Source organism: Corella eumyota, chromosome 3 (genome assembly GCF_963082875.1).
Source record: "Corella eumyota chromosome 3, kaCorEumy4.1, whole genome shotgun sequence".
NCBI classification, from domain to species: Eukaryota; Metazoa; Chordata; class Ascidiacea; order Phlebobranchia; family Corellidae; genus Corella; species Corella eumyota.
Window position 1 is genome coordinate 3393259 of NC_137492.1, and position 123611 is coordinate 3516869.

Consider the following 123611-nt stretch of genomic DNA (forward strand, 5'->3'; position numbering starts at 1 on the left):
TTGGCCTAACTAACATTCAAGATAATACATTTCGCAAAAATTTTCAGTAAAACAAAAGTTTGAGGTAATTTTTATTTTGGGTTTAATTAGGTCACGTGATATTTTTGGCCAATGATATTGCATACAAATTTAAAAAAAAAAAAATTCAAAATTTTGAATCGAAAAATAATTGTTGTGTTAGAACCGCACAGGTCCAATTACCGTGTTTACAAAATATTTTTCAAAAATATTAATATTTATAAAAGTTATGAAACTTTTATTAAAAATTTATGAAATCTCAAAACCTCAAATTTTGTATTTTATTAGACGCGCATTGGCCTAACTAACATTCAAGATAATACATTTCGCAAAAATTTTCAGTAAAACAAAAGTTTGAGGTAATTTTTATTTTGAGTTTAATTAGGTCACGTGATATTTTTGGCCAATGATATTGCATACAAATTTAAAAAAAAAAAATTCAAAATTTTAAATCGAAAAATAATTGTTGTGTTAAAACCGCACACGTCCAATTACCGTGTTTACAAAATATTTTTCGAAAATATTAATATTTATAAAAGTTATGAAACTTTTATTAAAAATTTATGAAATCTCAAAACCTCAAATTTTGTATTTTATTAGACGCGCATTGGCCTAACTAACATTCAAGATAAAACATTTCGCGAAAATTTTCAGTAAAACAAAAGTTTGAGGTAATTTTTATTTTGGGTTTAATTAGGTCACGTGATATTTTTGGCCAATGATATTGCATACAAATTTTTTGAAAAAAAATAAAAAAATTTAAATCAAAAAATAATTGTTGTGTTAGAACCGCACAGGTCCAATTACCGTGTTTACAAAATATTTTTCAAAAATATTAATATTCATAAAAGTTATGAAACTTTTATTAAAAATTTATGAAATCTCAAAACCTAAAATTTTGTATTTTATTAGACGCGCATTGGCCTAACTAACATTCAAGATAATACATTTCGCAAAAATTTTCAGTAAAACAAAAGTTTGAGGTAATTTTTATTTTGGGTTTAATTAGGTCACGTGATATTTTTGGCCAATGATATTGCATACAAATTTAAAAAAAAAAAAATTCAAAATTTTGAATCGAAAAATAATTGTTGTGTTAGAACCGCACAGGTCCAATTACCGTGTTTACAAAATATTTTTCAAAAATATTAATATTTATAAAAGTTATGAAACTTTTATTAAAAATTTATGAAATCTCAAAACCTCAAATTTTGTATTTTATTAGACGCGCATTGGCCTAACTAACATTCAAGATAATACATTTCGCAAAAATTTTCAGTAAAACAAAAGTTTGAGGTAATTTTTATTTTGGGTTTAATTAGGTCACGTGATATTTTTGGCCAATGATATTGCATACAAATTTAAAAAAAAAAAATTCAAAATTTTAAATCGAAAAATAATTGTTGTGTTAAAACCGCACACGTCCAATTACCGTGTTTACAAAATATTTTTCGAAAATATTAATATTTATAAAAGTTATGAAACTTTTATTAAAAATTTATGAAATCTCAAAACCTCAAATTTTGTATTTTATTAGACGCGCATTGGCCTAACTAACATTCAAGATAAAACATTTCGCGAAAATTTTCAGTAAAACAAAAGTTTGAGGTAATTTTTATTTTGGGTTTAATTAGGTCACGTGATATTTTTGGCCAATGATATTGCATACAAATTTTTTGAAAAAAAATAAAAAAATTTAAATCAAAAAATAATTGTTGTGTTAGAACCGCACAGGTCCAATTACCGTGTTTACAAAATATTTTTCAAAAATATTAATATTCATAAAAGTTATGAAACTTTTATTAAAAATTTATGAAATCTCAAAACCTAAAATTTTGTATTTTATTAGACGCGCATTGGCCTAACTAAAATTCGAGATAAAACATTTCGCGAAAATTTTCAGTAAAACAAAAGTTTGAGGTAATTTTTATTTTGGGTTTAATTAGGTCACGTGATATTTTTAGCCAATAATATTGCATACAAATTTAAAAAAAAAAAAATTCAAAATTTTGAATCGAAAAATAATTGTTGTGTTAGAACCGCACAGGTCCAATTACCGTGTTTACAAAATATTTTTCAAAAATATTAATATTTATAAAAGTTATGAAACTTTTATTAAAAATTTATGAAATCTCAAAACCTCAAATTTTGTATTTTATTAGACGCGCATTGGCCTAACTAACATTCAAGATAATACATTTCGCAAAAATTTTCAGTAAAACAAAAGTTTGAGGTAATTTTTATTTTGGGTTTAATTAGGTCACGTGATATTTTTGGCCAATGATATTGCATACAAATTTTTTGAAAAAAAATTAAAAATTTTAAATCGAAAAATAATTGTTGTGTTAAAACCGCACACGTCCAATTACCGTGTTTACAAAATATTTTTCGAAAATATTAATATTTATAAAAGTTATGAAACTTTTATTAAAAATTTATGAAATCTCAAAACCTAAAATTTTGTATTTTATTAGACGCGCATTGGCCTAACTAACATTCAAGATAAAACATTTCGCGAAAATTTTCAGTAAAACAAAAGTTTGAGGTAATTTTTATTTTGGGTTTAATTAGGTCACGTGATATTTTTGGCCAATGATATTGCATACAAATTTTTTGAAAAAAAATTAAAAATTTTAAATCGAAAAATAATTGTTGTGTTAGAACCGCACAGGTCCAATTACCGTGTTTACAAAATACTTTTCAAAAATATTAATATTCATAAAAGTTATGAAACTTTTATTAAAAATTTATGAAATCTCAAAACCTAAAATTTTGTATTTTATTAGACGCGCATTGGCCTAACTAACATTCGAGATAAAACATTTCGCAAAAATTTTCAGTAAAACAAAAGTTTGAGGTAATTTTTATTTTGAGTTTAATTAGGTCACGTGATATTTTTGGCCAATGATATTGCATACAAATTTAAAAAAAAAAAAATTCAAAATTTTGAATCGAAAAATAATTGTTGTGTTAGAACCGCACAGGTCCAATTACCGTGTTTACAAAATATTTTTCAAAAATATTAATATTTATAAAAGTTATGAAACTTTTATTAAAAATTTATGAAATCTCAAAACCTCAAATTTTGTATTTTATTAGACGCGCATTGGCCTAACTAACATTCAAGATAATACATTTCGCAAAAATTTTCAGTAAAACAAAAGTTTGAGGTAATTTTTATTTTGGGTTTAATTAGGTCACGTGATATTTTTGGCCAATGATATTGCATACAAATTTAAAAAAAAAAAATTCAAAATTTTAAATCGAAAAATAATTGTTGTGTTAAAACCGCACACGTCCAATTACCGTGTTTACAAAATATTTTTCGAAAATATTAATATTTATAAAAGTTATGAAACTTTTATTAAAAATTTATGAAATCTCAAAACCTCAAATTTTGTATTTTATTAGACGCGCATTGGCCTAACTAACATTCAAGATAAAACATTTCGCGAAAATTTTCAGTAAAACAAAAGTTTGAGGTAATTTTTATTTTGGGTTTAATTAGGTCACGTGATATTTTTGGCCAATGATATTGCATACAAATTTTTTGAAAAAAAATAAAAAAATTTAAATCGAAAAATAATTGTTGTGTTAGAACCGCACAGGTCCAATTACCGTGTTTACAAAATATTTTTCAAAAATATTAATATTCATAAAAGTTATGAAACTTTTATTAAAAATTTATGAAATCTCAAAACCTAAAATTTTGTATTTTATTAGACGCGCATTGGCCTAACTAACATTCAAGATAATACATTTCGCAAAAATTTTCAGTAAAACAAAAGTTTGAGGTAATTTTTATTTTGGGTTTAATTAGGTCACGTGATATTTTTGGCCAATGATATTGCATACAAATTTAAAAAAAAAAAAATTCAAAATTTTGAATCGAAAAATAATTGTTGTGTTAGAACCGCACAGGTCCAATTACCGTGTTTACAAAATATTTTTCAAAAATATTAATATTTATAAAAGTTATGAAACTTTTATTAAAAATTTATGAAATCTCAAAACCTCAAATTTTGTATTTTATTAGACGCGCATTGGCCTAACTAACATTCAAGATAATACATTTCGCAAAAATTTTCAGTAAAACAAAAGTTTGAGGTAATTTTTATTTTGGGTTTAATTAGGTCACGTGATATTTTTGGCCAATGATATTGCATACAAATTTAAAAAAAAAAAATTCAAAATTTTAAATCGAAAAATAATTGTTGTGTTAAAACCGCACACGTCCAATTACCGTGTTTACAAAATATTTTTCGAAAATATTAATATTTATAAAAGTTATGAAACTTTTATTAAAAATTTATGAAATCTCAAAACCTCAAATTTTGTATTTTATTAGACGCGCATTGGCCTAACTAACATTCAAGATAAAACATTTCGCGAAAATTTTCAGTAAAACAAAAGTTTGAGGTAATTTTTATTTTGGGTTTAATTAGGTCACGTGATATTTTTGGCCAATGATATTGCATACAAATTTTTTGAAAAAAAATAAAAAAATTTAAATCAAAAAATAATTGTTGTGTTAGAACCGCACAGGTCCAATTACCGTGTTTACAAAATATTTTTCAAAAATATTAATATTCATAAAAGTTATGAAACTTTTATTAAAAATTTATGAAATCTCAAAACCTAAAATTTTGTATTTTATTAGACGCGCATTGGCCTAACTAAAATTCGAGATAAAACATTTCGCGAAAATTTTCAGTAAAACAAAAGTTTGAGGTAATTTTTATTTTGGGTTTAATTAGGTCACGTGATATTTTTAGCCAATAATATTGCATACAAATTTAAAAAAAAAAAAATTCAAAATTTTGAATCGAAAAATAATTGTTGTGTTAGAACCGCACAGGTCCAATTACCGTGTTTACAAAATATTTTTCAAAAATATTAATATTTATAAAAGTTATGAAACTTTTATTAAAAATTTATGAAATCTCAAAACCTCAAATTTTGTATTTTATTAGACGCGCATTGGCCTAACTAACATTCAAGATAATACATTTCGCAAAAATTTTCAGTAAAACAAAAGTTTGAGGTAATTTTTATTTTGGGTTTAATTAGGTCACGTGATATTTTTGGCCAATGATATTGCATACAAATTTTTTGAAAAAAAATTAAAAATTTTAAATCGAAAAATAATTGTTGTGTTAAAACCGCACACGTCCAATTACCGTGTTTACAAAATATTTTTCGAAAATATTAATATTTATAAAAGTTATGAAACTTTTATTAAAAATTTATGAAATCTCAAAACCTAAAATTTTGTATTTTATTAGACGCGCATTGGCCTAACTAACATTCAAGATAAAACATTTCGCGAAAATTTTCAGTAAAACAAAAGTTTGAGGTAATTTTTATTTTGGGTTTAATTAGGTCACGTGATATTTTTGGCCAATGATATTGCATACAAATTTTTTGAAAAAAAATTAAAAATTTTAAATCGAAAAATAATTGTTGTGTTAGAACCGCACAGGTCCAATTACCGTGTTTACAAAATACTTTTCAAAAATATTAATATTCATAAAAGTTATGAAACTTTTATTAAAAATTTATGAAATCTCAAAACCTAAAATTTTGTATTTTATTAGACGCGCATTGGCCTAACTAACATTCGAGATAAAACATTTCGCAAAAATTTTCAGTAAAACAAAAGTTTGAGGTAATTTTTATTTTGAGTTTAATTAGGTCACGTGATATTTTTGGCCAATGATATTGCATACAAATTTAAAAAAAAAAAAATTCAAAATTTTGAATCGAAAAATAATTGTTGTGTTAGAACCGCACAGGTCCAATTACCGTGTTTACAAAATATTTTTCAAAAATATTAATATTTATAAAAGTTATGAAACTTTTATTAAAAATTTATGAAATCTCAAAACCTCAAATTTTGTATTTTATTAGACGCGCATTGGCCTAACTAACATTCAAGATAATACATTTCGCAAAAATTTTCAGTAAAACAAAAGTTTGAGGTAATTTTTATTTTGGGTTTAATTAGGTCACGTGATATTTTTGGCCAATGATATTGCATACAAATTTAAAAAAAAAAAATTCAAAATTTTAAATCGAAAAATAATTGTTGTGTTAAAACCGCACACGTCCAATTACCGTGTTTACAAAATATTTTTCGAAAATATTAATATTTATAAAAGTTATGAAACTTTTATTAAAAATTTATGAAATCTCAAAACCTCAAATTTTGTATTTTATTAGACGCGCATTGGCCTAACTAACATTCAAGATAAAACATTTCGCGAAAATTTTCAGTAAAACAAAAGTTTGAGGTAATTTTTATTTTGGGTTTAATTAGGTCACGTGATATTTTTGGCCAATGATATTGCATACAAATTTTTTGAAAAAAAATAAAAAAATTTAAATCAAAAAATAATTGTTGTGTTAGAACCGCACAGGTCCAATTACCGTGTTTACAAAATATTTTTCAAAAATATTAATATTCATAAAAGTTATGAAACTTTTATTAAAAATTTATGAAATCTCAAAACCTAAAATTTTGTATTTTATTAGACGCGCATTGGCCTAACTAAAATTCGAGATAAAACATTTCGCGAAAATTTTCAGTAAAACAAAAGTTTGAGGTAATTTTTATTTTGGGTTTAATTAGGTCACGTGATATTTTTAGCCAATAATATTGCATACAAATTTAAAAAAAAAAAAATTCAAAATTTTGAATCGAAAAATAATTGTTGTGTTAGAACCGCACAGGTCCAATTACCGTGTTTACAAAATATTTTTCAAAAATATTAATATTTATAAAAGTTATGAAACTTTTATTAAAAATTTATGAAATCTCAAAACCTCAAATTTTGTATTTTATTAGACGCGCATTGGCCTAACTAACATTCAAGATAATACATTTCGCAAAAATTTTCAGTAAAACAAAAGTTTGAGGTAATTTTTATTTTGGGTTTAATTAGGTCACGTGATATTTTTGGCCAATGATATTGCATACAAATTTTTTGAAAAAAAATTAAAAATTTTAAATCGAAAAATAATTGTTGTGTTAAAACCGCACACGTCCAATTACCGTGTTTACAAAATATTTTTCGAAAATATTAATATTTATAAAAGTTATGAAACTTTTATTAAAAATTTATGAAATCTCAAAACCTAAAATTTTGTATTTTATTAGACGCGCATTGGCCTAACTAACATTCAAGATAAAACATTTCGCGAAAATTTTCAGTAAAACAAAAGTTTGAGGTAATTTTTATTTTGGGTTTAATTAGGTCACGTGATATTTTTGGCCAATGATATTGCATACAAATTTTTTGAAAAAAAATTAAAAATTTTAAATCGAAAAATAATTGTTGTGTTAGAACCGCACAGGTCCAATTACCGTGTTTACAAAATACTTTTCAAAAATATTAATATTCATAAAAGTTATGAAACTTTTATTAAAAATTTATGAAATCTCAAAACCTAAAATTTTGTATTTTATTAGACGCGCATTGGCCTAACTAACATTCGAGATAAAACATTTCGCAAAAATTTTCAGTAAAACAAAAGTTTGAGGTAATTTTTATTTTGGGTTTAATTAGGTCACGTGATATTTTTAGCCAATGATATTGCATACAAATTTAAAAAAAAAAGAATTCAAAATTTTGAATCGAAAAATAATTGTTGTGTTAGAACCGCACAGGTCCAATTACCGTGTTTACAAAATATTTTTCGAAAATATTAATATTTATAAAAGTTATGAAACTTTTATTAAAAATTTATGAAATCTCAAAACCTAAAATTTTGCATTTTATTAGATCGCATTGGCCTAACTAACATTCAAGATAAAACATTTCGCGAAAATTTTCAGTAAAACAAAAGTTTGAGGTAATTTTTATTTTGGGTTTAATTAGGTCACGTGATATTTTTAGCCAATGATATTGCATACAAATTTAAAAAAAAAAAATTCAAAATTTTAAATCGAAAAATAATTGTTGTGTTAGAACCGCACAGGCCCAATTACCGTGTTTACAAAATATTTTTCGAAAATATTAATATTTATAAAAGTTATGAAACTTTTATTAAAAATTTATGAAATCTCAAAACCTAAAATTTTGTATTTTATTAGACGCGTATTGGCTTAACTAACATTCAAGATAAAACATTTCGCGAAAATTTTCAGTAAAACAAAAGTTTGAGGTAATTTTTATTTTGGGTTTAATTAGGTCACGTGATATTTTTGGCCAATGATATTGCATACAAATTTTTTAAAAAAAAATTAAAAATTTTAAATCGAAAAATAATTGTTGTTTTAGAACCGCACAGGTCCAATTACCGTGTTTACAAAATATTTTTCAAAAATATTAATATTCATAAAAGTTATGAAACTTTTATTAAAAATTTATGAAATCTCAAAACCTAAAATTTTGTATTTTATTAGACGCACATTGGCCTAACTAACATTCAAGATAAAACATTTCGCAAAAATTTTCAGTAAAACAAAAGTTTGAGGTAATTTTTATTTTGGGTTTAATTAGGTCACGTGATATTTTTGGCCAATGATATTGCATACAAATTTTTTGAAAAAAAATTAAAAATTTTAAATCAAAAAATAATTGTTGTGTTAGAACCGCACAGGTCCAATTACCGTGTTTACAAAATATTTTTCAAAAATATTAATATTCATAAAAGTTATGAAAATTTTATTAAAAATTTATGAAATCTCAAAACCTAAAATTTTGTATTTTATTAGACGCGCATTGGCCTAACTAACATTCAAGATAAAACATTTCGCGAAAATTTTCAGTAAAACAAAAGTTTGAGGTAATTTTTATTTTGGGTTTAATTAGATCACGTGATATTTTTGGCCAATGATATTGCATACAAATTTTTTGAAAAAAAATTAAAAATTTTAAATCGAAAAATAATTGTTGTGTTAGAACCGCACAGGTCCAATTACCGTGTTTACAAAATATTTTTCGAAAATATTAATATTCATAAAAGTTATGAAACTTTTATTAAAAATTGATGAAATCTCAAAACCTAAGATTTTGTATTTTATTAGACGCGCATTAGCCTAACTAACATTCAAGATAAAACGAAACTTTTATTAAAAATTTATGAAATCTCAAAACCTCAAATTTTGTATTTTATTAGACGCGCATTGGCCTAACTAACATTCAAGATAAAACATTTTACAAAAATTTTCAGTAGAACAAAAGTTTGAGATAATTTTTATTTTAAGTTTAAGTAGGTCACGTGATTTTTTTGGCCAATGAGATTGCATACAAATTTTAAAAAAATAAATAAAAAATTTTAAATCGAAAAATAATTGTTGTGTTAGAACCGCACAGGTCCAATTACCGTGTTTACAAAATATTTTTCGAAAATATTAATATTCATAAAAGTTGTGAAACTTTTATTAAAAATTTATGAAATCTCAAAACCTAAAATTTTGTATTTTATTACACGCGCATTGGCCTAACTAACACTTAAGTTAAAACATATCGCGAAAATTTTCAGTAAAACAAAAGTTTGAGGTAATTTTTATTTTGGTTTTCATTAGGTCACGTGATATTTTTGGCCAATGATATTGCATACAAATTTTTTGAAAAATAATAAAAAATTTTAAATCGAAAAATAATTGTTGTGTTAGAACTGCACAGGTCCAATTACCGTGTTTACAAAATATTTTTCGAAAATATTAATATTCATAAAAGTTATGAAACTTTTATTAAAAATTTATGAAATCTCAAAACCTAAAATTTTGTATTTTATTACACGCGCATTGGCCTAACTAACATTCAAGAAAAACATTTCGCGAAAATTTTTAGTAAAACAAAAGTTTGAGGTAATTTTTTATTCTATTTCAAAATTCAAAAAAGTAAGAATTCTATTTCAAAATTCTTTTATTCTATTTTAAAATTCGAAAAAGTAAGAATAAAAATAATAAAATTGACAATAACAATATGTTTTGAAATCTAAGATTTCGAACCATAATAAATACACTGACAATAACAATATGTTTCGAAATCTAAGATTTCGAACCATAATAAAGTTATGACATATTTACGAAATTTTTCTGAATACCTAAATAGCGTATTTATAAAAAATTATTAAAAAGTATTAATATTTAATAAAGTTATGACATATTTACAAAAAAAAAATTCGTTTTATAAGATGTGCACTGACCCAACTAACATACTAGATAAAGAAATTTCCAAAAATATTTAGTAGAACAAAAATTAGTGATGTTTTTTATTTTCCTTGATACCATATAACCAAAAGTCATGAAAACGCCTTTGAATTCACATTTTTATAAAATCTATTGAAAAATTTAATAACTTTTTTGCATTTTATTATTTTTTTTATGATGTACTCTTAAGGTATTTTTGCATGTAGTTAAGCAATGATTTGCATACAAGTTTGGTCCCCCCCCCCAAGTATTTTTTTTTGCATACAAGTTTGGTCCCCCCCCCCCCCCAAGGTTTTCTGCTGTTAAACCTAAAGTTAAGCTTCGAATCGTCGTGAAAGCAGAGATATAGTTTTTAATAATTATTACTCGTGATTTTAGTATGACGTATCATTCTAGTTATTTATGGATGTAGTTAAGCATTGGTTTGCAAACCGTTGCGATAGCTCATCAGTAGATCTGCTTACTCAAGTGGTACTAATTGGTCGCGTGACTCATAAACGTTAATTACATTTCTAGAGACGATAAGACAAAAAAAATAAAGCATAAAAAAGTCGGTCAGAAAGAAACATTTTCCTTATTTGTTGCAGGTTGTTGGAATTATTCTTAGATTCGTTCTTTGTAATTTCTGCAACATAACAACATTAGTTATATATGTAAAACCTCCCACCAAACTTGTCAATATGTACATATAAAAAATGGCCCTAATTATTTTTAAAAGGTTTTGTTTAAAATTTTTTTATCTTATATTCAAGCTAGACCAATGCTAATGTAATAAAACCTTTAAATTTTAATTTTAGAATTTCGCAAGATGGAATATTTTAGGTCATAATATTCGTATATGTTAGAAGTTTTTACTCATTTATTTTGTAAATATACTTATTGGTCTAATGGTGTTGTTTTAAAATAGTTAAACTTCAAATCTAAATTTTTTACAGTTTTTGCATGCAATATCTTATAAAGACAATTCAAGTCTAATTTGAAAAACATTTTAAATTTTTTATTTTTTTTTTATTTTTAGTCAAGTTAAGTAAAAACAACAAGCCTATCCTTGCAAAAAATCAAAAAAAAAATGCTTTTTAAAAAAACTTTTTTTAAATTTCGATTAAAAAGTGTATTTAGAATGTTTAGATAACTTATAAAATTCAATAATTTTTTTCTTTATTACTTGTTTTAAGAAGTCATATTGATTGCTATCAACTGTAATACAAACATGGATAGCATCTGTTAGATCGCCCAATGAATAAAAACAAAGTACCTCTTTTGTTATACTGCAAAATTTTAAATTATAATTTTCGAATGTTAGTTACGTATACAAAAAAAATGATTACTTTGTATATTTTAAGTTTAGTTTGTGACGCGGGAGCGTTGATTGGTTTGATTATGCTTACGCACTAAGTAACGGCGCGCAACTATTTCTCTCTGCGATAGCGTGGTAGCTTTATGTTGCATCAGTCTTACTTTGAACGTTTAAGTATACTCTGTTTTATATTGCAAGTAACCTGCTTTTAATAAAGCGTATTGCCAATAAGAACGTCTGTTTAAATCTAGCAGAAAGCGAACCTGGAACGTTTTTGTAACAATAATATTAATAAATGTCGGAAATACAGTAACAAACGGCGTAAACATCCCAGTTGCCCCAATCTTTGTTGTACTTGTCTAGTAAAATATTTATCTATCTTGACACCTTCTGATAAGGCGTGTTAAGTTTTAGCGCGAATTACTGCGTTAAATATGTTGTGTTACATCGAAGAGGGTTACGTTTTGAAGAACCTGCTGAACGGTTGTGTTTGGTCGTTGCGGGGCTAGTCTATATTTTGTAAATAAATGTTATATACTGAACTCTGTACTAGTTTATGAGTTGTCGAATAGAAACGGCAGTAACTAGACGAAAAGTATACGTAACAATACTCATTAACCAAACCATTGCTAAAGATTTGTTAAAAAAATTTACAAAAATAAATCTTATCCTATTTTAATTACCAGTAGACAGAAAATAATTCAATTTTAGGCCTAGGCTGACATGTATTATGTTGCTAGGTAACCCTATATCAATTTATTTTGCTCAGTTTCTATTCGTCATTCTGGCCTCCGTTCTAAATCAACAATGTCGTCTGTGATGTCATCAACACAGCATTCATTTTGTAGAATTTTCTACTCCAAAAATCTTCATTTTATTTGGATTTTTAACACATTTTGTTGACTAGGACCATCTAATATGTCCGAAAGTTTGTATTCGTTACCCGAAAATGAAGGTCAAGGATTTGCCAAAGCAACGAATTCTGGATCCTCAAACGTATATCCTTATACTGCAATGCAGGTAAAAATATGACATACCCTATTTAGCTATGGAGATAAAAGACAATTATTTGTCTATTTTGAGTTAGTAGTCAGTTAGTTTTAACTTACCAACAACCGCTTAATCTTATCGCAGTTGCTTACCAAACCTGTTCACCCAAACGCTAGTGCCAGTTTGGACAGCAACAACATGTCTAGCTCTTCACTTTTCGGTCAACCAGGCGGGTATTTAGCGGCACAGTATCCAAATAGGAGCGCTGACTACAATGCAGCTCACCCTAGAAGTGATTTTCAATCGCCAATATCACGTAAAAACGATGTTTTCCTTGTTACAATTTAGTAAAAATAAAACCGCTGGAGTTTAGTCTTGCCATAACTGATCTGTATAACACAATAAAGTAACAAGTCGCTGTTTTCCTATTAAGCCTTAAAACGTAGCAGTTTAAAGCTAGCTTACTATATATATACAGAATCGCAGCCCTATGGCCGAGGCGGAGCTCGTTGCAGATATTGCCACACCAAAATGAGCTCTATGCTCATGTTAAAGTTGCATGAGGAAAGTATTCATGGAGCAGTCGACAGGCACCGTTGTTCGTGGTGCGGATTCGGTTGTGAACGTGAAGAAGAATTGTTAAAACATATCTTGGAGGTATATTTGGGGACACTAGTTTAAATACTTAATTACGTCTAACCAGAGTTAGTATTAGAAATAGTATAGCTTACTGTTACAATTAAGATATTTGTTTTTAACAGAGTCACCCACAGCGGCCATTAAGCGACTTGGAATGTATACTTTGCAGAAAGAGGTTTAAAAAGAAAAGTTACAGAAATAAGCATTTCTCGAGATGCCATTTTAGAGATGTAATTAAAACTAATTATATATGACAGTTTAGTTAAAACTAAATATTTAGTATAAATTTGCAGGATAAAATTACTAGATGTTTTAAGTAAAGAAATACAAAAAACGCCATTTTTTACCTCATAATAAAAAAATGTAACATACATTTATTCTTTTTTAATGTTTTTTTAGGAAGCCGGTAAGACTACAACTACTTTAGACTACAGGGTAAGTTAACTGTTAATCTTATTTTGAATCCTTTCTTAGCCATGCAATTTTTTTATTTAGGCTAAATACCAAAAATGTGGAAAATGCGATATTTGGTTTCGCTGGGTCGAAGATTACAGAAATCACCTGCAGCAGTGTCATCCAGAAAAACCACATACGGCTAAAACTTCTTTCAAACAGTCGGAAAAGTCGCCAAAAACCGCTGAAGAAAGTAAGGAACCTACCCAAAGTGAGGAATATTCCATTAGTCCCCAAACCATGATAATAGAGGAAGGTAGAATGGATCAGACCGACGACTGGGATAGCAAGGCGTACATGTGCTGCGGTTGTAACATCGGGTTCACGACCGAGGAAAAACTGCTGAGTCACGCTCGCGATGCTCACGAGTAAGCATGACGTCATCACTACAACGACGTTAAACAATGTGGCGAAAAAAAAACAAAGTTCAAAAAAAAAATTGTGTTTTTAAGGCGATTCTTTAGACTTTTATTCGTAGTTAAATAATTTATATGAAGCGAGCATGATATACAACACACTAAGAAGTGTGCGAACTTTACTACAATAAGGAGGTACAATAACAATACTAATCAAGTTAGTTCAATAATTCTATGTCTTCACTGTAAAAAGCATGGTAAAAATAAATGTCATATTTAGTTAGGATAGTAAATTAAAATTGCACCCATTTTAGCATTTAGGTTTGCACATGTATTATTATTACAAATGCAACAAAATCTAATAGGGTATTATTTAATATTTTAAAACCATTACAATTTATTGAAGCAGTACTTTGAGCTGCTTTTTTGAATGTTACCAGTATTCAAGTGCAATTCAGTAACAAAATAAATAAAAATAAGTAGTTATATAATTACCCAATACCAACAACTTGCAGATACTGTAACACATTTTAAGATTAAAAAAAGGAAAAATTTGCTAAAAATATATATATTCCATCAAATAAAAATAAATTTTGGATGAGGAGAAAAAATCATGAAACTGCGCATCCGTTACCCTCCTCTTCATCCTCCTCGCTAAGATCATCAAAATCTTCAATCCCACCATCTGAATGATCTAAAGATTGTGGAGTAGAATTTGATTCTATATCCTCGTTATTTTCCTCCTGAGAAGAAATTTTGCTCTTTGGAAGAGGAGTTTGCTCTGGAGACAGGAGCTTAGCAGGAGAGGAGGGAGTCCTTGTGTGAGCAGATTCACCGTTTGTGACTAAACAATCGGTATTGTTCTCGCAAGGTTCGCTAGATCTTCGTGTCCTCTCCATCATGGATGCAGGAGATTTTTTATCAGAAGAGATTCGAGGAGGAGACTCGGAGGATTTATTTCCAAAGGAAGATGCTGCGTCTTCATAATGAACTGCTGACCCCGGCACAATTTGTCGTCGCTACAAAAAATAATTTTTAAAAAAATTTTCAAAAACTTAACAAAAGTTTCTTTTTTAATACCTTTGTGCTACTGGTTGTTTGTAGGTTTGAAGTTGAAGAATTAGTTTCTTCTACTTTTGGTATTTGTTGAGTTGTTGGTTGTACTTGATTCAGGTTTATGTTAGGGGACTTCTTTAAAATTTTAAAAACAATAAAATTTTAAAAAAAATTCTCATTTTAAAAAAAATTCTCTGATTATTTACTTACATGTTGGTTGGCTAATATAGCTTGCTGTTCAGCATGAGCGACTTCTCGTGAGTTTGTGATGTCATAAATAGATTGTATATATGTATTTAATTGAATCAATACTGCTTTATAACCAGGACTGAAAAAAATTTCGATTTAAAAAAACAAAAAAATTGATTTATAAAAAATAATAATAAAATTTAATTCAAGTACCAATGTGATATCGCCCATTTTTCGATTTGTAATAAACAGTCCCTAGTGCGCTGTAGGACCTCCAGTGGAATTAACGCTTCACTAAAATCGCTACTTTCTTTAACGTTGATGGTTTTAACCAATCTGTCCATATGATAGGGCACTCTTAACATAAGACATATTAACACTGACCACTCCAAGCATAAAGATTCAAGGAAAAGCTCAAGCAAATATCTAAAAAAGAATAACAAAAATTAAAAAAACCTTCTGCAAAAGCTAATTTAGATATTTTGCCGAGTTGCCAAGTCTATATTCAGGTAATATCACCAAATCACTAATATTCAAACATTGTAGAAGCAGTTTGCAATTTAAAAAAGTTAATAACTTTACTTAATAAATTTATATGTAGGTTCATTTTATAGACCTTTAAAATGTATAAGGGTATATAAATCCAATTTGCAGTCATATTTTATTGTAAGTAATTCAATAGTAAGCAATCAGGAAAAAAAATGCAACCAGTTGGACAGGCATTTAGCTAGTATTTAAAAAAATAAATATTTATACTTACTGTAACTGCATTTCCGCTCTAGGTGAACCCCTCTTATCGTTATAATCCATAATCGCCGGCGATACATTATCCTGTAAATCTTCCGATGTTGCTCCAAAAGTCGAATCCTCGTAGGTATAACTCGACTCCGAGACCTCGGAGGTTATCGTGGTGAGGGTAAGAGTTGATCCCGTTTCCTTGGTTGAGAGTAGAGTTAATATCCCGCTTCCAGTCTCTTCATCTGTTCCAATGCTTCCTCCATCTTGTAAGTTGTAAACCCGCTTTGGGGATAAACTGGATAATTTATCTAAAACATTTAAAAAATTAATTAAATTTCGGGTATTTTTCTAAATCATAAATTTTAAAAGGTCATCTAAAATGCTTTTAAATGCATTTTTAAATATTGTTTTATATTTTTTTAAATTTGTGTAAATTCCAAATAAAAAACTTGCCATTTCTTTTTGCTTGTGAGAAATAAAGAGATTGTGATTGTACTAATAAATTATTGTCAACTGTCGGCCCTCTACTTTGAATAGAACCGAGGTCGGTGTAAGATTGAGAATGTTTCGGCGTTCCACCTTCAAAAAAAAAAAACACAAAGTCGGATTTTTTTTCAAAAAAATGGAAATTTAAAATATATTTATTCAAAACCTAAAAATTAACTGATTTTTTTACAAATTTTAATTTACATTAAGTAATTTAATTTTGTAATATGTACCACTGTTTATACTGTTTCGATTTCTTGAGTGAGTGAATGCTGGGTAGGGCCACTCAAAATCGCAATGCAGACTTTCAAAACTTGTAATAGCGTCTTCAACCCTTTAACACATATAAAAATGTAAACAAAAAAAATAAATACACCAATAACAAAATATATAAAATTTAAAAAAGCACATCGATAAATGAAATTTGAGGTATAGCCTCAAAGACTGCAAATTTTGGGTTGATAAAACTTACTTAGCAGCCCTACATCTTTCCTTTCTTAACCAGGGTACAAGTTGGAAGTCAACATAAGCTGCAAATGTTCCAAGATTTTTAATTCTTCGCTCGCTCAACATTTTCCGTGCCTGGAAATAAATTTTTTTTAATTTTTTTTTTTAAATCTTAAATTAATATCGAGTATTTGAATGTATATAAATAACACACTAAAAAGTTTTTTTTTTAAATTGTAAAAAAAACAATTTTATTACCAATGGTAAGTAAAAAAGTTACAAAAAATATTAAAAAAACTAAAAATTTATTAAATCAATAACATTTTTTATTTAACGAGCGTATAGTAATATTTCTTTCTGCAAAATAATTAAAAAAATTAAGATTATATATAAATAAATTTAAATTACTTGTCTAGCTAAGATTACATCAAGAAAATAATGTTCAGCACAATCTGAAGCCACTTGTTCTTTATTTAATATTTCTTTTTCCCCTGACAATCTATATTGAAAACAATTTCGTATCACATAATTTAAAAATAGTTAAGACAAAAAAAATTATATTAAAGTACAAGTATTTATTAATGTATTTTAATTTTAACTAATATTTAGTTATTAAATTTTCATGCAAATGTCGCAAGCAATATGTTAGTAAGCTCAAAGTAGATGTTAGTTCAAGAAAAAGTCAAAAAATAATCCTGTAAAAAAATTTAAAAAAGCATAAAAAATATTTTTTATCTTACTATTAAAAAATAAAAATTCATATAATTTTTTTTTAATATGGGTATATCTAAAACACAAATGGTGTTATTACAAAAATTATTTTTTATTACCGTTTATAACGATTGCTAGAATTAGTTATAGGGTGACTAACTGAATGTTGCAATGTCCTATGCACGTGGGGGTGCTCCTAAAATATAAAAAATTACAAATTTTTATTTAAAAAAAAAAAAAAAAAAAATTTTACTGAAAAATTTTTTTTACAAAAAATAAAAAAAATCTTAAAATTTTTTTTTTTTAAAATAAAAATAACTTACAGGATAACGATGAATATAAGGATGATGGAGTCCAACTTGCGTCTGCGCAACAGGAGATGTTATAGTAGAAGAGGATGAAGGACTTTTACTTGGATGCAGATCAAAGTATGACTCGGTATAACTTCTCGAGGTGAGTCGGCGATTCATGTGCGCAACAGGGGTTGTAGCAATGTCTTCCGGCGTACATGGGTTACTACTTTGAGATTTTGAGCTGTTCGAAAGTTAGTAAGGAAGTTGCTACTTTATTGTTATATTCACCCCAATAAAGTCAAGTTTTAAGAAAAAAGGCATCAAAAATTATGAAATATGGGGTTAGTTTTAAAATTTTAATTTGTGTGCCAGTATTAGAGTTTAGTTGTTTAATTAAATATGCAAAAATTGTCAATTTTTAATAAAAAACATAAATTAGCTTATTTTAGTTGTGAATTTAACAAAGTTTAGTCTGCAAAAAAAACTCAGTTAAGTGTTCTGGTTAGCATGATTTTTAGTTTGCGTTGCATATTAGTTTTTGAATTGCGATCTGACCTAAATTCGATTAAGTTAATAGCGGGTGTGGTAGGAGCACTACGAGTAGAGGTAGCTCGCTTTGGAAACTCTTTGTGTTGCTTAGCTTTGTCGTGAGTGGGGGCCATACTATATTGTCGGGTGACCAGTGATTTGCGCTCGTCAATACTTGGTTAGAAAGTGGAGATCATTTTACAAAGATACCAAAATTTTTTAACCCAAATTTTTTTTTATCTTTTTTTAAATGTGTTACCAGAATTTTTTTGTAATCACACAAGCCATTATAAATCTATACCTCTTCCCTCCCTTTTATAGGAAATAAAAAACTTTTTTACACCAGAAACTGGAAAAAATAAAATCCTAAAATTCATTCAAAAATTTCTAAAACCATAAAGATCAAAACACTATCACCTAACCAAACAAAAACAACTTTGATACAAACCTGAATTTAAATGATTCTTGTTCAGCTGGGGTGTTATGTATGGGGGCAACGGCGGGGTAAATGTTAGCGTTTAGTAAAGTAGGGTGTCTGGGGGTGGCACTTGCATCTCCATCACCTATTAAAAAAAAATTAATTTTTTTTGAAATTTTTTTTTGAAAAATTTTTGAACAACTTATGAAGAATTTTTTTACTTTATGAATATTTTTTTATCCTTGATTTCTGAATGCGTTTTATATGAATAATACATTTATTTAGCCAAAAAATAACATAAAGGTCTATTTAAATAAAACTACCCAAAACCAACTAACTATACTTCATATTTTAATTTAAAACTAAACCATAAAACTAATTAAATTATTTAATTTTTTTTTTATTTTGAACTAGTTTTTTAGGTATTTACTAATTGTACTATCACCAATATTAAAATACCACTTCGACATAATTCTTCCAATAACTCATCTTGAACTTTTTTACAAAATATTAAAAAAAAATTAATTTCAAATTTTAAAAATAAAAAAAAACAGTTGCACAAAATAGAATAAAAAATTGTCATAAAAAAAAAAACAATTTAAAATACAGTTATTTCAAGTGCAAGAATTTTAAAATAATTGACAAAAAAAAATATTTAAAAGGTAAAATCTTAAGCTTACCTATTGCTCTTAAAAATCTTGCGATATCATTGGCCAGCTCCCACTGTTGACTTTGTAACGCTTGATCGAACAATCTTGTGGCATCCTGGCGAGCCACGGAAAGTTGTTCTAAGTTTTGTAAAATAATAAGATACGAGGCAGCAGTTTCAAGTTGACCTAATTCCAAACATTCCTAAAAACAAAAAAATTAGAAAAGTATTTAAAAAATATGAAAATTAATTTAAAAAAAAAATTAAAAAATTATATTTTTATGAAAAAGTTTAAAAACCTCAAATAATTCTCTTGGACTTCCAACGGAGTTGAACAAATATTCCCACAATGCAATTTCAGTCTTCCGAGTACAATGCACGATGGTCTGAAGATACTCTGGAAACTCCTCCAGGAATTTGATGATTGTGGGAAGTAGAGGATCCATGATTGGCTCCGATGCAGTGGCCTCCTCCTCCAAAACCTAAAAAAAAATTTTACATCACAAACTGAAACTCAAAATTTAACTTAACTTACCTTAAAATGTAACTCAAATTTTACTTCGACTTAAAATTTACCACAACTTAACTTAAAATTTAACTCAAAGTTCAACTCAACTAAAAATTTAACTCAAAATTCTGAAATATTATGATAAATAGTTTTACTTACTTCATGTAACATAAGTTCAAGCACATGAGGAAAACAAGTTAAATTCCTACAAGTAGCAGCTAACTGTAAGGCATGACTGCCTAAATTTCTTCTTAAAAGTTGAAGTAAAATCTTAAAATTTAAATCAGAAAAATTAGTTAAAAATTAAAATTACAAAAATGAAAAAAATATATGAATACAGAATTAAGTTTTGTATAAATTACAGATAAAAAAGTTTTAAATAGCAATAAGACGCCTAAACATTACTTAATTTTGCATTTTTTATTGTTTTTTTTAACTTACCTGATGTAAAAATATTTCACAAGTTCGTTCGATGGTTGAAAATTGTAACGAGCTTCGTTTTTCTTCGTTATCTTGCATCTCTACATTCTGATATTGCAACTAAAGGAAAAATATAAATTTTAGGTTTAAAAACCAGAACAATTTTATGATCAAAATATTAGGACTGAAACAAAGTTAGCTTTCAAATGCGAATAAAATGGTCAAAAAATTTGGCTTTACTAGATGATGTCCTGAGACCATTCAAGATTGGTTGGGTAACTAATGTTACCCTATGTTTAGGTCGTAAAGTCAACCTTCCCACATCAAGAATAAATAAATGTAAAAAAATCCAAGGTACTCTAATTTACGAGACACCAAAAAAGTAAAAAACGTGCAGTAAATTACGAATCTACAAAAATTGTTTTCTTAATATCTTTAATTTTTAATTTTACTTCAAACTTACCGTCTCACAAGTTACTCCGAGTATAACAGCCTCGTTAAACAACACAGCGAGTGGATAACAAGAGTCGAGTGTAAAGGTGAGTGTGATCCTACGAGCTGTGAGGAGTTGAGTTGGAAATCCTCTTCTGTTGGGTCCATCTGCACTCAGATGCCTCGAGTGACGAGGAGGAAAGAGTGGTATCCAGACTCTGATCCCGGCTCCACCGCATCCCAACCAGAGAGCATCAGTGAGGTGGACTTTTGCTCTTTATAAAAATTTTGTTTTAAATTTAAAAAATTTTTAAAAAATTAAATTTTTTTTTACTTGTTTTTATGTGGAGTTGTCCAGATATTCTCAACACAGGAGGCAAGAACAACTGGAGAATTAAACTTCATTGCACTCCAGTCGCCTTCTCCTACTCCTCCCACTTCTTCCTCCTCATCCATTGCTCTTTGGAGGAACAATAATCTTCCTAGTAATAAAATAAATTTCAATTTTTAGAAGGCCTAAAAAATCATAAAAAAAAGGTTTAGTACCTGCAACATTCACAATAATCACTTCAGTTTCTCTCTGGAGAAACGATCCGGATGCAGCAGATGAGGTTGACCTTCTAGTGGTGGTGTCCATGTGAAGAGCAGTCAGGGTCACAGAGGCCACTAGGGCAGGGTAGGGTACATATCGAGCCATAGAGATTTCTTGTAGGGTGCGAAGTTGGACTGAAGGCCGATGTTTTCTAAAAAAAAAAACATTTTAAGAAAATTTATATAAAATTAATAACCATGATATATTTTTCTGTTTTATGTCAGTTTAACATTACAACCACTTACATTTTATCATCATGAGATATAACAAATATGCTGATTCGGCAATCATAAGTAAAAACAATTAATAAATCTTGGAATATGTTCACAAGCAGAATCTAAAATAAAAGAAAAAAAGAAATAAAAAAATACGAGCAAAAAATTAATTTACAGAAAAATTTAAAATTTATGTACCTGTGATTTAACTTGCCTAATACAAGCAAATGCGTTATCCAGATTAGTAATACGAGGGTAAATCCGAATTTCGTCTTGATGGTCAGATACATTATAACAAGCAACAACTATATATTCTCTCCACCATGTTAACCCACCTACCATAATATAAATAAAAAAACTAATTTATTGTGCACTTTAAATTTAAATGTTGTACTGGTAGACAAGTAAAAAAAATAAATTTTATATCTCATGTTATTATGAGCAATATATAATGCAATTTTTTTTTAACTTTAAAATTTTTAAATTTTTTTAATCTTTGAACAATTTAACTTTTCAATGATTTTATTTTTGATAGAATGGTATTTACCTGTTACCACCATGTCTCTTTCCTGCATTATATTCCCAAATACTTTCCACTTTCGAGATAAAACAGTGTAATGTGCAAGTCCGTAATAACCAGCTATTGCTAAAAAACAACCAGACTCATCTACTGCGGTGAACTGTATGCAAAACAAAAAATTAAAATAAATTTAATATGGTTCTAAAAGACAATATTATATATATTCAATTTATAAGCGTTAAAACTATATAAAGTGCAGTTTACAGTGCACTGGCAATAGGCAAAATGGATAAAATTCATCAAATATGGCAGAAGACATCTAGTGTACCTAATCGCACTAGGAATTGCCAATAGCATAAATTATTATATAAAAAAATCTACAATAGCAGTATAAAAAAAAAAATTTGGGGCCAAAAAGTACAAAGAAAAATTAGCAAAGATCATAAAGTAAGAGAGAGAATTAGCAAAAACCATAGTGAGAAAGAAAATCAGGGTCGATTGTAAAGTAGGAGAAAAAAAATCAGTAAGGACTGAAAAGTACTAGTAATTCCAATAAATTTATTTATAAATAAAATTAAAAAAAAATATTCTTACCCGAATTGGCCAATTAGTTGCCAAATAATTTAAAGGAAATTGGATGACCGTCCACTGCTTGTTAGCCACTGCTGATGCAAATTTCTCCCCCTCTATTCCCCCCTCTTCCTCATTCTCCTCTTCCTTGATCTTTCCCCGTGCTCTCTCATCAATAGGAGAGATCGTGCTGGAGGGGGAGGCCTGAGTGAGACCACTAGTGGCAGAAAAGTAAGACCCTGGCGTTGATCTTAAATTTAAAAAAGGCATTTAAAAAAAAAAAATTTTAAATTTATTTTAAATTATATACAAAAAAAAAATTAATTTAAAACATTTTTTATATTAAACTTATTTTCTTAATTTAAAACATTTTTTATATTAAACTTATGATTAAACCTACCATTAATATAAATTTAACTTAATTATTTTCATATACCGTTTTATAGTACCTTAAATTTAATATTCACAACCTAAAACAATTTACCTCCTTCTGTTAGGTGATCTGTGGTTTTCTCTCATAGGTGACAACCTCATGTTTAATCTATGAGAACTTGAGACTGAGTTGGCGTGTCTTTGTTTCTTAGTGACTCTGCTCGCTAGCGAAGCCCGTTTTGCACGTTCACCACAACTTATAAACATTCGGTCTTCGCCATGGATCAATATGTGGCAGTGGTTAGCCTGAATATAAACGGAAAAAAAGATATTGACACAAATTTTTTAGAAAAAAAATTTTTTTAAGTGTTTTATAAAAGATAATTTAAAGATGTTTTTATTAAATTTAGTTATTTTTATAGTCTTATAATTGGCTAAAAATTGTGATACAAAATGTAATAAGTACTTTTTTTATTTAATTTAAAATTCCTAGGATTTTTGAGTTTAATTTCAAATTTAAAGTTCTAAATGTTGATTGGTATCTGAATAAATTATTAATTATTTACATACCATACAAGGGTTAATAGCAAGCGAACTCTTGACAAATTGCACTTGTAAAAGTTGACCAAGTTCAGTATTGTTACCATTTAAACTCCCATTAGCTTCGTCATTAATATGTTTATCAGTTTCTGTGTTTAGTTTACGGCGCGCAGTTTTTTTATTAATTTTTTTCTTTGTCTCTGAGTTAGGCTGTTCAATTTGCGTATTGTTCGTTTTAATATCAGTATTTTGTTCGCTTTTATCGTCGCTTTTTTTAGAAATGTTGTGGGACGAAATGTTGATGTTGTTGCTGGTTGTTGACAACGTTTTTGACAACAAACTTTCGCTGATTAACCATAGGTAGTAGCCCTCTACACCCCAACACTATTTAATTAAAAAGTCAATTATTATAAGAGACGAAAAAAAACACAACATAAAAAAAAATTATTTAAAAAAAATTTGGCATAAAAATTTTTATTAAAAGTTTAATTAACTATAAAATATTTAGCCACCAACACAGATAAATAATTCATGGTAATATAGATCAACCAACATTTTTTTAATAACTAAATTTATAGAAAAATAGTTTAAAAACATTTAAAAAGGGAAAGCTAATTTTTTTAGACTTTATTATTTTCAAAAAAAATTTAAGAAAATATAAATTTTAAAGTATTTTTACCATAGATTTAAATACTCCTTGCAAGTTTGGTGAACCATCATTACTATAAGCTCGATCAGAAGCAAGGGTGCACATTAAACAAGCTCCAAATACACTCCATATCGATAATCCTCCTTTTAACCAAGATAATGACAATGCACAACCATCAGGCGACCAATCAATTTTAAGAACCGACCCTGCAAAAAAATAAAAATTAATTTTCCTAAAAAAATTTGAAATAAAATTTCTAAAAAAAAATAAAAATTTATTTTCCTAAAAAAAATTAAAATTAAATTTCCTAAAAAAAATTTAAATAATTTTATTATTGATGAATATGTTAAAAATTAAAAAAAAATTGGTTTGATAATGCTAATTTTAGCCTTACTTGAGAAATGTAATATATTTTTTTTCTACTAATTTTTTTGTTTAGTCTGCATAATGCCAGTCATATATTTATCATAGTATGATTAACAATCATTATTTAATAAAATCATAACTAGATTTATCATAAAATTTAATTTCAAAAACAAATTAAAAATAGTATTAATTATCAAAATATCAATATACCAAACATCTCTTATTATAAATTGTATAAATTACTATTAATATTTTAATATACAAATGCATAATAAATTAAATTGGATGACAATAATAAAAAAATTTTGCATTTTTGATTTTTGTTTAAAAAAATTTTATAAATAGTTTCGAGTAATTGTACAAGCAATTGATTGAGCTTAAAGTAGCACTACACATTTTCATTATGACATTTTGACCAATTTCTAATTAAACAACTTCCCCACTTGACCGTAACTTTTGTTTATTTTGCAAGTACTTGAATATAACTACATAGGGCCAGTGTGGTAAAAATAATATTGTTAGAGTTTCTATGTATGATTGTAAATTTCAAACGCTGGTTTATAAATTTTTAAAGAGCATATTTTGTAATAATATATGTGAATATTAATTTAATACTTTGTTAAATGATAATTAATTAATTTTCGACTTAAAGTTTTTTTACATAAAAACAAAAAAATTAATTTTACTATGCAGAATATATACAAAAATACTTATTCTTTCATTAAAATAAGTTTTTATTTCAAATAAATCGTTATATACAAATTTCCAACACCTATTACTTTATTTTTTATTACTTTATGTAATTTTTATTGTTATAAAGTTTCAACATTAACTAAACTTACCAACAGATTTAAACTTGTTAGGGTAGTGAGTTGGTGATAGAGCAATAGTGTGTGAGAGTTGCAAACCTCCAGTCACATCATCTATTGCATAAACACAACAATCACCCCTAAACAAAAATAAAACAAATTTTATTTTTACATTCTTTTTTATATTTATTTATCCTCAATTAGAAAAAGGTTGACTTCACAACCTAAACATAGAGTAACATTAGTTACCCTGACACCGTCCCAAGTTGTCTTTGGCAGTTTGGGATATTATAGATTATAATTGCCTGATAATTGAGATGCTGATTAGGTGTAGGTAGGAGTTGACACTGTTTATAGATCCTTAATTAAATGCGCTACTACATAATGGAAGTGGGAATCGAACCCAGGATCTAATGTAATGAAGCCAAGTGTTCCTACCACTATGCAATTTTAGCGTAATAATTAATTAAACCACCTAAAAAATTGATATCGCTTTAATTGCAAATTAACACTTAAACCTACTTTTCCGTCCCGAATGCCAGCAGCCTATATTTATTATTCACTGCTACACAAGTTGCATTTTTAAGTCCAGGAGCCCATATTCCCCTTGCATTCCAAGCCACTATTTCTGTGTCTCTTGTCATACTTTCAACATCACTTTCGGGTGAAAAAGCAACTAAAGCTGCACGACCGTCACTAAGAACAACTGCAAAGCCTTCAAGGTAATGGCTGTATGCAGCATGAAGTATGTAAATGTTATTCTTAATTTGGTGACCTAAAAAAATAATACTTTTTTTTTAAATTTTTCAATTCAGAACAAAAATTTAAATTAAAAAAAAAATGCTTTAACCTGCAACATGTAGATCTACTGAAAATGGAATATCCCATAAAGCCACAGTTTTACATCCCTCAGTCACTGAATCCCACAACAACAGTTCCAGTCTTCCGTCTTGTAACGTCACCAATAATTCCTCATTAACACATGACAAGCTAAAACACATTAAAAAATATATTATAAGGTGTATATTCTGTTAAGTTTTTATTTGTTGTAATATTGTCTTAACACACAACTAATATTTGCCTATGATAAATTTCTGTGCACAAAAATTTTTTTTTACACATTTTTGAGTCCTATAAATTTGGACATAAATATGTGTAATTTTGTTGTCTATATAGCTTTATAATCTATTTTATATAGCATAAAGTGAATGGGTCTAAATTCTAACACTAACCATTAATTTTATAAAAAAAATAAGCAAATAATTTATGGTCAAAATAATAGGGTATATAAACTAAATTTTAAAATAAATCTAAAACTAAAATTTTATCGACTAAGCTTACCTGGTTATTTGTGATTTATAATTAACGTTTGCTTTTAACGATAATCTTAATGCAGGAACTCCATCATTCGAATCTCCCTGATTGGTTTTAGTTTGATGATAGTTATACAAAGTTAAACCTCTGTCTCCTTTTACATCTTGCTCAAGGTGAAAGAAAAGTAAATATCCCAAACTCGTCTAAAAATAATCAAGTTTTTTTAAAAAAAGGAAAATTTAGCCCAAACAATAATTTAAAGTTTTGTGAGATTAATAAAAAAAAATCTAGCATTTTAAACCAGAACTTTTGATTTAATAAACTTACGGTAACAGCCAACATGCTGCTATCCTGCCTCCATTCCGCCAAATCATTATATCCAACTCCTGTTATCGATTCATGACAACGCTGGTAACAAACTATTTCAACACAAGGCTACAAAAAAGTAAAATCAATTTAATATCTAAAGTTTTACAGTTATAAAAATGCAAATTTGCAAAATTACAAAACATCTTAGTTAAAGTTTTTGTGTTAATAGTATGAAACTGTTAAATTAATTTAAATTTTATTTTAAAAGAAAAAGAAGGGTTGTAAACACATAAGGTCGTGGGTTCAATTTCCACTGATCTCATGCTGTAGCGCCCTTGAGTAAGGCGCTATAAACGGTATTTATCGGGCAATTATAATATATAATATCCCAAACTGCCACAGGCAACTCGAGACTGGGTCGGAGTACCTGATGTTACTCTATATTTAAGTCGCGCATTCAACTTTCCCACATCAAAGATAAAGATATAAACAAAAATAAAACTTATATACTATTTAACTGTGAAAATGTAAATGAATACAAAAAGCATTAATTGTTGTTTGCAAATTAAGTGAAATATTAAATAAAGCAAAAAAAGGGTTCATTTTAAAATAAATTGACTTACTCTGCAGTGCCAAATGCTTATTGTAGTTTCAGTCAAAACAGCAAATAGCATCCGATAACGATTGCAAGCTAGAGAAACAACTCGTTTCAAACATGACTTTCTTCCTTTTCCTACTGAAAGATGCTTTGGCCAACCAATAGGAAAATACATCTTAACATGCTTACTTAAATAAGTTATTAAATAAAACTGAAAAATAAAAAAAAATTTTTTTTTTTTTCTTTCTTAGGAAAAGTTCCAAAATTTTTCAGTTTTGATAATATAGCAATTAACCGAAATAGCAGATTAATGCGTTTTCTATTCTATTCACTTCATATTAATTTTGATTGTGTTGTTGTTCCATTTTTTAAACACTAGCCTCTATTGCACGATTTTTTATTCTTTGTTTATTATGCAACCATTATTTCTGAATTACGTGTGATATTTACAAACTACAAGTGCATACGATACATCCCTCGATGATGTATTTTAATAGTTCCGAGTGGTGTAAAAACATTTTGGACATAATATTTTTTTATCCTCAAAATATTAAAATTAAAAAAAATAAAATAAAACTAATATGTGTTCTATATAAAAACTAAACCAACATGTGTATTAAAAAATGAATGCCTATAAAATATTTTTTCTTTTTAAGATTTTATTTTTTTTTGTCAAAACATTTAGAGAACATTAGCATTAGGTTACCATTTGTAAAAATGAAATTTCCTTATAAATCTTTAAACATATTCCTCCAATTTTTTAAAATTATTTTAAAAGTTCAGTTATTAACCGTTTATGGTAAAACAACAGCAAATTTATAGGTCAACAAAACAAAAAAATTGTTTAGTATTGCAAAATTTAACCAATCGATAAATAAATAAATTATATATTTTAGTTGACGGACAGTAATTCTTATACAATAAGCGATGATGGGCGTTATACTATAGGGAATATTACGTTAAAGGCATGCTTGTTGGTCAATTTAAGTAAGCTATAGGTCAAAATTAATGAATATATCATGATCTAAACGATCATGTGCATGTAAAAAATATTTTACGTTCTCAATGCAGTGGTGGTAGGTATTTATGCTCCCTTTACTTGGCTAGGGCATTTTAATCAGCCTAACGAAACAGCAAAAAACCACACGCTTTCTCTACAGCACGCACCCAGTAGACGCGCAATTATCTTATGACAGCTTTATAACAAGCATCATACATGCATGAGTATAGCTACAGCCTCTAAATGAATTATTCATTTTGTTTAAAGATATTGATTTCGTCAGAAGCAGACCGCACATGCTCGTTAATATTTTTCGAACACGTCGCGCATAGAAATGAGTGTTTAATTAAACAAACCTATATTACATTGCAATTAGTAAAAACGGAGAGCATTATTTTATCAATATCTTTCCGTCTATCAGTCAGTTTAACAAGGGTATGTAATGCAAGAAAACCAATAAACAGTTGTTAGTTGATAGATTATTATTTTATTGTGTTTAACACTTAGGCAGATAATAAAGATATATGCAGCTCTTATATAAAGTAAATTCAATATTATATTTGACACCTCTTAGCCATTTCAAACACGTGTTGTTAAAATTTTAAATTTCGAAATATTTGCGAATTTTTCCACTATTATAAAATATCGATTATTAAAACTATTGCTAAATAAACTCCTTTCTATAAAAATATAGTTATTTATTTAAAAGCTAAAATCTTTAACTAATTGAATTTATATAATATTATGTTTATGGACATTTTTTGCTTGTTTTTTTTCCTGTAAAGCATTCGAGCGGCGTGTAATTATTTATAAACATGGGAAATTTTTAGTCAGATAATAATCAGCTTATAAGCATGTGTGTGGGGATAGGGGAAACGGCGAATTAATAATTTACACTAGCTAAATAACCGAAGCAATTTTCCGTGGCATTATATTATTATCCAGCACATTGAAATATTGTAACTGTATTCCAATATAAAGCGCCAATACCAATAATACAGTTGAAATTTAAATAATATATTTTTTATGATTTTAAAATAATAATATAGGTTATTAGGTCAGTGTTAATTACATAATACCATAAAAAATTTACGTTTTTTTATTTTATCGGAAAAATATTATAAAATATTAGGCGTTTTACATACGCGTCACAAAATTCCTCAAAAATATAATTTCCGGACATCGAAACCACACTAATCACCTCAGTTCAGGTGTGACGTGCTGACGCTGATCAATCAATGATCAGTGTGTTTAAAGAAGCCGATCGATTTATGGATCGGCTTTTAAGAGAATTTCTAAAGCTTGTCAAAAAACGTTAACAAGCTCAACACACAGTATACTCGAAAAGGGTAACGGAAAGACTGTTGCTTTTAGTGCAGGAGATCGCTGTAATCTTGTTATGACTTGAGTCTGGTGTCAACACAAGAGTCACCCTTTGTTTTGTAAGGGGCTAAGGGTTTATGTTTATTAGTAGTCTATACACTAACCTTGTTTTTAAATTTGTTTTATAGAATGCTAATTCTGGTATTTAATTTTGGGAATTTACACGCCCTTGTGTTGCCTGTTAAGGTATTGCAGTTCAATAATGGACGTAAATGATCCTGCTTTTGATCAAAGAACTAATGAAGATACCATAGTGCAATTTGACGACGTTCTTTTAACTTCTAAAGAAAGCAGCGAAAGTTGCACGCCGTCCTTTTCCGATCAAATCAAAGATTCGACGCGGCTGTCAAATATCGTCGAAAGTAGGCCACCACCTAAACTAGAAAAACAGTCGGCTGGTTGTTCCATTTCGGAAAGGCCGCTCGTACTAGGTAACGCCGACTGTAATTCAATAAACATTAACAAGATGACGGTCACCGAGACCAGACAGTCTACTCTAATGGATTTTGGAAGTGTTATGAGAAAACTGAGGCTAAAAAGTACAGTAGAAACTGCGCGAAAACAACAGATTTTAAACGGGGAATGTAATGCTAATAATAAAAGTAACAACGATAGCTCAACAGCCTTGTCGTTGAATCTATTATCTTGGAAAGAGTCTGCTGCATGTGTAGTGGAAAGTATAAGAGAGCGACTAGGTTCTTTCAGAAAAGCAAGAAGTCTCGAAAATTCGGAAAAAGGTGCAGAAAAAGATGTCGAAACAGCATCTCCTATTAAACGATACAGGATTGGTGGTTTAAGAAACATGTCAACTGAAGGCAAAGAAAATTTAGAGAAAAACAATTTAACTGACACTAAGGCTACGTTTAATATTGCCACCAACAAGGTAAATATTGGATTAACGATTTCGTCGGAAAACACTTCCACTTATTTCGATTCTAGTGAAATAAACGAAGCCACTGCGTCACAGATAAAGCCAATTTCTTCAAGTCCTAGCTGTACTAAATTTCCACTAAGCATCGACGACCAGGAAAATGTAGATATCGATGGTAATACTTTGAAAAAACCAACTATTACTGCATTTTGTTCGCCATGTCTAGGTTCTGTTGAATCTGTATACGACAACAACCTACCTAAAATACTAAATACAACTGAAACCCAGTCTGAAAATATTACAAACTTTAAACTAGAAACAGTTGACTGTGGTGTTATAGTGATAGAAGATCAAGCTTCCGATCTAAGCGAGAGCCACGATGTTACAACCACTTATCCTTCAGCAACTGGTAACCATACAAAAATGCGATTACCACACAATCTTATAACAGGCTCTTCACTGTCGACTTCTGAAGAAACTGCTGACACCATGATTCAAAACAACAAGTTCAACAACAACGAAGACAACAAATCGTCGTCGAATTCGAGCATTCAGGACGACGAAGGCGTACAACTTTTACCCCAAGATGAAAAACGAGAATGTGCTATACCTACAAAAGGTATGAACCTTTGGGACTTACGAAACTCTTTAGAATGTAACGAGATAGATATTAGAAATGCTCGCGATCGACTGGAAATGCATGAGGGTTCTGATAATGATTATAGACGAATTAGTCTCAACACTGACTGCGGCACCGAACACTCGCCTAGAAGCACCCCAAGCTCGGAAAGGCTGATTTCACGGGGCCTTGCTTCGTCTGAATCTGAAGAAGAAAGTATGACAAATTCTATTTTTTTTAATATTTAGCAACATTGCATTTTATGTGTTGAAAACCTTTGCAAATTAAGTTTTAAAAAAAAAATTACCTTTTTATAGGAATAAACCAGGAAAGTTGTTCTCCTAGACAGAGTGACAGACAAACATCGTCAAGCTGGAAATTAGAAGGTAGCCCCACAATATACAACGACAAAACTTTAAAACAATACAAAGAAGGTCACCGTCCTGATGTAAGGCGTTCCGATCCTGATATTGGAACACCAAGTAATACCAAACCGGTAAAAGTGTGTTATGATACGATATTGTGCCTTGTAAAAATTATTTCGTCTTTGTTTTCTTTTTTAAAATACTATAAAGAGAATATACATGTACACTGCGATTTCTGTACCCTTATAACTTAGTTTACACTTCCAAGTTAAATCGATAAGTTGCGGTTCCTATCTTTTCATTAGTCTAACCTTAATTTGATTAAAGGCGACAAGTAACGAATTTATTCTCGTGGGCAGGTTAATGTAATAGTGACTACCGCTATTATTGAGCGCTCACCGGCTTTGCTATGTTGCCCTATGTCAGAAGGCGTCAATAACCAAGCAGGCAATCAATCAGTAAAAAAATCGACAATCCCAGCCTCCGATCGCAGGCGGCAATTCAGCTTTAACAAGATGCGCGCTGGCACCACACGCGTGGACAATACACACCCTGCAGAAATTAATGCATATGCTGACAACGCCTGTTTGATTAATAAAGAACGCAAAGATTCTAAGTCTAATTTAACGCTGCCTCTAACCCCACAACAAAAACGCAAACCTATGGAGAGTAATATTTCTAAAACTTCTTCTGAAAGCGACAAAGTATCTTGTAAAATAGACAAGCTTAAAAGTCACCAAAAAGCAAACCTAGAAAAGATTTATAAAGATACCAGCACAAAACACAATCCAATGCTGCACAGAGGCGAGAGTACGTCATCTGATGACGTATTTTTAAGTGACCAACGAAGTCCAATTTCTTCTGATTCAGCTTCACCAAGGGGTCAAAAATTGTATTCAAGAGAGTCAGTGACAAGGCCGCAAAACTTTGATGATTACCGAAACAGTAAGTATTGGTTAACAAGTAATAAAACCAAATAACAAGTAATAGAATACTCAATTTACTTCCAAATAGTTACTAAATTATTAAAATTTTTTATTTTTTTATTTATAGCTATATCTCCATATTACGGACATGACCAAACTTCAATCGCTCCTTCCTATCGTTACTATGGTAACCAGCGATGCAAGTACACTACCAAGCCAGAGTCAACTACGTCATCGGGAGCATCCTCCCCAACGTCACCCTCGCCCTCTTCTATGAAAATATTCGGGATCGGAAGAAGAGGAAAGTCAAGTCGGAGCTCAAAAAGCGAGTCAAACGACAGCTTGAGCTCGCATTCGAGTAGTTCCAGAGGCTCTTCAGGGATGAGGAGCTTTTCTAGGTTGTTCCGAAGGTCTAACACGACTAAAAATCCGCGAATGGAATACCAGTCACCCACATTTTGTGGATACACCATGGACAGGGACTACTGGTAACTTACTTTATAATTACAACTACAAATATGAAGATTAATCTAAAATAATTTAAATATAACACACCAAATAAGTAGCGTAGCAATGTTGTAAAATAGTGATTTTTATCTCTTGTAACCGTGTCACTATTTAAATATATTTTTTGTTGCAGCGTTGACTCGGAAACGGACCGCATTTTTAAAACGTTTTTGTGCCAGGAGACTAGTGCGTCAGAGCCATCACTTATTACACCAGCTTCTAGCGAGCCGTTTCCACCCCCGTCTCACATGTTACCCCCTCGACCTCTTAACCGCCTTTCAGAAACGCAGCTGCGGCGCCAAGTAATGAAAAAACAGTACAGTGATTCGATCGCTATGTATTATGGGCAGAGAATGAGAAGATGGCGGTTTACCAAACAGGTATATTAATAAATGATCGTCTAGATTTCCCATGCGTATTAATAGTTTTAAAAGCTTAGTAATTGATTATTTTTAAATTTTAATTTATAATAAAATTGATTGCAAAAACCTTTTTTTGTATGTAGAAAAGTGACAGTGTGAACTGTCCGGTCGACCGTGGGACCTTACGCCGTCAGGATCGCATCGAGGAAGAGTTTGATCCGGAAGAGATAAATGAGAGGTTATCCTCATCTTCTTCTTCTAGAAAACAGAGTATTCCACCCACAGGTAAATTTATAACCAAGTATTTTTTGTTTTAATATCAGGCTAAGAATAGTCTTCTGTTGTTTACATTTTATGTTTTTAATTTGGCGCCAAAACACAAAAATCATATAAAATATACCAAGTTTTTTAAATCTCATTATCATGTAAAGCTATGCCTATAATGGTGTACGCACGTTATTATATTGGTGGTAATATTGCCAGCTGATTTGCTGGTAATTAAACAGTCCGTTTTACCCCCAGTACATGAATTAAAGGAATGGCGAAGAGCGAGCCTGCGTCGGATCTCGTTGAGTAACAGCAGCAACCATTCTGTGCTTAAACAAGCTCATTCTCTACCCACTAGTTCTAGTGCTTACGTAAGTCGTTCTTCTATTAAGCGGGTAACATTCCAAAATAGTGAGGACCAAACCCTGCCGACCGACGAAAGTCCAGTGACGTCACACAGAACAATGTCAAGCTCGTGATGACGTCATAAACACTACTTGTTTCATTTTTTGTGCGAATGCCTTTGTTTTTTGTGTCTGATTAGAGTTTATTGCTTTCTTATTTAAAATGTGGTAATGTTCGTGATAAGAGTAACAATTTAAGTCATTTAAGCCTTCTAGATAACACTTTATACCTATAAAAGGACAGTTTTGCTTGTTATACTGAGTGTTTATCTAACTACGTTGTTTAAATAAACAAAACCTAACCTGCCCTATCAGACCTACATTTTGATTCAAGAACTGTTTGGATTAAAACAATTAATAGTATTTATTTTATTTTAACATGTGTTTTAAATTACTATTCGAAATTATAAAAAAGGAACAACAACAACTCTTAAAAATAATCTTTACATACATCATATTATTTATGGGGTATTTATGCTAGCACAATTTCCATTTGAAAGTGCAGTGGAGCTACCGAAACTACCAGTCAGCAAAACTACGGTAGTTTGACCAGGGTATATATCTAATGTAGATTCCATTAAAAACGTTGTTCGGTTATTAAAAGTGCTTGTTTTTAAGACAATGCCATTAGGCTCGCTTTCATCTTTCAGCAACTAAAATTATTCAAAACTATATTTTTATTCTTGTCAATAAAAACAGAAGTGTTACTTAAGCAACATATGTTTAAATATCGTTGTACTTACGCAAAGAGACCCAGTAACAGGTGCTGTGAAATGTAAATTTCCAACCCATCCTGAAGGATAAAACTGGAGCGGCTGAAAACTCAGCTTTCCGTAAAATCCCGTTTCAGAAGCATAATTTATTTCGCATTTTCCCTCAATTAAGGCACCTATAATATTAAACAATAGAGTAACACGTAGGTAAGATAAAAACAACACTTTTATAGAAAAATTCTACGTACTTGCTTTGTGGTAGCAGATTTGGAACTGGTTGTGGTAACAGCAACCTCTATTCCTGCACTCTCTACTTGAAATACCGTTTGTGGCTCCGGGACAAAATCTGATGTCGAGAACATTAGGGTCTATTTCACATTCTCCGCCCACTAAAAACAAGTTTGAGTTATTTTATAGTGCAACAAATATACATATAAAACTTTGTAAAAACACAAATCTACTTACAATTTGCTTGAAAGGTACAGGACTGAGAATCACCTAAAATTATAAGTTATAAGTTAAAATAAAATCGATATATGACTGCTAGGCGAGTATACAGAGTTTACTTTAATAAAAATAACTTACTATTAAAATCTCTAAGGTCAAATGGATTTCTTTTACATGTTTGCTCGCACTTCTCTTTAGTTTCAAACTGATTTCTAAAGAATCCGCAACCACCGTGCGTTATATTTCTGCATTGGTTTGTAACTGGATCAAAAGTCCAGCGCGGAAGTCTAGATCTACAAACCATACCAACCTCTTCAAAACATAGCTCAGGTACTGGGTCAGGCACTAAAATATAAATAAAATATTAACAATACTTATTAAAAATTAAATAAACAATCTCGAAAAGTGAAAACTTACGTTGTTCTAGGTCAAACGAGGTTGACGTTACACCAATTACAATCGCGGAAAATAATAGAACTTTGCTCATTAAGTAAATCATAATTGCTTATACTACTTAAGGCTTTAATTATCTGTAAATTACGATATATATAAGTTAAGATAAACAAAGCTTAACCCTATATAACGACTTTTTGTTTCATTTATCTAAACTTAATTGTCATAACTGCCTTTAAGTAATATTGAACTACATTAGAGCTATAAAGTAAGTAAACATTCATTAACATGTTCGTATCTATTTCTAAAGCCTTAAACTTTTGTAATCTTTTTCTTTCTTAGCTGCAGGCTAAAAACTTGTGACGTCCAACTACACTGAAAAATATCCTTTTTATACCATAGCAATGCATCATCATGGCACATACTTGTAATGTAATCAAATGAAGGATTTGGTTAAGTTTATTAATAGAATGTAGTACGGCGCGGTAATTCCCTAATTATTATGCGTCACAATACCAAAAAATTGAGTGTTAAAAAAACACTTAATAATGCCAAAAGTGATGTAACTTTTCTGAATTTAAATAGCCTTAAAATTACAGTTAGTTTTGTGGTAATTTTTTTATTGCTAAATACAACATATAATTTTGAAGTCTAACGAAAAAATAAACAAAAATAACAAAGACAGCTGAACTTCTGCTTGAACTAAGAACTGCATCTTTAACGTTGAACTTTTTAAACAAATAATATGTGTAATAAATAATAAGCAAACTTGAAAAAAAATAAACAAAGTAACAGATATGATTGTAGCACTTATACAATGATAATCAGGCACCGTATAAAGAACAAAACATAACAAAAATTTAATAATACAAAATAATAAACAACTTCACAGGACTGAATTTTTTTCTTAGGCTCTTCCTAAGTTTGCTACAACGGCGTGAGTGAATTCGGTTGTAGTTGCGTAACCCCGAAGATCGGTGGTTCGAATCTAGGTAACAGTTTAGTTAAATTTTTTTTAATTTAAAGGAAAATAATAAAACTAAATATTCAAGTTACCTTTCCATCTTTTAGAACTTTCAAGAGAGAGTTTTTAATAAGAGTAGCATGGGTATTAAGTCTAAAATAAAAATAATATTTAAATATAGATTTATATGTATTCGTAAAACCATTAAAAATATTTTTGAATATAAAATCACAGTCATTTATGTAAATGAGCTTAATAGACAATAAATAAATGTCAAAATAATCATTAAAATAATTATGTTATGTCTCATTTCCATATTGAAAAATGACAATTCCGTTTTGGAATGACATCATTTTCTGATTAAAAAATTAAATAAATATATGCTTTACTCACTAATTACCGAAGTTCTAGCATAAATTTTAATTTAAAAAAACACAAAAAATTATTATATAAAAACAATACACAAAAAATATTTTAAAAAGTCTTTTTTAGACAATTTAACATTTTTTGAGTTAATTCTCACCCCAAATGAAACAGCATATTAATAGAACATAAAATCATGGCAGTTGGGTTGGCAATATTACGTCCAACAGCTTGAGCAAATGGATGTCTAGCCCCCTAAGAAATAAAGCAAAGATTAAATATTTCAAAATTAATAAACAAATATTAAATTATAAAAAAATATCAAGATTAGTTTTTTTAAGTTTAGTAATGCATGTTTAAAAAAACGCTGCCGTAAATAAATTTGCATAGTTTTAAACAATTAAAAACTCACAGTTTCGAACACCACGCAGTCAGGACTGTAACTCTCCCCAGGCACAACCCCTGCTCCACCGACCAATCCAGCAGCTAAGTTGTCGATAATGTTGCCATAGAGGTTCGGCATTACCATAACATCAAATTGAGAGGGGTTTGAAGCTAACTAAAAAAATAAAATTAGCTCAAAAAATGTTTAGAATTTTAATTCAAAACCTACTATTGTGCTTTAGATTGGGTAGTTAGTAAAATCAGCTGACTGTATTACTTTATTTATTAAAGAATTACACAAAAAAGCATTCAAAAATGTAATTTGACTTGACAAATAAAAATTTTAACACAAGATTTTCCAATTTTATAGAAAAAACTGACATTTTAAATCAGAATACGAAACTATACTTTAAATTTAAATTACGTTAAGATCGGAATCAGAACCGAAACCTGATATTTTGTAATTTATCCAAATAATTTTTTTTTATACCTGCATGCAAGTGTTGTCAACTATCATGGATTCAAATTTTATCTCAGGATAAAGTTTTGCAACTTCTCGGCAAGAATCTAAAAACATACCATCAGCCAATTTCCTTCAAATAAAAAACACAATTATGAATTGTATATACATAACATGAAATTTTATTGTCTAAAAATTAAGAAACAATGTTAACAAACTGTTGCTAACAAATAAATAAATCAGAAATTTATACATAACGGAGCTTGGTGGACAACATATATGTCCAATATATAAGTCTACAAAATAAATAAAACTGTCATTTGTGGTCGGCGGGTAAAATTATTATAAGCAAATATGGTTGAGAGTTGCGACAATATTACGACAACTAAAATCCCAACAGTATGGCGGGTTATCAACTAGTTTAACTAATTACCTACTAAAAATTAAAAAGATAATATATTTGAATTTACATTAAAAATACAATTTAAAAATTTATTTATATAAATTTTAAACAACCTACATGATATTAGCTTTGTGTACAGCAGTAACTTTACTTCTTTCTTTGCGCTTGGCATAATCAAACGCAAATCGAGCAATTCTCTCAGATTTTTTTCTCGTGATAATTTTTAAAGACTCCACCACACCAGGAACACTCTGTTATCACAACAAAAATAAAATGATTAATTTAACAGGAATTTTTTTAGGCCATGACTTGTTTACAGAAACACCATCCGACAAAAATAATTTTTTAAAAAACACTAAAAAATTAAGAGAATATCAAAACAAAACTCATTTAATAGCTGACATAATACTATAAATACATCATAAAAACAGACACAAATAAAAACAAGTACCTCATGTTCTAGAGCACTGTACTCCCCTTCTGTTTGTTCTCTGATGACAACAAGATCTAAATCACCATGACGATTTTTGATTCCAGGAATGCTCTTAACTCTTACCACGTTGGCATACAAATCAAGTTTTTTCCTAAAATTTATTTTTAATTTAAATTATATATATATATACAACAATAAAACAGATTAGGCCTGCTAATACTTTAAGCAACGTGTTGTTAATTTTAATCCTAAAAATGTATATATAACAGAGCTTAAAAAACTATACATATATATTTATGGGCCTACCAAAAGAAGAACCAATGTTTGTTGTGCATGGGCAAATCTATAGAATTGTTTACCTGATGTGCATGTTAACAGATTGTAAATCCCCAACCTCATACCAAGATGGAGTAGCAAGTATACCTAGAGGTAAAAAAATAAATTAATTTCAAGTAAAGGTAAGTAGATCAATAGTGCAAAGGTAATTTTAAATTCCAACACATAAAAAACTAATAACAAAATGATGTATATTTTTAAAATTTTAATGAGCTTTTTTATATTTTATTTATTATTACTTAAATATGTTTAAGTAGTTACCTTTTAAAGCAGTTTTGTTTTTATTTAAAGAGACCAGCAGTGAATCAATAAGCTCTTCCGAGCATCTATCTTGTACTTCACTGACCCAAAATTCTTCAAAAATTATCGGCACATCTGCTGCTTTAAACACATCCTAAACACATAAAGAACTGCATAAAAATAATCAATAAAAACAAGTTAGAAATAGTAAAAAGAATTGTATATAAACATTGCTTTCCTGAATAAAAGTAAATTTACTGCTGCTGTTATTGTCAAGCCGAACTTATACATTTTAGTTATTAAAAACTATATAACAATAAAACTTGAATTTACTTTTACTGAGTTCATTAGTTCAGGTCCAATACCATCCCCTGGTATCATAGTAACAGCTAATTTTTCAGTCGGTTTGCTGGCAGTTGGTACAGCCAACTTTTTCTAAATAATTGTTATTAAATTTTGTTAAAAAAAGAGATTTAGTAGCAAAATGTTAAGAAAAGAAGGTTATATATACAAAAATACAAAATTTGTAACTTATAAACTAAACCTGCAAAGCTGTTGCATGTACACATCGTTGTAATATTGGGGTGTTCGAGAGTTTAGATACCTGAAAAATTTTAAATAAATAATAAAAAGTGCAATAAGCAATTACACTGTTATATTGTTTAAGAAGACAGTACAGCTAAAAATAAATGTTGTAAATAGTGCCTTGAATATCAATATTGCTGGAGAATAATATTTTAAAAGGGTTGGTTATTTAGGATGTTTACAGTGTAACATAGTCAGATAGTAGTACTGTGGTAGTCAATCAACATTGAGGATAAAAAATAAAAACAGTTAAAAAATGACTTAACCAGTTTAACACAAGAAATATTGATATTTTTACTGGCAAACATGGAAATTTTTTTTAATGCGATTTAACGAAAGTTATAAAAGTCGAACAGGAACAACAAAAATTGAAAGAATAAACTCGTTATGTTTTACCTTGTAGAGTAGATTTGTAACTCTTCTAGCTGATGCCGCCATATTAGGATAAAACCCTTAAAAGGAACGGAAATTGACCGAATTGTTGTAAACCTAAACCAAACAATCCGTGATCAGAAAAAATAGATAAACTGACGACCTTCAGTCAGCTGTTTGGTTTGAATTATGACGAAATAAGGACAATTGTACTGACCACGTGGTGGTGTTTTATTGAGCACATGTCGTGATGTCATAATGGCAAATAAAGGCTTGAGTGATTCTACGTCACGAAAACTTTTCCTTATATGGGTATTTTCCGGTTAGACTCCGCCGCGCTGATCATAAACAAACCAATTGTTAATAAATGAAAAGAATATTTTGATTGCTAATATATAAACGTGATCAAGAGCCTTTACTATTGTCAAATGTTTTAGTTTAAGCAAAATTCTATAGCTTTAGTTTATGGGCTTGGCTATTCTGTTAGTCTGTTAGTGGGTTTAGCAAAAAATCAATCAATTATATTATTATTTTGTTAATTGCTTTATCAAAAATTGTAAACTTGTTTTTGTTACTTTGTGTAAATAGTAAAGTAATATTAATTATTTTTTTATCCTTACAGGGTTATTAATTTATAAATTAGAAAAGAAAATATAAGACAATATGAGTAAAATTGTAAAAAGTAAGTTTTTCATTTTAAAATATTGAATATTAAAAACAAAAGATTATATAGGTTTGATAATAAATTTATGTGTAAAGTTTTTTTGAACAAAAAAATTTAAGCATGTTTTAAATTATAAAATTAATTTTGTCAATTTTTCATCAAATATCTTTCAAGGTTACACTATTCCTAAAGTATAAAAAGGCAATTTAAAAAAAAATTGATTTATTTTTTAATAAAATTTAGAATGCTCATTTGCTGGTCTTCCACAAACTGAAAGAGGTCAAGCTACGGTATTAGGCGCTGACCCAAAATTTAAAAAATTTCTTTATTGCTGTGCTGGGAACGTTATTGTTCGTGATTTGGAGGTGTGTATCTATATAAATTTATTTTATTGAAACTTTGATATGTTATGATTTACGAAATTTATTTTATTGTTTTTCCCTTGTGTTTATAGTTTTTGTATTAAATTTAATTGTGGTGCATTTTATAAATGTTTCAAAATATTATTTTTGCTTACAGGAACCAAAGAATTTTTACTCCTACAGTCAACATGCAAAAAAGCCTACGTGTGCCAAATATGCACCATCTGGTTTCTACATTTGCTCTGGAGACGTAACTGGTAAAGTTCGAATTTGGGACACTACTCAAGAGGAACATCTTTTAAAGGTATAATTTTTTTTTAATTTACTGAAATATGGCAAAAGTTCATTTCTATGTAAAAAATATTTTTAAAGGTGCCTAAAATATATATAACTACTATGTTAACTCATAAAACTGATTGAATAAGTAAACAAAAAATAAGTTAGTTTGCTATTTATGATTTAATTTCTTACTTTACGTTGTAGAACGAATTTCAGCCAATTTCGGGACCAATTAAAGATATTGCTTGGGATGGAGAAAGCAAAAGGATTGCGGTTTGTGGGGAGGGAAAGGGCAAGTAAGTATTTTTTATCCACAATTAACAACCCAATTATTGGCTAATGTATATACCGAAGTATTTCTACACTGACAAATGCTATATGCAATCAAAATAGCCACAAGCCACCTACGTTTAGGCTAATAAAACTATAATAAAAAAATATTATCGATTTGACAATGTCATTTTAAAGATGTATTAAAAAATTACTGTTTACAGGCAGGCTTCTGTTATTTCTTGGGACTCTGGCAATACACTTGGTTCATTAGATGGCATGTCTAAAAGAGCAACCTCGGTGGATTTAAAAACTACTCGGCCCTACCGGGCTCTAGTGTGTAGCGATGATTTGGTAACCATGTTTTATAAAGGACCACCATTTAAGATGTTTTCATCATTAAGGGTAGGTACTACCTCAATATGGTCTAAACTGTATTTATTTTAGGGGTTTTAGTAAAAAGTATTTAAATTTTTTAATACAGTATATAGCCTATATATATTTTTTGTATATATCTTTATCCTCGATGTCAGAAGGTCGAGTGCGCGATCTAAACATATCAGTTACACCGACCCAGGCACGAGTTACCTGTAGCAGTTAGGGATATTATATAGAATATAATTGCCCAGTAATTATGCTGCTGATTAAGTGTTGGCTCAGCAGGAGTTCATACCATTTATAGCGCCTTACCTAAGTGCGCTACAGCATGAGAGCAGTAGGGATCGGACACACGACCCTATGGTGGTATAGCAAGTGTTCTTACCACTACAGTACGCTGCCGGTTATTATTAAAATAATGAATTTTTTGTAGGAAGGATCAAGGTTTCCAGATTGTTGTCGATTTTCCCCTGACGGAAAAGTTTTTGCAATAGCAAACATGGACGGGTCGGTACACATTTACGAAGCAAAAGAGGGCGAACATGTAAGAATAAATAATACTAATAGTATTGGAAAATGTTCAAGTGACAAAAAATATAATTAAAAACAGGCCTAGTTTTGGCCTAAAATATCTTAAAAATGTAAACAGGCAGATATTGCCTTTTTGAAAAATATATATTTTTTTATAAAAGAAATGCTATGCAGAAAGTTTCTTAAGAAACATAAAGATGTAATCTGAGGTAATTTTTGTAATAATTTAATTATTAGCTTGGCGTGTTGGCGGAAGACAAAGCTCATTCAATGGGGATTTACAGTTTATCTTTCAATAAAGATGGTAGTGAACTCATCACAGCATCAGCAGATAAAACTATTAAGTTGTGGAACACAGAATCAAGACAATTGGTTGTGTGAGTGAACTAATTAAAAAGTATTGGTTTTCCTAATTAAAAAAAAATTTAAAAGTTATCTATATATAAGATTTTTTAAATTTGCATCAGAGGTTAAATTTATCAAAGCTTTTATATTTTTATTTTTGTATATCTTTATCCTCGATATAAAAAAAAAGACTTTTCAGCCTTAACATAAGATAACATTTGTTACCCTGACCAGTCTCAAATTGCCTTTGACAGTTTTATATATTATTGTGCATTTTGCCAAATAAATTGACTGCTGATTTAGTTACTTTTTGTTTTGTGAATGTTACCTAAACAGCCCATTGAAATTGGGTTAAATGTATTAAGATGCATATAAAGTTTTTTATTTGTTTTATTTTAAGTGATTTTGATATGGGCAAAAGTGAAAGCTCCATTGATTATCAACAACTAGGCTGTTTGTGGGCTGGCAATCATATTCTATCTGTAGGCCTAAGCGGTAAGCATTTTATTTTTAATAAAATATATAAAAATTAGGTTTATTGTTTTATGTGGACATTATAACATCCTTGTTATTATTCAAAGGTGAGATCAAATATTTGGACAGGAACAACCCATGTACCCCTCTTCTTGTTTTAAGTGGCCACAAAGCTGCTATAACTTCTGTTGCTACCAAACAGGGAGAAGCAATATTCACAGGTATGTGATTTTTTCAATCTAAATAACTTAAATCTTATGTTATATGTGAAAATGATCTAGTTTAATTTGTTATTTAAAAAATAAAAACCTTTTTAATTTTTGTTTGTTTTAATTTATCCTTGATGGGGGAAGGCTGACTTCACAGCCCCAATATAAAGGAACATTTGTAACCACGACCCAGTCTAAGTTGCCTTTGGCAGTTTTGGGTATTAAGCATTGTGTCAGATAATTAACTTGCCAATTGATTTGGGTCTGGAAGCAGTGGGAATCGAACCAATGACCTTTTTTTGTAAAGCCAAGTGTTTTAACCACTAACCCCATTGCCGGCATTAACTTACACAGAATAACTTATATATAATGTATAATTATTGGGTTTATTTAAACAGGTGATGGGAGTGGAATTATTGTAAAATGGAACCCAAACACTGGAATAGGGGTTAGATTCCGAGGCAAAGGTCATGCAGCTAAAGTAAGAATTTAAATGTCTTCAGTACTTGAATCGTACACTTATATTAATTTAATCTTGTTTCGTGAAAGCATTTTAAAGTCATTTTTGGAAAACTTTAATTTAAAGTGATATAGCTATTTTTCTTAATTTTGCAATATTCCTAATTTCATGCCTGATTCTTGTATTCAAAATTTTTGTTATTAATATTTACATAACCTTTTTTATCTTTAATATGGCAAATTTACATCATTAATCATCATAATATTAAGCGTCGTTATCATATTTTGCAACATCAATTATTATTAAAATTTTAATATGTAAGTGTCATTATCGTAGTTGGTATCATCAATATTGTTTTAAAATTTTCTTACCTAAAATAATTACACATTTCTTTTTAATTTCATAAAATGCAAGTTACATATTTGCTGTTAATTAATTGCTTAGTATAGTTGAAAATCCTTAAATTTTACATTCAAATTTTTATAGGTAAGTGACATGGTCTACAACCCTATAACAGACCAGTTAATCTCCATTGGTTTTGATGATAAAATTCGATACACAAACGCTGACGGTTCAGAATATTCTAATGAGAATGTTGTCTCCTTTGATTCTCAGCCAATTGCTCTAGCTATCACTAAAGAGGGATTGGTGGTAGTTGCATGTGCAAACGAGGTAAAAACTGCTTTATGATAAAAAAAAACATGAACAGCTTATAATTTGTATTTATTTAACCTTGATGTAGCAGGGCTGACTTAACAGCCTAACATAAAGTCACATTAGTTACTCCGGGCCATTCTTAAATTGACTGTGTCAGTTTTAGGTAATATAAATTATATTTGCTTGATAAATAACTCTGCAAACTTGCTTTTGGCCCAGCTGACTTTGATTTAAGGGCTCTACAACATAAAGGCAGTGGGGATCAAACCCAGGTGATGTAATGAAGTCAAGTGTCTTTACCAGAAACACTACACCATGCCACTAGTGTTCATCTCTTTTACAATTGTGCCTATTAACTGGTAGTTTTAGTGCCTATATCTTACTTGTTTGTTTTTTACAGCTTGTTTTGCTCAAAAATATGAAGAAAGTTTGTGTTTTCCCACACAAAACTTCTGCCCCTGTAAGAGTATCTGCACAGGGTAACCGAATCTTTGCAAGTGGAGAGGTTAATATTTTAGATTTTTTGTCGCCAATTTTAAAATAAAATAAAATTATTATACATTGAGTAAAAATTCCCAAAAATTATGAATTTTCTTTTAGAAAGGAGAAGGATTTTCGGCCGAAATCCAAACATGCGATGTGTTTGACATAGAAGGAGACAACATCGTAAAAACCGACGTCTCGTTTAAATTAAAAAATTCTTGCACTGGATTAGAAATCTCGCCCGACGGTTCAAAATTTGTGATTTGTGACGGAAAAGAAATTAAGTTTTATCAGCTTTGTGATGGACTGGAGGTAAATTATCAAACATTTTACCTTTTATTGATAAAAGTATTTTTATTATTAAACTGGAGTAATAAAATTTAACAAAATATTTTTTAAATTGTTTATATTATAGAATTACCTATTGAAATAGTACATTTTTATAAAATTTATTGATATTATATTTTAATTTTTTTATTTAGAAACCCACAAAAGTGCTGTATGGTCACCAAAGCAAAATAACTTATGTTGCTTGGAGTCCCAACAGTCAATTTTTGGTTTCATCAAGTGTCGATGTCTCTATTATTCTTTGGGACATGACAACAAGAAAAGATTATCAGTTTCCAGGTAAAATAAGTTATCACATATGTTGGATTTTACATTTTTTTTAAAGATGTAAAGATATTAGCACACCTAAAATGGTGGCCATATAGACATGCTAAAAGAGGGTTTAAATTTTTTTACTACATAAAGATACATACATTATTGAACCTAAATTTTTTTTTCAGTTTTAAGAAAATATAAAAGTTTGACAACATTTTTAAGAATACAATCAATTCTATATATTTTTATAGCCAATTTTAAAGTTTTTTTATTTGTTTATTTACATTTTTGCTGATTTCGGCTAACCCTGCTTTTTGTTCTACAGCGGCCCATCCCAAGAGCATAATAAACGGTGTAGACTGGTTAGATGATAAGACTTTTGTGTCGGTTGGGGAAGACTGTATAGTAAATCAATGGTCCGTGGTACCAAAATAAAAATATTAAATATTTTAAGCGCTTTTTTTTCTAAAAAACACTTGTGTAAATTGGACATGGAACAATATTGTTCTGGTATTGCATTAATTTTTGCTATTTTTTTGTATTTTGCTTAAGTAAATTAAATTGAAATCAATATTTTTAATGACAATAATTCAATATTATACTTTACTCTATTATGTTCATATTTTTACTTGTTTCTAAAGGCACAATATATAAGCCTTGGTAAAGTTCCCGCTAAATATCTGCTGTTTTCCCCTATAGCTAACTGTACAAAAACTAATAAGAACTTATATGTGATTTGTATTTAATTCCTTAAAGTTTCCCTAATAATTTACTTAAATTGTTGTATCAGATTTTTTGTATAATTTTGCTGCTTTAAATACCCGCTGGAATTTATATACAGACTCTATTAAATAAATAGATTGCGTAATGTTTTTTAGGTAAAGTGTAGACAGTTTAAACTTATAACACTATACCCAAGGGCAAAACACATCAAAATAGGCAATTTATTAACTTATTAGGTAATTCAAAACAGTATTTGTCATACAGTAATAACTAATAGTTATACCGTTGTTTGAACTTAATTGAAAAATAGCCTATAATAGCGTGGTTATAATATGGATGAAAGAAAACACTTCCGTTATCTTAACTCAAATCAAATTGCAGACTTATTTAAAACAACTTTTGTAAAAAGTTAACATACCTATTGTGTGTGCCAGCAGTTGACGCATTTTTTCTAGACTCAACCGAACAAAAAATGCAGTTAAGCCTAGTACAATGGCAAGAACATTACTTGTGGTGTTTGACATGTGTAACAAAATTGATATTCAAAGATAAACATAGCTTTAGGATATCTAGATTTCAACGCAGTCAATATGATTGTTATCAAACAGATAAAAAAGCCATTACCCTGGCCAAAAATATCGTACCGAAGCATGTCAATTTCCATGGAGACTTAAAACAAGCTTTAGATAAGATTTAAGGCAAACCGTAACCGCATTTACGCTTTAGTTGCACACTTTGCCTACCTTCACTCAAGCTTAACACATACGTTCACGACATTTGACTTTAGTAAAAAAATAAATAAAACCGCAAGGTTTAGTAAAGCTCATATAAGAAGCATCAGAGAGATACGGTTGCGTTTTTTCTAAAAAAGTGCGCGAACTGTTCAGTAATTTTTGTAAATAATATATAGTTACGCAACTTCTTACTCACAAAATTGTTTATTAATTCAGATGTTTATTACTTTTATCAATAAAAATAAAACAATGTTGTAGTCTAGACTGCGGTTTGATATTCAATAAAAATCGAATGCCGATCTAGTGACGCAATCATAATAAACAAACAGCTGCGAAAGCACGTGTAGCGATATTTTTTGTTTTGAAACGGTGTTTTATAGCGCATAAACGCAAGAGCTACATGCAGATAGGTTGTTAATATATTAACGCATATGTTAAAAATGGTCTGTTGGTTAATACACGCACAGTGATATGTTCATGTTTTCGGAGCCATTTAACATCGTATGCTGCAGAGTAGGAAGTTATTCAAATGTCCACGTAACTGTTCAGTATAAATGCAGAGCATGTTTTAGTAACTAAGCGTTTAGAATTGATAAAATTCAAATAATAAATACGCTAGACTAAGTGGCACAGCTTTAACTTAATTTTATTAAAAATTTATTGTTGTTAAAAGAAATGTATGCTACATAAACATACGATTTTTTTAGTTTTTGTAAATTGCTTTATTTAATGTGTATTTCAAGTATAAAATTAAAAATTGTAACATTTTATTAATTTTTAATGTTTTTTACAGTATTTTTAATAATACAATGGAAAATAATCCAACTGAACCCTTTATTGTGGGATATAGAAAACGTTCAGAATTTGATAAAGATGAAACAGAATTACAGACCAAAAAAGATGATGAAGATATTTTATGTAAAAAACATTCCTTTTCTAGAAACTTGAAAACAATCGCATTGGCAACAGGATTTTTTGTCACAGTAAGTACAAAATATACATAGTCTATTAAAGGGGATATTTATGTGCTAATTAAAAGCCTTAAAAAAATAATGAACTTCGATTTGCGGTGCGCAGGTAAATTAATATGCAAATATTTGTTTTAAAAATATTAATTATCTTTCATAGCAATGGCTTTAATTGGTTAAAACTGTTTGGGGTGCAATTTACAATAAGAAAAATGATTAATTTTTGTTCATATTAATAAATTGTTTTTTTTTTAAATAAACAGGGATTGGACTTGACAATCTTGGGACTAGCATTACCGACTTTAGCAGAAAACATGAAAAAAACCACAGCAGATGTCGCACCAGCGATAATTGCCAGAGGAGCTGGTTACCTAATTGGTTCTATTATAAGTGGTCTTTCAGAAAGGCAAGTAAAAACAAGCATGGAAAAATTGACCATAAATTTTTTGGCAAAAAAAGCTTGTAAATTATTTAAAATTTTTGTATTTTTTTAGTCGGGTTGACATCCAAATCACCATAACCATATCACTTTTACTAATGTCAATTGGATTGTTTTTTACTCCTGTTATTCTATCCATGATTGGTTTATATATTTTTTCTTTTGTAACCTCACTCGGTTTGGGTGCTTTTGAAACGGGTAAGTTTTTGTATTTTTTTAACTTTATTAAAGTTAATTTATTTACAAATCATAATTTTAAGAATCTTTTTTAAAAGTTAATTTATTTACAAATCATAATTTTAAGAACCTTTTTTATTTAATTTATAAATTTTTTTTAAGCAATGGTATATAAAGAAAATTAAAAAAAATATATAAATATTTCTTTTTAGTTGGAAATGTGTTTTGCCTGGTATTATGGGGTACAAAGTCCGATCCGATTTTGCAGTTCTTGCATTTTTGTTTTTGTTTTGGATGTGCTGTTACACCAATCATTGCCAAACCTTTTTTAAATGAAGTCTACAACAGCAACAACACTTACGAAAATGGTAAAAGAATTTAAACAAAAAATTTTTGCAGTTCAGTTGTTAAATATATACAATACCTAATTTTATGCAAGTTATTTTATTTTTTTACAGAAACTGTGTATAGAGATGTGCATTGGATTGATGGCACTAATTTACCTTACTTAAGTATTTTTTACATTATTGTTACATGCTGCGGCATAATAGTTTCTTTATGGTTTATTTGTTTAAAAATTTTCACCCCAAACCTAACTGCATCTTCGCAATCCAGAAAAGAAAAACTAAACCAAGAAAATCCGACCTTTAGGTATATCAGAAAATAAATATTGTTTTGTAATAACATTAAGTGGTACTTAAATGATAAAATAACTTGCCACATTTTTTTGTAACATAATCTTGTAATTTGGTGTTCTTTTTAGATTAGGAGTCCTGTTTCTCCTATTTTTCTTTTACTTTGTGTATATGGGGGTTTCTATTTCATTTTTAACATTCCTCTACACATTTGCTGTAAGTGATATTCCAGGTGCCAGATATACGAAAGACGAGGCATCTTATCTTAACACTGCTTTTCTCGCAAGCGTTGCAGTTGGCCAATTTTGTGCGGTGTTGTTATCAAGAAAATTTGCGCCAGAGAGTAAGTGATTTTAATTTTTTTCTTAATTTTGATATTTTATTTTTAAATTTTTTATTTTTTTAGAGATTTTATATTTTGATATTTCTCTGATGTCAATATCCTTATTTGTAATGTTGTTTTTACCATCCTATGCACAACATCAATTTATATTCTGGATTGCCGTGGCAGCACTGGGATTTGCTGCCTCTAGTGTTTATGGTTCAACTTATTTGTGGGCTGAACGATATATAACAGTGGATGGAAGGTCAGTTATACATAACTTAAAAATAAATATTTTTTTATATCCCTTTTTTAAATATTCAATTTTTTTAGAGCTGCTAGTATATTTGTCGTTGGTGGGTCATTAGGAGAAATGGTTTTACCCATTCCAGTAGGACAACTCATTGAAAGTCATCCTATGTCATTTCTGTATATGATGATGGGATATACGGTAGTACTAGTCTTTCTTTTTTTATTCATTCTGAAGATTGGAGACTGGAAAAGCCAAATAATTAAAAGGTAAAGTTTCATTACTATAAAAATATTTTTAAAGTATTGTTGGCAAATAATTAATAAGGCTATAGTATGGTAGTGGTGGAATCAAACCCTGGACTTATTAAAGTAATATTTAGTGTTTGGACTTAAAGTAATATTTACCCACTTTCTTATATAGCCTTAAAAAAAGCTATAATATATTAGCAGTGGGGATCAAACTCAGGACTTAATGTATTGATGTTAAGTGTGTAATACAACTTTCAATAGGCTATTGTTAAAATATTGTTTGATTTTAGGCTAGAAAATCGAAAGGCTTCATTACAGTTAAGTGTTATAGATAGCAAATCTGAAAAGGAGTAAGGTACTTTTACTTAAAGCATATGTGTTTTATTTGTAGCAATGACCAAATCTTATATTTACCTTTATTTATTTTACCTTTTATTATATTACATTGGGTACAAGTTGCATTAAATTATTTAATTGGTTAAACCGATTTTTTTATTACTTTTTTTGTATTATTTTAAATTGTCGATTCTAATACACACTTGTTGCTTAAGTTATGTTTTTAGTAATATAAATAAAAAAATTGTATTTCTAATACAATTTACATGTATAAAAAATATTTTTACAAATTATAATAACTATATTTTTGTATAATTCAATCAAATATGTCATATCATTTACAGAAAGTAGTACTTAACATTAAATGTTACCTTTTTATTTATATTTTTTATGTTGTATTTAAATAGTATGTTTAGTTTTTTTTACTATCATGTTGCTAACCATTTTATTAAACACTTACCTTGTTATTATGTAATTGAATAAAAAGTTTGTAGTTATGTTAGTTGGTTTTCCTGTAAATGTAACATACCTGATGCTTGTTATATATTTTGGTTTAAGTTTTTTTTAACTCATTAACAAGTTTAAAAAAAATACAGTAAACAAAACAGAATGTAATGGGAAATACCAAAACTATTTTTATGTTTAAAAACTGCCTATTGATGTATTAGTTTTACAGCTAGTGTTTAAATATGCTATTAAATAAAACATATGTTGCCAACAATAATGCACTTCCTTCCTCATAGTTGGCGAGTGGATTACTTTGGACATTACAAGAGATTTCCATTAAGATAATCTAAACAAACAGTTCACATGTTGCTCATATCCGACAGTACCTCACACAGTCTGTGTTTGTTGCCATAATAACCTAGAGTCATAATACCATCAACATCTGAGGCAATGGCCGTATTTGATATAATACCCTAAACAAACCGTGGTAAGCCTATTTGTATAGATCTATAATCCTTTATTTATTAGAAGCACCTTTATCTGATAGTTCGGTCAAATCTATATAACATAAACCTTAATACCTCTAATAGTAATATATTTATAAGCCTAAGTTTTATAATGGGCTATTCGCGTATAATAAATTGCGCCACACTATTTTATGCCCAAAAAAATTGCGCAAATCTGTTTTAAATATAGGTTTATTAAACGTTTAACAGTAAAATTTGTTTAAAAACTTTGTCTTTTTGTTGCATTGGCATACTAAATCATATAAATGGTATAGACACGTGGTCAAAACTAATTACGTAATTAGTTCGGTAAATATTAATTATGATGCAATTAAATTGACAAATTTTGGATTTAATCTTTTGTTTAGTATCCGATTTGACCAAATGACCACTATTCTGCCCTATACGTACGTTTGGTAAACGAACAAATAGTAAAGGGTTATAATATTACACATGTTTTGTAACGTTACTAATCTTTTAATGATAAAAAGAATTGATTTAATTTTTATCATAGAAGGATCGATGACGTGTAGGTGTAGGTTATTTGAGTTGAATCTTATTAAAATAGTGGTTCTTAGCGATTGTTAGTTGAGGTAAATGTGTAAATTAAACAGTGATTTCAGTAAGAAAATGTAGGCCTAGTACACCAAGTAAACTGGCGAAGAGTTTACTAGATTTTAGCACCAGTAAAACAGATACGATTTTAATATAAGATGTTTTAAGTTAATTTGTAATACAGCTGTACAACGTAGGCCTATTGCGAAATACGTCGAAATGCAATTGCGCCAATTGAATTAATTATTGCGACAATATAATTTCGTGGAACAACTTTTTATCACAATCGTTTATTACAAAAATACCCTTTTCAATCTATCATCAAACAGGGATATTATTAACTTAATAAATCTATATAAATTTATCGCTAACATGCAAATTATTGCAACATATCTTCAGAATTTTGTAGGGGATAGTCCCTTAAAAAAATTATGGTGCTTCAGTTTTATAAAACAGTGCGAATATCGTTTAAAATTAAATAACTTTATTGGAAGATTCAAAAGTATTTTTAATTTTTTTTTGTCCATTTTAATTAGAAAAAAGTATTTAGGTCGACTTTGAGGTAAGGAAACTAATATTTTGTCGGTACTGTGTGGTAACCGTTCTACATGCCGGTAGGCAGGTGAGACCGGTACCGAACCGGTTTCCTTAACGTTATTAATGGGTTAACGGTGTGCGTCATTAATGTACGTAAGTAAGTTATAAATATACATAAATTATTTTTTTCCTAATACTTTCATCAAGCTAACTGATTAATCCATAAATCATATTTAAACTTTTAATTATTAATATCTTTTCTTTTTTTCAGAGATTTTTAATCAATAAGTATTGGTATCAAAAAAAAAAAAATTATGAATTCTATTTACGTCCTTACTATAAAATAAATTGTACCTACTAAAAATGAGCGTGATTAACTGTGATCCAAATTGTAACCAATTAAAATATGGTAAAGAGGTGCCAAAAATTGTAATCGATGACGTTGTAGACGAAGCAGTTGATGAAGAGGACAATTTTACGGAGAATATTCTGCATTGTAGTTCAACAAACACTTCTCTTGCTTCCATACCAGATTCCGATGCAGAGATATCAGCCGAAAATGACGAAGAAAATCTCGAAAATGCCATTTTCATGGAAAAACATGTAGCACAGTTATTTGATTCTAGTATCGATATCAGCACAGAAAATAAACAAAAATTTGGCGAGCTTTGTCAAACACCCTTGGGCAGGCAACTTTTTGCCAAATACATCGATAAACAACGATGTGTTTCGAAGCAGGTTGACGAAACAACACTCTGCCAGTTATCGCAGAGTTTTGCTCTGGTTTTATTTGAATGTTATGAAGCTGACGATTTTAAACCAGCAAAAACTTTAATGAACATGGCCTTTACTTATTATCATGTGCCTGAATTTGAAGCTTGGAGATTTAACAGCGCTACAGAGCCAGTTGAACTTGATAGCCCTGATATGGATGATTTTACACAATATTTATCTGACTCTGATAATGATGAGACTGGTGTTAATGGGGAAAATAAAACTAAAAAAATCAAGATTTTTGGCTTTAATATGATGAAAAAGTCTAATAATACAACAAATCATAAACCCAAACCATCGCTTTGGAAGACAGCAAACATTTGGTTTAACAAAGAAATTAATTCGTACAAGGAAAAATTAAATGAGCATTTTGGGGATGAAGAAAAGAAGTCTTTGGAAGATCAAAATGAAGTAGATGATAAAGAAAACCCTACTAAGGATGATGACGAAGTACCAGAAGAGTCAGGTGAAGAAGAGGCGTCCTCACCATCTGATGAATCAAGTTCATCAACTTCTGATAAGTCTAAGGATGGGATGAAAGAGCTTAATGGGTCAAAATCCCAGACCATAGGGGAGAGGATTTATCTGTACAGTTCTCTAAAACATCAAGTTATTTGGAAATCTCTCCGTTTTTGGAATGCAGCATTTTTCGACGCTGTAAATGCCGAAAGAAAAAGTCATTTTTCAAGATTAACCTGGAATTCGTTATCGAAAGAAGAAAGAGACATTGCAAACGAGGAAATATGTAACATCACGTTCGGGCAACTTGGGACTTTTATCACAACGATGAAATACTTGGGATTAGGCCAAAAGACTTGTTTGGAGTTTTTAAAAAAGCAAAGCGTAATCGGTAACTTAAGTAAAGAGTTTTACCAAATGTTAAAGGTACAGATAGAACGTCCATTGGCAGAAAACTAATGAAATTCATGTAAAGCACCTTAAATTATTTGATTTAAAAGTTAAATTACTTTAAATTAATTGATATCGGTATCAAAGATTAGAACAAACATAAAACAATAAAAGTGTTATTATTTTACTGCCCACCATTTAAAATAAACATTAGTGGTTTGGTTTTTATGAACAAATTTTTTTTAATTGTATGAACATACTGCCTGCTTTTTCAACCAATAAATTTTGACTCTAAGTAATGCAGGAAGTCAATGGCTTAGTGACTAATAGCATACCGAATGACACCTATTTTGTATTAGTTTTTAGTTATTTATTGCATGTAATTTTGTTTAAAATTAATAACAAGTCGAACACATTTTTTATTAACTAGTACTCATGTTTACATGGTATTTACTTATAAACTTTTTTGTAATAATTGCAGTGTTATTTATTTGTAAGAACATTTATGCATGCATTTTTTTGGGCAATGAATTACTGCTATAAACTTCATTTTTGATGAGTACATTTTTCAGTTTTTTTGTGTTAACTCGTGCAGTGAAAATGTAGTGTTTGGTGCTTATTTTAGATTCATGTTAAAAGTTGAGTGTCTTTATTTTAAATGATTTCTATTTAACTTTACCAAGCTTTAGAATATAAAACCCGTACATAAATTAACTTTAATTTTTTTTTTACTACTATCTAAGTTTCAATGCAATATATTTATGCAATGCTATTTTAATGATACGATATATAGTTTTCAGAGCAGTACTCGATTAAAATCCGTCCTTTTTTGTTTTTGTTATTTATGCCATCAGTTGTTGGGTGTTTATACATATTTTAACTAACACGAAAATCTTCAATTTGTTTTATGGTACTGGTTAACCTAACACTAATTAACACATTTTTTATTCATTTTTTTAAAATAACAAGACTTTGTTTTTGCACATTTCTAATTGTTTCCATTTGTTCCCAGTTACCTAGTTTCTTTGCATGATTTAACTACGAATTGTTTAAACTACCAGTTTGCAAAATACCTTTCTTAATATGTGGGGTACTGAGTATATTAATTTCTACATTTTATTGTTTCGGTATTTTTTGGGTTTGATGCATAAAAATTGGGGTACAAATAAATTAATTGTATATTTCTGTTATTTTTAAATAAATGCTTTGCTGTATATAAATAAATATATATATATATATATGTAGAACTGCAAAATGTGCATGGCCTTACTATGTTAAGAACAGCTGCTTGATTGTTTTTGTGCAAATTTTCAAACAATATAACTTTTGAGTTGGGTTTTTCTTGTAAATTATTAAAACAACTCAGATAATATTAAAAAGATTTATTTAAAATACTAACTTTGTTATTTTTTGTTTTCACAGATATTTTTTGTCAGTAAACCTTAAAATTTGGAAAAAAAATTTATTTAAAAATATTCGCATGTTTACATGTTAGCCTACTTAACTTTTAAAATCGGCACCAAAATAACACTAAAAGCATCAAACAAATTGTGTAACTTTATTATACTTTCGACAAACGCATTAATTAAACATATATAAAAATTTTAATAATATTATTTTATCACGACAAGTTGTTTAATTTTAGTTGTTGTTCAAGGGTCGATAAAATCGTGGATAATTTGTTGTCTGATTCTGCGCTGTTGGATTTATTACTCCTTGTAGCACGAAACTTTAGTTTCACCCCTTTCTGTAATATAATTTTCTAGTTTAAAATTGGCATAAATATGTATATAAATTTTCTAAATTATTTTAGAAGCGTTTTTAAATTTGTAATTCCAAACCTTTTTTGATTGTTTCGGTGTTCTATCAGCAGGATTTGTGTTAAAATACATAGCTCTTATTTTCTTTCTTCGTTCTGAATACCTAAATGAAGTTGTAAAACAAAAAGTTTTGAACTGTTATCAATATTGAATTTGAACAGCAACACAAAATTTACCTCAGTGAACCATCTTTCGTTTCTTTTGGAAACTCGAAAATAGTCTCCAAAGATTTGGGCAAAGGAGTACTGTAGTTTTTGTTGGTGTAGATTTCTTCCAAACTGAACTTTTTCTTTGCAAGTCTTTCAGGCTTGGGTAAACCCATCGGCGTTTGTCTAACCTATAATATAAACATTGAAAAAGAGATTCCGTGGTACTGTATTCGGCCAGGTGTCTTAATACCATTTACAACATTCTAGAATAACAGCAGGCTTTATTTTTTTTAAAGATGTGATTACCTTGATTGGGGGTAAAATTTTTCTTTTTCGAAGCCTTCTTCCTTGTTTGGCATTACTCTCACTTATAACAAAATGAAATTAATTAAATTGAAAGTCACAAGGCACATCAGGGTACAAATAAATATATAATTATTATTTATTTTACTTGGCATTATTGTTGTTGCTTTTATCAAGTACCGGTATTGTTAAGGGACCACGGTCACTGTGAATTTTTTCCGAATCTAAAAAAAATAAATCGTTAAAGTCACGGTTTAATTTATGTATAAGCTAGAGCTAAAAAAGAATTCAACTTCACCATTTTTATTCTCTGAACTGTCCATTGGTTTACGGTCACTGTGAATTTTTTCCGAATCTAAAAAAAATAAATCGTTAAAGTCACGGTTTAATTTATGTATAAGCTAGAGCTAAAAAAGAATTCAACTTCACCATTTTTATTCTCTGAACTGTCCATTGGTTTGTTAATATCATTCTCCAATTGATCTTCAAAAGCAGTAACTTGGACAACAATATCACATTGTAGGTCATCTTGATCATGGGGCTTGTTCTCTTCAAGGTTAGTTTTAATCATTTGTACTGATGGTTCAGAATCAACTGGTACAGCAACAACTTTATCTTGCAATTTTGGACATGAACTGGTGTCAGTAATGGTAATGTCAGAAATGGTGTCAGTAGTGGTACATGGTTGTTGATTCATATTAATATCTTGCATATCAAGAACTTTTTTGTTCTCTGGATCTGAATTTTTAACTGTATCTTTTGTCAAGTTGATAATTTTATCTTGTGATTTTTGACATCGAGTATCATTAATAGTATCAGTGTCTTTAGTAGGTTGTTGTTTCATAATAATATCTTGCACCTCCAGAAATTTGTTGCCATCTGGACATTTAACAGCTCTTTCATTTAGAAGGGGTTGTATTAAATTTGATGGCAATATATCTACTGCCACATTTTTAGATTGATTAGAACCACAGCTATCTACATTAATAATCTCATTTTTTTGATTCAAACTGTCTTGTTTCGGGGTAGGATCTTGTTCAATTTCATTGTTCGATTTTTTATTGTTCACCAATAAAGATAATGTAGGTATTGTTTTTTCTGGCATTTCAGAATCTGTTTTTTTATTCGGTAAAATTTGTATTGTGGCAGTAATGTTATTATGAGGAATTTGTAAATCAGTAAAATTTTCAATTATTTTTTCCTTATTTTGTGTCTCACTACATACAGTTTGATCTTTTAAGGTAATTTGTGATGAAGGCACTTGATTTTTATCCCTGGTTATTTTTAATTCCTCCAAATTGCTGTTTAAGGTAGCATGTAAACTATTGGATACTTTATTCTCTTTTTTTAACAGTCCTGTTTTTTCAGTGGTGGATTTCAAAAATAAATCAACATCTTTATTTACTTTTGGCGATGGGCATTCAGTATCCTTAACATTGTTCAAGTCTAGTCCCCTTTCCTTTTGTTTTGTCTTTAATATAATTTTTGGAACTTGAATTAAGGAAGTTTCTACAAAAGAAATATTATCGTCTTAATATGAATAAGAGGTGAAAGGTAAATGAAAATTAATTGCATTATGCAATAAAATGTTTAATTATTTTGTTACTTTTTGTTTAAGGGGTCACTACTTACCTAATGTTGTATTTGAAGATAAATTTAGTTTTTTGGAAAATGGAACATCCATCAACATTTCGTTCGCATCATGATATAATGTCCTTTTCCGTACACTTTTTTTAACAATGGGGTTAACAATGGGTCCAACTTTTACAGGATCCCTATTTATTTTTAAGGGTTTAATTGGTTTAGTAGTAACTTTTGCGAGCAGATTATCAATGTCCAATTTTTTTTCTTCGTCTTTTTGATACTCAAAGTCAACTTTATTGCGCTTTGAAAATGTCGGGAAGGTAGAGTTTTTGTCGGAGTCATGTGAGTTTGTTGTTGGCAGAAAAATATTGGTCGGGTTAAAATCTTGTTCAATTAAAAATGGGGATGACCGCTTTAACTCTTTGCTTTCAGGACTGTTGGGATTCATCTAATAAATATAAAAAGAAAAATGAAATATATATATACATGATTTAAAACATGCCGAAATTACTAAATATTATTTAATGGTTTACAATTTAATTTCTGACCATGGCATACAATGTAATCTCATTATTAATTAAAAAAATACGTTAATTATATTAAAAACATAAGATTCAGGTATTTACTCTTGATTTTCCCAGTGTAACGCATCTTACGAGCTCTTCCAAATCAACATCACTTTCCGTTGAAACATGCCTAATCGCGGACTCCATATTACTTTATTTACTTAAACATAATCACTTAGTCAATTTAGTTTTATATTGCTATATCCAATGCAAAGTAAAATATTAAAAAACGACGCAAAATATTAGAAAAACAACTTAATACTATGTAGTCACCTGTTTAATAATAAACTTTGATTTCAGCGCGAACTTAATGGACACGGAATCTAAGAGTAAACACTTTCCACGTGAACTCTTATTTTTAAAAGTTAAATTTTATGTTACTTCTGTTTGAATAAACTTGTTACAAATAACGTTTACTTATTTAAATAAATCTATTATCTATATTTAAAAATAAAATTTTATTCCCATAAGTTTGCGTATAAAAAATATATCTTTGCCAAATTTGTAAAACTATTAAAGTGTTTACTTTAGAAAATACTATTTTGGGAATCCTATACGTTTTGCGTTAGGATGTAAAGTTGTAAGGTGATGCTATTTTATAAAAATAACTTTTAGGCAATTTTAATATACGATAAGTAAATGTTACAGGCATAGTTTTTACTTGGATACCAACATAGTTTGATTGACAAATTATTTGTAAAGTTACTTCAAAAATTATTTACACAATCCCGAAATTTGTATACTAGATATTCAAATATTAGTCATAGTCACGTGTTTGTCTATATAGTTTATGTCAAGTGGTTCCACTTTAAAATTCAGTAAGACCGTATATTTACTAGTTAATTTAAAATAAATATCTGTCTGTACTGCTGTATGTATGTTATGTATGTTAATAAAAAATGAATTACCTTACTTTATTTTGTAGAAGGTAATTTTAAATAAAATGGGATTATTTGGTAAAACTCCACCTGTCGACCCTCGGGCAAAAGTAAGAGAGATGACTTCAGCACTAAGAAAAGAATCACGTTTGTTGGACCGTCAAATTCGAAACATAAAACGAGAAGAAGATAAGGTTAAAAAGACTTTGAAGGATGCAGCCAAAAAGGGGGATAAAACCACCTGTGCAATACTCGCAAAAGAAGTTGTGAATGCAAGGAAAGCAGTCAGTCGGATTTACGCTTCCAAAGCTCAGATTAGTTCTGTTGAAATGGGGATAAAAAATCAAGCTTCGATGGTCCGTGTTTCAGGTGCTTTTGAGAAGAGTACAGATATTATGAAGATGATGCAATCTTTAGTTAAAGTCTCGGAGGTTAGAGACTCAATGATGGAGCTCTCCAAAGAAATGATGAAAATGGGAATAGTTGAAGAGATGATGGAAGACACCTTCTCCACCTTGGATGAGGACGAGGAGGTAGACGAAGCGGCACAGGATGAAATCGATAAAGTTTTGTTTGAAATAACTCAAGGTGCTCTTGGTAAACTTCCTGAACATCCTAATGCTGAAATCCCATCTGCATCTTATCCACAAGTAGAGAGTGAAAGTGAAGAAGAAGAGGAAGAAGACTTAATGAAGCAGAGACTTGAAGCTTTAAGGAGCTAAAAAAAACTTTTAAAAATCGTTTTTTAAAGTCAACTGAAATGAATATTATTCATTTTCATAAATACCTGCGATCTATTGATAAAAGTTGAAATATGCATTACAATTGGGTACTTGTACCCTAGTTTTTCTTTTACACTAGTTGTCTAACCTGGTCAGCAATTTAAATGCTTGATAAATATTGCTGTACTTCTGTGCTATGGTTAACAAAATATTAAAAATGTTCAATTAAGAACATATATTCGCTCTCATGTTTATTTTTTGTTTTATACTTTCTATAGGGCTTATAACCGTAATATATTAATTAGAGCTTGTATACCAAACCACAGCCTGTATTATGCCACCTTGTAAAACTATTTAAATTTTGCTTTATTTTTTTTACTTATATATAATCTAAAGACTATGAAGAGCCCTTCTAAAGCAAAGTAGATTTATTTTAATGTCAGTTTTATCTTGAAACTATTTGCTTTATTTTTTCTTAATGTTTTAAATGCACTATTTTGTTTGTAATATTTAACTTCATTTATTTTTGTTCTTGCTAGAAAATTTAAACTGTAAATAATGGGAGCTAGTAGTAACCACCATGACCTAATACTGGAACTGTATAAAATAAATGCCATCAAATTTGGAACTTTTACCTTAAAAAGTGGGATCGAATCACCAGTGTACATTGACCTAAGGGTATAATATTCGATAATTTAATATTTAACTATCATGAAAATTTTTTTAGTAAAGTTTTTTTTTGACCAATAAATCCATTTAAATAAAATATTTTTATTCTATTTTAGGTTATAATTTCCTACCCCAGTCTTCTAATAAAAGTGTCAGATCTTTTATATTCCTGTTCAAAGGAGGCCAACTTTGAATTTTCAACAATATGTGGAGTACCTTACACTGCCCTACCAATGGCAACTTGTATGTCAACCAAGTACGATGTTCCTATGTTAATTAGAAGAAAGGAAGCTAAGGATTATGGTACTAAAAAGATGGTGGAAGGGTGCTACGAAAAAGGTAAGTTTAAGTGTTTGTTTTTAGTAACTTTTTCTTACAACAACTTTTTAAGCGGATAAAATTTTTGCAATCTTTTTATATTGTTAAAATATTGACAGTGGTGTATGGAAGTAAGAACACTTGGCTTCCCAACACTAAGTCATGAGTTCAATCCCTGCTGCTTTAATGTTGAAGCGATGCAACATAAGGCAATTTAAACGATAGGGTTAGGGTAATAAATGTTACACTAAGTCACGGCTGTGAAGTGGCTCTCTCAAATTGAGGTTAATAACATACAAAAAATACTTTCGAAACTAATTCCAGTTTTACTTTTAGGTGATAAATGTTTAATTGTAGAAGATGTTGTAACAACTGGTTCCAGTGTACAAGAAACTGCAAATCTACTTGAAGCTCATGGGTTACTTGTTAGTGATGCAGTTGTGTTGTTAAACAGACAACAAGGAGGTAACCGATATTGGAAATTATTTAAAATTTAATAGAAAAATTAAAATGAATAGTCTATTATTTTATGGTGTAAATATATATAATTATGTATTATTTTGTTCTTTTTTAGGAACTGAAGCACTCCTAAGAAAAGGAATTACTTTGAAAAGCATTTTAACCTTAACACAAGTTGTGGAGGTTCTTTGCAAAGCTGGAGAAATAGATTCTACTGTTGTTGAACAGGTTTCTACTATTTTTTTAATTTTTTGTTCTTTTTTACTTTTACTGCTAAATGTTTTAGGTTAAACAATTTATATCAACCAATCAATCCTCGAATGCTAAAGCCATATCACCAGTTGTTATCGAGAAAATGGAACAAACCTCTGCCAAAGTGTATGGAAATAACAGAAAAATCGAGTCTTACGGTCAAAGAGCCTCGTATTGCAAACATGCCCTAGCTAGTAAACTATTTACCATAATGGAAGTAAAGCAAACCAATTTGTGTTTATCTGCTGATGTTGAAAGTTCATTTGAGTTGTTAGAACTGGCCAACACATTAGGTATATTGGTGAACTATGATTTGTGATAAATCCCCTTTAAAATGAAATTTTCCTGGATTTGGATAGGCCGACTTCACAACCTAAACATTGGGTAGCAAATACCCTAAATAAACTAATTTGATTAATATGCAACTTAAAAATTTTTAATGTTTTCTGTTTTTGACTGTTTTTTTGTGTTTGGAAGGTCCGCTTATTTGTGCTTTAAAAACACATGTTGATGCGCTGGATGATTTTACACCAAATGTAAGCTCACAGCTGGTTAAGCTGGCAAAACATCACAATTTTCTTTTATTTGAAGACAGAAAGTTTGCAGATATTGGAAATACAGTTAAACTACAATATGGAGGTATGACATTGTATGTTAAATATTAAAGTATATATACTATGCCCTAAACCCCTTTTTATCTATATTTTGTACTTGACTTGCTCTGTAACTTAAGTTTTCAGGCGATAGTAACGTGATTATTGGTAAAAAAAAAACTCTAGCAGTTGTAGATTTTAAAATTTTAGCAGTTTTTTTTTTCGACTTTCTAGCTGGTATGTTTAAGATAGCGGACTGGTCTGATATTATCAATGCTCATTCTGTACCTGGATCAAGTATATTAAAGGGTTTAAAATCTGTTGTAAGGGGAAGAGATGATAGAGCATGTTTGCTTATAGCCCAAATGAGTACTAAGGTATATTGTTAAAAAACTTTATATGCTATCCATTTTCGTTTGTAACTACATTCGTAAGATCTTGAATTTTTGTTTTTGTCATATGCTTAACCTTTTATACTATTCTAGGGAAATTTAGCCATAGATTCATACACAGAATCAACAATTAAGCTCGCAGAAGAACACCCTGATTTTGTTATTGGATTTATTTGTACTTCGCAAGTTTCTCATAATCCGGGTTTTATACACTTTACACCAGGTAAACCTAATTATTTTATGAAATCGACTTTACCAATTTATTTAATCCATTACCCATTTAATATATGGTATTTAAATATACATACCCAAAAATTAAATATATTCATTTAGGGGTCAAATTAGCACAAGGGGGGGATGATCTGGGACAACAATATTTAACCCCAGATGAAGTGATAAGAAATCGACGAAGTGATATAATTATAGTGGGAAGGGGAATTGTTGAAAGTCCTAACAGGGTCGCCGAGGCAACAGAATACCGCAATGCTGGGTGGGCGGCTTACCAACAGCGATTGTAATAAAGAACAAATATTCTGGGTACGATACAATGCTGAAAATAAAAATCTAAAAGTCATATAATTAGTTTAAAAATTTCTCTTTTATCGTGCCTTTTAATATACTTGCTTAGGCATTATGCAACAGTGAATTAGTGTGTGTTTGATAATTTGTTGTCTTTACCTAATTTAAAGCTCACCGGTACACATTCTGCGTGTTTAACTTTGCAATAAGAAATAAATTAATCATAACTCGTTTATTTTGTTGCCTCGATAAGGTTAGTGATAACTTGGGTTATAGCAGCTTTCGCATCCGTATTAATTTGGTTCGGATCCAATAAACCTTCACATGAATTTGTAATCGTGGGGTCCAAAGGTATTCGACCCCAGAAGGGTATGTTATTGTTTTTGGCAAGGTTTTCTGCCCCTTCTTGTGAAAACACAAGAACACATTCATTGCAATGTGGGCAGCTGTACCCCGACATGTTTTCCACCATTCCAAGAATTTTTACTCCAGTTTTGCGACAGAAAGTTATTTCACGCTGAACATCAGCTACTGCTACAGATTGGGGTGTAGATACCAACACAGCACCAGCTGCTTTGCCCTTCATACATTCCACAACTGTTAAATGTTCATCGCTAGTACCAGGTGGAGTATCAACGACAAGGTAATCTAAGTCATCCCAAAACACATCATCAATAAACTGCTTTATCATTGCATTTTTCTTTGGGCCCCTCCATATTACCGGGTCATCTTTGTGACTTAGCAAAAAAGCAATAGACATCACAGACAGAGCTTTATCTTGTGTAGCATAGACAGGTAACCAACCTTGGTCACATTGATGCACGGTTTTATTCTCAAGATTTAGCATTTTTGGAATGCTAGGGCCACACAGATCCACATCCAGTATTCCAACAGTGTTTCCAGCATTTTTAAGTCCCAGAGCTATTTGTACAGATAACGTACTTTTGCCTACTCCCCCTTTACCCGACAATACCAATATAATGTGTTTTATGCCCATCTGAATTATAAAAATAAAGACGTTTTTTAGAGAATTGCAACTTTATCAGCACCACCTGATCTGACTACTTACATAAAGAAATAGTGTTATTAAAAAAAATGAAAATTTATTTATATTCTACCAAAAACTTGAACAATTATGGGCAACGATCCACCTCCTAGTCCAACCCTTGCCTCGCCATTACTCCTTACTTGTTTGTTTTAAAACTCGTGCTTTAAAAATATTATTTATTTACTATTATTAAAAATGCTGAGTAACGGCACGCATGATTGCTCCTGACGTCATGGAAAATTAAATTGAGGACAAAAAGTCGAATAAATTTTTAGCACAAATAAAAAAAGATTTTTGATGAATATAAAACATTATTTTTAATAGAAAATATCTTACAAAGTTTTTAATATCTGGTATGTTATTTTTTAATACCAAAGCTTAGGTTTGTTTATGGTGACAACAGTTGTGCTTAAATTTAATATTTAGTTAAATTTTCCTATATTTCTTTTTAATTTGTATTGGGTAATAACATACTTTTTAATGTTTTGTGTTAATTTAATGGCTAATATTGTTCTTATTTTAAAATTAATAATTAAACAATTTTAGGCGTCTTTCTAAAAATAAATTTTTGTCACAAAATGTAAAGAAGTTAATTTTTAAATAACTATTTTTGATATTTTTCAGAATAAATAGTTATAAAATAAAAGGTAATTTAGTCTTTAACAAAATTAATAATTGTACAAATAAAATTTTGGAAAAAATAGATTAGCGTGGTTATATAAAATGGCGGCAAGCGCGGATGAATACCAACTGTTGTAATCGCGATGTGAAATGTGAACAGAAGTTTTCTTGTCGCTGACTACTCCGAAGTATTTCGTTCATAGCATTGCCCCAAAAACGAAAAGGTAAATATTCAAGATGTTAGCGCGAATTGTTTATATCTTATTGTTGTTAATATTAGTTAAATAAATTATTAATAGCCATAACGCGATTTTGCTAACACCGGACATTTACACAGTCTTGAAAATCTGTCCGTCGGCAATTTTTGTCTTTTATATGCGATAATCTGATAACCAGGTAAAATTGTTGAAGATAGTTTAGATAGTTGCATTTTTTGGAAAGCATTTGGTCAGAAAGTCAATAGTGTATCTTTCTTTTATTATCTAAATAAATATTATTAACAAGAAAGTACCAGTACCGCAAATAATTCAATGCTTTTTCTTTTTAATAGATTAATGCAAATAAAAATTTAGTTTTAATTCTTAACAATCCAAAAATTTCTTTAAAAAATGGATGAAAAGTTTCTTATTTCTTTGCAAGTCAAAAAACTGCAAAATGACGTTTTGGAGTTGCAGAACTTAAGAGAAGAAGTGTTTCCGTCGTCTTTTGAACTCACCCTCGAAGTCAACAGCGATGAAATGGGTGAAGTTGTAGCAGGTGAACCACAAGAGGGCAACACACTCGAGGAACTGAGATCGATTCATGATAAACTTCAGACTGAAATCGGAACATTTGCTCGGATTTTGGATGTTTTTCGTGGAAAGAATTTCTTTAAGGCTTCGGATTATACATTCAATGAACCTCTGCAGCAAATCAACGATGATCAGCTCACTAATATTGAGTCTTCTTCGTCAACTGTGATTCTCGAAGGAGCAGAAGAGGATTGTCTGAATGAAGTGAACTTTATGTGCGAACAAAATGGAGGGGTAGGAGAAGAGATGCACGAGATAACCTTGGATGTTGTTCATGATGAGGAGGAGCTAGGTTACACTTGCAACGATTGTGGAATGGTTTTTCCAACAACTGAGATATTAGAAATCCATTCTAAAATTCACATTGCCCCCCCGCCGTTGAAAACTGTTAAAAATTTAACTTGCACCATTTGTAACAAAACTTTTAAAACAGCAAGGTCGCTTATTCGTCATGGATTAGTACATACCAAAGAAAGACCATACCAATGCTCGTTTTGTGGAAAAGGTTGTCAATCGATCGAGCATGCAAAGGTACATGAGAGAATTCACACAGGAGAGAAGCCATACCATTGTGAAGTTTGCGGAAAAGATTTTCGCACCTCAAATGCCCTGACAGCTCATACCAAAGCAAACCACATTGATGGTCATGAATTTGTTTGCGACATTTGTGGAAAGGGCTACAACGTTAGATCCCTGTTTATTACACACAAGCGTATACACACAGGTGAAAAACCATTCACTTGCAAGATTTGTTCTAAGTCTTACAGAGATCCTCAATACCTTAAAAAGCACATGAAATTCCACTCTGACATTAAGCCGTTTAAATGTGAGATCTGTGGCAAGGCTTTCTTTATGAAACAGTATCTGCAAGTTCACAAGCGATTCCACACCGGAGAGCGACCTTTCAACTGTGAAATATGTGGCAAAGGATTTGTGACGCCGACGCATGTTCGTAAGCATCAGAAAACTCATGAAAACGACAAGCAGTTTCGTTGCGAGGTCTGTGGAAGGGGATTTGATGACGAAGCACAGTTTACTCGCCACACCGCCATTCATGGGATTGAAGAAAAGGCTTTTCCATGTGAAATTTGCAGCAAATCTTACACTCACAAAAATAGTTTGGTTCACCACATGAAATCCCATGAAGGTAACAACTTAGCTGTTGCAGTTTCAGTAAAGGTGGAACAGTGAATAACTGCAGACAAATATGGATCTTCTTTAAGGTGTTGTTGTGAAGAATAGTTAAGTACGGTATTTATAGTGATATTTCATTCATAAAAATTTGCGAATACAATAATATTTAAATTTTGAAGCCAAAATTATACTGTCTTAATTTGAATTCAAAATATTGTACATTTTTGTTTTTGTTATTGTAATTTATTTGTAACTATTGGATATGTTGTCGAACTAAAATTCAGACCCACTCTAAATGTGTAGAACTATTTTAATGTTTATGCCATTAATGTATTAAAATTTTTGTAAAAAGGTTTTAAATATATACTTAAAATAAAACTAATTTTGTAATTGAAACATACTTAACCAAATTTAAAAAAGTTGAATTTTATTTTTTAAATTTATAGTTTGGTTACAAATTGTTTTTTTTGCTTAAAATTAATTGCATGTTTAATTTTTTAACTCAATAAAAAATCCTGAAAAATTTTAGCATTTCTAAAATTTACTAAACCTTTACCTGTTTTGTTTAGTAATAGTCTTGTTGTTTTGTATCCTAATGTATATAACCATTTTATTTGGAAATAGACTAATTGTTAGTTTTTTGTTTTGTTAAATTGTGCTGATTAGCAATAGAAATGTATTGTGTCCAGTATAATAGGATCTATCTTGTAAATAATTTTTGTTTTCACATTTAGGTTTTTTAGGATATTAATAAGAGCAAATAGCAAAATATTGTTTAACAAATATCAATCAAACTGGTTATCAAATACCAGTATCAACTGAGTATAATGTCAACTCAAAGAAAATCCAAAAGATTACCAACCAAACCCAAAATCCGCTTTGTCAATTCTTCTGCAGAAGAAGAAAGAAAATTTCATTGTACTATTTGTGACAAAGCTTTTAAAAATGCAAGATCAGTGATCCGTCATGGGGTGGTCCATACAAAAGAACGCCCGTTTAAATGCTCATTTTGTGGTAAGGGTAGCCAATCACTCGAGCATAATAAGCTTCATGAAAGAATACACACAGGTGAAATGCCGTACAAATGCGAAATTTGCGGAAAAAACTTTCGAACCTCCAATGCTCGTACGGCCCATTTTAAAGCCTACCACAGTGAAGGTTACGAATTCATTTGTGACGCTTGTGGAAAGGGGTACCATGTTAAAAGTTTGTTTGTGGTGCACAGACGAATTCACACAGGCGAGAAACCATTTACTTGCAAAATTTGTGAGAAATCTTACAGTGATTCTCAGTACCTAAAAAAACACATGAAATTTCATTCCGGTGAAAGGCCATTCCAGTGCGATATCTGTGACAAAACTTTTATAATGAAACAGTATTTACAAGTTCACAAAAGATTTCACACAGGAGAACGGCCATACAGTTGCGAAATTTGTGGCAAGGGATTTGTAACACCGAGTCATGTCAAAAAACATCTAAAAACTCACGACAGAGACAGGTTATATCGCTGCGAAGTCTGTGGTAGGGGGTTTGATGAGGAAGACCAATTTTTCCAGCACACTGAGATACATGGAACTGAAAACAAGGCTTTCCCATGTGAACTTTGTACCAAATCGTATACCCACAAAACCAGTCTGGTACACCATATGAAATCGCATGAAGAGTAAAACAGTAAAATTAAAATAGGACCAAGAATTGCAAACTTTTTCTATGCTTTGAACTGATATTTACACAGTTAATATTGTTTTAAAAATTATATACCATTTTAGCGTTTTTTTCATCAGTTTTTTTCAAATTCATTTAAATCGAATTTTAATATTTGACTTCTATTATAAAAGAGTTAGATTATTTGCTTTACAAAATAGTTTCTTAACATTCTAATTATTGTCTCTTCTTTTGCGATTTTTCCTTTTTTTTATTTAAAAGCTTTATCTTTGTATCCATACTGTAAACAACCATTATTTTAATTGTTAAATAGCTGTTTTCTTTGTTGCGGGTTTTGTTAAAGTATGCTGTTATAGCAACAAAAATGTTTTGTGCTAGATACATTTTGATGTGTTTTGAATAATGTACTTAATTTTTTTTTTTAAATTTAGGTTTTAGGATATTAATAGGTGCAAGCTTCTAAAACTAATGTGTCATCAAAAAACTGACTAATTATAAACCAAACTCTGACAATACAGACCAAAAAATATGTCTATAAAAAAAGAAAATCATGGAGTATTGCCAACGATTGTTACCCTTCTTTTTAACGAAATAAAAAAGATAAAGAACAATCTGTTGGACCTGAAAAATATCAAAAACAATAAATTTTCATCTGGAGGCGTTATTGAATTATTCAATGAAGAAGACTTACTTAAAAAAGTTGACAAAACATCAGTGGGATATTCATTACTTCAAGAACTTAGGTCCATACAAAGAGAGATTGCTGTTGAGGTTGATTGTTACAAGAAAATCTTCATCAACAATGTGAAAAAAGTTACAGTCCCTAATTTTCATAATCGACTAGCAAATATTGTTAAAACTAAAAATGGCAAAAAATTTGTTAGGATTTTTAAAACTGTCCCCCTTGTTAAAAGTCCAGATACAAGTGTAATTCAAGCATCGGATGATTTAAATTTTGAAAGTCAAGGTACGAATGTGGATACTGTTTCAGAAAATCTCACAAATTTGCAACAAAAAGATACGAATATTGTTAAAGTTTCTGAGAATTTTACTGATTTGCAAAAACAAAATACAAAATTTGTTAAAGTTACTGGGAATATTATAAATTTGCAAAAACAGGATACAAATATTGGTAAAGCTTCTGGGAATGTCATAAATTCACAAAAAAATAATACAAATATTAAGCAATTAAAAGCACCGTTGAAGAAATTATTACCCAACACCAATTGTCGATTATGTTCGGAAAAAATTGCTACAGTTGAAATGAAGGAATTACATGAAAACAAGCATATTGAAAAAAAGAATAAAACCGGTGAATTTGTCTGTGAATTTTGCAACGAAACATTTAAGCATCGTTATTTTATTTTGCAGCATTTATTCGATAACCATATAAATGATTATAAGCGAAAGAAAGGAGTTTGCCCAATATGTGGTACTCAATTTTCGTCTATACCTGAAATGAATATACATGTATTAACTCACAATAATTCAAGCAAGAAAACTTCAGAAAGCACAGATAAAAGTATCGGCGATGAATTACAGAAAACAACTAATACAAAAAAGTCAAAACAGCCCTCTACCCGTAAATATTCAAGCAAGAAAAAGACAGCAACATTAAATAAGGGGGATGATTCAAACAAAACTATTCTGTCCTACGAATTTGTTGAGAATAATTTAACCAAAAAAATGGAAGTAATAGTGAAAAAAAGGGTTAATAATGTTGTTCAGCCAAATGCTGGTAATTCAAATTCTGTTGCACCAGAAAGTTCTCAAAAGTCTGTTTCAAAACCACCAGTGCCAACGCAGAAAGAAATTCCATTGCCTCCACCCGGTCCTATTATTGACGATCCATATGATTCAGACTATATAATTACTTGCAGCATTTGTTATGAAAAATTTCCCTCTGAAGAAGTCTTGAAATTTCATCAACAAACGCATCTGGGCAAAATAAACATATTTGGAAGATACACTTGTATGGTTTGTAACAGGCTATTTAAAAATACAAAATTGCTACTAAGGCATTTAATCCTTCACAACCAAGCTCCCAAACCAAAAGTGTTTAAATGTAATATATGTGAAAAGGAGTTTACCAGAAGTTACAATTTTAACAACCACTTAGCAACCCATGAAAATGTGCGGCGTTTCGTGTGTGCCATTTGTGATAAAGGATATACAACAAAGAGAAGCTTGGATGCTCACACCCGAAAGCATGACCCTGACTATAAAAAATGTCCTTGTCCAGTTTGCGGAAAGTTATTTGCAACCAACACAAATGTGGAAGTTCATATGCGCTCGCATACAGGTGAAAAACCTTATCAGTGTGATATATGCGGGAAAAGATACCAGTGCCAATCCGATGCTAGAAAACATGCTTTTTACCATACTGGGGTTAGGCCGCACAAGTGTACCCTCTGTCCGAAGGGGTTTGTCACGAAACAGATGTTACGCGATCACATGGTTGTACATACCGGCGTGCGAGCATTTATGTGCGAAGTATGCAGCAAAACCTTTCTCACTAAATCAGCACTGCGAATTCACTCGAAAAGACACAATGGGAACGACCGTGAACACCAGTGCGATATTTGCCTGAAACGGTTTCAAACCGCTGCTTATTTGGTAGGCCACAAAAGACTACACACTGGCGAGAAACCATTTAACTGTAAAGTATGTGGGAAGGCTTTTAATTTACCAGGTCATGCTACGCAGCATGAACGATTTCATGAATTGCGAGGACAAAAACTTTTCGACTGTGATCGGTGTGATAAATCTTTTCACTCCAAGACACGGTTGAGGCAGCACACACAATACCATGACAATGATCGCCGATTTAAATGTGGCATCTGCAGTAAAGGTTTTGTTGTGAAGTCTCATGTTCAACGGCATTTAAAAACTCATAAGAATTTTGGCGTTGTTGCAGACATTAATAATTTCACAATTGATCCAAAGTAATTTAACTTTGTTACTTTTTTTGCATGTTTTTTAATGCATGAAATTTTTTTCTTTTTATTTAGATATTTGAAAAATAATTTTCGAATTTGGTTGACTAGGTTTAGTAAATGGTATTTTTTCCTTATTATGTCTAAAACTGTAAAAATTCCTGGTCTTCCTTGTCTAGAAAACATGTTCACTTCTCTTGTTCTAGAAGAAATTGTGATGTTAAAAAAAAATTTTGCAGAACTTCTAAAATTACATAATTTGTATTTTGGAAAGGACATTCCCAAATTATTAGTTACTGATAATAAAATAATATGCAATGAACCTGGTAATAAGGCAAATTTTTTAATTTATCAAGAATTACAGATTCTAAACACCCAAATGATTGAAGAAACAGAAAATTTCAAGAAGTCTTGTGATTTAATAACAAATATTCAGACGTTTGCCAAAGTAGAGAACATAATAAATAATTTTGAAGACGAAAATATTATAGGTTTAAATGCCGATGATGAATACATCATAGAGCTACCTTCAGAAACTCTCCTTACCAATCAAAATCATAGCTCTTTAAGGCAAAACGATTTTTCTAGCACCGAATTATTGAAAGAGCATCAGAAAACACATTTAAGGCAACCAAAGTGTCAATTCCACCCTTGCCCACATCCACAATGTGGTCGGCGTTTCACAAGGCCATGTTTGTTAAAACAACATCTGCTGTCCCACCAGGGAAAAATGCCGTTTACTTGCGATATATGTAAAAAAGGATTTTGTGCTAAGCGAAATTGGAAAGTACATTTAAGGGTCCACAGCGGCGAGAAACCGTTCGCATGTGAGGAATGTGGTAAAGAATTCAGGTACCAATCATCATTGGACAGACATAAGAAATTACATTCTGGTGGTTTTCCAAAAAACACATGCCCAAACTGTAACAAAACGTTTCAAAGTAATAGTTACTTAATTACGCACATGAGAATACACACAGGAGAAAAACCGTTCCAATGCGAAATATGTGGCAAGTCCTTTCACAGCATTAGCCATGTTCTTGGCCACCAAAAAACTGTGCATTCCGAACAGAAGTTATTTCAGTGCGCTGTTTGTGACAAATCCTTTACTCGAGAACAGGGATTAAAAGCACACAGTCAAACTCACACAGAAATTAGTAAAAATAATCATGTGTGTATAATTTGCAATAAGAGTTACTCTAAAAAGCAATCACTGTTAAATCATGTTAAGAAATTACATAAAATTTAAGTGTGTTACCTTCTTTATTTTAAAACTTTTTTAACTAAGAGTTTAAAAATTTTTTTTTAATATCCAGTTTATTGTACTCTCACGTAAAATCACACATGATATATATTGCGTACTTTTAAAATACTACCCACCAAAAATGTTTATTATATATGTTACATGTAACTAAAACTAAGCAATGTACTTTGATTTAGCTCTAGGATACAAATACATTTTGAAATTTTTTTATGGTTATGTAAAATAAATGCTTCCATATGTTTCTTTATAGGTGCTAGATCTAGGCAAACAGTTAAACAGTGCACATTATTAAAACAATATTCTTATTATTACACTGTACATATAACAAGCAACACAATTTCTATTCTAATTCCAAGTCAACTAGAAGTGGATCCTTTTCATATGACGGTAAACTTTCAAGAACAGATGCTTGGTAGTAAGGAGATTTTTTACAATAAGCTGGGGAAGGGTAGGTCTGCATATAACTTGGTAAATTGCCCTTTGTATCTCGGATAAATGACAAATCTCCATTTATACTCAACTGTAAAAGGTAAATCTGTTATTGCAACAGATCGTGAGGTAGTATTTAGGTGTAGTAGTTTAGATAAATACCTTTTTGTTGGGTTTAAATTGTATGCAGCATGTCAGCATTAGAATAAAAATGATTGACAGCCAAAAAATAGCAAGCACTAGCTCTGGCAAACCGGCTTTTCTGTAAAACGATGGGTTAAGTTAAATAGTTTCAGAACTAATGTGCTAAACATACTTATAGTAATTTTAAATTTACCATAGCAATTCACTTATCAATACACTCAAGCATTGAATTCCAGCTACTGACTTTTGCATTTAAGTTACGCCTACAATTTAAAATTGGTTAAATTACTTTGAGAAACAATCCCACCAATCCTCAACCTGCCCGAGAAATCCACTCCAATAATGTCCAACATTTGGAAATGCTTGGATGTGTCTATCCCATTCTTCTTCTGAAAACTCAAAATTATTTCTTGGCTTCAACCTATAGTAAACAAAACCAATTATTAAACAAAACCTTGCTAAGTAATAGCCTGTGTACTATGTTGAATATTAACCTGTTTAAAAAACTTGGAATGTTCGATTCAACACGATCTTCTAATGTAGTCTTTGATCCAAGTGTATCGGTATTTGGAAATAACTTCTTGTCTGCGGGGGTGTTAATTTCAGGGCCAAACTAAAAAGAAACCTATTTAAAGTTGTTTTTCAACACAAAAACGGCTTTGGGGTAGTTGTTGAAACATTTAGCTTTACCACATGAGGTCTTGGGTTTAATCCCTATTGCCGACAATAGGTGAATTAAAAAAATATATATACCTCAATAAAAATAACTTCATGATGCTTTCCATCCAAAATTTCAATAACTTCAGTTCTCGTATGAGAAGAATCAGCTAAAAATAAAGAACCAGCAGCAAACTGCATCATTTCTCGCATCATATTGTCTATTTCTTTCATCATTGGTTGCTGGAAAAACTTTAAAAATAAAATTTAATTAAGTAATATCGTTACTTTGTTATATTGATTATTAGTTGAGCTATTATCCACCTCTGGTATATTTGTCTCTTGGGATTCTTTAACGCCAAAGAAATTGCCTACTTCAGCATAATCCTGGTTACTTTGCAAAATTTCTTTCTATAAACAAAAAATATCAAGTTATATAATAAATTTGTTAATTTATAAAGTAGATAATACCTTATATACAGTAATTTGATTTAAACATAAAAGGTCTATTTAAATTGTGTTTTTAAGTACTAATTTAATATTGAACTGATTTTTTTAATATTGTTAAATTTCTTACATTATTATCAAGGTTTATTTTTGATATGGCTGCAGCTTTATCACATCCAGAAAGACACATTAATGATTGCTCATTTGCTTCATAATATGCTTCGTTACATGCTTAGAAAAACAAGTTAAATATTTAATGCAAAAAAAATCATATTTGATTAAGTTTCGTGTATACTCAATTTAAAAACAAGATAATGTTTTTTTTATTTTATTCACCTTCGTTACAAACTTTTAATATATCTGAGCTGTTATCGGACAATGTGGTCCATTCAGAAATGCTATAGAAACGACACCCTCTATTACATGATGTAGTGTCATTCTAAAATAAATTTTAAATAATAAAAATTATAAGTTACATTAAAAATACTTATTTCCAAGTTTAATCTATAAAAAAATAATTGACTTATTTAACATCTAGAAAAATTATATATTACACCATTTTACTTACATAAGTATTTTGGCAGGAATTATTACAATTTTCTTTTATATTTGTTTTTACATTTTCAGTACGCCCAATTCTCAATAAAGTTAGTATTAAAAATATATAACTTAACGTCCTCATTGTAAAGGACAATAATATTTCTGAACAACAATTAAATCAGCTTTAATACAATTAATTTACCAAGTCAATCATTTAATAGTAAAATTTTTATAATCATGTTTTATTAAAAGTCAATATATGCATTATATATGCATAAGTTGACTTCTTACCTCTAATAAATCGCTTTTAATTCTATCGACGTTCTAATCAGCAGGCAGACATTGTTATTGTACCTTAAACCGGATATGATGTAATAAAGGCGCTAGGGAGCTCAAAAACTGAATCCGCCAGTGGGCGTGCGCGCACTGTTGTGATGTTCCAAGTATTTGTTAAGGGGATTTTTGATACGTAGTTGCTTAACTTGTATTGCGTTTCGGAATTTGGTTATTATGAAATGCAGAACTACTACTACTGTGGCATTGCCGTTGGCGTATATAGAGAGTGCAATGTATTTTACAAATGCGTGTGTATTTGGAAGATTTAAAATATTCCCTAGGAAAATATTGCTGTTTATTTTGGGAATAAATTTCTGCTTTTATTTCGGATTATATTCAACAAATAATCAAGGTAATTATATACAAAAAAGTTGAATATAAAGAAATTATTTAACGTTAAAAGTTAATCAAATTCCAACAAATTTTTATTAATATTTTGTTTTTTAGTTGCACATATTGATAACAAAGCTATTGTAGGAAGAGTTTATTCACAACATAAACAAACTCAAATAGAAATGGTTCGATTTTTGGATCAACAAGTTTTAAATAAAGAAATTTTATCAAATGGTAAAAATTTATTCTAAAATTTTGTTTAAAATTTTGATTTTTTTTAAATTTTTGTGAATGTGAAGTTATAAATAATAAGTTAATAAATTAAGTACTCGGTTGAAAAATAACAAATATTTTTTGTATTTCATTTTTGGAATTAATAAAATCATTTTCCTCATTTTATTAAAATTCTATTGAAGTTTTTTTTGTTTATAAATTACTACAGGAACAAAGAGTAACTGTTCACTGCCAAGCATGGAAGAATATACTCACTGCCAAATTAAATTTGAGGTAAATATTATTATTCTGGTTTAGTAATTTTGCCTTTAATAAAGGTATGATTGAAATTATGCAATAAAGTCATGATTTAACTTACTAACAGTTTTTTGTCAAAGTGGTTAAAAGAAATGTGGGAGAGTGATAGTTGTTATTTAGAATGGGGTGTAGATGGTTTTGATTGTTCAATTTATCGATATTTAAGCCAAGTTGAGGATTGGTGTCCAAAAAGCCCACAACTTCCTCCATTTGAAACTCCAATTGAGGAGACAGTTAGTATTGATTTTTATATTATTTTAACTTAGAAAAACTGAACTTTAGAAATAAAAATTGCAAAAATATAAAATATAAAGTTATTTTTATGTTTATTTGTTAAATATTTAAGTAATTTTTTGTTAGGTATCTTTGTTGAGCTTGTTTTTATATTGCAGCTTGTTACAAAGGAGAACTTTGATAAATTAAATGAAATATTTGGAGATAATATTCATTTTAAGTGGATAAAAGAAAGAATTAATCGCTTTAAAAACAAATGGTTGGCAGCAGTCAAATACACAAAAACTAAGTTAAAAGTAGAGAAATGGAAAAAGAAAAAGGTTGTTGCGAATAAACATTATATTTGTTGCATATAAACATTATTTAAATGTAAACAGTATACTACATTTTATAAGTATTATTAGAAAAATGCATGAATATTTAATGCAAACCCGAATATTATCCTATTCTTATTGAACAATCTCCTTTTATTTTATAAATATTTAATGAGAATTTTTTTTAAAAGATCTTATTTCACATGGGATTGCTTGATGATCATAATGGTTGGGATATTGCCAAAAATGCATTCAAAGGAGGACCACTTGGTGAGCTTGTACAATGGAGTGACCTGATTTCTGTTGCATATTTGCTAGGCCATGAGGTCACATTTACTTATTCAATGAAGCACATACAAGAGTAGGCAATTTGCATTAAATCAATTTTTATAAAAAATGTTAAAAAATGATAATTATATAATTTTAGCATTTTTACAGCTATAGTGACATTTAAGATTTCTAAATTGTGTCACTGTAGCCTAAGGGTAAATTTGAGAAACACTAGAATACTATCTTACCTAAAAAAACAATAAATGCCTATATTATATTGATTTTGTGTTAGATAAATTATTTGGTTTACAAATTTGAACCGTGACTTAAATTTTAAATGCAGTTTAAATGCAATTTTTAAAAACTAATGCACGATAATACTTAATGCCCTTTTTTTAATCTCTTTCTTTAATAAATCCACACGATTTAAAAAATATTCAACGTGGTAATTTATTAAAAAATAATGAACAAAATTGGTTTTGAGTTACTAATATATATTGTTTTTTTTAGCAACTTTTTACACATCCTGACAAGATCTGGACGCACATTTTGCCCACTTAAGGGAAAAATTTATGATATCATCTACACTGATATTGCTGGTGTAAGAATGTTTAAAAAGATAGCAGGTCATAAATTTGAAACATTAACGTAAGTATAATTTTTGAATTACCAAAAAAAATTGTAATTTAAAAATGAGCAGAGCATACTTAATTGCATTTTAAGCCATTTGTAATTACATTAACAAAATCTTATTATTAATTTTCCTATTATTTGGCCCAATTTTATTTTTTGTTTTAAAACTAAAATAAAATAATTAAGTGTTATTTTAGATGTGAAATGAGGGTGCTTGATAGTTTTGGAACGGAACCAGAATTTCTTAACAATGCTTACGGAAAACGAAAAGGTCACAATATTGTATGGGGTGATTGGGAAATAAATTCGCTACAATTTAACACAATGTTTCGTAAGTTTAGTGCAAAAATTTAAAAGATTTATTCAATTAAATGTTTGAGTAAAGCAATGACATATTTAAAAACTTTATAAGATAATATAAATTTACTAAATTTTTTAGTATTATTAATCAATTTTTTTAGACAAATTTATTTTTTTTAGAAATTTTTTTCAATTTTTCGTTTTTAGCTCATACTCCTGACAACACTTTTATGGGATTTGTAATTGACGACCAATCACATATACCCGAAAACACCAACACAAAGTCAAATCTATCTGTTGTATATGGAAAGCGTGATACATTTTGGGAGGTAAAAAATAAAAAAAATGTAATTTACCATTGGCGTATATTCGGCCATTTTTTATTTATTTTTTATGTTAGGGCAAGGAATCCTACTTAAATGCTATTCATGAGGTATCAGAAATTTATGGAACTGTGAGCAGGTCAGAAAATGGGACAAATATTCCATCTTACGTTTTCAACTATGGGGTTATGCCTGGTGGTGAATTACAGAAGTTATTAAGAAAAGCAAAGGTAGTTTAACATTCTCCTTTTTTATTTTAATTTTTTAAAGTTTTTTATTGATATTATTATTATTTTTTTTTTTGTATATATCTTTATCCTCGATGTGGGAAAGTCGAATGCGCGACTTAAACATAGAGTAACATCAGTACTTCGGCACAATATTGTTTATCATCGATGTGGAATGGTCGACTTTACAACCTCAACATAGAGTATCATTAGTTACCCCAACCCAGTCCTAAGTTGCTTTTGGCAGTTTAGGATATTATAGATTATAATTACTTGTTAATTAAGCTGCTGATTAAATGTTGGCTCGGCAGGAGTTCATACCGTTTATAGCACTTTACTCAAAGTTGACCAGTGGTTTTATTAAGTATATACATGTAAAAATTAATTTGTACCTAAAAAAAGGTTTTAACTTTATTGAGCTACTAAACTTATATTAGTTTTGTAATTCAAATGTCAGCATTAAATTTTAAATTATTTTACTTTCTTTGTTAGATTTTTGTTGGGCTTGGTTTTCCATTTGAGGGACCAGCACCTTTGGAGGCAATTGCAAATGGAGCAGTTTTTCTTAATCCAAAGTTTGCATCATTACCTGATTCTGATGATAAAGCCTCAACATTCTATAAAGTTAGTCATTTAAATATAAAGTATAAAAAAATAGTAGTTAGTATAGACCTAAATTGTTGTTATAATAAAAATTGGATTTTAAGTTCTTAGGTCCTTACAATTAATTAGCCCAGTCATTGGGCATTTATAGTAATGTTTTCTATATTCTATTCTGCTTTTAACTTTAAGGATAAACCAACAACCAGAAGATTGTCATCACAGCATCCATATGCTGAAAAATATATAGGTAAATTTTTGAATTTTAAAGTAAAATTGTTGTTATTAATTCATGAAAACTTAATAAACATTGGAATATATTTGCAGGACCACCTCATGTTTATACCATAGATATTGATGATCTGGAAAGTGTAAAGAAAGTCATATTAAAAATATTCAATGGTCCACAGGTCAGTATTTTCAGATTTTAATTTAATTAATTTCAGTTATATTAATTTTAGGCTAATGCTGTTATTGAAATTTTTTTTTTTAGATAAAGCCTTTTATTCCTTTCGAGTTTACTTTTAATGGAATGATGGAGAGAGTTGGACTTCAAATTGAAAAGCAAGAGTTTTGTAATAATGAATTTACGCCCCCTTGGCCACCATTATCTGCTTTAAAGGTTTGTTTTTAAATTATAAGAAGTTTATCATTTTATATAAAAAATAAGTTAATTTGTTTAAACAATAACAATGTTATATTTAATTGTTACTGATTCTGTATTTAAGGTAGTAACGACAAGTAAAACTACAACCTGTAATGAGGAATGTAGTGCTAGAGGTTTAATTTGTGAGCCTTCTTTTTACCGTTTTATTAACCAACCTTCCACTTTTGAAAAACTTGGTGTCACATGCAAGGAATTTTTTACCCCTGACCATTATGATGAGGAAATTGATTATCCTGGTTATTTAGATGGTTTGTAAGTAAATACTGTTATATTATAACAACTCTTTTTTTACATTTATTTATCTTTGATTTGGGAAGGTTGACGTCACAACTTAAACATAAAGAAACAACTGTTACCCCGACCCAGTCTTGAGTTGCCTTTGGCGATTTATTATATTATAGATTGTGATGCGCCGATAATTGAGCTGCTGATTAGGTTTTGGCTCAGCAAGAGTTCATATCGTTTATAGTCAGAAATTTATCACCAAATATACTTTAAGGCCCATAATTGTTATATTTTTTTACTAAAGTGAGCTCATTTTTTTCTTGAGCTGTATTGTCTGGAAATTAATTGTTTATCTGTAATCTTTTGAATAATCTTTAAAGTAATTATTACAATTTTAGATGCTACTTGCAGAGTAATAAAAAACTATTTAGTTGTGCAGGCCGTTACACTGAAATTCATCAGTTATGCCCGTGTAGAGATCATATTAAAGGACAGGTTGCTTTATGTGTGGATTGCCTTACATAGTAGGTTACACTTTTAAAATATATTTTTCATTTTATTTATTTTTTTACTTGGTTTGCATTTTAAAGGTATTTTTATATGCTGCTTAAGGTACTTAGTATTTATATGTATCACTGTTGTAGTAAATAAGTGTTTTTATTTAAATAATGTAATTTATAATGTTTACTGTGCATTTATTATGTAAAATAATGTTGCAATTGTTGTTTTATTTACTTGTTTACACCTGAATTTGTAAGGGATTGAATTTGTTTTTCCTGTTTACATTTATTTATTTATTTGAAAGTTTATTGGCATCAAATGTTAACAAATAAAAATCTATTTAAAATTATTTTACCTACGTACTGTTTTTCAATCGCAATAAATGTTTATTATTATGTTTTTTATAATAAGTTTTTTATAATATAATAATAATTGCTCTCAAAAATTAAAAAAGAATATATTATATTATTTCTATGGTGTATGATGACAACATTTTAGAAAAGCACGCCGCCACAAATAAAATATTTTTAAAACGCCGGTTTTAAAGTTCCTGGTTTAGAATAACAACAACCAAGGTAAATAAATCATAAACGTAAAAAAAGTAAACTAATTTTAATATTAATGTTCTAATTAATACGCCAAATACTGGCAGACTGAAAAAGTTTAAAGTTACGAGCAGACGACTTACAACTTACTGCTACTCTAATTGACAGATTGTCGTTGCCAGTAATGCCTGATTGACCATCTCCATCTGACAGTCTAACCATTAACCATGCCTGATTTTTAAAACGTACTATTCTACCGTGTCAGAGTGTGTACTTAGTTTTGTTTACTGTCATTTTACCATTGTCTGATGCGTTCTTTTGCACAATGTTTTGAAAAAATGTTAAGCAAAAAATTTATGCATAAGTTATTTAGTTATTAAATATATTATTCTTTCAAAATTATAGGTAAAGTATCATGGCTGTAAGTGTTGAAAAAGGTGAAGGGGAAACCAAAAAGAATGCAAGAGGTCGAATGAGACAGAGGAAGAGTCAGGAATCCTCTTCAGACAGTAGCAGCGACAGTTCTTCTGGGAGTTCATCATCGGGAGACAGCTCATCATCTTCAAGCAGTGATTCAAGTTCATCTGCGTCTCCTCCAAGAGCAAGAGGACATGGAGGAGCACAAGAGAGGAAACCAAGTCCTTCTCCTCGAGGAAGACGTCAATCCACTGGAGACGGTCCTCCGAGAAGATCAAGATCACCCAGAAGAGGTCAGATCCGAAGAGAAAAACGAAGTCCGACTCCAAAACCAACAAAAATTCACATTGGAAATTTAACCAAAAACATTAACAAAGATCATATCACAGAAATATTCGAGTATTATGGCACAATCAAAAGTGTGGAGTTGCCCACTGAAAGAAGTGGATATCCAAGATGTTTGGCTTATGTGGAGTATGAAGATCACGCGGAAGCTGAAAAGTCAATGAAATACATGGATGGGGCACAACTAGATGGTCAGGTTATCACAGTACAATTTGTGTTTCCTGTACGCAGAAGAGTCATGCCACAGCGCCAGTTCTCTCCTTCAAGAGGTGGAAGAGGAAGGTGGTTTCGGCAACAACCTCCAGCTTGGAGAAGATCTCCTCCTCGGCGACCACGGATTATGCAAAGGTCACCACAAAGACGAAGATCACCAGTTCGTGATCGAAGAAGGAGACGATCTCGCAGCAGTTCCACTGAATCTCGATAAACATTTTTATCTTTGGAATTTTGCGATGTTTACAATTTTACAGAAAGTGATTTATCATGGATAAATTAACAACTTCATGCAATCACATTATGTGTAGTGCTAAGAAAATTTTAATTACTTGAATTTGTAATTTGTATAAAGATACCCCAGTTATTAAAATTGTATAGTTGTGTAAACAATTTTATAAACCCCTTTTCACTTTTTGTAGTTGCGTCAATCATTTAGATTTTGTGTATTAGGTAAACTACAGTTCTATCAAGGCTAGCTGATGTATGTTAAAGAATAAATGTTTTAATTTTTAATTAGAAGCCCTTTAAATTTTAAGAAATTGTTAAAATACATATGATCAATAATGTAACTCAACTGTATCGATTTATTGTTTTTAGCATTTTGTAAAATTAAGTTTGAAATAAAATGTCAACTGAGATTGATGATGATGTTGATTATTCTTGGATGTTAGAAGCAGAAGAGGGAGTACAACCCTTAAACGAAGTTGAAAAAGACCTAAACACAATACAAACTGACATACCTAAATCAGACCAAGAAACAAATGATATAACAGTTAGTAATGCATCTACAATTGATTTAGAAACAGATAAATCTTTATCGGTTAAAGATATAACAAATGTAACAGAATTAAAGGAAATTATGTCCAAAAATAAGGAGGTATTACGCAAATTAAAATTAGTAAAGACACATCAACAAAAGGTAATTTTTAATCATATAACTGTAAAATTGAAGGGAAAAGGTTGACTATAAAAGGCCTTTCACCCACAAATATTATCACAAAAATTAACAAACCTATACATTTAATACTTTTGTACAAAAAAGGGGAAAGTATTTATATATTTGTTTCCTTGTATTTTGTAGGACAACTTAAAAACTCTTAATGGACTTATATTAAAATGGAGAAAGGCTAGTCAGACTGCAGTTAAAGAACTTTTAAAATATGCCCCGAAAGAGCCCCCTACCACTATATCCCAAATAATTCAACATCTTGCGATTGACCCAAATATTATAAAGTTTGACGCCAAGGCTCAAACATTTACGGAATTGGTTAAAAATAATAAAACTAACAAAGATGATACCTAAGTAGCATTAAGATTAATTCTTAAATTTTGTATTTGTTTTGTTAAATTGCTTTTTCGACTACATTGTTTTTACTAGACCCACAGGCTACAATTTAGTTGGTTAAATATGGTCATAACTTGCAACTAATACTGGTCTGTGATAATTTACATTGTACCACAAATGGCAGTTTTTTTGGGAACTATAAATCGAAAATATATATATTTTTTGTTTTGCCTATTTATTACACAAGATATTAAGTTGCTTTCTAAATTTATTAGACTTTTTTTAATTTTATTAAAATAAATGAGAAACGTTGCATAACACAATTTTATTTCGAAAAAAAATTTTAACAATCCCACAAATTTTTAACAAAGATTTTTCTATAAGTAAATTTGGCAAGAAAAAAATCACACAAAATTTTTTCGAAAAATATGATTTTACAGCAAAGTTTACGAATATATTTATAATTTAAATAAATAATGTTGTTCGATAGTAAGGCAATCTTTTCTAGGACTTAAGAACTTAAAGAAATAAATTTTAAATAAGTTTTTTTACGTCTTATTGTTCACTTTATCTTATTGTTCACTATAACTTGTAAATTGCCTCAAATTGAATTACAATTTTCTGTTAAACTTTTCAATTGTAATAAATTCACATTTGACTGAGTTTTAGTTTTAATCTGTTAAATTTAAAGTGTTTACAAAAAAAAAATGTAATAAATCTTGTTTGCTAATTAAAATTTTATTATTTTAATTTATAAAAAGCTTTGAAAAAAAACAGTAAATTTGCATTTTCATAGTCTACCAATGGTCTGAGACGACTCAAAATTTTTTATTTCGTATTCATATTTTTCGATCATTCTTGTCACTTCAACACTGCGGTTTTTATTAATATTTAAAGATGCCTGATGTAATTGCTCAACATAATTTGGGATACCTAAAAATGGATTTCAGAATTTTATATTCCAGGTAAATTATCATGTATAAGCTATATATAAATTAAAAAAAAACTTTTAAAATTTTTTTTTTAATTTTTACCTTTATATATTATCCAGGTTGAAAGAGTGGAGGGTAAGGAAGTCTGAGGGTCGTCGCAATAAGTTAAAAGATAATCCAAACCAGGTTCATCTATGCTCTTGTGTGGAACAATAATCATGTCAGAAATATACAGAGGTACTCTTACATTTCCTTTCTTTGTTTTGCATTTTGGGTGGTCAACAGACCTATTAAAAATCAAAAATATATATAATTTTAGTAAAATATGTTAGGAAAAATATTAATTAAATTTTTTTATGTGCAAAAATGTGAGGTAAAAAGTCTGTTTACATGTTTATGAATTAAACATTTTGCCTTATGACATCATAAATTACTTTTAAATTCAAAAAAAACTACACAAAAAATATATTTTACACCAAAAAGTAAGAGCAATAAGCTAGTTTAACAATTATAATTTTTATTTAAAATGGTACAAAATCATTTTATTATTTGAGTTGACAATAAATTTTAGATCTTACCTAGCCATGATTGCCAAAATATTATCTTTTTTAAAGATCTGAAAAACAAAATAAAAAGTTTAAGCAAATATCTTTGTTTTTATTAACTAACAAGTTTAATTATGACATCATAGTAAACATAATGGACCCTGAATTTTATAAATTAAAAAGAATTAATAAAAAATTTCGCTGAAGCTAGTAATTGTTTTTTACTAGTTTTTACAACCCAGAAACAAGATGAAGCGTTACAAATCAAAAACCAAAAACGCCAGCAAGAGAAAGACGAAAAAGCAAACCAAGACGAGGCGACGAAAAAACAAACATGAAGAGTTTTTTGTGAGCAATTTTCTTCGCCAACCTGGCAAAACAAGATCTGGGATTGCATACACTAAAAAAATGAGGGGTAACTTATCCCATGAGAGCATTTTCGGCTCCCTATTGGCCGATAACATGATGGAAAAGATAGCTAAAAAGGGCTCACTACATACAGCTAAGGAAAGGTGCAGCTGTCAGCAATGTATTAATAAACAAAAGCAACAGCAAGCCAAAACTTGCACAAGTAGCCATAGTGGACTAAACTTGTTGCTAAAAAATGAAAACAAAACTTCATCGCCTTGTACTTCTAATGGAAACATTATGCCTTCATCGAGCTCTAATGAATGCAAAAAAAATTTGTATAAAGCACCTTCTGAAACCTATAGTGATACAAGTTTGGATCGAAAAGTGAAATTTCTAGTTGATCGTGCGAAAAAAGTCAAAAGACCCCCACGTCTGAAACCCAGAAAATATAAAAAGAAAAAAAAGGCAAAGCGAATAAAGAAAATGACGTATGTGCGGCCCACCAAACGAAGCAAATCTCTATTAAAATATGTTTTGAATAAAAAATCAAAGGCTAGTGAGTTAACATTCGGCAATTCTGCTGGGCCATCCAAAGATAATACTTGCTCCTGCTGTAGCCGCTTTTTAGAAATACTGACAACAAATTCCAACAAAATGAAGGTACACAGAGCGGAAAGTATCCTAAAATTGTGGAATCCATGTATTTGCAGCAACGCTATTAGAAGCACACCACTGGCAAGTGCTGGCCCACAACCCTCTGGCTTGGTGATGTTTCCAAGTGCTGGTCCTACTAATACCAAACCTAAGATAAAAAAGAAGCCAAGTTCAACCAAGAAGAACAAAAAGAGGCCGATCAAGAAGCCAGCATCTCAAAAAGGAAAACGACCTCCCAAGAAATGGAAGTTGCTGTCTGTTGAAGTGATAAAGAAGCTAAAACGAAAACGCTCACAACAATCCAATAAGTCCTCCAGCACATGCTCGAGCATGAAAAAGGAGACCTCCAACATCGCTCCAATTCCTTCAGCAGGGGAAAAATGGTGTTGGGATAACCTAGAGACAGGCACAGGAAAATCAACGAGAAAACAACGAAAATACCAGAAATGGGCAAAAGAATCAACTACTGCTAGTTCGTCAAAGAACAGTGAAGATTTAACTAAGTTTCCAGGTGCACCAGTGCCAAGCGGTCGAGTGCCAACATTTATTGCAATGGTGAAAACAGCAATTCGTGATCTGAAGCCTTTTCACATTACAGGACAACAGGCTATTTCAAAGTAAATAAACTATCATTTTATTACAATATATTTACATAGCAAACTGGAAACTGATAGGTTGACACGTTTTTGAGTTCCTGTCAACACAATAACATGAATTACTTCCTTTTAAATGTGTGAAAGTGGAAAAACTTGTTTATAAATAATACTGCAGTAACAACTACAATTAAAATATACTAACCATAAACACAGAAATTTAAATGAACAATTTTAACATGATTTTAGGTACATACAAATTCGTTACCGAATTAAAAATGACGAACTTTTGGCTTATGTTTTAAAATGGATGGTTGATATGAAAATCCTTAGATATGACAGGGGAATGTATTACTTTATTGGAGCAAGGTAAAGTGTCTTATGTCTAATCTAAGCACCATAGTTAAGTTGTTAATATTAATTAATACATTCCGTCTTAATAAAAAACGATTTACAGGATCGTGAAAAAGAAAACGGTCACCAAGGTTAGACGCTCTAGAAGAAAAAGGTAAGACCCATTTATACACAAACCACTTGGTAACTGTATTAGAAATCTAAATTTATGTGACTATGTTATTTTTAAACAGAAAGAGAAGGTACAAGCCGAAAAAGGCAAAAAAGCGAAGGCGTTCAGCAAGAAAGGTAAAAAATTGTTTTTAAAATTAAATTTAACCAAAATACAAATATCATCTAGCCAAATATGCCAATTTAACCCTTTACAAATCTGTTTAAATAGAACAAACGTAAAAGAAAATGCCGTAACAACAAATGCACATGTGCCATGGAGATGAAAGCCGCTAAGAATCGAATCAAGTACAAATCAAAGTACATTCGACGAAACGGCAGAATTTACAAAGAAGATGAATATATTTAAAATAATTACCTTTGCCCGTCTGATGTAAACATACTCCCTTGAATTGAAAGGAAACTACAAAAAAAATTATTTTAATTTAAAAAAAAAAATTAATACATAAGTAATGCAACAAAATCATGTTTGATATATATACAAAATAGTTTTAAAAATATTGTTAAATTTGAAAACATTATTTTAAAGTTGTTTCTTACTGGAAAGTAAGTAATCCAACGAAGTATTTGTTCCCCAGTTTTTTTATTTTCATCAACAATATCGATGTCTAAAGCAAGATCGTCCCATTTTCTTCGATATTCATGATCAGCTTGAACTGCAAAAAACTGGCGAGCAGAAACATCATGGAATCTTCCAAAAACTTTACAAAAAAACATCCTTTGTCATTCCCATATTAACATACAAAATATCTGTAAGCTTTATATGGGTATACAGTTAATTAAGTGCACCTTTATATTGCATAAATTCTGTATCTTTGTATGGCAACTTCCAAATCTTAATATTGGGTTCATTCAATACGTTCTCCCAGTTATCAGGCAAGTGGCTTTCTGTAAACACAAAGTTGAATAGTGTCATATTTATAAAGCATCACAACTATTATAGCACTAATAACCATATTACAATGCATTACCGGTATTGTCAATTAGTTGACTTGCTGTAACATCATGCATGGGTTGAGCAGATTTTACCATCCTTAATTCGTTTATATGCCTACATAACAGTAAATAAATTAAGGCATATTTAAATGTAAAACAGATTCTTATCGTCAGAGCTTGTGAGTTTTAAACAAATTGGGTTCTTACAATATGTGGTAAAAACTTATTTACAAATATTAGAAATATTATTTTTATTTTCAGTTGTTTTTAAAAAATATATTTATACTACATACTCTTCTATATCATTATCTGTTATAGCACTCTCCTCCCATGAAAAAGAACAGGCAGCACCACCGATAAGATAAAAAGGTTTTTTCTGTGGTTTGTAATTGAAAAAATAAGAAATCCATTTTTGTTTCGGTTTGCTAAAAAATAATCTCTGGTACAAGAAGTTATAAATTCTTTCCGATTGCCGAAATCGCTTTGAAAATAAATTGTTTACTCGTGTTGAAATCTTTTCCCATATTGATGGGCTTTGCTTGTTTGAAAAATTTCGTTTTGGTGTGTTTTTGCAACATTTAAAACGTGTGTTGGTAAACGGGTTTTGTCTACATTGAATCCCTTGTTGAAATGTTTTGGTTAATCCCAAACGACCAATACTCTGCATCGTCGATTGTTTAAATCTATAAAAAGGTTAATATTTCTTAATTTTGCAAAATATGTAATTCTATTTTTTAATAATAAACTATAATTTTACGTTACATTAAACAGCTTATAAACTGTAAATTAAGCTATTTAAAACTTACTTTTTTGAATATTAGTAAAAATTTGCACTCCAATTACGGTCATAACAAAAAAACGCTAAGCCTATGTCGTTGCCAAAGTTACTGGTTTATTGCAGGCTGCAAAAGCAGCCAATTATTACCCTGAGTCCTAATTAAAATTGAACGACCGTGTCGTCCTTCGGGCCACAACGGCGCATGTGAAAATTTTGGAGCTTGGCGCCTAGTAGCGGTAACCAACCACACGAGTTCTTAAAATCAGCTGGCTAACCAGATTATCCTCTTTTAACTGCATCAAGGGCAAACCAGAGAAAAATGAGTGACCTTTATAATATCTTACCTTAATTTAGAAAAAAAGAAGTCAATAGTTTACTGTTTCAACAGTTTTTATTGCAAAATTTGTATTGCCACATTGCAAATGCTTTTAAAATGGAGACCAACATAATTTTGTCATAAAAGTAATGAATTATAAGGTTTAAAAGTAGACTAGCACTGTTTTGAAGTAAAAGAAAGATTTAAAATTGTTCAGACATGATTAAAACAATTAGAGCAGACCAGCCGGTAAATGGATGAGACCCTTGGCCCTTACCAGTGATGTCATTGTAATTTTCCCACAAGTACCCAGATTTTGAATACTCCTTAAACATATTTTCAACTAAATTCTTACGAAGAGAGATGTATAACTCCTTTGAAAGCTCACTATTAGGACCTTCTATAGTAGAGTAATGCTTCAATGCTCTAACAGCAAGAAAATTGATGTTAATCCAAATTTGGCCCCTCCAATATGGTGGATCATGCTCCGTGTTGCGCTTCATGTAAAAAGGATCACGCTTCGAAAGAGACCTTAAACCAAACTTACTCCAAAGTAAATCGGGTCCTCTTAAGTCTTGGAGTAATTGACCTAACTCCGATGAATCTGAAGGCAAAACTTGAAGAAGAAAAGGAAATAAGCTGACGTAACCGTAAGCGTTCACATACTGTAGCTTAGGTTTGTTGCGCGTCATGCGAATTGTTTTTGTGATTGGTCGTTCACCTGGTTGAGAAGGTTGAAAAGTTTTTCTAGTTAAAGAAACGCGGTCTGTGTGGTTTCCGTAATCTGAAAACAGACCCATCTCACTTGACCAATGAAGCTCCTTTAATAATTTTATGTCGGTCAACCATTTATGAGTTTCTTTATACTTGTCAGCTTCATTTGCATCTAAAAAAACAAGATAAATCTTTTAAAATGTTAAAAAAAGTACTTTTTATTTTAATTTAATATCAAAATATTCTTATATTCCTTTTTAGATTTTATATTGTTTAATTTAGTATAAATTTTTCGAAAAAACTTGTACAGACCTGGATATAAAACCTGAGCTATCTTTGCCATTGTTCCTGATGCAAGGGCCATCCAACATCTCAGATCAATGTGTCTTTCATCTTTTGAAGGATGCGAGGCACGTGGGTAGTCGTCTAACCCAGAGGTAAGGGTTTTAGGGTTCAATTCCCGGTCAGAGTCCTCTTCTCTGCCCTGCCATCTATAGGAGAATGGTACGGAGCCAGTTTGTGTTGTGTTAAACCAATTGTACCAAGCCTAAAATCAAAGGTAAAAATTAAATTACAATGTTTGTTTTTTTTTAAAGTTGTAGGTAGAATATAATTAAATTCTACCTTAAGACGGGGGTAGATTTTTACTAAGAACTTCTTGTCATCTTCGCTGATTGAATCTTTGTCAAAGTTTTGAATAATCGATTCAATGGCAAGAAACAAGGTGGGAGGGTTGGCATTCTTATTTCTTTGAACAACAAACTCTGCAGGAACCTTTATTGAACAGAATTGGATCAAAAAAGAATAATAAATTACTCTAGCTAACCTAAGATGTAAGTTAAAATATCTGCATGCCTTTGTAATAAGTAACTCATAATTTCATGTTCTTTTAATTTCAGAAACAGGAATATATTGGTGACAGAATTATATTTTGAATCTTTTACGATATTTTATTTACTTTACTTCTAGCCTCCTCCCCAAGTATTTGTTCCCTTGGAATCCAACCCTCAATATTAATTAGATTTAGCCAACTGGTTATAATTTCTTCACTTAAACCTCGATCCCATTTACTTATCAGCAATTCATGGAATCCTAAACAATTAAGATGTAAGTTGAATTTTTTGTCATTAGATCATTTTACACTTTATTAGTTTTTTTTCATTTAAAAACATTGTAAACATTTTTATTTAGATAGCCTATTAACTTTATGTACTAAAAAGGCTAATATAATCAGTCTAATGGCTACATTCTAAATTGAAGATCCTTTTTTAGGGAATCTTTAAAAAGAAAAGCAGAGCTTATAAAAAAATAAACCCAAAGAAAAGTTTATTAATTGCCCATGTTATGATTTATATAATTTTTAGGATAATATTTTATTGACCTTCATCCCAAAGAAAACCACGTGGAAAAAATGACCGTGAAGGAACAGCAGTAATAAGATGGGCATTCCAGTAAGGTACTGGTTCACTTTGGTATTCTGATTGTACTGCAGATTGTCCATAAAAATGACCGATACCACCAACCATATTGCTCAAAGCTGATTTAGCGAATTGGACTTCATCGGTACTGTAATCTTTAAGGGGAAATCTAAAATATATTTATAAAAAGGTGAGTTTAGATTTGTATTTCAAAATTTATTATTGCTACTAATCTTAAAAAAGTTTAACTTGATTTGTGTGGTGTAGTCTATTAAATTTAAATAGACCTATATAATAACACTTATTCTTTTATCATTTTTAAAAATTTTGATATACATAAAGATGATAATCTTAATCAGAACATCCAATATACTTACGTTGCTTGAAATCGCTTATCAAAGTTGCTATGTAATTGGGTAAGTCTATCAGTAAAATATGACCCAGATAAAGTTTTAATTCGATTTAATTTACTTTCGCTTTCAAACACCATCTCAACTTCGAACGGTAATTCCAAAGTGACCTTAAATTAAAAGGTTAGTTAAAATATGGTTAAAAATTTGAGAAAATGGTACAAAACTACACCAATATACAAAATATACTCCACGAAATTTATACAAATATTTTTATATATTTAATATAAAAAATTTTAATAAATACATATTTTTTTGGTGTTTAAAATATATTTTTCTTATTTCACATTTTACCTGATGGAATAAAACATCAGAAGTTGTGGGTTGGTTATTATTGGGATTACTGTTAATGTAATACAAAAACTTTTCGTTTGGTCTTTTCCCTTCTTTTTTCATCTGCATTTTTGGCAACAGCGATTCCTTAATTCTATGCAAACCTGCCGACCGGGTTCTTGCAAAATGATAAACTGTTTTTTTGCCAGAATTTTCTTGGGGAAATTTGATTGTGAATTTTCCCAATTCCTCAGTTTCCCCTTTAAAAAAAAAAAAATTTAAGATATTATGCTGCCTGATACTTTACTTATTTAACCTATAATTTAATGCTTTAACATTATTATTTGCATTGTCAAAGTAAGCCAAAAATTGCTATGTTTGTAAAGAGGCACTACATTTTTTTAACAGTATCTAAAAACTTACTACTAAAATCCCATAACATCAAATAAAAATACGTTTTTTTATTAATACATCACACCTTTTATTGTAGTTAACCTGATTCCATCTTTTGTTGTTTCAGTTTCTTCAACCAAACGACCTTGTCTGTCAGTTGCCGCATAGAAGAACAACGACAAAGTTACTTTATCATTTCCACTCTAAATTCCAAACATATTTGCATGAAAAAATATGGCGGTAATAAGTAAACTAATACAAAATTCAGGTAAACTTAAGTTTTTTTACGACACATCAACAAAATTTTTTTTACTTGGATTCCATTTATTCTCCATGACCAATCCCCACCATGTTTTCCACCCTGTTGTTTAACAAATGAAGTTCTCAGCACAAACCCCCTTTCAACAATCTCCTGTATCCCGAAGTTAATCCCGTCATGGGCTAACCACCCATACCTTAATAACCCATCGCCTTAAAGTGATGAAAGTTTAATTTAATATTATTTTTATATTTATTTATTCTCAATGTGGCAAGGTCAACTTGACACCATTGAGTAACATCTGTTACCCCGTCCCATTCTCGAGTTGCTTTTGGTTGTTTGGTATAATATAAATTACAGTTGCCCGATAATCAAGCTGCTGATTAAGTATTGGCTCAGCGAGAGTTCATACAGTTTATAGTGTTTTACTTAAGGGCGCTTCAGCATAAGAGCAATGGGGATCGAAACCAGGACTTTATGTAGGAGGGCCAAGTGTTGACCACTACACTGTCAGTTTTTTTATTATAATAAATTGACAAAATTATTTTGTTAACCTTGCTCGCAAGAATGTCGAATTGGAAGATCTTGTTGGTATTGGACATTTTGTTTTAACCACATCAACCCTGTTACAAGAGAGTGGGATGATCTTGTTTTCATTCCCAAGTAAACCTAAAATAAAAAATTGTAATTTTGTTTGAATTTTTTACTTACAACAATTTAACACCACATTAAAAAAAATGATGTTTTACTTGGGGTCTGTAGCTCCCCCAGAATCTTGACATGTCCTTTAGGTTCTCTTCCTCTATTGCAGAAAAGGGAGTATAAACTTCACTTGCTTTCCATCTTCTATCAATTGCTGACATTATGAGAACACCACAAGCTAAAAAAAAATATTATGCAAAAAATGACAAATATTTTATCATGAATGTATTTTTTTAAAATAAAGGACAAATTATTTTTTACCTATGCCAGTTAATAGAAACGGTATTAAACGCCATTGGAATTTGCTTTTTATAGCTTGATTCTTTTTGGTCACATGATGAGGAAGAGTATCCCTATGTCCTACCCTCTTCCTTAATCCACTTGACATCTCAAACCTCTCGTACTCTATGAATTATGTCTTCTTTAAAAATAAACAGAAAAAAATATTTACTACCAAAAATATGCACAAAACCAATTATTTATTAATTTTATATATATTTTATTGCTTTTTTAACATAATACACACTAAAATTAATATTTTTTTATTAATATTAATGATATAAAAGCACAAATAATACGTTTTGCAGGATCTAGGTTAATATGTAAACGTGGATATAAAACAATTGTAAACAAACTAAAACTTTATTCAACTCAGTAGAGAATTGACCGGCAAAAATTTCGTTGCCTAACTAATGTTTAAAATAACATTCAGATTGTTAATATTAATTAAAACATTGCGTTTTGTTTTGAAACAAACATTTAAGAGATTTTTCCATTGGAAAATGAAAGATTTTTATAACATTTGCCTAGAACAAGTTTATCTATTGATGACATACATACGATTTTTTATGCCTCACCGACAGTGTTAAAGTTAAAATTCTTGCCGCGAATTTCTAAAATATCTTTTCAATAACATCAAATGTAATTTACTAGGCAAGTTAATTAGTTCGATTAAACTTTAAATAAAATTAATTCAATAAAATGCAGACATTTAGCTATTTACCATTAGTGTATAACTTTAATTTTCTTTTTTAAATTTCAAGGTTTCTTTTTTTTATGAATTCAATTTTAATATTTTTGTACTTGTTTTTAACAGCATTTTAACAGTTTTAAATTTTAGTTTTAAAAATGTACTATTTTCCATAAAATTTTGTATTATCTAAAACGTTTAAAAATATATCTTTAATGTAAAACAAAATTTTCATTTTGGATAAAACAAAAAACACTAAATAACTATTTCTTTTTCTTCTTTTTGCTCTTAGCATCTTCCGGAGGTTTACTTGCCTCGACTCTCTTTTTTCCAAGAGGAGTTTTTAAATACCAAACCTTGGGAAATTTTTCACAATTTTATTTGAACAAAAAATTGTTTAACGCTTGGTTTTGTGTTTTGTACAAAGTAAAAAGAAAATAAATCTCTTTTTTTAAAGTCATTTATCAACATAATTTTATTGTAATCTAACCTAATTCATAAAAAAACAATGCAAAAAATAAAAACAAAATGTAAACTTAAAAAAAATAAAAAGTCTTTCCAAAATATACAAAAAAATGTTATGTTTATTTCTTTTTCTTCTTCTTTCCTTTCTTCCCTTTTTTTCCCTTCTTGCCTTTCTTTCCACCTCCGTCTTCCCCTTCCTCGCCACCCTGTGACAGTTTTGCTCTCTTTTTGCCGAGAGGAGTTTTTCCAAACCAGGTCTTTTGAGACAAAAAATTATAAGTAAACTAACCATGCAAGTGCAAAAAATTAATTTAGAACAAAAAATAAAAAAAAACATAAAAAAAATAAAATTTATTCATGCAAAATTTTTACCTTGAATGCTTCTTCTTCCTCCTTGTAAATTGGATCAATTCTTGCCAGTGGAGAAACAAACTCAACTGCAGTCAATGGCTTTTTAGGAAGCTATAGAATATTTCAAAAAAAATTACATTTTAATTTAAATATTTAGCTTAATAATGCAGATGTTTAAATGCTGTAACGATATAACTTAATAAATAATATCAGTATTGCAATACTGTTTTCACTAATTTAGTCTTTCAGTTTTCTTACATGAATTATATCTAACAACCTGTGTAATTCTTCTTTCATTTAAGATGTACTTGATTGCTTCAACAATATGTCCCTGAGTATAACCATCTGTGATCTTAGTAAGACTGCTTAGATCGATGTGATTGGTAATAATTCCACCATGACTTGTAATCAGTTGTTTCCATAACACTAAGACACAAAAAAAATAAAAAATTAAAGGGGATTTAGTAAAAAAAAGGGGAACGTCCATTGATCACCTTTGTTACCCAGACTCATTTTCGAGTTGACCTTAGCAGTTAGGATAATATTTATTTAAACTTGTACCATAACTAACCTGCTGATAGGTTTTCGGCTTAGCATAAATTTATATAATTTAAAATACATTAAAATTTTGGTAAAAGCTATGGTATTTTGAAACAGATAGTTTCTTACTGTATCGTGAAGCATAATCTGGTCTTGGAATTAGAATAATTCTCTCATAACATTTCACAAATGGTTTTAACTCAGCATCAAAAGGAGAACGAGATGTTCCAACCAGAAGAATTCTGTGATGATAATTAACAAATATTTTTAAATAAGATTTTTGAAAAATATTCAGATAAAAAAGCATTGTAATATAACATTAAAATTGCCTTTACGCAAATTTTGTTTATTCAAAATATTTGACAATAATAGTATTGACTAACCTGTCTTCTGGTTTAAAACCCTTCAAGACTTTGGGCAAATCTTTTTTAAGGCGTTTTGGATCGGTCTTGTCGCCTTTTGGTGCCTTTTTAACGAATGTTTTTTCAGCATCGCCGATAAAAACAACTGAAGGTTGTAATTGCTTGGCAACCTACAAGCAAAAGATAACTACAATAATATAGCAATATAATACATAGTTAGTGATGTAAAGATAATATACAAGTTTAAGAATTTATTAGTACCAAATACAAATTTGTATTTATGGCTTTTTAATTAGAGTTTTTATACAATTTACTTACCTTTGTCACCATGTGTATGAGCATTGATAACCCAGATTTGCCAGGATACTTTCCAGCAATATTTTCTGCACTTAGGTCAAACAAATTAGCTCCTGTTTCTGTACATATTGCATGCAGCAACATCTTTTTACCAACTCCACGAGGACCAGCTAACAAAATTGATTTGATCTGGGGCATATTTTCATGGACATTTTGTGAGCCTGCAAAAAACCTTTTTTACCTATTAAATTTAAAATTTATATTGACATTGAAATAATGTTTTACCTAAAGATAAAATCCCATAGAGTGCTGTTAGTTGTCTTACGTCAGATAAAGAAGGCATAGGTTCAATATCAGCTTGTCTTAAGGTGGTTCCAAGGTAGCTGTAATCTCCTAGGTATTGACTCAAAGAAACCTAGATAAAACAAAGATAAAAAGTGTGCAATTTGTGCTATGTTCAATCTAAGAAAGGGAATACCAGAAAAAAGTTTTAAAATTTTTCAGAAATATTGTTTTACTAACTTGTGGTGGTTGTACAAGTACTCCTTGTTGAACCATTTCTTCATAAAGTGATTCAATTGTTCGATCAGCTGTTAGATCTTTATCCTTCTTGCCTTTTTTACCCTTTTTTCCACTCTTTTTGCCCTTCTTCTTCTTCTGCAATTTAAATAATTAGTATATATATCGTTAAATCCAAATTCAGTTTAAAAATTTTTGTACAATATATTTAAATTATGTTATTACCTTTTTTCCACTTTTCTTTCCCTTTTTTCCTTTTTTACCCTTATCACGATCCAAAGCCTACAGAATAAAATTTAAACAATTTAAATTTAATAAATATTTCAATATTTTTAAATATTTTTAACTGATTATACCATTTTTAAGTTGCTTAATTCTTCTCTCATTAACTCATCAACTTGAACTCTAATTTCCGATTCAACCTCAACTCTCTTGTCCTCCTTGATTAAAACTGAGTCATGCTTTTGTTGAAAGTTTGCTGACTCATCTCGGTTTTTCCAAACTCCTACATAACAAAATAAAAAAATTAATTTCAATACAACATAGTTTTAATGGTAATTTACTATTATTTAACAAATCTGACCATCGTAATTGTTATGAGCTTCAGAAATTGCCGGTAAAAACTTTGACTCTTGCATTTTCCAACCCGGTTCCTCTTCCTAAAATAGATAAGTTTAGTGAATATAAAAACTTATACTATTACCATTTTTTTGGGGTATGGTTTTAGCATATATTCATTTATATTTATGTTATTTTTTATTGGTACAAAATTGTTTAAATATCCATATTAAATTTTCACAAATTTAAAATTTATTAAGTTTTTTATTGTTTGTAAGAATGGTTAAAACTTTTTGGATTTCAAGAAATGTTATTAAAATTTTAATTAAATTATTAATTACTTCTTCATCTCCATCTCCTTTTTTGCCCTTTTTTCCTTTCTTGTCTTTTTTACCCTTCTTCTTTTTGCCCGACTTTTTCCCAGATTTCTTTCCCTTTTTCCCTTTCTTTTTGCCTTTCTCTTCCTCCTTTGTTTTCATTTCAGCTTCAACCTTAATTTAAAAAAAAATTATTTAAAATGTTAAATGTTTTTTGGAATTAACAATTTTTTTACCTCCTCTGGAGTTTTCTCCTTAAACAAGAGAGAAGATCCCCCATCTTCCTCATCAGGATAATCTGGAAATTTTCCAGTTGCGTCTCTGTTGTAAATCAAATAAAATTTTAGAAATTTTTTCTGGGCGCTAAAATATTAAGAAATTTGAAAAAGTCTAAAAGTCTCTAGTCCAAAATTCTAAAAAAAACTACAGGCAGCATTATATTACCAGTTATATAGTGATTGATGTTAAGTTTAAATCGCAAAATAAGTTAAAAGTTACAACAGTTATTACCTGCATTCAATAAACCATTGTCTTATTTGACCCTGCATCGTTTCTTTAATATCTGGGCCTTCCACTTGTCTCAGTTTCTCTTTTATAGTGACAAGTGCTTGTTGATATTCTACTTCATTTTCTTCTTGTGTTACACGTCGATCAACCTTAAAATTTTATAGGTAGGGCAATTTTTAAAATATTTAGGCTAATAATTTTAATATTTATTTTTTTCTTAATATTTACCTCTGTCTTTTCTGCAATAACTTGGGGGGGAACTCGTTTTGCCTTAACTACTGGTGGCACCTAAATATATAAAATATTATTTAAAACAATTTTTTTAGGCACAAATATAATAATCATTATTAATAAATTTACCATTCCGATGAATATCATTTCTTCATCTCTCTCTTTTTTGGTAAGTCTTCTTTGCAGAAAACCTTTCCAAATCTATATTATAGAAAAAAAGGTAGCAATCGAATTGATAAAAAAATGTTAATAAATAGAAACATCTTTTAATAGATAAAAAAATATTTTTCAAACTTTTTGGATTCTTGTTGCAGCCACATCCGGATCAAGAGTAGGAGCTCCAGTCTTTGCCAGCATCTTCTCTCTCTCCTCTTCTAGCCTGATCTCTCTCATGAACTTTGCTCTTAGCCTTCCTTGTCTTGCTCTCTCATGAATCTGAACAAGTCGGACTGCTTCTTCTAACGACATCTTTTTAACCTCCTTAGCCTTTAAAAAATACCAAATGTTGAACTTATTCGAAAAATATGTTTTAAGTTTATTAAATTTTAAATCGATATAAATGGTTACCAAATCTTTTGAACTTGGTCCCATTTTAGCCAAGATTTTTCCAAGCAGTTGTCCTCTATCTTTCAAAACCTTTTTTCTCTCGTGGATAAAGTACTTTGGAATTGGAATTTCAATGTCATTCTAAAACAATTAAGGGGTTAACTTGTTTTTAGTCCTGTGTAACTCAAAGAATATAACAAACAAATAGATTACCAAAAAACAATAACTCCTATCCCTCATATACATTTTAGTATATGTAACTACAAGTTACTTTGTTACAAACTTATTAGTGAATTACATACAGGTGTAAGCTTTAGATCGGATAAAATGTCATCAAAATAATGAAACTCTGAGAATTCAAGGTTGACCATCTCATCCTTAACTTCCAATAGTCGACCAATTGTTCCATCCAAAACTTGTCTCAAAATCCTTCGTTTTTGTGGATGAACAACCTTGAAAGTTAACATATTTAGGAGGTTGCATTATTCTAGCAAAGTCTCAAAGTGATTTTGCTTTAATCTGGTTCTATTGCTATGGTAAGGTCATTATAAGAAATACATTGGGTAGTTTTAACCAGCTATAAGCACTTTGTTAAACTGCCATTTTTTTTAAATAGCAGACTAATATTTTTTCTTTATGAAGAAATGAACTTAAACTTAAGTTTTCTACCTGGTCATAACATCCTTCCAATTTTCTTAATATTTGAATATATTTTATGTACAGAGCTGCTAAGGTTTGGAACACAGTAAGACGATCCTATAAAAAATACGAGTTTTACTTTAAAATTATTTAGGCCTAATAGTTTTTACATATTTCGCAAAAAAGAATCGAAATTTTTAATTCACTTTTTCAGGCTTGGGAGGTTCTTCTGGAACTTCCCGAACAAGTAAATCAGTAATTACATTTTCTGCCTCCCTCCATGCCTGGTTATAAGTGCTTAAAAAATAGATTGGGTTAGGGTGACAAATGCTACTTTATTTTTAGAATGTAAAATCGATCCATTTACATCAAGGATAAAAAAAATATCAAAAATCTAATGTCTTACCTATGAGACATTTTGATAAGATTTATTTACTTCTTCATCTGATAATTACTTGTTTTTAATGGTTTACAATAATTAAATGCTAAAAAAAATTATCATGTACTGGAAAACATTAAAATAAGTCTAACACCAGATGACCAGAAGACTGGAAGAAATGTTATTTTGTAGCAATTTTATACTAGCAGACTAGACCGTTCAGACGTTGCTTATATAAACATATACAGCCAAACTAAAAACGCATATATTTTAATCAAAGCATTTAATTTAATTGTGTATAGTCTATCTAGTGTGTTGGGCTAGAAAATGTCGCAAAACTAACTTAAATACAAAATAAAATTTGTTTTGCATCATTAATCACTATGGAAACGTTTATTTCATCTAGTGGTCATTGTGTTTTAAACTTTTTATATAAATAATAAATTGAATACATTGATTAAATTAGTTTTTACAATACTTAAAAAAAAATAAATCTATTATAAAAACCATTACTTTAGCAAGATTTTTCCAACTATAATTTTCATAGAAATAATATTTCGTTTCGGGAACCGGGAAAATTAAAAACATGTTCTTACATAAACAATACAAACATTTTAAAAATGACATCAAGGTGCGAGAAAACACGTTAGATAATTCTAATTTAAATATGGCTTTAGATATTTTTGATGAAGAATTTGATGAAGCTGTTCTACAACATGTAATACAAAACGAAAAATTAATAAACGGTAAAATTTGGTTGTTGATAATGTTATAAATTTAACGTTTGTTTTTACGTGTTTTTTTGTTAAAATATTCTGAAATCAAATAAATTTGTGGGGATTTATCTGATCATATTAGTTTGTAGGGATTTATTAAATTGTTTTTTTTTGTGATATACTTGGGTTTAAAGTAATTTCTTTATATTACAGAACATGGTGTTTTAAATGAGATATCAACAAATAAAATGGAGGCAAAAGAAAGTGTTAAAATTTCACCATGCAAACTTTTATCCACGAAATTGTGGTGAATATATATATATATTTTATTTATTAAAACCTTAATTAAACGTTTTTGAAGTTTGCACAAACAATGTGACTGGCAGCATGGTGTAGTGGTTAAAACAATGTGACTGGCAGCATGGTGTAGTGGTATATATATATATTTATCCTCGATGTGGGAAAGTCGAATGCGCGACTTAAACATAGGGTAACATCAGTTACTCCGACCAAGTCTCGAGTTGCCTGTGGTAGTTTGGGGTATTATAGATTATAATTGCCCGATAATTATACTGCTGATCAAGTGCTGGCTCAGCAGGAGTTCACACCGTTTATAGCACCTTACTCAAGGGTGCTACAGCATGAGATCAGTGGGGATTGAACCCACGACCTCATGTGTGGTGTAGCAAGTGTTCTTACCACTACACCACGCTGCCCGTGGTGTTTTTGATACACCACCATGAGGTTGTCGGTTCAATACCCACTGCTCTCATGCTGTAGCGCCCTTAAGTAAGGCGCTATAAACGGTATAAATTCCTGCTGAGCCAGCACTTAATCAGCAGCATAACTACCCGGTAATTATAACCTCTTTAATATCCCAAACTGCTCAAGGCAACTTAAGACTGGGTCGGAGTAACTGATGTTACTCTATGTTTAGGTCGTGCATATGATCTTTCCACATCGAGGATAAAGATATATATATACAAAATAAACATGTTGATTTATATTTCTTTTTAATTTTAGCAATGAGAAAATATCAATATCAGAAGGGGACTTCGAAAAAATGTTAGTGGACAGTGAATTTAACCTGAATGATTCTAAAATTAACAAGCAATGCACATCCCCAATATTAACAAGAAAAAAATCAAAACTACGAAAAAAGAGGCCAATGCGATTTAAAGAAAACTTATTATTTTCAGAGAAAAAATTAAAGATTTCGCAAAAAAATTGTTCAAAAGATGATGATTTAAATAATTCGGCTTTAAAAGAAAATATTAATCCTATGGGTAACTTTGAAGATAATACTGTTACTAACAGTAACAGCAAGAAAAGTTGTACAAATAACCAATATATTATTGATAAATTTAAAGAAAATATAAGTAAAAAACCTTCTACAATAATTCAAACTAGATCTCCAAGTGCAATTAATTCACCTCTATCAACAACCAAATTAAAAACAAACAATTTTGTTCCAAAAGTCATGAAATCAGATCATCCCACACAACAGTGCAATGGATTTAAAACTGCCAGTCACAAACCATTAAAGATTTCAGCAGAAGCATGGAAAAAAGCAAAGGATTTAATAACAGAAAATGATGCTTTAATATCTTTTGAAATTTCACAAAATGTTGAAATGAAAGACACAAGTGCTTCTAAAACAACAGAACAGAAAAATTTTAAAGATTCTAAACAAATTGACAAGTATAATTATAATCCAAAGAAACGTAATGGATTTTCTACAGCAAGTAATAAACCATTAACAATATCTGCAAAGGCCTGGAAAAGGGCACAAAATTTAATAACAGAAAATAATGCTTTAATCGATATAGAAATGACTCAAACTGTTAATCCAGATATTGTAACAAATGATAAATCATCAAATTTAAAAACAGATATAATCTTGCCTTTAAAAATCAATGCTCCGGAACCAACAGCTTTAGATGAGCATTCACAAGCTGCAAACAATATTAATAAACTTCCAAAAAATACAAATAACTGTGATCTTAAACCTGCAGAATGTTCTGGTTTTGCAACAGCTAGTAACAAGCCGTTAAAAATATCTGCAAAAGCTTGGAAAAAGGCTCAAGACCTAATAACAGAGAATAATGCTATGTTGTCGCTGGAATTATCTTTAAACCCTGAAAATGCAAATGCTCCGCAGTTACCTGAAGAAAAGTTAAAAGATAAAAAATTAATTTCAGAGTCACTGACTAATAACTGTGTTAAAATTACGGAAAATCAACCAAATATTTGTACCCCTTATAGCAAAGAAAAAGAAACATTAATAAACAATAAAAAATCCTCTTTAAAAGAATCCCCTAAAAGACCCCTTTACTTTAACAACAACCGTGCTAAAAGGCGTAACAGTTCTTACAGACCTCCACGGAAGAGTTTGCAAGATATTCCTACAACCCCAGCTAAATCTGAGGCCCCTGTTGAAGACCGGAAAAGTGTTAAGAATAATTCTCATAAGATACAACTAGGTATGCGCCCAGAAGCAGAAAATCAGATAAATATCTCTGATGAAAGTATGCTCCAAGCACTTGCCTTATTCGAGGGCATTTAAAAATGCTCAATAATTTTTTTGTTAATATCACTATTTTTTGTATTTTTAAACTGTGTTTTGTTGGCATTTTCTTGTTTTTTACACTAGTTGTTTTAGCTGACTAACTCAATGGTTATACTTTTTTGCGATGAGTTGGTTTATTGAAAACAAATATATTATATCGCTTCAATTTAGATTTGTTGGCATTATTGTATGCAGTATTTCATTATTCCATGTTGTGTTCTTAAAAATATAATTAAAAAAAAAATGTTGTTTGTTCGTATTTTTTTATTTCACCATTGAAGAAAAATGAAATTTAAGTGTAGTGGGAATCTAACTTAGGACCTCATGTGGTAATGTACAATGTCTTACCCCCTGCGCATCGCCACAGGTTAAACCTTAACCTAATTTAGCACATTTTAATTTAATACAAGAATAAGTTAACCCCCAAGTTATAACAAACATGAAAACAAAAGGTTTGTACTATGGTTGTATAAATAAGAGGAACGAGGTTAAAAATATATATAAAACTAATGTAATATATTTATGTTTTTAAACGGCGATTTTATTGGTTATTCATGTAATGACGTCAACCTATTAAGTTGGTTTGTTCCTTATAATTCGTGATTCAGTTACGCTAAATACGTCACTCACTCAAAAAAATAATATTAGCTCTTCAACGTTCAATAATTTAAATTAAATGTTATTAATATATAAAACAAACCCTAACTTAACTAATTTGTTTCCATTTAAATTAAAAAATAAGCGAAAAACTGTGGTAATAACAAATTTAAAATACTTTTATACTGGCGGATGAATACAAAAATTCACGCCTTTATGACGTCATAATCACAAAAGCGTGATTATAGGACGCGTTGTCGAACATTTTATTTTCGCGCATCGGGTTTTCGTTACAGAGTTTTTAAAAGGTATAAAATATTAATTTGAAGGTTTAAAAACAATCTTAATTGTGCTTTACAATATCTTAGATTAAGCTTTGTGTTGAAGGCGTTAAAATTAGTCCAAAGCAGGCTGAGAGTACGTTTAACTTGTCAGAAAGTTGACAATAGGCCGGCATTGGGTTAAAACCAACAATATTATAAACAGACTGACAGACAGTCAATTTGAAAGTCAGTCGATTTAATGTACTTGGCTAATAAGTGTTGTTGTCGCAATTTACTTACTTGTGCAACGAATAATGCGTTAATTATTTTGTTTTCAGTTTGATAATAGAATTTACTTAAAAAATGTTTTCGCAAATAAACAAAGACGAAGTTGTGAAAAAAATTATAATAAATGGAAACCATCCTCAGCAGCAACAACAAGCTGGTAACCTAGATCCTGGAGGTATTTTAAAGTTTTTTTTATGATTTTATTTAATATTTAGAATCCGTATTTCAACTTTGCATAGATTTGCATTTGGGTATATTCACTCTATCCTCAATTTGGTTTTATAGCTTAGACTTTTTCAAAGTAACTTTTGTCTATGATTGGTTAATAATGTATGTTTAATATATTTTTACACTATAAAAACAAGTATTATATATAACTTTTCTGTGTTTTTAGCACTGGGAGAAATAGCACACCGAGAATATCAATCAGGTGATTACGAGAATGCTGAAAGACATTGTATGCAGTTATGGCAACAAGAACCTGACAACACCGGTGTTCTCTTACTTTTAAGCTCTATTCACTTTCAATGTCGACGCTTGGACAAGTATGTGGATTTTTTTATTTTTAAAATGAAAGTATTTTAAAGTAGTAATTGGGGTGTACAAACAATTTTAATAATCAATTTAAGTAACAAAATGGTGAAGATAAAGTTGCAGGTTAATGAAATTGTTGTATTTACTACTCTTATTGGTAGTGTGTTATTTTTGGCAATGGTTTATAATCTTTTACTTGAATACATTTTTAGGTCAGCGTATTTTTCAAAGCACGCTATCAAGACTAACCCGATGTTAGCAGAAGCTTACTCAAACTTGGGTAATGTTTACAAAGAAAGAGGACAACTGCAAGAAGCATTAGAGCACTACAGGTAGGGCATAAAACATAACAAAAGATATATTTACTTTTGTAAGGTGTTGACAACATTCTAAGCTGATGTAAGGTTAAAATTTATTGTTTTCACAGACATGCTGTTAGACTGAAGCCCGATTTTATTGACGGATACATCAACCTTGCTGCTGCACTTGTAACAGCTGGAGACCTTGAAGGAGCAGTCCATGCTTACTTCTCTGCTTTGCAAATTAACCCTGTAAGTTTAATTGTTTTTTTTGTACTTTGAGACGACGGGTCATGTTTTATCAGCGTGTTTGCTGACTTAGGTAACCTGTGTTTAAACAAATATTACTTTATGAAGTGGGTAGTAATTTAATGTTTGTGCTAAGTTTGTTTTTTAAATAATTTATTATAAATTTTTTATTTTAAAATTTTGTTTTTAGGATTTGTACTGTGTTAGAAGTGACCTCGGCAATTTGTTAAAAGCCTTAGGTAGATTAGAAGAAGCTAAGGTATACTGCATGATGTGTGCTGGTTTTTACCTGTATTTAAACCTAACTAGCTGTACAAAAAGTAGATTAAATAACTCTAAGTAAGAGGTAGACTGGGTACATTGTAAAGCAAATAATTTAAAGTTGTTTACAACACTATGTGACATGTCAAATATCACTAAAAAAGTGATCGCACACAGATATCAAGCTTTTTTACAGGTTAAAAAACCACAAAAGTTAGAAGAGACAGTTCTGTTTTATCAAAAAAACTTAAAAACAAATATTTAGCAAGTCAGTTAGTTTCCCTAAAACCATTCAAAAGTTGAAATGGTTGCGCTTTGCTGCGTCGTGCGACATTTAATTCCAATGCCGCTCTGCTTTTTGCGACAAATTTCTTAAAAAATGTCATTAGCAAGCAATTACAAGTGCTCTGTATGCCTCTTTGCTTAGATACAGAGCATTTGCTATTGTATTGTCAAATGGCATTTCAATTTGTTTTTTACGGGTTTGTTTTAAAAGTTTTTAATGAGGGCATTGGTGCTAAATTGCGAATTTTACAAAGAAAGTAATGTGGGTCAGAAAACTGCATTTTGTAAACCTTCAAAAATTGTCAAAATTTTTAAGTGTAAAATTCTATAATAATTTTTTTCGAAAAATAATTAGAAATGCATTTTTCTGGATTTACTTTCTTCGTACTTGTTTAAATAGAAATGAAAATATATCTGTGTGCCAAAGACTGTCACCTAAATTTTTAAAAACAATTTTTTAAGCACGCAGAAATTATGCTTTTAAAAATATACTGCCATAAAAAAATTTTATATATATAAACTTAGTAAAAAAAAAATTTGTAAAAAAAGCTAAAAATAAGAAATAAAATTTATTTAAATCAGTATGTTTTTATAAACATAAGCATGGTGCCGATACTAAATTTCAAAATTTAACAAAATATGAATGTACTCGGTTCTATTCTCTTGTCGGTAATGAAGAGTTAATAAAACAAGCTTAAAAGCAAAAAGAATGTTTTACTTAATTTTTCATTGTTTGACTTTGTTTAATAAATAATAAATATAAAAAAAAATAGAAACAAAAAAATTTTAAAAACCACGATTAACAATCTTTGTTCATTTTTGTTTTTATTTTGTGCATTTGTTGTAATCATACGTAAAAAAGGTCTCGACTGGCTCTCTGCTGCTTCTACTGGCAAGATGAGGACAAAATGGCAAATATCTTCAGTGGATTTTTGAAATTTTCCAGAGCGTTTTGCTGTAATCAGATAATGTCCAACAATGCATACAGGCTGTGGTATAGTATGTGTCTAGAAACACCCATGGGGTTTTTTAATTTTTTTGGGAGGGGGGTTTTATAAAAAAAAAACATTTTGGGTAAAATAAAAAAAAAAGGTTTATTTTTTTTGTTTTTGAAAAATGATAGCTACATTTTTTTAATGATAATTTGGGGCTCAGTCATAGAAATGCATTTTGCGATTCGCGCGCTGCTGCGATTTAAAACAGTGTTTTGGGCTCCTGCTTACTGCGTTTTCTGTTCAAACTGCACAGCCTCACCTTACTGTGTAAGGTTTTTTATCAAAACTTAACAAAACATGTCATTCTTACTGTGCATTTTGATTAAATGGTGTGGTATCTTTAAAGGTTACTTTATTTAGAACCTGTCAATTTTTTTATATTATTTGGACACAAGATTTTTAAAATTAATTTTTTATTAAAAATTGTAAAATCATTTGGCTCAAATTTAAAAAAAAATATTCTACCTGTTGATATCACACCAATGCCTTTTTGCTTCTGTATTAAACACTTGTGCCCGCCTAGTTAATATTATATATTTATATAAAAAGATTTACAGACAATCAGAGAATTTGTCTTCATAGTTGTCAGACAGTCAACGTGTTGCGCTGGAAAATTTTTTTCCAAGCCCATAACACGACTAGGGCACAAGTTCAGCCATTTTAAACTTACCCTTAACACTGTAATCCAACCAAAATTCAACCACTGCAATGTATTTATTGAATTTTTTTTTTTTTTTATAACTTTGGAATGGTCAGGCGTGTTATTTGAAAGCTATCGAAACTCAATCAAACTTTGCTGTGGCATGGAGCAACTTGGGATGTGTTTTTAACAGCCAAGGAGAAATATGGCTGGCTATTCATCACTTTGAAAAGGTAAGTTAAAGTAACAAATATTTTAGAAAAATTTTTACTCTGCACTTTAAAATTTTATTTTAAGTATTTTTTCTGTTTTAGGCTGTGAAATTGGACCCTAACTTTTTGGATGCGTACATTAATCTTGGCAATGTGTTAAAGGAAGCAAGAATTTTTGACAGGTAGAATATCTCATATATTATATATTAACCAATATCTGTTTTTTTAAATTTCCAAAGGGAATTACTGTTATTAACTCTAGTACATAATTCCCCCCCAAAAAAATATATATATATGTTTATCCCTTCTATTTTATTACAGAGCTGTTGCTGCTTATCTTCGTGCTTTAAATTTGTCTCCGAATCACGCTGTAGTACACGGCAATCTAGCCTGTGTTTACTATGAACAAGGACTTATAGATCTTGCTATAGACACTTACAAGCGAGCTATTGAGTTACAGCCACACTTTCCTGATGCCTATTGCAATCTTGCCAATGCTTTAAAAGAAAAGGGTAATTTTTATTCAACTTGATGTGGTAGTGTGATATAGATTAAAAAAATGTATAATTTACCGTGAATTTTTTTTAATTAAAATTTAGGTAAAGTTCAAGATGCAGAGGATTGCTATAACAAAGCTTTGCATTTGTGCCCTTCCCATGCTGACTCTCTCAACAACTTGGCCAACATTAAACGTGAGCAAGGATTTATCGAAGAGGCCATCGCTTTATACAGCAAAGCACTAGAGGTAGGTTTAATAAAACCAGCAGCATAATGTAGTGGGAACAATATAATACTTTGCTTAACTACACAAGTTTTGGGGTTTAATCCCCACTACTTTGATTTATTTTGTAGGGCCATTGGGTTAGGTGATAAAATCAGTTTAAATTTTTACCAAGCAAAAACCAAATAAAAATGTAATTATCGATTATATTAAAAACTGGCCAATTCAACTTAAGACAGGGTTAGTGTACTGTATGTTACCTTATTATCAGCCTTTACGGTGGTCCTTTTCAGGTTTAAGATAAAAATATATAAAAAACGCAACTTAAGCACATTTTAAAATAAAAAAATTCCAATATTTTTTGTTAGGTATTTCCTGAATTTGCTGCAGCTCATTCCAACCTTGCAAGTGTTCTGCAACAACAGGGCAAACTGCAAGAAGCTTTAATGCACTACAAAGAGGCGATCAGAATAAGTCCAACTTTTGCCGATGCTTATTCTAACATGGGTAATACACTGAAGGAAATGCAAGATGTACAAGGGGCTATACAAGTAATTTATTTTATATTTTTTTTGTTTTTAAACGGTAACATTTAAAATTTTGGCTAATTGGATTTAAATATTCATTCAAGATTTTTTGTACACCTTTTTGGGGCTGTTACAATGAAAAGTATACAACAAAAAATTAATTTTGTTAAACTGTTCTCTAATTTACGAATTATGCAAATTTTTACAATTAATTAAAAAAATGTTTTTATTTTAGTGTTACACCCGTGCCATTCAAATCAACCCGGCATTTGCAGATGCTCACAGTAATCTAGCATCAGTTCATAAGGATAGTGGAAGCATTCCCGCTGCTATTCAATCCTACAGGACTGCTCTTAAACTTAAACCAGACTTCCCTGATGCTTATTGTAACCTGGCACATTGCCTACAGGTAATTTTAAGTGCATTTTTGTTAAAAATAAAAACAATTTTTTGTTTTTTTATACCCTTTTAAAGTTAAAATTTGTTCTTTTGCGTTGTATATATATTATTAGCATTTTTTTTTCTTCTTTTTATGGCCCTTAAAAATGTAACAAAATTATTTTTACTTTTGTAACAGATTATTTGTGATTGGAGTGATTATGAAGAAAGGATGGCAAAACTCGTTGAAATTGTTTCCGATCAGTTGGTTAAGAACAGGCTTCCATCTGTCCATCCCCACCACTCCATGTTATATCCACTTTCTCATCATTTTAGAAAGGCTATTGCTGCACGACATGGAGCCTTATGCCTGGACAAGGTAAATAATAATTTTTTTTTATCTTGTTAAATGTTTTATCAGAACTGGAGTCTTAAAAAATTCTAATTTTTTAGGTGCAGTCCCCTTTTTTTTAAATAAACCTTTTTTATTATTTTTTTCTAAAAGAAAAAAAAAACATTTTAAAAATCTAAATTTTTACTCTTTTTTAGATCAACATATTGCATAAGCCAGCATATGATCACCCCCGTACACTGAGTATTACTGGAGGAAAGTTAAGGATTGGGTATGTGAGTTCAGATTTTGGTAACCATCCAACTTCTCATTTGATGCAGAGTATTCCTGGTGTACATGACCTCAGCAAAGTAGAGGTATTTACTTTTTTCGCTTCAATTTATGTAAAGGAAAACATTTTTATGAAAGCATAAGCAAAAATAATACCGTTTTTTAATCATTTTTAATAATTATAGGTGTTTTGTTATGCTTTGAGCCCAGACGATGGTACAAATTTTCGTAAGAAAGTGTCTGGAGAAGTTGCACATTTTGTTGATCTATCTCAAATCCAATGCAATGGAAAGGTAGATGGTTTTATTTAACTTTACAAGTATAAAAAACAGGATTTTCGTAAAATATATGTTTAACAAAATTATTGGATATTGTATATATTAAATATTGCATTTTATATTGCTTCTGGCCACTTCTAATTGTAATTATACCTAACTAATAACCTTAAATAATATATGATTTATAGGCAGCTGATCGTATCCATCAAGATGGAATCCATGTTTTATTGAACATGAATGGATATACAAAGGGAGCTAGGAATGAGATATTCTCACTCAGGCCAGCACCAATACAGGTAAGTTTCACATTTCTATTGAAATATATAATTTAAATTTTGGCATTTCAGCCAGTTTAGTAAACTTACTTTTTGTTGGCAAAAATTGGTTGGCAAAAATCCCTTTTGATTAGTTGTAAAGTTGGCCTTCTTAAATCGGAATAAATCTTAAACCTTGAATTTTAGGCTATGTGGTTGGGTTACCCCGGCACTAGTGGAGCCACGTTTATGGATTACATCATCACTGATGAGGTCACATCACCCTACAACCTTCGTGAGCAGTATAGTGAGAAGTTGGCATACATGCCACACACTTTCTTTATCGGTGATCATGCACAGATGTTCCCACATATGAGGGTATGTATAGTTGGACAAAAAATTTAAAATTCTAATAAAATGAAAGTTTCTGTGCCTAAAAATATGCTAAAACTTGCTAAAACTCAAATATCAGTCATTGAAAAATAAATTAAAAGTAATTATTTTTTTTAAAGAATTTATTATTTTTTAGTGGGGTGGTATTCTGCAGTATTGATACTCATTTAGCACTTTTATGTGCAAAAAATATATTTTTTACCTTTTTTTTATCACAGGAGAAAGCAGTGATTGATGTGAAAGGGGTTGGGGAGGAAAATGTGAGCGATAATTATTGTGTGGTCAACTCAAACGACTTACCCGAAACATTGGATTGGTTTGGTGGAGTTAGTTATTCCCACTCTGTAGTAAAGGATGAGGAAGATAAACAGGTAAAAAACAAAATTAAATAATTTTTTTTTTAAATATGTTAAATCCAAAATAATATTTTTAAACATTAAATTTTTTTATTTTTTATTAAAATTTCATTTAACGATTTTAAAATTTTTTAGGTGTTGACACCAGTTATTCCAATGAACCAGGCAGCTCTTAATATTTGTGGAATGGTCAAAAATGGACAACTGACTGTTCAGTTGGATGAAAATCATGTCGCCAACAATGGTCTTGCACTTGTACAAGTCAGTATTAATAACATAGCATTTTAATAAAAAGTCAAAAATTTTAAATTCTAAAACTAAATATTTTTATATTGTTTCACAGATTGACAGCAAGGCTGCGACTGGTGAGAAACCCCCTAGTGGTATAGTTGTGTCGAGTAGATCCCAATACAGACTACCAAGCAACAGTGTGGTTTACTGTAACTTCAATCAGTTGTATAAGATTGAGCCTGCAACATTGATCATGTGGTGTAATGTAAGTCATCAAAATTTTTAAAGAATTTTACAAAATTTGTGTTTTTTTAATTTTATAACAACAAACTGTATATTAATATTGGGTAATTTTAATGATGTGAATATATATACATTAATTAAATCAAACATTTAATTAAAAATTTAACTAGGATTTTAGGGGAAAAAATTTGGTTTTTAACTAGGTTTTTAGGGGAAAAAAATCTGTTTAAAATATTTTAAATTTATTTTGATTTTTAGATCCTAAAACGAGTCCCAAACAGCGTTTTGTGGCTCTTGCGCTTCCCAGCAGTTGGCGAAGCAAATGTGAAGAAATTTGCCACCCAGACTTGTGGCATCGCCGCTCATCGAATTATCTTTTCACCTGTTGCACCAAAAGAAGAGCATGTCAGACGAGGACAACTTGCTGATGTTTGTCTGGACACTCCATTATGTAATGGACATACTACTGGTATGTTAAGTATGATTTGTGATTTAAAGAACTTAAGAAATGCACAATTTTATGTAAGATCTAAATTTGCTTTTCATTTTGAAGGCAATAGTTTTCCCAGGGCAAGGGTTGGCTAGTTGGACTTATTTAGCTGTAAACACATGGCTCAAGGGCTAATAGTGTGGCATTACCATCATGCCAGACACCTTGTTTTTTTATTTGTAAAAAGTAAATTAACATGTTTTATTATAGGTATGGATGTGTTGTGGGCAGGCTGTCCTATGGTAACCCTTCCATTGGAGACATTGGCAAGCAGAGTTGCATCCTCTCAACTTGCATGTTTGGGTTGTCCTGAGTTGATTGCTGATAACAGAGAACAGTATGAAGATATAGCTGTCAAGTTAGGCTCCGACCCAGAATAGTAAGTGTACATTTGTAATCCTTTTTAGTCATTTTTTTTTCTTATCTCGATCTTTTTTAATAATTTTTTTTAATTTGTTTTAGCTTGAAGAGAGTTCGTGCCAAGGTTTGGGACAAGAGAACCACAAGCCGCTTGTTCAATGTCAAAAATTATGTCCACGATCTTGAGCACTTGTTGTTCAAGATGTGGAAAAAGTACGAGAGTGGACAAGAAGCGGACCACATTACTGAGTAAAGACTTGAGCATATTTCATTCTCTATGAACTATGTGCCCTGTGACTTTATATAATGTCACGTTGTATTTCTGATGCCTATATCGAAATGCACTGCTTTTTTCCCCAAGGATAAATGCAGAAAATAGCGCCCTCAAGTGGTCGTGTATTGCAATGAGGGTAATTGCGCCACGCGGCTTATAATTTAGGTGAAGTATTTTAAAGTTTATCATGGAATTGTTATATTATATCCGTATAAAAATTGTGTTTTTATTTATATACGTTTTTGGGCCTTTTTTCTTTCGTTATTTTACCAAATTTTCTTTTTCGCGATTACTATTAATACCTGGGAGGGAGATATGTTATATTTATTTCATTGTTTTTATGTCACACCTGTGAATTTTTTGTTGTGTATCACAAAACAAAGCTTTATTAAAACTTGCTCTCTTATTTTTGTTTTAAAAAAAGGGAAAAAATATTATTCCATTTAAAGATAAGAAAAGGTCGATTAAAATCAAATATTCAAGCGCGGTATAGATTTCTGGATCACGATGTGCGCCAACCAGGCATTTGAGTGCGCCAACCAGGCACAGTGCGCCAACCAGGCACATGTGCGCCAACCAGGAAAACACATTACATTTGAACCCCTCTTCTTTTCTTTTTCCCCGGATGTAGAAGCGGTTAAAATTAAGGATTCGTGAAGAAGTGTTATCGCAAGGGTTTAAATAAAGAAGTTTAATTGCAAGCAGTTCAAATGTCAAAAAACTGTTTTTTATATTTATTTAAGAGATATTGGCAACATTCGTAAATATACGGGTTCGACGACATGACCGGTACTTAATTTCGAAACCCGGTTGTTGATGGACAGACCCGGGAACTAGTTAAATGTTGGAATAGGTGTTTGGAAAGTTTATTTTTTCAAATTTAGTATTTTTGTTGGTATATTTTTTGTATAGTGGGTTTAAAATTTTAGTGTATGCTGGTCTGGTCTGATGTTAGAATAACTGGGGTTTTGTTTCATTTTAAAACTGTTGGTTTAAGAAGTTACACGCCACGCAGACACGTGTGTTTGTTTTTTTTTAGGTAAAATGGCGTCATCATCTAACTATGATGATCATACACATTGTTTAGTCGTTAAATTTATGTTTAAATGTGTGGTGAAGTTAAATTTAAGTGACTCTGCTCTGGCAAGTGCCTGTATTTTGTATCACAAGTTTTTCAAAGCATGTGAATTATCTGATTATGACACACATACCATTGCTGCCACTGCGATCTACCTTTCAACTAAGTTAAACGAAGAACTGACGAGACTGCAGGATATTGTCAATGTATGTCACCATACCTTACATTCTGACAAGCCTCCACTTGAACTAAATACTGAATATTGGGATCTAAGGGATACTATTGCATCTTGCGAATTACTAATGCTTCGAGTTCTTAAATTCAATGTTTCTATAGAACTTCCACATAAGTACTTACTTCATTACCTTTTATCACTTTCACAATTGTTTGGTCCTCGTGCTTGGAAAAAACATGGTATTGCAAATCTATCTTGGGCCATACTTAAGGACAGTTATTTTTCCAGTTACTGTATAGATGTATCCCCACAACTACACTCTATTGCTGTAATAGACTTGGCATTGCAATGCTGTGAAATAGAAGTGCCCTTAAATAAGCATGCCAGTCTTGCATGGTGGAAGGCCCTATATGGAGAAAGTACTAAAGACGATATTGTATCTGTGCAAAGCAAAATAATTGACACCTTCGATTTAGCCACATAATTATTTTCCATACATACTCTGAATTAGAATAAAACTTTTTTTTTATTTTGAGTAATTTATTGCAGTTTATAACAAAACAATTTTTAACAAATTTTTATTACACTAAGACAACAACAAAAAACATTTTGTTACTTCGGTTTTATTTAAACAAAACAACTTAAAATGCATGTTATAGAAAGTTTTCAACACTTCAAATTCCCTTATACTTTAAAATTGTGATACAATTGAACTTGCAAGGCTTAATTTTCAACAAAGCCGACATATAATTGCATCGCAACACAAGCAATCATAAAGGTTACAAGTCCTTTTAGACCCAAGAAAATCCATGGTCCTAAAGAAAAACCATGCACCACAATTTCTACTAAAACCGTGCGAAATACGCTTAAAAATATTGAAACTGTGACAATGGGCAGCAATGAACGATTGACGTCATTCCTCGTCCAAATCCACACCAATGCTGACATTGCAATTATGTGAACCTAAAATATAATAGTATTGGGTCATGTGGAAAAATAAAAAATTCTATTTCTATTTTTTATAAAACGACAATTTTTTAAAATGTTTCTCAATATATGCTAACCAGAAAAATGGTATTTTAATTTACCAATGTTATGTTTGCATCAATTGCAAGTTGAATATACTTCCAATCGAACTCGAGACCTCTGGCTCCAAACCAAAATGTTAACAAATTTGAAAATAATACTTGGGCACCAGACCAACCTACTCCAGCGATTAAAACTAGAAAAAATAGTTTACAATTCACAAATGTAAATTTTATGAAATATATATATATTTTATTTTGAACATAACATTTTTAAGGTAACACACAATGCATCATGTTTAAAAAAAATGTATATATACTCAATATTTATAAGCGAAGCAACCTTTTAATTCTGGTTTTCCGACAGTTCTGTTAATGATAAAGTAGATGCCCACTAAATCGGCTAGGTCAACTGAGGTCTTCAACAATTCACCAATAACGTTAAACCCCATCCCGGCTTCAGTTGGTTCCAATGAAGGAAAAAATGTGGCTAAGGCTAACATTTTGCCCAGCTGGGTCATTAAATATACAAACCCCGCAAAAACAATTTTCATAAGAGCACTGTATTCAGAGCTGTTAAAAAATAAAAACATTCAACACTTTGAAGGAATTCATTTTTTTTAATTTATCTTTTTTAATTTCATTCTAAAATGTAAAATATGGCTTTTTGTACCGAAATTAATGAAAATAGTAAGGGCAAGCATGGTTATATTTTAAGTTAAATTTAAAATAAATTAATTTATACTTACAGCATTGATGATTTGTAAGTAACAACGTACGGTGAATAAGCAAGAGCCATACAGTTGATGAAATGAACAAACGTCATTTTACAATTTCTTATTCAAATATTAATGTAACAACAAATCTGTAAAACTAAAAATTCTATGCTTATATGTGTGTTATATATTTAGTATTAAAAACCGCAAAGAAAATGTAGCATGAACAGACGCTTTCTTTTATTTTAACTTTTTGCTGACACATCAAAAATTAAACAAGTCATATTAATTTCGAGGATCAATTAATTTTAAAAATATTAATAAAATTAAGTCAATTGAAACAAACAACAAACTGTGTAAATTATTTAAAGGCTTTTTTAAATGTTTTTTCTTTGATAGAAACATTACTGTTTTCTACACGGAAAGAACCGAATGCAAAAAAAACGCAAATTTGTCAGTGTTTGACTGACCATTTGATTGCCAAAAAAGAAAAGTAAGTAACTAACTGATTTTTCAGTTCTACATTTTTTGCCTGAGACCACTTGCAATAAAATAATCCTTACCAGAAGATATGTTTGTTTTAACTGGTTGTTTTTAATTTTTCGTGCTTTATCTGTAATAAAAAAGCAAAAGAATTGCGAAAAAAATTAATATACAAATTTTGCTAAATTTCCAAACCCTAAATTTAGCGTTTCATTAGATGCGCATTGACCTAACTAACATACTAGATAAAGAAATTTGCAAAAATATTGAGTAGAACAAAAGTTAGAGATATTTTTTATTTGGGTATGTTGACCCCATTTGACCTATATTCGTACTATATCACATGAGTCAAAATTTTTTTACAAAAAATCCAAATTTTTAAATCAAATTTAAATTATACCAACTAAACAGCATTCGCCTAAATAACGTATTTGTAAAAAAATATTAAAAAATATTAATATTTAATAAAGTTATGACACATTTACACAATTTTTGCTAAATTTCAAAACCCTAAATTTAGCGTTTCATTAGATGCGCATTGACCTAACTAACATACTAGATAAAGAAATTTGCAAAAATATTAAGTAGAACAAAAGTTAGAGATATTTTTTATTTGGGTATGTTGACCCCATTTGACCTATATTCGTACTATATCACATGAGTCAAAATTTTTTTACAAAAAATCAAAATTTTTAAATCAAATTTAAATTATACCAATTAAACTGCATTAGCCTAAATAACGTATTTATAAAAAAATATTAAAAAATATTAAAATTTAATAAAGTTATGACACATTTACACAATTTTTGCTAAAATTCAAAACCCTAAATTTAGCGTTTCATTAGATGCGCATTGACCTAACTAGGATACTAGATAAAGAAATTTGCAAAAATATTAAGTAGAACAAAAGTTAGAGATATTTTTTATTTGGGTATGTTGACCCCATTTGACCTATATTCGTACTATATCACATGAGTCAAAATTTTTTTACAAAAAATCAAAATTTTTAAATCAGATTTTAATTATACCAATTAAACCACATTAGCCTAAATAACGTATTTATAAAAAATATATTAAAAAATATTAATATTTAATAAAGTTATGACACATTTACACAATTTTTGCTAAATTTCAAAACCCTAAATTTAGCGTTTCATTAGATGCGCATTGACCTAACTAGCATACTAGATAAAGAAATTTGCAAAAATATTAAGTAGAACAAAAGTTAGAGATATTTTTTTATTTGGGTATGTTGACCCCATTTGACCTATATTTGTACTATATCACATGAGCCAAAATTTTTTTACAAAAAATCAAAATTTTTAAATCAAATTTAAATTATACCAATTAAACAGCATTAGCCTAAATAACGCATTTATAAAAAAATATTAAAAAATATTAATATTTAATAAAGTTATGACACATTTACACAATTTTTGCTAAATTTCAAAACCCTAAATTTAGCGTTTCATTAGATGCGCATTGACCTAACTAACATACTAGATAAAGAAATTTGCAAAAATATTAAGTAAAACAAAAGTTAGAGATATTTTTTATTTGGGTATGTTGACCACATTTGACCTATATTCGTACTATATCACATGAGTCAAAATTTTTTTACAAAAAATCAAAATTTTTAAATCAAATTTAAATTATACCAATTAAACCGCATTAGCCTAAATAACGTATTTATAAAAAAATATTAAAAAGTATTAATATTTAATAAAGTTATGACACATTTACACAATTTTTGCTAAATTTTAAAACCTGAAATTTAGCGTTTCATTAGATGCACATTGACCTAACTAGCATACTAGATAAAGAAATTTGCAAAAATATTAAGTAGAACAAAAGTTAGAGATATTTTTTATTTGGGTATGTTGACCCCATTTGACCTATATTCGTACTATATCACATGAGTCAAAATTTTTTTACAAAAAATCAAAATTTTTAAATCAGATTTAAATTATACCAATTAAACTGCATTAGCCTAAATATCGTATTTATAAAAAATATATTAAAAAATATTAATATTTAATAAAGTTATGACACATTTACACAATTTTTGCTAAATTTCAAAACCCTAAATTTAGCGTTTCATTAGATGCACATTGACCTAACTAGCATACTAGATAAAGAAATTTGCAAAAATATTAAGTAGAACAAAAGTTAGAGATATTTTTTATTTGGGTATGTAGACCCCATTTGACCTATATTCGTACTATATCACATGAGTCAAAATTTTTTAATAAAAAATCAAAATTTTTAAATCAAATTTAAATTATACCAATTAAACCGCATTAGCCTAAATAACGTATTTATAAAAAAATATTAAAAAATATTAATATTTAATAAAGTTATGACACATTTACACAATTTTTGCTAAATTTTAAAACCTGAAATTTAGCGTTTCATTAGATGCGCATTGACCTAACTAGCATACTAGATAAAGAAATTTGCAAAAATATTAAGTAGAACAAAAGTTAGAGATATTTTTTATTTGGGTATGTTGACCCCATTTGACCTATATTCGTACTATATCACATGAGTCAAAATTTTTTTACAAAAAATCAAAATATTTAAATCAAATTTAAATTATACCAATTAAACTGCATTAGCCTAAATAACGTATTTATAAAAAAATATTAAAAAATATTAATATTTAATAAAGTTATGACACATTTACACAAATTTTGCTAAATTTCAAAACCCTAAATTTAGCGTTTCATTAGATGCGCATTGACCTAACTAGCATACTAGATAAAGAAATTTGCAAAAATATTAAGTAGAACAAAAGTTAGATATATTTTTTATTTGGGTATGTTGACCCCATTTGACCTATATTCGTACTATATCACATGAGTCAAAATTTTTTTACAAAAAATCAAAATTTTTAAATCAGATTTAAATTATACCAATTAAACTGCATTAGCCTAAATAACGTATTTATAAAAAAATATTAAAAAATATTAATATTTAATAAAGTTATGACACATTTACACAAATTTTGCTAAATTTCAAAATCCTAAATTTAGCGTTTCATTAGATGCGCATTGACCTAACTAGCATACTAGATAAAGAAATTTGCAAAAATATTATGTAGAACAAAAGTTAGAGATATTTTTTATTTGGGTATGTTGACCCCATTTGACCTATATTCGTACTATATCACTTAAGTCAAATTTTTTTTACAAAAAATCAAAATTTTTAAATCAGATTTAAATTATACCAATTAAACTGCATTAGCCTAAATAACGTATTTATAAAAAAATATTAAAAAATATTAATATTTAATAAAGTTATGACACATTTACACAATTTTTGCTAAATTTCAAAACCCTAAATTTAGCGTTTCATTAGACGCGCATTGACCTAACTAGCATACTAGATAAAGAAATTTGCAAAAATATTAAGTAGAACAAAAGTTAGAGATATTTTTTATTTGGGTATGTTGACCCCATTTGACCTATATTCGTACTATATCACATGAGTCAAAATTTTTTTACAAAAAATCAAAATTTTTAAATCAAATTTAAATTATACCAATTAAACCGCATTAGCCTAAATAACGTATTTATAAAAAAAATATTAAAAAATATTAATATTTAATAAAGTTATGACACATTTACACAAATTTTGCTAAATTTCAAAACCCTAAATTTAGCGTTTCATTAGATGCGCATTGACCTAACTAACATACTAGATAAATAAATTTGTAAAAATATTAAGTAGAACAAAAGTTAGAGATATTTTTTATTTGGGTATGTTGACCCCATTTGACCTATATTCGTACTATATCACATGAGTCAAAATTTTTTTACAAAAAATCAAAATTTTTAAATCAAATTTAAATTATACCAATTAAACCGCATTAGCCTAAATAACGTATTTATAAAAAAAATATTAAAAAATATTAATATTTAACAAAGTTATGACACATATACACAAATTTTGCTAAATTTCAAAACCCTAAATTTAGCGTTTCATTAGATGTGCATTGACCTAACTAACATACTAGATAAAGAAATTTGCAAAAATATTAAGTAGAACAAAAGTTAGAGATATTTTTTATTTGGGTATGTTGACCCCATTTGACCTATATTCGTACTATATCACTTAAGTCAAATTTTTTTTACAAAAAATCAAAATTTTTAAATCAGATTTAAATTATACCAATTAAACTGCATTAGCCTAAATAACGTATTTATAAAAAAATATTAAAAAATATTAATATTTAATAAAGTTATGACACATTTACACAATTTTTGCTAAATTTCAAAACCCTAAATTTAGCGTTTCATTAGATGCGCATTGACCTAACTAGCATACTAGATAAAGAAATTTGCAAAAATATTAAGTAGAACAAAAGTTAGAGATATTTTTTATTTGGGTATGTTGACCCCATTTGACCTATATTCGTACTATATCACATGAGTCAAAATTTTTTTACAAAAAATCAAAATTTTTAAATCAAATTTAAATTATACCAATTAAACTGCATTAGCCTAAATAACGTATTTATAAAAAAATATTAAAAAATATTAATATTTAATAAAGTTATGACACATTTACACAAATTTTGCTAAATTTCAAAACCCTAGATTTAGCGTTTCATTAGATGCGCATTGACCTAACTAGCATACTAGATAAAGAAATTTGCAAAAATATTAAGTAAAACAAAAGTTAGAGATATTTTTTATTTGGGTATGTTGACCCCATTTGACCTATATTCGTACTATATCACATGAGTCAAAATTTTTTTTAAAAAAATCCAAATTTTTAAATCAAATTTAAATTATACCAATTAAACAGCATTAGCCTAAATAACGTATTTATAAAAAAATATTAAAAAATATTAATATTTAATAAAGTTATGACACATTTACACAATTTTTGCTAAATTTCAAAACCCTAAATTTAGCGTTTCATTAGACGCGCATTGACCTAACTAGCATACTAGATAAAGAAATTTGCAAAAATATTATGTAGAACAAAAGTTAGAGATATTTTTTATTTGGGTATGTTGACCCCATTTGACCTATATTCGTACTATATCACATGAGTCAAAATTTTTTTACAAAAAATCAAAATTTTTAAATCAAATTTAAATTATACCAATTAAACCGCATTAGCCTAAATAACGTATTTATAAAAAAAATATTAATATTTAATAAAGTTATGACACATTTACACAAATTTTGCTAAATTTCAAAACCCTAAATTTAGCGTTTCATTAGATGCGCATTGACCTAACTAACATACTAGATAAATAAATTTGTAAAAATATTAAGTAGAACAAAAGTTAGAGATATTTTTAATTTGGGTATGTTGACCCCATTTGACCTATATTCGTACTATATCACATGAGTCAAAATTTTTTTACAAAAAATCAAAATTTTTAAATCAAATTTAAATTATACCAATTAAACCGCATTAGCCTAAATAACGTATTTATAAAAAAATATTAAAAAATATTAATATTTAATAAAGTTATGACACATTTACACAAATTTTGCTAAATTTCAAAACCCTAAATTTAGCGTTTCATTAGATGTGCATTGACCTAACTAACATACTAGATAAAGAAATTTGCAAAAATATTAAGTAGAACAAAAGTTAGAGATATTTTTTATTTGGGTATGTTGACCCCATTTGACCTATATTCGTACTATATCACATGAGTCAAAATTTTTTTACAAAAAATCAAAATTTTTAAATCAAATTTAAATTATACCAATTAAACAGCATTAGCCTAAATAACGTATTTATAAAATAATATTAAAAAATATTAATATTTAATAAAGTTATGACACATTTACACAATTTTTGCTAAAATTCAAAACCCTAAATTTGGCGTTTCATTAGATGCGCATTGACCTAACTAGCATACTAGATAAAGAAATTTGCAAAAATATTAAGTAGAACAAAAGTTAGAGATATTTTTTATTTGGGTATGTTGACCCCATTTGACCTATATTCGTACTATATCACATGAGTCAAAATTTTTTTACAAAAAATCAAAATTTTTAAATCAGATTTACATTATACCAATTAAACTGCATTAGCCTAAATAACGTATTTATAAAAAATATATTAAAAAATATTAATATTTAATAAAGTTATGACACATTTACACAATTTTTGCTAAATTTCAAAACCCTAAATTTAGCGTTTCATTAGATGCGCATTGACCTAACTAGCATACTAGATAAAGAAATTTGCAAAAATATTAAGTAGAACAAAAGTTAGAGATATTTTTTATTTGGGTATGTAGACCCCATTTGACCTATATTCGTACTATATCACATGAGTCAAAATTTTTTTATAAAAAATCAAAATTTTTAAATCAAATTTAAATTATACCAATTAAACCGCATTAGCCTAAATAACGTATTTATAAAAAAATATTAAAAAATATTAATATTTAATAAAGTTATGACACATTTACACAATTTTTGCTAAATTTTAAAACCTGAAATTTAGCGTTTCATTAGATGCGCATTGACCTAACTAGCATACTAGATAAAGAAATTTGCAAAAATATTAAGTAGAACAAAAGTTAGAGATATTTTTTATTTGGGTATGTTGACCCCATTTGACCTATATTCGTACTATATCACATGAATCAAAATTTTTTTACAAAAAATCAAAAATTTTAAATCAAATTTAAATTATACCAATTAAACTGCATTAGCCTAAATAACGTATTTATAAAAAAATATTAAAAAATATTAATATTTAATAAAGTTATGACACAT

General features: G+C 29.5%; 24 protein-coding genes across 28 annotated transcripts; 14 read left to right on the top strand and 10 right to left on the bottom strand.

The window, feature by feature from the left end:
- Positions 1-14011: 14011 nt before the first annotated feature.
- On the bottom strand, positions 14012-27850 carry LOC145744722 (guanine nucleotide exchange factor subunit RIC1-like). 4 transcript variants are annotated; one of them, XM_082562651.1, is made up of 33 exons: positions 27670-27850; positions 27065-27172; positions 26765-26940; positions 26274-26413; positions 25946-26198; positions 25457-25563; positions 24279-24454; positions 23630-23983; positions 23172-23365; positions 22712-22937; positions 22145-22277; positions 21796-21932; positions 21628-21719; positions 21337-21533; positions 21125-21272; positions 20822-21065; positions 20380-20478; positions 20098-20208; positions 19730-19912; positions 19462-19633; positions 18812-18926; positions 18391-18537; positions 17866-18076; positions 17662-17738; positions 17240-17330; positions 16857-16966; positions 16618-16718; positions 16352-16477; positions 15921-16206; positions 15374-15586; positions 15182-15299; positions 14996-15103; positions 14012-14934 (listed from the first exon to the last, which is right to left on the bottom strand). In XM_082562651.1, the coding sequence occupies exons 1-33, from the start codon at positions 27817-27819 to the stop codon at positions 14527-14529; spliced, it is 5511 nt and encodes a 1836-aa protein (XP_082418777.1). In that variant the 5' UTR covers positions 27820-27850; the 3' UTR covers positions 14012-14526. The 4 variants fall into 4 exon arrangements, with proteins under 4 accessions (XP_082418777.1, XP_082418776.1, XP_082418778.1 ...); XM_082562650.1 differs by having other exon boundaries at positions 14996-15106; XM_082562652.1 differs by lacking the exon at positions 18391-18537 and having other exon boundaries at positions 14996-15106.
- A 2379-nt stretch (positions 27851-30229) lies between these two features.
- LOC145745119 (uncharacterized) lies at positions 30230-34511 on the top strand. The gene is made up of 7 exons (XM_082563113.1): positions 30230-31733; positions 31835-32013; positions 32242-32827; positions 32936-33296; positions 33449-33695; positions 33821-33962; positions 34200-34511. Exons 1-7 carry the CDS (start codon positions 30230-30232, stop codon positions 34421-34423), a joined length of 3243 nt encoding a protein of 1080 aa, XP_082419239.1. The 3' UTR covers positions 34424-34511.
- A 182-nt stretch (positions 34512-34693) lies between these two features.
- On the bottom strand, positions 34694-36040 carry LOC145744726 (uncharacterized). Its single transcript, XM_082562658.1, has 6 exons — positions 35926-36040; positions 35647-35853; positions 35527-35559; positions 35310-35450; positions 35092-35237; positions 34694-35001 (listed from the first exon to the last, which is right to left on the bottom strand). The coding sequence occupies exons 1-6, from the start codon at positions 36005-36007 to the stop codon at positions 34810-34812; spliced, it is 801 nt and encodes a 266-aa protein (XP_082418784.1). The 5' UTR covers positions 36008-36040; the 3' UTR covers positions 34694-34809.
- Positions 36041-36514: 474 nt separating this feature from the next.
- LOC145744725 (isocitrate dehydrogenase [NAD] subunit beta, mitochondrial-like) lies at positions 36515-40623 on the bottom strand. The gene is made up of 12 exons (XM_082562657.1): positions 40466-40623; positions 40029-40088; positions 39818-39919; positions 39506-39638; positions 39268-39331; positions 38927-39059; positions 38593-38726; positions 38103-38205; positions 37641-37787; positions 37389-37483; positions 36958-37018; positions 36515-36889 (listed from the first exon to the last, which is right to left on the bottom strand). The coding sequence occupies exons 1-12, from the start codon at positions 40505-40507 to the stop codon at positions 36809-36811; spliced, it is 1155 nt and encodes a 384-aa protein (XP_082418783.1). The 5' UTR covers positions 40508-40623; the 3' UTR covers positions 36515-36808.
- A 438-nt stretch (positions 40624-41061) lies between these two features.
- On the top strand, positions 41062-47006 carry LOC145744723 (WD repeat-containing protein 1-like). Its single transcript, XM_082562655.1, has 15 exons — positions 41062-41123; positions 41349-41470; positions 41625-41771; positions 41951-42042; positions 42241-42421; positions 42828-42938; positions 43163-43302; positions 43671-43765; positions 43852-43965; positions 44352-44434; positions 44900-45085; positions 45471-45575; positions 45671-45865; positions 46036-46180; positions 46482-47006. The coding sequence occupies exons 1-15, from the start codon at positions 41105-41107 to the stop codon at positions 46589-46591; spliced, it is 1845 nt and encodes a 614-aa protein (XP_082418781.1). The 5' UTR covers positions 41062-41104; the 3' UTR covers positions 46592-47006.
- Positions 47007-48415: 1409 nt separating this feature from the next.
- Positions 48416-51285, top strand: LOC145744724 (solute carrier family 60 member 1-like). Its single transcript, XM_082562656.1, has 9 exons — positions 48416-48596; positions 48845-48987; positions 49076-49218; positions 49410-49565; positions 49656-49848; positions 49961-50175; positions 50239-50419; positions 50488-50673; positions 50946-51285. The coding sequence occupies exons 1-9, from the start codon at positions 48423-48425 to the stop codon at positions 51007-51009; spliced, it is 1455 nt and encodes a 484-aa protein (XP_082418782.1). The 5' UTR covers positions 48416-48422; the 3' UTR covers positions 51010-51285.
- Positions 51286-53312: 2027 nt separating this feature from the next.
- Positions 53313-55962, top strand: LOC145745139 (uncharacterized protein KIAA0513-like). The gene has a single exon (XM_082563136.1). It carries the CDS (start codon positions 53400-53402, stop codon positions 54726-54728), a length of 1329 nt encoding a protein of 442 aa, XP_082419262.1. The 5' UTR covers positions 53313-53399; the 3' UTR covers positions 54729-55962.
- Positions 55963-56143: 181 nt separating this feature from the next.
- LOC145745514 (uncharacterized) lies at positions 56144-59281 on the bottom strand. Its single transcript, XM_082563613.1, has 9 exons — positions 59142-59281; positions 58564-58963; positions 57361-58440; positions 57230-57286; positions 57080-57155; positions 56935-56995; positions 56656-56816; positions 56501-56582; positions 56144-56406 (listed from the first exon to the last, which is right to left on the bottom strand). The coding sequence occupies exons 1-9, from the start codon at positions 59226-59228 to the stop codon at positions 56281-56283; spliced, it is 2130 nt and encodes a 709-aa protein (XP_082419739.1). The 5' UTR covers positions 59229-59281; the 3' UTR covers positions 56144-56280.
- Positions 59282-60010: 729 nt separating this feature from the next.
- Positions 60011-60688, top strand: LOC145746204 (charged multivesicular body protein 3-like). The gene has a single exon (XM_082564419.1). The coding sequence runs from the start codon at positions 60025-60027 to the stop codon at positions 60679-60681; it is 657 nt and encodes a 218-aa protein (XP_082420545.1). The 5' UTR covers positions 60011-60024; the 3' UTR covers positions 60682-60688.
- Positions 60689-61220: 532 nt separating this feature from the next.
- Positions 61221-64133, top strand: LOC145746202 (uridine 5'-monophosphate synthase-like). Its single transcript, XM_082564417.1, has 9 exons — positions 61221-61359; positions 61467-61689; positions 62005-62133; positions 62243-62355; positions 62414-62672; positions 62857-63018; positions 63207-63349; positions 63458-63587; positions 63698-64133. The coding sequence occupies exons 1-9, from the start codon at positions 61240-61242 to the stop codon at positions 63880-63882; spliced, it is 1464 nt and encodes a 487-aa protein (XP_082420543.1). The 5' UTR covers positions 61221-61239; the 3' UTR covers positions 63883-64133.
- On the bottom strand, positions 63536-65104 carry LOC145746203 (cytosolic Fe-S cluster assembly factor nubp2-like). Its single transcript, XM_082564418.1, has 2 exons — positions 65002-65104; positions 63536-64880 (listed from the first exon to the last, which is right to left on the bottom strand). Exon 2 carries the CDS (start codon positions 64878-64880, stop codon positions 64116-64118), a length of 765 nt encoding a protein of 254 aa, XP_082420544.1. The 5' UTR covers positions 65002-65104; the 3' UTR covers positions 63536-64115.
- Positions 65105-66106: 1002 nt separating this feature from the next.
- LOC145745121 (uncharacterized) lies at positions 66107-73589 on the top strand. Its single transcript, XM_082563116.1, is given in 3 exon segments — positions 66107-67530; positions 68271-69140; positions 69661-73589. Coding segments are annotated over 3 exon segments (5907 nt in total). The 5' UTR covers positions 66107-66160; the 3' UTR covers positions 73328-73589.
- LOC145746367 (uncharacterized) lies at positions 73366-75913 on the bottom strand. The gene is made up of 10 exons (XM_082564637.1): positions 75851-75913; positions 75588-75721; positions 75356-75458; positions 75150-75250; positions 74897-74983; positions 74669-74824; positions 74410-74528; positions 74205-74336; positions 73934-74033; positions 73366-73862 (listed from the first exon to the last, which is right to left on the bottom strand). Exons 2-10 carry the CDS (start codon positions 75699-75701, stop codon positions 73683-73685), a joined length of 1092 nt encoding a protein of 363 aa, XP_082420763.1. The 5' UTR covers positions 75702-75721; positions 75851-75913; the 3' UTR covers positions 73366-73682.
- Positions 75914-76113: 200 nt separating this feature from the next.
- LOC145746365 (alpha-1,6-mannosylglycoprotein 6-beta-N-acetylglucosaminyltransferase A-like) lies at positions 76114-81153 on the top strand. 2 transcript variants are annotated; one of them, XM_082564633.1, is made up of 16 exons: positions 76114-76247; positions 76343-76462; positions 76671-76735; positions 76840-76992; positions 77152-77313; positions 77499-77668; positions 78088-78225; positions 78408-78541; positions 78718-78839; positions 78911-79063; positions 79553-79684; positions 79853-79910; positions 79988-80070; positions 80154-80282; positions 80389-80579; positions 80951-81153. In XM_082564633.1, the coding sequence occupies exons 1-16, from the start codon at positions 76127-76129 to the stop codon at positions 81075-81077; spliced, it is 2058 nt and encodes a 685-aa protein (XP_082420759.1). In that variant the 5' UTR covers positions 76114-76126; the 3' UTR covers positions 81078-81153. The 2 variants fall into 2 exon arrangements, with proteins under 2 accessions (XP_082420759.1, XP_082420760.1); XM_082564634.1 differs by lacking the exon at positions 76114-76247 and having other exon boundaries at positions 76341-76462; positions 76827-76992.
- Positions 81154-81544: 391 nt separating this feature from the next.
- LOC145746368 (uncharacterized) lies at positions 81545-83173 on the top strand. Its single transcript, XM_082564638.1, has 2 exons — positions 81545-81628; positions 82004-83173. The coding sequence occupies exon 2, from the start codon at positions 82014-82016 to the stop codon at positions 82785-82787; it is 774 nt and encodes a 257-aa protein (XP_082420764.1). The 5' UTR covers positions 81545-81628; positions 82004-82013; the 3' UTR covers positions 82788-83173.
- LOC145746369 (uncharacterized) lies at positions 83173-84421 on the top strand. Its single transcript, XM_082564639.1, has 2 exons — positions 83173-83495; positions 83658-84421. Exons 1-2 carry the CDS (start codon positions 83202-83204, stop codon positions 83877-83879), a joined length of 516 nt encoding a protein of 171 aa, XP_082420765.1. The 5' UTR covers positions 83173-83201; the 3' UTR covers positions 83880-84421.
- On the bottom strand, positions 84165-89397 carry LOC145746366 (stAR-related lipid transfer protein 7, mitochondrial-like). The gene is made up of 9 exons (XM_082564636.1): positions 89204-89397; positions 88691-89080; positions 88433-88512; positions 88251-88349; positions 88002-88162; positions 87820-87864; positions 85372-85409; positions 84896-85080; positions 84165-84794 (listed from the first exon to the last, which is right to left on the bottom strand). The coding sequence occupies exons 2-9, from the start codon at positions 89062-89064 to the stop codon at positions 84652-84654; spliced, it is 1125 nt and encodes a 374-aa protein (XP_082420762.1). The 5' UTR covers positions 89065-89080; positions 89204-89397; the 3' UTR covers positions 84165-84651.
- On the top strand, positions 85588-87839 carry LOC145744879 (uncharacterized). The gene is made up of 5 exons (XM_082562845.1): positions 85588-86960; positions 87186-87305; positions 87394-87444; positions 87524-87578; positions 87673-87839. The coding sequence occupies exons 1-5, from the start codon at positions 85588-85590 to the stop codon at positions 87808-87810; spliced, it is 1737 nt and encodes a 578-aa protein (XP_082418971.1). The 3' UTR covers positions 87811-87839.
- A 156-nt stretch (positions 89398-89553) lies between the features above and the next one.
- Positions 89554-94268, bottom strand: LOC145744861 (mannosyl-oligosaccharide glucosidase-like). Its single transcript, XM_082562821.1, has 12 exons — positions 93922-94268; positions 93708-93838; positions 93513-93627; positions 93013-93170; positions 92785-92902; positions 92328-92566; positions 92001-92143; positions 91587-91792; positions 91164-91297; positions 90830-90979; positions 90518-90752; positions 89554-90377 (listed from the first exon to the last, which is right to left on the bottom strand). Exons 1-12 carry the CDS (start codon positions 94046-94048, stop codon positions 89695-89697), a joined length of 2439 nt encoding a protein of 812 aa, XP_082418947.1. The 5' UTR covers positions 94049-94268; the 3' UTR covers positions 89554-89694.
- An 804-nt stretch (positions 94269-95072) lies between these two features.
- On the bottom strand, positions 95073-100645 carry LOC145746416 (dynein regulatory complex subunit 11-like). The gene is made up of 22 exons (XM_082564700.1): positions 100369-100645; positions 100169-100259; positions 99993-100079; positions 99626-99775; positions 99345-99464; positions 99072-99263; positions 98907-98978; positions 98775-98834; positions 98550-98695; positions 98276-98360; positions 98064-98213; positions 97748-97823; positions 97521-97669; positions 97390-97446; positions 97168-97302; positions 96931-97060; positions 96667-96866; positions 96370-96518; positions 96116-96228; positions 95724-95872; positions 95468-95557; positions 95073-95352 (listed from the first exon to the last, which is right to left on the bottom strand). The coding sequence occupies exons 1-22, from the start codon at positions 100377-100379 to the stop codon at positions 95215-95217; spliced, it is 2550 nt and encodes an 849-aa protein (XP_082420826.1). The 5' UTR covers positions 100380-100645; the 3' UTR covers positions 95073-95214.
- A 363-nt stretch (positions 100646-101008) lies between these two features.
- Positions 101009-103623, top strand: LOC145745124 (uncharacterized). The gene is made up of 3 exons (XM_082563119.1): positions 101009-101087; positions 101271-101364; positions 102081-103623. The coding sequence occupies exons 1-3, from the start codon at positions 101009-101011 to the stop codon at positions 103621-103623; spliced, it is 1716 nt and encodes a 571-aa protein (XP_082419245.1).
- A 1199-nt stretch (positions 103624-104822) lies between these two features.
- LOC145746265 (UDP-N-acetylglucosamine--peptide N-acetylglucosaminyltransferase 110 kDa subunit-like) lies at positions 104823-113768 on the top strand. The gene is made up of 22 exons (XM_082564508.1): positions 104823-104949; positions 105169-105319; positions 105521-105640; positions 105736-105859; positions 106047-106115; positions 108154-108270; positions 108352-108431; positions 108571-108761; positions 108849-108994; positions 109339-109521; positions 109733-109906; positions 110075-110254; positions 110425-110583; positions 110683-110790; positions 110964-111071; positions 111237-111407; positions 111641-111793; positions 111914-112039; positions 112122-112274; positions 112511-112721; positions 112953-113121; positions 113205-113768. The coding sequence occupies exons 1-22, from the start codon at positions 104850-104852 to the stop codon at positions 113353-113355; spliced, it is 3144 nt and encodes a 1047-aa protein (XP_082420634.1). The 5' UTR covers positions 104823-104849; the 3' UTR covers positions 113356-113768.
- Positions 113769-114420: 652 nt separating this feature from the next.
- On the top strand, positions 114421-115540 carry LOC145745156 (cyclin-Q-like). Its single transcript, XM_082563155.1, has one exon. It carries the CDS (start codon positions 114421-114423, stop codon positions 115111-115113), a length of 693 nt encoding a protein of 230 aa, XP_082419281.1. The 3' UTR covers positions 115114-115540.
- Positions 115160-116557, bottom strand: LOC145745157 (BOS complex subunit TMEM147-like). The gene is made up of 4 exons (XM_082563156.1): positions 116404-116557; positions 115998-116227; positions 115718-115851; positions 115160-115592 (listed from the first exon to the last, which is right to left on the bottom strand). The coding sequence occupies exons 1-4, from the start codon at positions 116478-116480 to the stop codon at positions 115353-115355; spliced, it is 681 nt and encodes a 226-aa protein (XP_082419282.1). The 5' UTR covers positions 116481-116557; the 3' UTR covers positions 115160-115352.
- Between the last annotated feature and the right edge of the window lie 7054 nt (positions 116558-123611).

Coding starts and splice junctions, on each gene's coding strand:
- LOC145746265 (XM_082564508.1), top strand. CDS start 104,850: ATGTTTTCGCAAATAAACAAAGACGAAGTTGTGAAAAAAATTATAATA. Junction 106,116..108,153: donor GTAGATTAGAAGAAGCTAAG/GTATACTGCATG, acceptor TGGAATGGTCAG/GCGTGTTATTTGAAAGCTAT. Junction 108,762..108,848: donor CAATGCTTTAAAAGAAAAGG/GTAATTTTTATT, acceptor ATTAAAATTTAG/GTAAAGTTCAAGATGCAGAG.
- LOC145744724 (XM_082562656.1), top strand. CDS start 48,423: ATGGAAAATAATCCAACTGAACCCTTTATTGTGGGATATAGAAAACGT. Junction 48,597..48,844: donor CAACAGGATTTTTTGTCACA/GTAAGTACAAAA, acceptor TTAAATAAACAG/GGATTGGACTTGACAATCTT. Junction 48,988..49,075: donor ATAAGTGGTCTTTCAGAAAG/GCAAGTAAAAAC, acceptor GTATTTTTTTAG/TCGGGTTGACATCCAAATCA.
- LOC145746368 (XM_082564638.1), top strand. CDS start 82,014: ATGGCTGTAAGTGTTGAAAAAGGTGAAGGGGAAACCAAAAAGAATGCA.
- LOC145746367 (XM_082564637.1), bottom strand. CDS start 75,701: ATGAGGACGTTAAGTTATATATTTTTAATACTAACTTTATTGAGAATT. Junction 75,251..75,355: donor ATTAAAAGTTTGTAACGAAG/GTGAATAAAATA, acceptor TGTTTTTCTAAG/CATGTAACGAAGCATATTAT. Junction 74,825..74,896: donor AAGAGACAAATATACCAGAG/GTGGATAATAGC, acceptor TTATTTTTAAAG/TTTTTCCAGCAACCAATGAT.
- LOC145746369 (XM_082564639.1), top strand. CDS start 83,202: ATGTCAACTGAGATTGATGATGATGTTGATTATTCTTGGATGTTAGAA. Junction 83,496..83,657: donor TAAAGACACATCAACAAAAG/GTAATTTTTAAT, acceptor TGTATTTTGTAG/GACAACTTAAAAACTCTTAA.
- LOC145744726 (XM_082562658.1), bottom strand. CDS start 36,007: ATGATTTACTTAATGAGCAAAGTTCTATTATTTTCCGCGATTGTAATT. Junction 35,238..35,309: donor AATCTGCTACCACAAAGCAA/GTACGTAGAATT, acceptor TTAATATTATAG/GTGCCTTAATTGAGGGAAAA. Junction 35,002..35,091: donor CTGTTACTGGGTCTCTTTGC/GTAAGTACAACG, acceptor GAATAATTTTAG/TTGCTGAAAGATGAAAGCGA.
- LOC145746204 (XM_082564419.1), top strand. CDS start 60,025: ATGGGATTATTTGGTAAAACTCCACCTGTCGACCCTCGGGCAAAAGTA.
- LOC145744722 (XM_082562650.1), bottom strand. CDS start 27,819: ATGTATTTTCCTATTGGTTGGCCAAAGCATCTTTCAGTAGGAAAAGGA. Junction 23,366..23,629: donor TTGCTATTAACCCTTGTATG/GTATGTAAATAA, acceptor GTTTATATTCAG/GCTAACCACTGCCACATATT. Junction 18,538..18,811: donor CAAGAATCATTTAAATTCAG/GTTTGTATCAAA, acceptor TTTCTAACCAAG/TATTGACGAGCGCAAATCAC.
- LOC145745156 (XM_082563155.1), top strand. CDS start 114,421: ATGGCGTCATCATCTAACTATGATGATCATACACATTGTTTAGTCGTT.
- LOC145745119 (XM_082563113.1), top strand. CDS start 30,230: ATGGACGTAAATGATCCTGCTTTTGATCAAAGAACTAATGAAGATACC. Junction 32,828..32,935: donor CTTTGATGATTACCGAAACA/GTAAGTATTGGT, acceptor TTTTATTTATAG/CTATATCTCCATATTACGGA. Junction 33,696..33,820: donor GATGGCGGTTTACCAAACAG/GTATATTAATAA, acceptor TTTTGTATGTAG/AAAAGTGACAGTGTGAACTG.
- LOC145745514 (XM_082563613.1), bottom strand. CDS start 59,228: ATGGAGTCCGCGATTAGGCATGTTTCAACGGAAAGTGATGTTGATTTG. Junction 56,996..57,079: donor AGCAACAACAATAATGCCAA/GTAAAATAAATA, acceptor TTTTGTTATAAG/TGAGAGTAATGCCAAACAAG. Junction 56,407..56,500: donor CACCGAAACAATCAAAAAAG/GTTTGGAATTAC, acceptor ATTATATTACAG/AAAGGGGTGAAACTAAAGTT.
- LOC145745124 (XM_082563119.1), top strand. CDS start 101,009: ATGGCTTTAGATATTTTTGATGAAGAATTTGATGAAGCTGTTCTACAA. Junction 101,088..101,270: donor AAACGAAAAATTAATAAACG/GTAAAATTTGGT, acceptor TTTATATTACAG/AACATGGTGTTTTAAATGAG. Junction 101,365..102,080: donor CTTTTATCCACGAAATTGTG/GTGAATATATAT, acceptor TTTTAATTTTAG/CAATGAGAAAATATCAATAT.
- LOC145745157 (XM_082563156.1), bottom strand. CDS start 116,480: ATGACGTTTGTTCATTTCATCAACTGTATGGCTCTTGCTTATTCACCG. Junction 116,228..116,403: donor ACTTACAAATCATCAATGCT/GTAAGTATAAAT, acceptor ATTTTTTAACAG/CTCTGAATACAGTGCTCTTA. Junction 115,852..115,997: donor CGGAAAACCAGAATTAAAAG/GTTGCTTCGCTT, acceptor TATTTTTTCTAG/TTTTAATCGCTGGAGTAGGT.
- LOC145746416 (XM_082564700.1), bottom strand. Junction 99,776..99,992: donor TGGAAGGATGTTATGACCAG/GTAGAAAACTTA, acceptor TTAACTTTCAAG/GTTGTTCATCCACAAAAACG. Junction 96,867..96,930: donor CTATGGGATTTTATCTTTAG/GTAAAACATTAT, acceptor GGTTTTTTGCAG/GCTCACAAAATGTCCATGAA.
- LOC145746366 (XM_082564636.1), bottom strand. CDS start 89,064: ATGCAGAGTATTGGTCGTTTGGGATTAACCAAAACATTTCAACAAGGG. Junction 87,865..88,001: donor GTTGGATTACTTACTTTCCA/GTAAGAAACAAC, acceptor TTTTTTTTGTAG/TTTCCTTTCAATTCAAGGGA. Junction 85,410..87,819: donor TTTACATCAGACGGGCAAAG/GTAATTATTTTA, acceptor TTTGTTTTTCAG/ATCTTTAAAAAAGATAATAT.
- LOC145744879 (XM_082562845.1), top strand. CDS start 85,588: ATGAAGCGTTACAAATCAAAAACCAAAAACGCCAGCAAGAGAAAGACG. Junction 87,306..87,393: donor TATTACTTTATTGGAGCAAG/GTAAAGTGTCTT, acceptor AACGATTTACAG/GATCGTGAAAAAGAAAACGG. Junction 87,579..87,672: donor GAAGGCGTTCAGCAAGAAAG/GTAAAAAATTGT, acceptor CTGTTTAAATAG/AACAAACGTAAAAGAAAATG.
- LOC145744723 (XM_082562655.1), top strand. Junction 42,043..42,240: donor TGTGGGGAGGGAAAGGGCAA/GTAAGTATTTTT, acceptor TACTGTTTACAG/GCAGGCTTCTGTTATTTCTT. Junction 45,866..46,035: donor AGCTTTGTGATGGACTGGAG/GTAAATTATCAA, acceptor TTTTTTATTTAG/AAACCCACAAAAGTGCTGTA.
- LOC145746203 (XM_082564418.1), bottom strand. CDS start 64,880: ATGGGCATAAAACACATTATATTGGTATTGTCGGGTAAAGGGGGAGTA.
- LOC145745139 (XM_082563136.1), top strand. CDS start 53,400: ATGAGCGTGATTAACTGTGATCCAAATTGTAACCAATTAAAATATGGT.
- LOC145746202 (XM_082564417.1), top strand. CDS start 61,240: ATGGGAGCTAGTAGTAACCACCATGACCTAATACTGGAACTGTATAAA. Junction 62,134..62,242: donor GTTAAACAGACAACAAGGAG/GTAACCGATATT, acceptor GTTCTTTTTTAG/GAACTGAAGCACTCCTAAGA. Junction 63,588..63,697: donor TTTTATACACTTTACACCAG/GTAAACCTAATT, acceptor ATATTCATTTAG/GGGTCAAATTAGCACAAGGG.
- LOC145744861 (XM_082562821.1), bottom strand. CDS start 94,048: ATGTCAAGTGGATTAAGGAAGAGGGTAGGACATAGGGATACTCTTCCT. Junction 90,753..90,829: donor AAATCTACCCCCGTCTTAAG/GTAGAATTTAAT, acceptor CTTTGATTTTAG/GCTTGGTACAATTGGTTTAA. Junction 90,378..90,517: donor AGCTCAGGTTTTATATCCAG/GTCTGTACAAGT, acceptor TTGTTTTTTTAG/ATGCAAATGAAGCTGACAAG.
- LOC145746365 (XM_082564633.1), top strand. CDS start 76,127: ATGTATTTTACAAATGCGTGTGTATTTGGAAGATTTAAAATATTCCCT. Junction 76,463..76,670: donor TAAAGAAATTTTATCAAATG/GTAAAAATTTAT, acceptor AAATTACTACAG/GAACAAAGAGTAACTGTTCA. Junction 80,580..80,950: donor CCTGGTTATTTAGATGGTTT/GTAAGTAAATAC, acceptor TTACAATTTTAG/ATGCTACTTGCAGAGTAATA.
- LOC145744725 (XM_082562657.1), bottom strand. CDS start 40,507: ATGGCGGCATCAGCTAGAAGAGTTACAAATCTACTCTACAAG. Junction 39,332..39,505: donor AAACAAAACTGCTTTAAAAG/GTAACTACTTAA, acceptor TTTTACCTCTAG/GTATACTTGCTACTCCATCT. Junction 37,019..37,388: donor AATATGCTGTTTCATTTGGG/GTGAGAATTAAC, acceptor TTTTTATTTTAG/ACTTAATACCCATGCTACTC.